General features: G+C 36.5%; 1 protein-coding gene across 4 annotated transcripts; it reads left to right on the top strand.

The window, feature by feature from the left end:
- Window positions 34,860–118,509, top strand: HBS1L (HBS1 like translational GTPase). 4 transcript variants are annotated; one of them, XM_021087600.1, is made up of 18 exons: window positions 34,860–35,083; window positions 38,399–38,464; window positions 44,750–44,878; window positions 48,442–48,636; window positions 84,433–84,541; window positions 89,608–89,870; window positions 90,345–90,510; window positions 93,930–94,047; window positions 99,655–99,801; window positions 100,872–100,946; window positions 101,464–101,581; window positions 101,983–102,051; window positions 104,755–104,859; window positions 108,099–108,189; window positions 108,618–108,726; window positions 112,725–112,825; window positions 114,790–114,933; window positions 117,835–118,507. In XM_021087600.1, the coding sequence occupies exons 1-17, from the start codon at window positions 35,041–35,043 to the stop codon at window positions 114,911–114,913; spliced, it is 2,028 nt and encodes a 675-aa protein (XP_020943259.1). In that variant the 5' UTR covers window positions 34,860–35,040; the 3' UTR covers window positions 114,914–114,933; window positions 117,835–118,507. The 4 variants fall into 4 exon arrangements, with proteins under 4 accessions (XP_020943259.1, XP_013843513.1, XP_020943264.1 ...); XM_021087595.1 differs by having other exon boundaries at window positions 34,906–35,083; window positions 44,750–44,890; window positions 117,835–118,509; XM_013988059.2 differs by lacking the exons at window positions 84,433–84,541; window positions 89,608–89,870; window positions 90,345–90,510; ... (9 more) ...; window positions 114,790–114,933; window positions 117,835–118,507 and adding an exon at window positions 50,101–52,236 and having other exon boundaries at window positions 34,869–35,083.

Below are 124,638 nucleotides of genomic sequence, written 5' to 3' on the forward strand. Positions count from 1 at the left end.
CAGTAAGTGTCTTCTGAGGGAACCGCCCTGATAACATTTTGTGGTTTTGATATGGTAACATCTGCTTTCTAGAGTGAATTTAATCCTGATGTAGTGTCAGTAGAGCGCCTTAATCAGAAAGACCAAATTGCTTTGTTCTCCTGCAACATCGCAAAATTATTTTCACAATCAGGCTTAAAAACAGAACTTAAAGATGGTGTGCCCTGAAAGCCCGTTGGTGTTGTTAGAGGAATGTACAAGTTGTTTAATTTGCCCCTAATAAACCACAGAGGAGAAGAATAAAAATGAGTGTATGAGTAGGTTGGATTAGAGATTCGAAGAAAAAGAATTGGCGCAGCAGAAATGAATCCGACTAGGAACCATGAGGTTGCGGGTTCGATCCCTGGCCTCGCTCAGTGGGTTAAGGATCTGGCATTGTCATGAGCTGTGGTGTAGGTGGCAGACGTGACTCGGATTCCGCATTGCTATGGCTGTGGTGCAGGCAGGCAGCTGTAGCTCTGATTAGACCCTTAGCCTGGGAACCTCCATATGCCATGGGTACGGCCCTCAAAAGACAAAAGACCAAAAAAAAAAAAGAAATTCGAAGACTTGGTTCTCATTCCATTTGGTCCATCAGTTAGAAGTGTGCTTTGGAGCTAATGAGACTAATAATAATAATTATAGGCATTATTATTATGAATCTCTTGATTGCAATATATTACTTTCTACAGCATTTTACTATATATTATCTCTAATTCTCACAACTTCTTTCTCAGGATATTAAGTATTCCTGTTTGACTATGAAGAAACTGAGGTTCAGAAAGCTTTCGACTGTTTGCCAACTTCCTAGTCGCAGAAGAAGGTGTGGTAATATTTCCAGTTTTTTTCATTCACTAAAGCCATGATTGCCCCAGTTAACACCTGTGAAATGCAGTCGCTTTGGTTTATTTTGGAGGCAGTGGCCTACAAAGAAAAGCTCACAAAATTGTACTGACCAAAAACCTTTCACTACTGTCCTAATTCTATTCAGCCAACACTTAATAAATGCTCCTAAATACAATGTACTGCATTCATTACAGCAGGAGTATGTGACTGCAGAAAATGATCCTTGTTCTGTAGCAGCTTAAAATCTAGAGAAGGTGGTTTGGATCTCAGATTCTTCACTTACTAGCTGTGTGGACCTTGGGCTTTAACTTCTCTGTGTTGCAGCTTCTGTATTCATAAAATGAGACCAATAAATAATAACTACCTGAAAACTTGTTAGAAAGATTCAAAGAGTTACATGTAAAGTGCTTAGAATAGTGTTTGGTACTTATTAAAGTGCTAACATATATCTAGATGGGCTAATTATGCAGTTTGTTTTTTTCCTTTTTAGGGCTGCACCTGTTGCATATGGAAGTTCCCAGCCTAGGGATTGAATCAGAGCTGCAGCTGCTGGCCCACAGCACAGCCTCAGTGATGCAAGATCCAAGCTGCATCTTCGAGAATTAGAGATAATATATAGTATTATCTTATATTATAATATATATTATAAGATATAATAGTAACGCTGGATCTTTGACCCACTGAGAGAGGCCAGAGATCAATCCTGCGTCTTCACAGATGTGTTCTTAACACACAGAGCCACAGCGGGAATTCCTGATGATGTAATGCTGATAGTGCTCACTGATAGAACTACTGCTCTACCACTTCAAATTTGCCATTCCTTCTGGCCACATCCATATTTCTCTTGAGATACATATCTCTCAAGATATATATATGTAATGTACATACACTGCATATATAGGTATGTAGTATACGCATGTACATATGTATGTGTGTATAATGTATATGTATACACATATATACACATATATGTGTATATATATGTATGTGTTTATATATACACACACACATACATTGAATTAGTTTATTCCTTTTTACTACCTGGTCCTCTGCTTAATTATAGTTTCTGAAAAATAGCATCAGTAATATTATTAAATTCACCAGTTCATTGGCTAAGTCAAATAATACAAGCTATTTGAAGAAAAAATTGTATTCAAAATGTGTATTTATTGTTAGTGTGGATCAGACAGTTTTCTTCTCAGTAGATTTCCCTAAATACAGAGCTTTAAGAGAAGATGCAACTTGACTCAAAGTCATAATTAGGGTCAAATCTAGAATGAACTCTTTCAACATGACAGTTTCTAAGTGTTTAAGATATGACTTCTTTTCCTATTGTGGCTCAAGGAAAAGGAATCTATGTCCTCAGTATCCATGAGGACATAGATTCAAATCTGGCCTTGCTCCATGGGTTAAGTATCCAGTGTTGCGTTGCCGTGAATTGTGATGTAGGTTGCAGATACTGCTTAGATCCCCTGTTGCTGCGGCTGTGGCTTAGGCTGGCAGCTATGGATCTAATTTGACCCCTACCCTGGGAACCTCCACAAGCTGGGGGTGTGGCCCTAAAAATACAAAAAAAAAAAAAAAAAAAAAAAAAAGAAAGAAAAAAGATATGGCTTATTTTAAATATGATCCAGACATAGAAGATGTTTTGAATAGATGTTTTCTTAAAATTCTAAAATTCTGTGCTCAGGAGGTATCAGGTGCAAGTCTTGTTTCAGTACTTTGGCTTGAGCACCGGCCTTTTCATGAGTTTGTGACATCATACAAAGTTCTGAGTATGTATCCTTGCCTAGGTTGGCAGGTACAAAGAATATAATAGTCATACACTGATAAAGCCAGAAAAGATAGACCCATTTCATAAATAATAGGACAATTATTCAAACAAACAAACATGAAGAAACAGGAGAGTAAGTGATTTGGTTAAGCACATGATGTAAATTAGTAACTGTGCTAATTAATTAAATAATGAAATTCTTGGCAAAGAACAGTGTTCTACCCAGTAAGTCAGATGAGATTGTTAAACTACACATGCAGAAATGTACACTGCCTTTCTTAATTTGGTTTATTTTTCTACACCTTGATCGCAATTCAAGGAATAACAGAGAACAAGGACTGACCACTCTCAGGAGAGGATCTTGTCTTTGGAGGATATGCTTTTGCTATTCTTTAGCGTATTTCAGGTTATTTCCTTATTCATGAATTATCAGGCATTAAAAAAATAAACTCAATTACTTAATGGAGAGTTCAGTTGCATCCAATCTACCCACCACTCCTTAACAAGCAAATGGAGTAGCGACAGTATCTGAAGTGGTTAGTATCTCAGAAGATTCTTGGCCTCGGGCCAGGCCATTTTCACTTAAAATACAACCATAATCATGCACATGTTAAAACTCATTTACTATGAAACTGATATCAGTTTTGAAATGGGTTAATACTTGTTTAAGGCGGCGAAATATCTCATAGGCCTTTCTCTACCACCCTCTCTGCCTTCCTCTGCTTATCTTTAAATGCTCAATGTTTGAAATACACTGAAAGAACATTTTATGACATAGCTTTAAAATATACTTTACAGCTAACTTACAATTAGAAAAATCTTTGTATTCTTTCAAAAAAAAAAAAAAAAGATCTAGAGTAGAAACCCCAAATACATCCTGTATTACAAAAGTGTAACCAAGCCTTATGTTAGACTTGAAAGGCTCAGAGAATTTAATCTTATTTACATTAAACAATGGAATAAAAATCCAACAAAGCCTCAAGGGTTTAAAAAATTGTTTTTGGAAATAAGAAAAGCTTAATTTAAGCAGTAAAGATAATTATCACTCTTTAAAAAAATAAGTAGCAGTGAATCACCAAGGACCATTTTACTATGAGTCATAATGATATGTGATCAGAGTCTTTAGTAGGTAGACTTTTTTTTTTAAAGAATACCCTTTGGTGGTTTTCTTCTGCCTCCGGATTTTTCATAATTTGACCTTGCTTTCTGGGGCTGAGACTTTTCATCTCTAGAAGATTCACTACACTATAAATACAGTTCTTGTGGTTCACATTGTACAAGAGAGTTGATCACACAGATGAATCCTCTTCAGTGTCACCTACTCAGCTTCTTTCTCCACCCCATCCTGTCCCATGTACAGAAACATAAAATGTTCAGTTGATAAACAGGATGGTTTAAGGTGAAAGGTGAGAAAAAAAAAAGGATCACATGAAAATTTCTGAGGGTAGATATATCTTTGTATTCCCCCCTTACCCCGTGACTAGCACAGTTACTCTGCTCATAACAGAACATCAGTAAATATTTGTTGACAAAGAGAATGAATGGATAAATGAGGAATCATTGAGAATGGTTGGATGGTTTGTAGCCTCTTTCATTGTATTTGTGAAAGCAATTTGAATTAAACAAAATTGTGAATAAGGACATTGGAATAATAATGTCCGTTAACAGTTCTTTATAAAACTTGTAAAACACTTTCTCATAATTTATCTCATTTGAGCCTCACGAAACTCTTGTAAAGGAGGCAAGTGTTAATACATGTGGAAAATAGAAGGTTCGGGATCCAAAGACGACAGTGTTTTTCTCCAATATCTCATTAACAAAGCACCAACCTCTGGGAGTGTCTATCTTCTGGATAGCATATCATTAGTTGTGGTCATTGCGGTGAGTACAAACCATCCCAAACATTAGAGTTACACCGGTTTAGGGATGAAACAATTAGTCTAATGAGTAGCTTTATGTATGTGTGGACAGTATATTGGGGAATGGAATGGGATAGAAGCTTAAAAACTAATATGCAAACAATAAACATTTAATGAGAACTTACTATGTGCAAGGCACTTTGATAGGTCCTGTCTCATACATTTTTTGCCAGTTTACGAATGAGGAAATTGAGGCTTTAGAGATTGAGTGATTTTCCTAAGGCCACAAGGCAAATATGTGGCAGGGGTGGAATTTTAATATCCAAAAAGTATGATGAAGGTTTCTGTCTTAAAGAGCTTGAAATTTGGTCGGAGGAAAAAATATGAGTTGCATGCATTACCTGGATAAGTAGAGACACAGCACAGAACAAACTCAGTTGTTCAAATAGTACATGTGGCATGAGCTAGGGTGCTGAAGTTCTTAGGAGAGGTGGGAACTTCTGTTGGTCCTTGATAGGTGGGTAGGATTTAGTTACCCATAAGGAAAATTATTTCGGACAAGTGAAATGCATCAGTAAATTGCCAGTACAAGGGTGAACATAAGAGAGTCAAGGGACAATAAAAAGCCTGGGAAGATCGTCATGACCATTAGCAACTGCTATTGTTCCTGATTTAGGGCAAGGTGTTGGATATGTTAGAAAATTCAGAGGCATCAGACATATGATATCAGGTGTCAGAGAGGGCAATTAAGGCCTAGTGTGATTAATAAAGGTTTTATGAATTGTCAGCTCAATTCTAATAAATCCTTAGAACTTAGAGATGCATAGAAGGGGAAACACAGACCAGGAGTCTGTACTCAGTGAAGACATGCTGGGTGTTCCCTCATGGCACAGTAGGTTAAGGATCTGGCATTGTCACTGCTGTGGCTCAGTTACAGCTATGGCTCAGGTTTGATCCCCCACCTGGGATCTTCCATATGCTGAGGGCGAGGCAAAGAAAAAAAAAAAGAGGCCCTGCTGCCTGCTGAGTTTATGGTGTGTTTCGGTGGAAAGCAACATTGCAATGGGCCTTGGAGTCCAAGCTAAAGGGTTAGTGTTTTTCAGTCAAATTTTTCAACTATTGAAAGTCAGGTATTGTATGTCAAGAAATACAGAGGTAAGACTTTGTTTTTGTAAAACTGATTAAATCAGGGAAAGAAACAGCAGCTAGAGTTAGAACCATTAGGAGGCTGTTAAAAGAATGAAGCATTGGCATGTGGAATAGGCAGTGGAAAAGGAAAAGATAGGCGGAAAGATCTGAGGACCTATTGGACGTGGATTGAAGAAAAAGAGGGTGTGAAGGCGTCTAGTCTGGTGACTAGAAGACTGTGGGTGTCATGGTCAACAGCACGACACTAATATCCATAGCTCTCCATATTTATGATGCTATTTCACCCTTCATCTTTATGGTGAACCTATGGAACGGATACCATTTTTTTCCAAAAGAGAAAATTGAGAGGTGAAACCAGGGTCCCCAGGGCCCAGGCAGGTAGTGCCAGTGAGCCTAGGGAGTTGGTGGGGGGTGGGGGATGGGGATGGGAACTGGAGAGCCCCATTCCTATCTTCCATATTTTATAGATTCTATTTATTCACATCTTAACATTTTTTAAAAAGTCAGATACATGTTGCAATCATACTGTCATTGTCAGTGAGGTGGCAGTTGGAATGTAATTGTCCTTGCCTGAGCATGCATGAACTTGTCATTGCTGTTTGTGTTATACTTGATGCAGTTTAATTACATGCATGTTGATGCTACAAGTATTGAATTTAATTATCATGTGTCTTTTAAAAGAGTATGCTCTTATTTGGCTTTGCAAGTAAAGGTAGCTGTGTACAAAAAAGGGCATGGAAACAAAGCAGTGGGGCATACCTTTGATATTTGCTGTATTCTATGGCTTCGGTAACAGATTTACAAAAACGCAGTGATTTGAAACAACATGTGTTTATGACCTTATGGTTCCATCGATCAGAAGTCTGACACAGGAGTTCCCGTCGTGGCTCAGTGGTTAACGAATCCGGCTAGGAACCATGAGGTTGCGGGTTCGGTCCCTGCCCTTGCTCAGTGGGTTAATGATCCGGCGTTGCCGTGAGCTGTGGTGTAGGTTGCAGACGCGGCTCGGATCCCGCGTTGCTGTGGCTCTGGCGTAGGCCGGTGGCTACAGCTCCGATTCAACCCCTAGCCTGGGAACCTCCATATGCCGCGGAGCGGCCCAAGAAATAGCAACAACAACAACAAGACAAAAAACAAAAAAACAAAACAAAAAAAAAGAAGTCTGACACAAGTTTTACTCGGCTAAAACTAGGGATGTTGTTTGGGTTGCATTTTTTTTTTCTGGATGCTCTAGGAAAGAACCTGCTTCCAGCTGCTCACATTCCTTGGCTGCTGGGCCTCTCCTCCGCCTGCAGTGCCCACAACAGCAGGTTGACTATTCAAACCGCATCTCTCTAACCCTTCTATGTTTACATTTCCGTCTGAGCCTGAGTTTAGCTAGGAAATATTCTCTGCTTTTAAAGATTCATCCGATTAGGTTGGATCTACCTAGATAGTCCAGGATAATCTCCCCATCTCAAGGTCCTTGACCTTAATCTTGACATCGACAAAGTCCCCTTTTCTCCCCCTTGCAATCTAACATAGTCACGGCTTCCAGGAACTAGGACTTGGATGTCTATGGAGGTTATTATTCTGCTTGCCATATTAGGTGGAACACAAATTTATCTTTTGAGAAATGACCACAGCTCCATATTTTCCTGCAAAGCAACAACCAATACTTTATGGGACCCCCAAAATGATGATATCACAAACCTGATACAACCATATTTTGTTTTATCATTCAGACACATGCAGAAGATTTTATCTCAAGTCAAGCAGTGCAACCAGGTGAAGGGAGTAGTCCAGTCTGTCAGAATGAATATAAAATGTCAACGCCAAGAGGCTTCCCTGTTAGAGCATTCAGGTATCAGAAGGATAATGATTTTCTGGCCACATAACTTCTCATCATTTTAGTGTCTGACTTCAGCATTTTTTGCTCAGTTAAGTTCCACATGTATTTCAAACTGGCTTTGCTAGAACCATACATTGTTCTCTCTTGGTCCCTTGACCTCTTTCTATATAAGAGAGAAAGAACAAGACGAGCTTTGTAAGTCAGAGTATGTGTTATTCCTGGGTAAGCGTACGTTAGTGACAATTTCCAGTGTGGGTGGATTTGAGCTTCTGAAGGATGAATATTTTCCAGTTTGACTTTGTATCAACATCAAAGACTTTATTGTCACATCTTCCCCCATTTACTGCTTCAGTCATGTGCCTATTGCAAAATATGTTCTTGACCTTAGGATCTTTTACAGAGGTCTAGTTTCACATATTTAAATTTGTAGTTAATTAAATGAAGGATTTTTGAGTACCTGCTTATGCCAAAACTGTGCTAGTGGCTTCAACATGGGTCAGCCTATCACATTTAAACCTCAGAGTGTTTCCAAGAGGCATATATCCCATTCCTGGGAGCTGGGCCTCATTTGTTCCCAATAATGTTCCCCAGGTAACAAACCATTGTAGAGTCTGGACTTGGCCAAATGTGATATTGACAACAGTACTCAATCTTCTTCCAGTGTTAAAGATTTCCTGACGTAGAGGTAATTGAAAACTCCAAAGGCTCTGGTAGAATTTAGAAATATTATAATATATAGGCAAGGCAAGAAGAAAATACAAGTCATTTTGATAACTGGCTTCTGTACTTTTTAAAAATTTTTAAAGTTTTAAATTTTTAAAAGATTTTTTTGGAGTTCCCGTCGTGGTTCGGTGGTTAGGAATCTGACTAGGAACCATGAGGTTGCAGGTTCATCCCTGGCCTTACTCAGTGGGCTAAGGATCTGGCGTTACCATGAGCTGTGGTGTAGGTTGCAGATGCAGCTTGGATCCCACGTTGCTGTGGCTCTGGCATAGGCTGGCGGCTACAGCTCTGATTAGACCCCTAGCCTGGGAACCTCCATATGCCGCTGGATTGGCCCAAGAAATGGCAAAAAGACAAAAAAAAAAAAAAAAGAAAAGAAAAAAAGATTTCTTTAATTATAGTTAATTAACAATGTTCTGTCGATTTCTGGATTCTGGTACTTTTATTTGGTGAAAGTCAATGCTAATTTTCAGTCATGTTTCTATGAGGGTTGTAACCATTAAAACTAAGCTTCTAGGAGTTCTCTGGTGGCTCAGCAATTTAAGGATCCAGCATTGTCACTGCTGTGGTGTGGGTTCAGTCCCTGGACCAGGAACTTCTGCATGCCCAGGTGCAGCAAGAAAACAAAAAAACAACCCCCCCAACCCAAAACTACCATCTTTCCAATCTAAATCCCTAGTTCGTACAAATTTCTCAACACGTGATTGCTCAATAAGTGTTAGTATAAATAGGTGACTGGCGAGTAAAATATTACATACTGCAAAAACCCTAAAGATAAATAGCTGGTTCGATTGTGCATAAATAAATAAATTCTAAGTGTGAACAAGATAATTAGTTTATGCAAGTTTCCAGTAACTCTTTCAGTACTTCTGCTCCCATCTATTGGGGCCCGTCAAGCTTATATCTACTGGTTTGTATTCTCACTAGTAATGAAGGCTTTGGCTGATGAAAAGTGCAAGTGCCAACTCTTCTTGGGGAAAATTCACTTTTATGGTGGCTTTAAAGCCCTAATGTACTTTAAAAAATTAATACCTCTAATGTAGAATTTTAGAAACAGAGATGAGCAAAAAAAAAAAAAAATTGTTTGAAGTATTTAAGTCCTCAATTTGTGGCTACTTATTAAACTGACTTTTTGCTTATCATAGAGGCCCAGACAATAATATACAGGGTAAACTTTATTTTCCTCATATTAGTTTAGTAACATTCTAAAATGAGAATCCATGTTCCCAAGTTACTATTTCCCCAGAATTCAAATATGAATCCCTGTTCCATCACACAAGATCCTAACTATAATTTCAATCCCATGCAGGTTAAAAATTAACATTCCATTCCCAATGGTGTTGACTTTTCCTGGGTGAATCATTTGCATTATATTTGTTTAATTTGTCTGTTTGTTTATAGAGAGCTGGCATACCAGTTCAACACTGGTGTGAGTGATTTCTTGATTTCTTTCTTTCTTCTTTTTCTTTTTAGGGCCACGCTCGTGGCATATGGAAGTTTCCAAGCTAGGGGGTGAATCAGAGCATAGCTGCTGGCCTATGCCACAGCCACAGCAATGCAGGATCCTTAACCCACTGAGCAAGGGCAGGGATCAAACTGGCATCCTCGTGGACACTAGTTGGGTTCGTTACCACTGAGCCACAACAGGAAATCCTGGTGTGAGTGATTTCTGTCTCCCAGTGGAAGAAATACATCCTCAATATTTACTCACTTTTTCCCAGCTGATCTTACTCGAGGTCAGATGAACTATTACCTTAAGAGTGTGTAAGACTGCATGCAGCAAAAAAAATCTGCAACTGTTAACAGATGTACATTAAGTGCCCATTACACACTGTGATAATACATGGAGGTGACCAAAGTCAGGGACAGCCCCTTGCTCTCATGGTGCTTACAATCGGTGGATGAGACTGATGTTAACCCAAGAAGAATATAAATGTGAAATTCAGCTGTAGTAAGAGCTGTGAAGGAGAGAGACAGAGTCTTACCAACATGTATAAAAGGAAGATTTTTTTTTTAAAGTATAGTTGACTTACAATGTTTTGCCAATTTCTGCTGTACAGCAAAGTGACCCAGTCATACAGATATATACATTCCTCTTCTCATACTATCTTCCATCATGTTCTATCCCAAGAGACTGGATATAGTGCCCTGTGCAGTACAGCAGGACCTCATTGCTTATCCATTCTAAATGTAATAGTTTGCATCTACCGACCCCAAACTCCCTGGCCTCTCCCCTCCTCCTTAGCAACCACAAGTCTGTTCTGTATGTCCGTCAGTCTCTTTCTGTTCTGTAGGTAGGTTCATTTGTGCCATTTTAGATTCCACATATAAGTGATATCTTATGGTATTTGTCTTTCCCTTTCTGACCTCCTTCACTTAGTAGGAGAATCTCTAGCTGGATCCATGTTGCTGCAAATACCATTATTTCACCTCTTCAGGGAAGAAAGGAAAGTCCTTTCAAAGTGATGATTCCCTGAGATTGAGAGAAACAGTGGGATTTAAGTAGACAGACATAGAGAGGTGCACAGTACACTCGGTGCTCAATAAAGATAAGTGATGGGTAAATTGCCTGCTTGTTTGCTGGAATCTCTGTTCAACGTTGATAGCAATTTCCTAGGAAACCTGCCTTGCTTTCAATTTCACAAGGCTATCAGTCTGGGACGACAGCTGGATGTGTCTCCCTGACCCTTCCACAGTCTCTTTTAAAAACTGACTTTCAGGGACGGTTGGCACCTGCTCGCTGGAAGCTCTCCAGCCCTGCGTGAGATCATGTGATAGGAGAATAGGAGAGCCATGGCCTTTAGGTACACACCAACCACACAAGTAGCTGTGGTTTGCCTAGTTCAAAAAAAAAAAAAAAAAAATCATTCTGCTTTAGAAGCCCAGAAACTGCCAGCCTCTTGAGTTGTTGTGACGCCGTCTGTCTTCATGTCTGGCTGTTTGTTCCCATGTGCACTGTGACTCATGTTCTGTCTTGTCCTACTGCCATATGGTTTATAGAGGGAAAATTACCTCAAGGAAAAACACACACACACACACACACACACACACACACACTCAACCATATGATCATTACGGAAGTAGTGGAATTTAGGTTTGGAATGCAATTGTATGTGGAATGTCAGAACATTTTACTTGAAGAAATAAAACAAAATCATAATATATGTACTTGGTGGTGGTAAAACAGCAGGAAGGTGTGGAAAGGAGGCAAGACACAAGTTTTATTTGGTGAGAGTCAATGGTAGATATGCCAGTGGGGATCTGTCCTAGTAGATGCTAGCTATCTCATGCATGAAGATGCAGAACTCACATAGTATTTAGGGTTCACGGTTTGGAAGGCGGAGGAGATGGCTGTTTTCAACCATCAGCACTGTGTTGATTCAGCTGTTTCTGTCCTGATGCTTAGCCCTCAGCACTCCCAGCTCTTGTTTTTTTCATTGAGTCTCACAAAAGGATAAGAAATTTCTGTCCTGAAAAATATATATATATTTATATTGTATGTACATAAAATAATTTTTTTAACAGCATGTGGAAGTTCCCAGGCAGGCCAGGGATGAACCCATGCCACAGAAGCCATCTAAGCCTCTGCAGTGACCAAAGCTGGATCTTTAACCCACTGCACCACAAGGAACTTCCAATAAAATAAACTTTAAAAAATGAATGGCTAGGAGTTCCTGTTGTGGCTCAGTGGTTAACGAATCCGACTAGGAACCATGAGGTTGCGGGTTCGATCCCTGGCCTCATTCAGTGGGTTAAGGATCCGGCGTTGCGTTGAGCTGTGGTGTAGGTTGCAGAGCGGCTCGGATCCCAAGTTGCTGTCACCCTTGCATAGGCCGGCGGCTAGAGCTCCCATTAGACCCCTAGCCTGGAACCTCCATATGCCACAGGAGCGGCCCTAAAAAAGGCAAAAAGACAAAAAAAAAAAAAAAAAAAAAAGAAAGAAAAAAGAATGGCTAAAGAAGATGTGGTACATATACAATGGAATGCTACTCAGCCATAAAAGTTGTCCAGGGCTACAGACAGATAAAAGAACTGCCAAGGATTGATTCTAAGAATGGCTTGATCAAGACTGCCTAATTCGGGATGATGTTTTAATGTGTTTTGCATATGCAATCTATAATAAAAAGACAAATTCAGCTGCTTTCACTTTGCTTTAACGACAATAGTGCTCTTCATGCATTTTCTCTTTTTATTATGCAATAATTTCCTCTGGGTTGGCTGTGTTCTAAATTTATTATAATTTTGGTAAACTTTCTGAACTTTGTGTTTCTATATTACCATCTTGTGTCTGTTACTACTGTTGTGGTTCTACACTCTGGACTATAAAGTCTCAAAGATAGTCATGGTAAGTCAAGTCAATATCAGTGTCTCTGGTTGAAATATTCCATCAGCAGGGACTCAACACAGATAACTTTCACTTGAGTATCCCAGCCTGTCAGAAACCCTTAAAGATCTTTATATTTAAAAGATATGTTAAGGAGAAAACAACAACAGCAGCACCTGCTTTTACGTAACTTCAGCAGCATTTGAGAGAAGATAAGGAAATTTATTCTGAACCCCATCACTTGAAATTATGGTTACTTCATTGTTAAAACTAGGAAAATTTTGTCTGAAATTTGGAAAGAGCAACTAAATAATTTATTCCAATTGTGTGTTGTGTGTGTGTCTTTTTTGGCCTTTTTCTAGGGCCGCTCCCATGGCATATGGAGATTTCCAGGCTAGGGGTCCAATCCGAGCTGTAGCTGCTGGTCTACGCCAGAGCCACAGCAACATGGGATCCGAGCCGCGTCTGCGACCTACACCACAGCTCACAGCAACACCAGATCCTTAACCCACTGAGCAAGGGCAGGGACCGAACCCGCAACCTCAATAATTCCTAGTCGGATTCGTTAACCACTGAGCCAAGACCCAAACTCCTATTCCAAATTTTTATCCGTAGTGAATAGAGTATTGGAAAAAAGAAAACCAGAGAAAGCAAAAATATTGTTTTAATATAGTAGAAAGAGTGTAGGCTTTTGAGCCACACATGAATGCAAATCCCTGGGTAAGTGCATTTGGTGAAGGTATTTAATATCATTACACTTCGGTTTCCTTATCTTTAAAATGGGGATGACCCCTCCTCCATGGCATTGCTGTGAGGATTACAGCATGATGGGTGAAATCTAATAACTGGCCTGCAGTGTACACTCAATGCTATTAGTACTAGGAGGGGCTCTTCTGCTTGTGGTATAGACAGTGGTTAAGAGCTGGACTAGGGTATTTATAATGACTACGTGAGAAGACTTTGGGTCTGTGGTCATGTCAATGACATGGGAATTAAGACAGAATTTTTTTTTTTTTTTTTTTGAAATGGCTGCAGTGGCAGCACATGAAAGTTGTGGGGTTGGGGAGAGGGATTGAATCTCAGCTGCTGGGGCAACACTGGATCTTTTAACCCACTGCCCTGGCCGGGGAGCTGGCTGGGAATAGAACCTGCACCTCCACAGTGACCCAAGCCACTGCAGTCAAATTCTTAACCCATTGTGCCACAGCAGGAACTCCCAGAACTTTCTTAAAAAAAAACCTTTGTTTTATTGAAGCGTAGTTGATTTAACTATGTGTTAATTTCTGCTGTACAGCAAAGCAATTCAGCTATATACATATATATATATATATTCTTTTTCATATTCTTTCCCATTACGGTTTATTATAGGATATTGACTATAGTTCCCTATGCCATACAGTAGGGTCTTGTTGTTAATTCTTTCTGTATATAATAGTTTGCATCTGCCAGTCCCAAACTTCCCCTTCATTCCCCTTAACGCCGTCTCCCCCTTGGCAACCACAGTCTGTTCTGTATGTCTGTGAGTCTGTTTCTGTTTTGTAGATAAGTTCATTTGTGTCATATTTGAGATTCCACATGTAAGTGATATCATATGATATTTATCTTCCTCTGTCTGACTTACTTCGCTTAGCATGATAATCTCTAGTTCCATCCATGTTGCTGCAAATGGTATTATTTCATCCTTTTTTTTATGGCAAAAGTTGAATAAATAAAATACTTCTGAGAATTGCATTTAAATGTAGAAATTCAGGATACAATTGCAGAATGAAGACATTTCAGGCCAGGATATATTAAGAAAGAAGTAAAAAGGGATTTCATTATAATTACAGATCTTTAAAACACAGAAAAAGAAATAAATGATCAGCCTGTTTTCCCTAGTCCGTGCTGTGGGACTCTCTCAACGTCCCCATTTGAAACATTTGCTGCTGCTTCTGGCTTCGCTGCTTCATCAGACGTTTCAAATGGTTTTTTCATAAGAGCATAAACCATATTCTCTGCAGTTAATGACTATGCAAAAGCGGCTTATTTTTGAGTTTATATCTTTGTGTTTTATTTTCTCTGCTAGGTTGTTCAGATAGTAGTTGTTCTAAGAATCTGCTATAAATCAGTCCTCTCGTATGTCAAACCTTGGGAAGATAACCACGGCCTACTGTTGATGACCTTGCAGAAGATCTGACCATAATACCTCTTTACCTTACTCTTTACTTTTATTAGGAAACTCTTTATGTATTTCTTCAAAGGGTAATACAATCTATAGAGCAATAATAATAGGCACTTAATGTGACACAGTGATAAAATGAATGATTTTGGATTGCACATGAACACTGAAAGTGTTCATGAAAGAATGTGGTACAAGGAAGTATGTGAAAGTCATGGTCATCTCATCACCTGTCACAATAAAGCTTTCCCTGTTTTCGTTTTCTTTTTAAGTAGTTAAAGATCAAGGAGTGATAGACATCAGAGTTTTTAAAAAGTTAGTAGCAGGGTAAATGAACATATTCCTGTATCTGAGTAAGTTCTATTGAATAAGTTATGTATATTCACTGACAAATGAATAAAAAGTGGCATGTCCGTTATGCAATTTCAAAAGGAATACTTGCAGATACCTCTTCTTCAAGCAAGACACAGCTTTAGAAAGCATGAAAAAGATTTCACTGAACAGTAGATCTTTAAAATAGTTTTCAGTAAGTATATAATGGTATCTGAGAATGAAATATTATTGATGTACTATACAGGTCTTGGCTGAAATAAGCTTTTCACATTAGTCTGAGAAACCCATTTAAGTTAGCTTAAACAAAGGATAGATATACCACCACTTAATATACCTCACCTATTGGTTGCATGCACTTAATTTCCTGTCATTACAAATGAAAGCTGCAATCTGTGTCTTTGTAATATCTATCCTTATACTAGTTATGAAATATCTTTCCAGCAGTGAGATTGCTGAGCTAAAATATATGTATATTTTAATTTAAATTTTAATAGATGCAATTACCTAAAGGTGTTAATAAATTTTCAAATACCATTTTCCTGTATCCCTACTGGTAGTAAGACTACTGTAAAATTTTAGCCTTGTATGTTAGGATAAAATGAATCTACATAAAACTACTAGAACTAATAAGTGAATTTATCAAGGTTGCAGAATATGTCAACATATAAAAATCAATCCTGTCTTTACATTAGCAGTAAACAAGTAGAAAACACACAGATTACAACAGCATAAAAATCATGAAATACTCAGAGTTAACAATAAAATAAATATTGTAAGACTTATGTAATGAAAACTTTTAAAACAGTTTTCCTCAAATTGATCTATAGAACCAATGCAATCCCAAACAAAACAGTTACCTGGTGGTAGTAACTATATTTAAATCATTAAAAGTATATTTTCATAATCAGATTACCAGTATGTTATCACATAGTGGCCAATTTGCCCTAGGAATTAGTAGTCAAATATGAATACCAAACAATGTTTGATATGGTGTGATTAATTATAGTGTAATTAACTGACTGTTCAAAATACCTAAACATTTCTCTAAAAGTAGGAAGTAGGTGATCTTATGCCTTAGTTAACCAGAGAGAGTTCTTATTTATGTCTTTTGTCCTGACATAGTTATTAATAATGTCCTCTGTGACTCTTAAAATTACTATGATTTCAATGATGCATTTTATGGTTATCTTAATAAGTAAGAACTCAGTGGTTTAATTTTACCACATTAAGCCAAAAAGTTGAAGTAAAATTAGTAATCATTATTTGCTTTGTTAAACTAATACAGTCTTGTGTAAAATTTTCATCCTTTGTTTGTGTATAATAAACATAATATACACACACATATTGTGTTTGTTTATTTTTTGAGTAGTTTCCTTGGAATTATTGTTAGCATGTGAATTTTAAAACCATATAATTAGACTAAGAGTGACAGTTTGAATAGTGAGCAAAAATTACACTCCAATATTTCTGTTTCCTCCTTCTCCATTGTCTATTATTATACAAATTACATCTTTATAAATTATAAGCCCATCAATACAGTTATTTGATTGTTGTTTACACAGTTGGGTTTTGTTTTTTGTTTGCTTGTTTTTGGCTGACATTGAGTGGCCTAATGTGGGATCTCAGTTCCCAGAACAGGGATTGAAGCCGGGCTGCAGTAGTGAAAGCACTGAATTGTAACCGCTAGAGCACCAGGGAACTCCTACACAGTTGTCTTTTAAATCAAATAGGAAAACAATTACCCAAGTCATGCTTGTGTACGTACATTTTTTGGCCATGCCTGTGGCATGTAGAAGTTCCTGAGCCAGGGATTGAATCTGAGCCACAGCAGTGACCTGAGCCACAGCAGTGACAACACCAGCTCCTTAGCCACTAGGCAACCAGAGAACTCCTATACATTTTTCATTACTGATGCTTTTACTGCTTCACATGGATTCAAATTATTGTCTAGTGTCCTTTTATTTCAGCTTGAATGCATAGTTGTAATATTTTTTAATTTTTTTTTTTTTTTGTCTTTTGTTGTTGTTGTTGTTGTTGCTATTTCTTGGGCCGCTCCCGTGGCATATGGAGGTTCCCAGGCCAGGGGTTGAATCGGAGCTGTAGCCACAGGCCTACGCCAGAGCCACAGCAACACGGTATCCGAGCCGCGTCTGCAACCTACACCACAGCTCACGGCAACGCCGGATCGTTAACCCACTGAGCAAAGGCAGGGACCGAACCCGCAACCTCATGGTTCCTAGTCGGATTCGTTAACCACTGCACCACGACAGGAACTCCATATTTTTTAATTTTTAAAAAATTTTGTAATGTCAATTTCCTCTTCACTTTTTGAGGATAGTTTCATTGGACATAAAATTCTTGGTTGACAGTCTTTTTCTTTCAGGGTATTGAATGTATTATCACAGTGCCCTCTAGCCTTATTAGGTTCTGATTAAAAGTCAGAATGTTATTGTTACTAAGGATCTTTGTAAACGTTGAGTCATGTTTCTCTTGTTTTTTCAAAATGCTTTTTCTTGTTTTTCTACAGTTCAACAATGATTTGTCTATGTCTTTATCTCTTCGAGTTTATCATATTTGGGTTTTATTGAGCTTTTGAATGTGCAGGTAATTTTTTTTAATCAAATTTGGAAAGTTTTAACAATTATTTTTTCAAATATTCCTCCTGCTCCTTTCTCTGTCTCCTTTCCTTCTGGGATTTCCACTGTATCTTGATATAGTTGATGATGTCACACAGGTTTCTTAGGTTTTGTTTATTCTTCTTCATTCTCTCATCCTGTCTTTTTTTTAGTCTGGATAATCTTAAGCTGTTTATCATCAAGTCCTTTGATTCTTTCTTCTGTCAATTCAAACTTGATACTGAGCCCTTCCGGTGAAATTTTCACTTTAGTTATCTTTTCAACTCCAAAATTTTTATTTGGTTTATTTTTTAATAACTGCTACTTCTTGGAGTTCCCATTGTAGTGCAGTAGAAACAAATCTGACTAGGAACCATGAGGTTGTGGGTTCGATCCCTCATATAGCTCAGTGGATTAAGGATCCTGCATTGCTGTGAGCTGCAGTGTAGGTCACAGACATGGTTTGAATCCTGAGTTGCTGTGGCTGTGGTATAGGCCTGAAGCTGGAGCTCCAATTCCACCCCTAGCCTGGGAATTTACATATGCCTTGGGTACAGTCCTAAAAAGAAAAAAAAATTGCTACTTCTTTATTAATAGTCCTTATTTAATGAAACATAATTCTCACACTTTTCCTTAATTCTTTAGTGTAGGTTCCTTTAGTTCTTTAATCATACAGGTAATAGCTGATTTAAATCTTTGTCTAGGCAATCTCATGTCTGTGTTTCCTTGGGGACAGTTTTTATTTACTACTTTTTCCCTGTGTATGAGCCATACTTTTCTGCTTCATTGTTTGTCTTGTAATTTTTATACTGAAAATCGGACATTTAAAATAATATAAGGAGGCAACTGTGGAAATCTAGAAATCCAAGTGTTTGTTTCTGCAGCTGCTCTTAGTTTATTTAGTGATTTTCCAAACTAATTCTATAAGGTATATTTTGTTGCATAAGGCCACTAAAGTCACAGGTAGCTTAGTAGATCAGTTAGGGATTAGTCAGAAATTTCCTTAAATGCCTTCAACTGGAAAATCTTCTACCCTTTACCGAGGGGTTGTGTGTGTATGCATGTGCATACACATGTGGGTTGAGGTTTATTTTCAACCTCAGGCAGGGAGTTTTTATTATGTTAAAAAGGAATTATTTTTTATACTGTATTCCTTCTGTGTCTTAAGTTAAAAGCATGTAAAAATTCCTAAAATGTTTTTAAACAACAAAACTCAGACCAGCTTCTTTCTAGTCTATTCACTGCCTTTGTTTTCTAATTTAAAAAAGAAAAAAGACTGTCTTACTGTACTCAGTCAACTCAAGGACCATGTGGCAATGCTTACAGACACCTTTTTTCTACAGCAAAATACTCGCTCTTCACAGAAATAAACGTGTCAGGCTTACATTAGACTGAGACTGTAAATAATTGAATAGGCAGAAGTTTTGAACAGATTGTCTGCTTAAATATCATTGTTAGTATAAAATGTGTTACAGTGAAACCACACTCCCAATAATTCCCTGTAATACTGCAATATACCCTCCAGCATATGGAGTGGCAATGTTTCAGAATGTTTTAAAATGTTTTGCTGCATTTGATGTCTATTTATATATACCCAAAAGCCTGGTTAGACATTTAACATTCTTTAAGTTGATAAAAATTCTAAAGACACAATGAAAAGCATCTATAAAAGCTTATAAGCATGATATTAAATTAACCTCAATATTTGTGATTTGTGCTTACCATATTTCACATAACTAGTGATGTCTAGTTTTTAAATTCCTAAATTCTTAACCAGAATAAGTAACAACAGAGAAGGAAGAATAACTCATATTCCTGTCACCTAGGATAATAGTAAAATGGTAAATCAAGTCAAGTAGAGGTGAGAAAAGTCAGGTAAAGAGCAATTAATTATCCATTTACACAGTAAGGATAAAAATCCTAATTTACTATAATTAAAAAAGTTTTTTTGGAGTTTCTGTTGTGGCTCAGCGGGTTAAGAACCAGACTAGTATCTATGAGGATGCAGGTTCAATCCCTGGCCCCACTCAGTGGGTTAAGGATCTGTCATTGCTTCGAGCTACCGTGTAGATCATAGATGTGGTCCAGATCTGGCCTTGTGACTATGGTATAGGCCGGCAGCTAAAGCTCCAATTGAATCCCTTCCCTGGGAACTTCCATATGCCATGGGTATGGCCCTAAAAAGGAAAGAAAAAAAAATTTTTTTAAAGTCCCTGAGAATAGTAGCATACCCTGACTGATACATCAAATAATAATACTCTTATTTGAATCTACTTGGCATGTGTATATCTGATTTCTGAGGTAGGGAGAGGCTGTCTGAAATAACTAGGAAACTGTGGCTTTTCAGGTTGGATTTGGCAAACTTTTAAAAATATTCTTACCTTAGACTTGTTTAATTAAATCTTAGCGGAACAATTTCTCATTTGAAATTGGACATTGTTAAATTAACATGCCCTATTAAAATATTAATGAATATATAGAAAACAACCTTCATTTTCAGTTACAGGTTATTGGACTTGGCCAATGGCTTCTACAGCAAAAATTATCTTACAATATATTCACGAATAGCTAAGGCAAGAAAATAGAGGAAACTGGGAAATGGTGGGGAGAAACAGCACATCTTCTACAAGAGATAGCTCTATCTCCCTACCAGTATGCAGAATTGACTATAATATTTGAAACAAAGAAGAATTATAGTCCCAATTTCAAAATTATTATATGAGAATGAGTCAAGATGACATGTTTAATCTCAATTTTAAAATAAAGTTAATGGCCAAACTAAATAAAATCTTTAAGATTTACTAAATCTTCAGGCAAATTGACAGTTTGTCTCTTTGGACTCATGTAATGAAGTCTTAAAAACCGTATTAGACAGTTTTTTGCCTGGAATATAAAAAAAAAAAAGTTTCTTCCTTTCATTTTGTGGCTAATGCTTTCCTATTATCAAGACTTTGCATGCTTTTAACACCCACCCATCCCCATCACATTATTTTTTTGAGGGGGGTGAGTTCTGAGTGACAAGTACATTGATACAACTGAATCATCCTTCTGCAGGCATGTCTTTGTTATCAGATTGGTTTTCAAGTAGATTTATATATTTTAAAAGTGCATCCGTTGAACAAGATTAGTCTTTGCAAGATATGACATTTATCCTAGCAATGGGTGATAGAATTTTATACTTTAGACATGTGAAGCAAACTAGATAGTAAGCTGACATATTGTTAAGTAGTTTCTTTATTTCTGATTATCAGATTAATCCACCAAAATGAAGCTGAAAGAGTGTTATCATGAAAGTATATTGGATTAGGGCCAAGTTTCCACCCTCCTGTGATGCCTGGATTTTCCAATAACCAAGCCAAGTTAGGTCTTGCCTTAATAAAAAAGAGAATTCAGAAAAGCTGACAACTGAGAGGTGGAGTAAAGAAGCAAGCAGAAGTTGTTTACTTGGATTTCTAGGGTGAGTCTAAAAAGCATTCCAAAGAGAACTACAAGAAAAAGCTCGAAGTTGTTTTCTATCATGTAATTTTAGGAAAGACACCACCTTGCTATATAAAAATAATCATATTAAATTATATTCCTAACCACGATCTTCCATAACATAATAAAGACATATATTACTAAATAAAAATCCAAAGTGTTATTGCTAGGGAATATTAACCCCCTAAATTCAAAGAGTCTTTTTTGAGGGGTACAAAGAATTTGTGAACTTTTAGAAATCTAAAAATCACATTCTACTACATAGTATAATGGTGTGAACAACTCCAGACATGTTTTCTAGCTTTTAAGGAAGTGAAGTATGACTCCCCTCAACTAAGCAGCAGAGAACTTATGTAGAGAATGACATTATTTGACTTGGAATTTGACCAGGGTGTGGAAATATTAGTGCACCTTGTCTTGAAGTAGTGTGTTTTCTTTAATAAATACAAACGTGCAAAGGGCTTAGATTTTACTTATTTTTCAGGAAATAATTCCCTTTTGCTTGATGGAGAAACAAAACCATTATGAGTAAATTCTGCAGCCCTTTGGGAAAGTTCTCTCCCTCACCTTCATGCAACTTCCTTACATCTCCCTTTCCATCCCTTTCTCCAAACTTCTCACCTTCCTCACCGTCACCTCCACGTAGCCCTTTGGTATGCAATATGCAGAAACATATGGCCAAGGACTTAGCCCACATCCTGGTCTTTTTCCACCTAAGTGGCTACATTTTCAAAGTCAGTGGGTGACTGACCTACTGTTAGCATCGGGTTCTCATTCTTCCAAAGCATCACATCAATTTTCTGATTTATTTTTTTCTCCTCTTTTTTTTTTTTTTTCTTTTGGTCTTTTTTGCCATTTCTTGGACCACTCCCGTGGCATATGGAGGTTCCCAGGCTAGGGGTCGGAGCTGTAGCTCCCGGCCTACACCACAGCCACAGCAACACGGGATCCCAGCCTCGTCTGCAAACTACACCAGAGCTCAGGGCAATTCGGGATCCTCAATCCACTGAGCAAGGCTAGGGATCAAATCCGCAACCTCATGGTTCCTAGTGGGATTCGTTAACCACTGAACCAGGACGGGAACTCCTTCTCTCCTCTGGTTAATCTGTCAATTTCTAGTTGTTTTTTTTTTTTTGGCTATGCCTGGGGCATGCGAAAGTTCCCTGGGTCAGGGATGGAACTTGTACTACAGCAGTGACCCAAGCTACAACAGTGGCAATACTGGATTCTTAACCCATTGAGCCACCAGGGAATGCCTCTAGTTGTATATTTGGTTCAAGGTCCCAATCATTATCTTGACGGTCAAAATGTTTTATTATGCCTGGCTAAATTTCTTCGCTGACCTCATCTTTTCCAGTTCCATATTCTTTTCTGCTTAATTCTCAATTTATATCTCTATTACTTTCCCAATGCTTTTCTTCCCATCTCTATTATTTGCTTAAAATGATTTCTTGCCTTAGCTTACTATTTGATTAAAAAATTGAATCATAGACCAGAGATGCATGAGCTTTTGAAAGGGCATCTAGTTCAATCTCTTCCCAAATGAAGAAATATTTTTCAAATTTTCTCAATAGGATGTTTTCCATAGTGGGAAATGCACTGTCCCTTAAGGCACTCCATTCCATGGTTGGAAAACTGTGTTCACATTGTTCTCATATTCAACTGAAACTTTCCTCCTTGTCAAGCTCACCCTTCTAGGGCAACACAAAATAAATTGATTCCATTACAAATAGGGCAGTTCTTAATATATTTCATAATAGCAGTTGGTCTCCTCCTCTCTAGGCTAATTAGTCCCAAGCTATATAATCACAATTTCTAGAGCATGATAATCATTCTCTTACGTTATCTCGGCCCATAACTCTTTCTCTTAGTCTTTGTACCCTCTGGGTAGAATCTCCAGTTCTCATGGTTCCCTTTCATCAACTTCCCAGAAAGCATTTATTTCAATATTAGCACTTATTTGGTTATTTAACATAATTTTTACATTTTGCCTAATGTCCGAATTTGTATATATTACTTTTAAACAGTTTTAGAACAGGTACTATGTTGTTTCTTACAGCTTTCTATACAAGGAAATGAGCATCTAATAATTTAGTTTTTTATTTGCTTTAATCTATAAGGAGTTCCTTATAGAGTGATCAGGTCTTATCAGCATGAAGCATTAAGGCTGGAAACTTGTTTGTATTTTCAGATCTATTGAAGAACATTATATATATACTTTCTTCTTTTACATTCAAAGGTGACAGATGCTGGTATTCCTGTTATTCCAGAATCATGGAAGTGTTAAACTGGAAGGAAATTTAGAGATCATGGAGTAAAATTTGTTTAAAAACAAGCAAGGGTGGAGTTCCCCTCATGACTCAGCAGGTTAAGAACCCGACTAGTATTCATGAGGAGGAGGGTTTGATCCCTGGATTTGCTCAGAGGGTTAAGGATCTGGTGTTGCCGTGAGCTGTGGTGTAGGTTGTTGATGTGGCTCAGATGCTGTGTTGCTGTGACTGTGGTATAGGCCAGAGGCAGCTGCAGCTCTGATTGGATCCCTAACCTGGGAACATCCATATGCCATGGGTGTGGCCCTAAAAAGAAAAAACAAAACAAAACAGCAAAACACCAGTCTATGTTTGGCTCCTCCTTTTGGGCTTGTTGAACAAACTATGATTTTCTTTTTTTTTTTCTTTTTCTTTCTTTATTTCTTTTTTTTTTTTTTTTTTTTTTTTTTCCGCTTTTTTCGGGCCACATCTGTGGCATGTGGAGGTTCCCAGGCTAGGGATCCAATTGGAGCTACAGCCACCAGCCTACGTCTCAGCCACAGCAACTTGTGATCTGAGCTGCATCTGCGACCTATAGCACAGTCCATGGTAACGCTGGATCCTTAACCTACTGAGTGAGGTCTGGGGTTGAACACGAATTCTCAAGGATCCTAATGACTGAGCCACGAAAAGAACTCCCAGATTGTGATTTTTTTAAAAAAACCGTTTTTCCAATAACATTTTCCAAGGAAGCTTTTTATTGTTTTTCTCTTATTTTTCATTGGCTGTCAACAGGTATGACTTACCTATTCTTATCTGTACATTAAAGCAGATGTGTGTACTGATAATGTACTAATATGTACATTATCCCTCAGAACATATATACTAATATGTCCTGATTGGGAGAAAAACATTGTCTCACATTTTGCCTGGTCTAAAAATGCGTGGAAGGAATAATTAATTCTTAAGCATTTTACTGAAGTTTTAAAAACAGTCTTACAGAGAATGTTGTGTGTTTATTGAATGTGATTAAGACCATTTTAGAGACATGGGTAATTGTATCTTGCTTAATTTCTTTTTTTCTTTTTCTCTAAAAAAAATGACTTACAGAACTAAAAGTCCTTGGGATAAGTCTGAACCAATTATCAACACAATTAAAATGTAATAACACTGTAATAATATTTTTTTAAATCATAAATGACCCATATTAATATTACCTGGAAAGGGGACATTTTATCAAAAGTTTCTTTGTTGAGTTGTGGTTTTTTAAAAAAGCATAAACCTTTGAATAAAATAGTTGTTTCTTAAAACTTTTCAGGCAATTAACATGTTGGGTAACATGTTAAAGAGTGGAGATTACAGAATTTCATAACATAAATTTTTCGATTAAAAAATCAAGCCCTTGTTACACTAGCCTTCCTGGGTAATTTTAGTATAAAATATCAATGGAATGGAATAAAAAGGTCTTTTGTGGTTATTCATGGAATACCTAGGGGGCAGTTTTCAGAATAGTGGCAGGTGACCAAAAAACAGAAAGAAAGAAAAGAAAAAGAAAAAAAACAAAACCAAAAAATTCCAAGCAAAACCCACCAAAATCTCACTTAAAACAAACTTTCTAAACTTAGATTCTTTGTCATATAAATAATTATAATCAATAGTGTTGAAAATTAACATTAATACTTTAAATGGAACTTTTTATTAAAACATGGCAGTATTTATTGCTATCCCTCCTTGAAATATTTTTAGACATTGGGGTTGATAATTATTCTGGCTGTTTCTATATATCAAATCACCCCAAAACTTATTGGCTTAAAATGAGACAACATTTGTTTTTGTTCTTAAACCTGCAGTTGAGTAGTATTAATGAGGACAAGTTTTCTTTATTCTACTTATCATCGGCTGAGGCATCTGGAAGTCTGGGGACGGGGATCATCTGAAGCTCAAGGTCATGGATGCTGGCTATCATCTGGGACCTCAGATAAGACTGATGCTGGAACACTGACACATGGCCTTTCCATGTGGCTATTTGTCTTATTTATAATATGTAACCAAGTTCCATGAATGAGCATCCCGAGAGGATTAGCTGGAGGCTGTATTATCTCTTTATCTCTTATGGTAGCAGAGAAGGCACATAATGGTGCTTCCACTATAGTCACAGGTCTACCCGGGTTTTTTCTTTATTTGTTTGTTTTTGGCCATGCCCTGGGCACACAGAATTTCCAGTGACAATATCAGATCCTTAACCGGCTGAGCCATATGAGAACTCCCAGGTCTACTCAGTTTTAAGTAGGGATATATGGCCCTCTACCTCTCAATTAAGGAGTGCCAGCATTACGTGGTAATGAAAGCATGTTGGGTGGAATATACTGGTATAAACATCTTAGGAACGTATAATCTACCACAATGGTGATGGGAAATTATTAGGACTAATTGTTGCTCGATCTCTACTTGGAAAGTATTAATGCCTATTCTTTTATTTATTTTTTATTTATTTATTTATTTATTTATTTTTTGTCTTTTTGCCTTTTCTAGGGCTGCTCCCGGGATATATGGAGGTTCCCAGGCTAGGAGTCTAATTGGAGCTGCAGCCACCGGCCTATACCAGAGCCACAGCAACATGGGATCTGAGCCGCGTCTGTGACCCACACCACAGCTCATGGCAATGCCAGGTCCTTAACCCACTGAGCAACGCCAGGGATTGAACCCACAACCTCATGGTTCCTAGTCGGATTCGTTAACCACTGCGCCACAACGGGAACTCCTATTCTTCTTTTTTAATGGCAGCATCTCTGGCATATGGAAGTTCCTGGGCTAGGAACTGAATCCAAGCCACATTTGTGACAGCTTGTGCAGCACATCTATGCTGCAGCTTGAGGCAATGCTGGATCCTTAACCCGCTGAGTGAGACCAGCAATCAAAGCCACATCCTCACAGACACTGTGTCGGATTCTTAACCCACTGGGCCACAACAGGAACTTCATTAATGCCTATTCTATTTATCTAAATACAAACATGACTATAAATCTTCTAGTCATGTCAATGTGATTATGTACATTTCAACTGGAGTCAAAGTAAAACTTGGTTATTTAAGTCATATCCTAGAATCACAAATAAATATATAAGAAAAATAAAGAGAAAATGACAAATCACATTGAAACCCTGCCCTATTCAAATGATAATTAAGAGCCAAAAGTCTCATAAAATAATCTTTGGTCAAATTACATAGAAAGTTAATCAGGAGTTCCCGTCATGGCGCAGTGGTTAACGAATCTGGCTAGGAACCATGAGGTTGCGGGTTCCATCCCTGCCCTTGCTCAGTGGGTTAAGGATCCAGTGTTGCCGTGAGCTGTGGTGTAGGTCGCAGATGCAGCTGGGATTCCGAGTTGCTGTGGTTCTGGCATAGGCCGGCGGCTACAGCTCTGATACGGCCCCTAGCCTGGGAACCTCCATATGCTGCGGGAGTGGCCCAAGAAATGGCAAAAAGACAAAAAAAAAAAAAAAGAAAGTTAATCAGTATCAAGTGGCCTCATCTCCGCTTGAGTTTTTCAAAACTGTTACCAGATTTTATGGGACAGTCTGCAAAATCCGTGGTTCAGTATTCAGGCAACATCGTTCCAGACTGTCCCATATCCCAAATTTCCAAGATAACCAACATCTCTAGACTTAGACACATAGTGAGATGAGGAAGAAAAAAATGCTTCCCTTCTGCTTTTCTCATTTTCCAACTTGCTCCTCTTCAGAAATTCCAAGAACTATCCCAAGGAGCTTAAATGATTTTGTAAATTATTTCACTCTTGCCTCTCAGAGTTTTTCCAGATTTAGGTTCCTAAACAACACATTGACCCCATACCTCATCTTTGGCCTTTTCAAAGAAAACAGAGCATGCTGAGGCAAGGAAGGGAAATTCCTCAAACAGTTCCCTGTTCTAAATGACTTCTAATGAGAACCTATTTTACCTTTTCAAACCCTATCTTTTATGTTTATGCTTTTGTCTCTTTTAAATTTGATTTGCAAATTTTCTTTGCTTTGAATTTTCCCTCGGAATTTAAAAACGCTTCGCTCTTTGATTTGTTATTAATGCTCTGTTGGTGCCTTGAAGAATTTTGCACCATGGATACGCCTCATTTCCATGGCTGAGGAGCCTATGTGTCCCAGCCTTCAAGATGATACACAGAAATGGACAAGCTGTAGATCCAAGAAGTAACAATGTATATATACCCAGCAAGCCTGAATTCAGAAGGGGATGGACAAATAAGTATTTCATCTTCTCACCGAAGTATTCCCACCCAACTTTCTTTCTTATTCACTTCAAATTTCCAATCAGAACTAATACATTTCCCTTGGTCAAGCTTTTTCAGACAGTGCAATAGTCAAACCACATGATGTTTCTTTTCTTAATTGGTATCTCCCCCAATGCCTCTACATTATTCCTTGTCTAAAAAACTATAGGCTTTTTTTTCTTTTTAGGGCCACACCTGCAGCATAAGGAAGTTCCCAGGTTAGGGGTCAAATCAGAGCGGCAGCTGCTGGCCTATGCCACAGCTACAGCAATGTGGGATCCGAGCCATGTCTGTAACCTACACAACAGCTCACAGCAAATGCAGGATCCTTAACCCACTGAGCAAGGCCAGGGATCGAACCAGCATCCTTATGGCTACTAGTCAGGTTTGCTGAGCCACAATGGGAACTCGGAGAAACTATGGACTTTTATTTTTAAAGTTTTTAAATGTTTTTGCTTTTTAGGGCCATACTTGATACATATGGATGTTCTCAGGCTAAGGGTCAAATTGGAGCTGCAGCTTCAGTCCTATGCCACAGCCACAACAATGCTGGATCCAAGCTGTGTTGTGACATATACCACAGTTTATGGCAACACCAGATCCTTAGCTTGCTGAGCGAGGCTGGGGATCAAACCCGTATTCTCATGGATTCTAGTTGGGTTCGTAACCTGCTAAGCCACAACAGGAACTATTTTTTTTTCTTTTTAGGGCCACACCTGTGGCATATGGAGGTTTCCAGGCTAGAGGTCGAATGTGAACTGCAGCTGTGGGCCTATACCACAGCCACAGCAACACCAGATCCTTAACCCGCTGAGTAAGGCCAGGGATAGAACCCAAGTCTTCATGGATGCTAGTCATGTTTGTTACCGCCGAGCTATGATGGGAACGCTGGAACTCCCTATTTTACATGTTATAAATTCATTCAACAATCCTTCAACAAAATGTATTTCATTTGTTCCAGTCTTTTTTTTCTTTTTTTAATTTTTAAAAAAATTTTTATTACTCAATGAATTTATTGCATTTATAGTTGTACAATGATCATCACAATGCAATTTTATAGGATTTCCATCCCACAACCCCAGCGCATCCCCCCACCCCCCACATTCATTCCAGTTTTTCACTGACCACTATATGTATGCTGTAGATACAAAATAAGCTAAAAGATGTCTTGCTTTTAAGGAAACTGTATGGAGATGGAGAAGGACAAATACAAACACAGACAATTAGAATATTATTAATATGTGTTATAGGAGAGACAAACAGAGGTTACTTTGAGTGTCCAGAGTAAGGGTGGTTATTCTGTCAGAGTTAAGGAAGGCTTCACAGAATGTGTGATGCTACTGGTGTTCTCCCGAGTAATATAAGAGGGCATGAAGATTGAAGGGCATTCTAGGCAGAAGAGAAAGCATGTGCACACATTCTAAGAACATGAACACCTAAGAACTTGGGACTAAGAAGCCCTAAGAACATGAAACCCTAAAAGCAGGAACTGTGGTAAAGGGGGCCTCAGGTAGACTAGTGGAGCTGTGTCAGGTGAGGTGCGAAACCAGGCAGCAGTGAAATCAAAAGGACGCTGTTGTCTTTCTAAGGATTTAACCTCGTTTCATAAGTAATGTGGCTCCATTGAAATATTTTAAATTGGAGGATTAGTTATTTCTAGAACATTTAGAATAAAATGAAACTTGAAAAACTGAGTCTTATAAAGAACTCCTGAACCATATATATTATTCTATTTCATGACACAGTGCATAACAGTCAGATAATCCAGGATTGGTGGTTGAAAATCCTTACCTGTGTAGGAAGAAGATTTTGCCCAGGTTTTACAGTTTTGCGGGTATTCCCCATTGGGTGTAATGCATATCTAAATATAGAACACTTTGACTTCTGGTGTGTTCTTGTAGGGAATCATTCTGCCTTATGAAGTTCATGACCCCACCATTGCCTTTTCAAAGTTTTGGTATGTTCTGCATTAAGCTCTATAATACCCCAAAGAAATTTAAAAATCACCCACTGAATTTCTTTGAAGATCTGTTTCAGCTTCCCTGAATACGGTCTTGTTTGTTTAGTTATGTCGTCAAAGCTTCTGTCAAATACGGAATCCCTGGATGGCCTCGAGCCCTTTGGGGGCAAAGCTTTATCTTGATGAAGAACAAATTCACTGGATCTTGCCAATTTTCACTCAGCAAAAGAAAAAAGAAAGACACGGAAAGAGAGAGAGAAAAGAAAAAGTGCATAACCATAAGGGTAGTCAGGAAGTACCACAGAGGAGGGAAAGAATGTCGTTAGGTCAGGACAGAGGGTTATATAATTAATTTAGAAGGTCAGGAGGAAAATTAAGACACCTGTTATAGATTTTACAGATATTTGGTAATAATAATCAAAATGACTAGAGGTACGTTATTAATGTATAATCATAATCACAGAACTGCAAAGGATCCCGAAAGAATCTTCTGCCTACTTACCTCATTTTATAGTTTGGAGTATTCATTATACTTTCCTAGGTGTTTAAGTCGAAAACTCTAGAACTTTTCTTATGTGCTCTGCTACTGTTACAACAATTCTCCCTCTCTTCCACTCTTCCTTTCTTAATGATTAAGATCAATTCCTTTTTTCTTTTTAAGAATTATGGTGTACAGAAGTCACCATATTGTATTTTCCAAAACTATGAGTATTTAAATAGTTGACAAGGATAGGGTTTTTTTGTTTTTTAAAGCAAGAGTAGCAAATTTTAAACTTAAGTCTAAATTAATCGGTTTAGAAATGAAAACAGAAAACACATTGTAATGTATTCCAGGAAATATTGACATATTGCTGAGTGAATTCTAACCCAGATATAGCAAAGCTTTTAGGTTTTCTAATATCCTTAAAACAGGGCACTTTGAGGATATAAAGGAAACATTTGAAAACTCTTTAATGTATATAGTCCCTTATTCCATATCAAAGATAGTCTTTTCGTTTGTTTTGTTTGTTCTTTGTTTTTAGGGCCACACCCATGGCTTATGGAAGTTCCCGGGCTAGGGGTGAAACTGGAGCTGCCACAGCCACAGCAACAAGAGCTCCGAGCCTCACCCTGCTGCAACCTACACCTTGGCTAGTGGAAACGCCAGATCCTTCAACCCACTGAGAGAGGCCAGGGATTGAACCTGCATCCTCATGGATACTAGTCAGATTCTTAACCAGCTGAGCCACAACAGGAACTCCTCAGAGATGGTCTTGAAAATACCAAGGAAGAACCCTGTTGCCCATTTTTTTTTTTTTTTTTTTGGCCTTTATAGGACCTCCTGGCAGCATTGGAGGTTCCCAGGCTTAGGGTCAAATTGGAGGTACAGCTGCCAGCCTACACCACAACCACAGCAATGTTAGACCTGAGCCACATACACCACAGCTCATGGCAATGCGGGATCCTTAACCCAGTGAGTTATGCTGGGGGATCAAACCTGCATCCTCATGGATGTTAGTCAGACTTGTTTCTGCTCAGCCATGATGGGAACTCCATTCAAACTGCTTCTTTTTTGAGCTTGTCTTGGCTAGTCTAGGATCCTTGCAGCTCCATTTATATTATAGAATCTGTCAATTTCTACCAAAAAAAATTCTAGGAGTTGACTAGGACAACATCAAATACAGAACAACCTGGGTGGAATGGATATTTCTTCCATTTGACATAATAATAGTGACTCTTCCAATCCACAGACATGGGTGTATTTCGCCATTTAATGTGATTTTCTTTATTTCTCTCTGTAATGTTTTCTAGTTTCACTTTAGCCCTTATCTGTCGTTCCTAAATTTTCTCCCTAGGTATTTGATGATATTTTTAATGCTAATATAGCTTATTTGTCTTTATTTTTAAATTTTTCTATTGTTTGTTCCTAGTATATACAAATACATTTTGTGTGTATTGATGGCCCTAATTAACTTATTAATTTTAATAGTTTAATTATATATATTTACCTTGAAATTAAAATATATATTATTTAGAACAGAATAAAAACATATGGAATAGTTGGAGTTAAATCTTCAAAAGCCGTATAAGACCGGTCATTGAAAACTAGACAGCATTGAGAGAAACTAGACACATGATGCGCATGTGTTGAAAGGCTAAATGTTTATAATAAAGTTAACATGTCATTTTTCCCCAAATTGATCTATAGATTCAACATATTGTATACTTTAAATATGTGCAGTTTATTGTTTGCCAGTGATTCTTCAAAGGTGTTAAAAACTTTTGTAATACGGTTATACTACTTTATTTATAATTTTTTTAAAAAGTTGATACAAACATGAATTATTCATATAGTTGATTATGGTATTTTTTATGTATCTCATAGCAGGATATTATATTTATCTTTTAAAATTCATTGGGAGTTTCCTGTGGTCTAGTGGTTGGGATTCAGTGCTTTTACTGCTGCGGCCCAGGCTCAATCCCTGGTCTGGGAACGGAAATCTCACATCCAGTTTCTGCATGCTGCAGAAAAAAAAAAAAAAAAGTAAAATTCATGAATATATTTTGTAAACATTCAAAGTCTAGACATTAGGGTTCTGGAGAAACAAATATAAAGCTTTCCAATTAGTAGGTTAGAGAACTAGCATTTACTGAGTACTAAAGAAGTTCTGAGCATGTCAGCCCCAAATATGCCTTGGCATATTGTTTTGAGTTGAAGTAACTTGAGAAACAGCCAATGCAATAAGGGCTCTCAGCCCTTTTCCTTTCTACCTAAATGCAGCTCACAAAATTTCCATGAGAAAAGTGTCTTTTCTATACCAAGAAGAGAGATAAGATATATCTTTATCAACAGAGACTGGGAATTGATGCTGAAATGGATCTATACAAACTTACTGAAACATCTCCCCTATCTTCCGCTAGTTTTGCAGCCCCTCCCTTGCCCCCAGTATACGTTTCCTAGTCACGTCCCTGAATTTACAATCCATAGCTCAAACCCATTGTCTTGTCTATATAAAACCCTTTCATATAAGGATAAATTATTATTTACAACTCCATGAGTTAGATATTATTACCATCTCCATTTTACAGACAAAGAAACAGGCTACAATGTAAACATTACCTAAAAGTATACAACAGAGAAAACACCTAAGCTATATAAAATTAGCAACTATCTATTCTCATGTAAAATTTTATCTTGGAGTTACATTGAACAGCAATGATACTTAAGAGCATTTGGTAGTAGACAGTCAAACACATGTATAAAGTACCTTTCAAGTCGTTTAGACATATGAACTGAATTTGTATCATTATTCTTTCTTTCCATTGTGAACAATAAGCTGAGTAGACTTTTATTTCTAGAATTCAATGTAAAGTTTTACCACTTCAAAAACATAAACTAAAACTGAAGTTTGTTGAGTATAATAAGGAGGTTGGTTTTTTACATAGCATCATTCACTATGTGATTTGAGAAATGACAGTTAATAATTGGTTATGATAGGGATGGAGTAGACACAGCTATTTTTAGACATCCCAATAAAGGACCACAGATAACGAGGGAAATTTAGGAGACATTGGGAGATCGCTGTAAGTAAATAAACTGCTCAAAAAAGCCATCATAAGGCAGCTTTGCTTCATTAGTGGAGCCTTGAGAATTGCCTCAGGTCATTGGGTGGGGGATGGGATTAGGCCTGCATTCATATTCAGAACAAGGGCTAGAGTTTGAGGACCACTCTTCTGTGGATTTATCTTTACTGGATACTAAGGAGGAGCTACTCCTCCCAGAAGGGAAGAGGCTGGGCTTTCCCCCACTCTCCTTGGATGATAAAACTGTAGCCCACCGGATCCTCAGGGCAGAACTTCCCTGTCTGCCCGCTTGCATCTCTCACTAGTGTCCTATCTTAATAAACCTATTTTTTGCCTATCACCTTGTCTCTCGCTGAATTCCTTCTGTACAGAGACATGAGGACCTGGACCCCAGTGAGTCTAGACATAGGGTGAGTGATTCTAATTTAAAACATTGGGTTTAAATCCCAGTCCAGGTTTAGGCTGGGCTGGAGTCCTGGCACATGGGTTCAAGTCCCAATCTGTGTTCTGGCTAGGTTCAGGCCCTTAGTGCTGTCAGTTTCATTTATAGATTTATTCATTAATGCTCATCACCACTTAAGGCCAGTGCTATGTCAAACAAGATATATTTAATACTCAGCGTGGTACTGTGTTCAATGAATGCTCAACGAAGCCATCTTTATGATGCCATTTACAAGGCTAAGGGCAGACAGTTGTTTATTAGTAGTATTAATACAGGGTGGAGCATAGAATAGGAAACCGTGAATCACACACACAAATGCATGGTTCCTATAATAGCCAGGATCTTAATTAAATCATACATACTTGTTTTAAAAGAGTCTTTTTCCCCCCCTCTAAGCTTAGACTAATCCTTATGAGGCAGAATACTAACTCAGGTAGTCAGTGTAGGAGCAAGGGCTTCAGTGCATTCATTGCTGAGGCTATTGATTAACATTTGTGGCTTAGGGGCTCCAGAGTGTAACATCCCCACAGGCCTTGTTTACTGTAGGGAGTGTACCTATATCCAGATGGACATTAACTGCTAATCCCTTGTGACTCAGTTTACAGGAAGAAAAGGGCAAAGAAACCGTGAGACCTACAGGACATTTCCATCCCTAAAACTCCTACTGGATCAGGACTGATAAAAGGTAATTGAGCAAGGCCAATGGGATTAAAAACCCCAACTTTCCAGACCCCACGTTGGTACCCCCCACCTTTAAGGGATAAAAAACCCCTATAGGACAATAGAGAAAGGGGGCTTTTTAGCCACCCCCCCTCCTGTCCCAGCAGTCCTGGGAGCGATTTGCTTTCCCGTAATAAAAACTTTGCTTGCCTGTGGCCTGTGCATTCTTGAACTGCGTGAACAAGAACGCGGATTCTGATAACATATTTCTGGCATCACTTATACCAAATAAATATATGTTAATGTGCATTAGAGCCTAAGTAGGCTCCAAAGATGGAAGTTGGGTAAGGCAAGGTTCCAGCTCTTACTGAGCAACTTGTTCACTAGATTATCATAAATTAAATTTAGAAAATAACCTGGAAAGCTGGCTTACCTCAAACAACCTCCACCCATACCATTTGCTCTAACCCAACGAATTATAGGTGAGATTCCGCTCTTTCAAGAGCCCCGCCGGCCAACCTATCTGGGGGTGGGGCAGTCTAAACGCGTCACGCCCACCTCCCCGGACAAGCATGAATGCGCATGCGTCCTCAGGGCGGCCATGACCCTGAGAGGTTGCCGTACGCGGATAAGACGTTGCGCGTGCGCAGACGCTCAGCGCTGAGGCCGGCCGGAAGCCAAGATGGCGTATAGGTGTTCTCCAGGCCGCAGTCTGCGCCTTGTCGCTCTCTGAGCGGGTATTTTGTAAGGGGCTGTGGCAAACGCCCTCTCTGCCGTCATGGCCCGGCATCGGAATGTCCGAGGCTATAACTACGATGAAGGTAGGTGTCGAGGTCATGCCGGGATGGCACTTTAACCGTTCCAGCTGGGATCGCAGCGGGTTGGCACCTACTTGGTATGTTTGTTTCTCGTTATTGGAACCAGGCTGGGGTTCAGAGGGGGCTAATTTGTGGACAATAACTGGACGTTTGAGTGTCAGCAGATGGCATAGTTTTATGTCGTGGTTTTTGCCCTTCGGGATTGATTTTTATGTAAGGCGGGGGAGGTGCTGCAGGGCGTCATATGGGAAGGACATTCGATGAGGTTGTGGTGATACTTAAGGCACGTAAGCATGATCACCTCTCCCATTGTTTCCTCCCAGGTCGGCTACACACTTTACTACCTCAGGCTCCTCTTCCCCTCTCTCCTTTCAATAATGCCCGTGAAACATTCTTATTTGTAGAACATGGATTGACTTAATGCTTACATTCAACCGTTCAGCTGTAACTGTTAGATTTACGTGATAAATCTTGTGTGTTTGTTTATAGATATTTAGTGCAAAACCTGGCTTGAGTTAGCAGATTAGCTTATTTTCTATGCTTTTCAAATTAAATTGGAAACTTAGGAGATGGTTGAAAACACATATTAAAAAGGCCCAAAGAGTAAGTTGATCGGATGATGTTGAGGTGTGTACTTAGTTCTTGATTGGTCATGCTCAACATATATTTTTTGGGGAAAAAAAACAGTAAGCAGTACTAAAAGAAAGGGGGCCTCGAAAAGAACTTAATGATTTTAAAGGTGAAACAAAAGAAAAAAAATGTGAAGGTTGTCTAGGAGTTTAAAAAGAGAATTCGTTTGGGACAAGCACAACTTCTCTGCAGTGGATAACTATAAGCATCACCAAGCATCATACAAACTGTAAACATATGGATTGAATACAAAAGAAATACCTATCACTTTGTAAAGTGCAGAGCATAAAATGTGTTTAGTATATACTAATGGTTGTTACTGATACTAGTAGCAGATTATTCTAGAACATCAGAGTGCACTAATCATAGTGAGAGGCAGCTAACACCCTGTGCTACATTTGGATACATTGATCCAGTCAGCCTGGCACATGTTAGTTTCCTGGTGTTCAGTGGATGTTAAGTATTGCGTGTGAACCATTGTTACCTGAGAAAAGATTTTAGCCTGGGAGATATTTTTGCAAGTATGTTGTAAAAGACATGAATTGGCCCCATTATTACTTATTCATTTCTTTAATAGATATTTATCATTTCCTCAGTCAACATTAATTGAGTGCTTAGAGTTCTCTTTGACTTTTGGGGATCAACAGCATCATGTTTGAGGGAGTTTAAGGGAGATACACAAATAACAGATGATTACGAAATGCTGCAAAATGTACTCACAGAGTGTGGTGGGAGCTATTTAAGTGAGAGTGCTGTTCAGATTGAGTTGGCGGAGTTTAAGCAGGATTTCTGTCCTTAAAGGAGAGGTGCTTGGTTTGAAGGAGATCAGGTTGTCACATTTCTCTGGAACAGCTGATGACATCATAATCAAGCTGTTCCTATAGCGTAGTTGGTTTGTCCCCTTTTTCCTGCTTATAAAAGTTCTACTTATTTTGTGTACCATTTATTTCTCCTCTCCCCAGTTAAGCTTTCCCTTCTGTCAGTAATTTTCAAATTCTCGAAAGTAATATAACTTCATTACTGAGATTTTGTTCTCCAAAACCTGTTGGTTCCTCTATTTAACTCTCATTTTGTTCTTTGTAATATGAGTAGTACTTTACATGACTGCTTCACCTCCTAATTAATACAAGTATCAGGAAGGCAGAGCCCATACTTTATATTTACTCCATTAGCTGGCACAATGCTTTATGTGTAGTAAATACTCCAAAATATTGTTGAAGAACCATTTTACAGAAATCCTAGAAAATAATTTCTTAACTTTTGATATTGTGACACTTTTAGGGTCAATTTCAGTATTGAAAAACTGACTCAAGAGAGATTTTTGTTGTCTTTAATATCTAAATATATTTTTTGTGAATGGTTTCTCATTTATTTGCTAATACATTTTTGTTAACTTAGGATTGTGATAATAATTTATTGAATGTTATACCTTTTTATCCAATAGTAGCATTTATCTAATTTTTCTTGGCCATAATTATTTGGTTTCAGCCTTTGAACATGCTGTTCTTGCTACTGCTACATGAATACTGTCAGAAATTAGCCAACTATCTTTTGGAGTTGGTTTAAGTATATTCCTGGGGATCTTTCCCTAGCCACCCCAATCCCAATTCTCTTCTTGTTCATATGTATTTCTCATATGTTAGACACTTGTCATGTGGTTTTGTGATTGCCTGTTTTCTTGTCGGTGTTCCTTGTTAGATTTTAGGTTTGTAGCGATCTGGGAATGTGCCTGTCACCCCCTCACCCCATATGTCTCTAATAGTCCCTGGCACAGTGTTAGTATTATTCAAATAAATATATTTATGTAAATATATTTATGTTCCTTGTGGGTTTTTAGTTATAGATTGTTTGATTCATTAATTTATGATAAAACAAGTGTTAATTCATACCAAACATATGTCGGATAGTTGGAGAGACAGTCTTACCCTGAAGGAGCTTATAGTCTAATGAAGTGAACCAGCTGGCTATGGTGCTTTGAAGACATTCAGTTGGAGGAATATCTAGAGACGGGCTTGTGCAAGGGGGCTTGCTGCTTTACCTGGAGTGATCTGGGAGGACTTCTGCAAATACCTGACGTTTGAGCTGGAACTTTAGCTGGAGACGGAAACAGCCTTAGGAAAATCTAGGCCAATAGCATATTCTAGTCAGTAGGAAAAAAGGCCAGTTGGTTAGAGCAGAGTAAGGGAGTTTAGGATAAGCTGGCTTTTATATTGACATATATTGACATATACGTATATTGTATAGCTCTACATGAAGGAAAACTGCTTTCATGGTCTGATTGTGTACCCTGTGCCAGTCAGTTGTATGGAAAATAAATGCTGTGGTTAGAAAAGGCACTTGGTAAAAAAATGGCTGAATGTCTTATTTCAGATTTTTGTCAATACAGGAAAGACAATTCAAGTACGTGATCTACAGGATTATTCTTCGATCACGTGAAATGAAAACTTGGGAAAACCTCATAAAACTCATTTGGCTTAAAAACCTAAAAACATATGTCTTTATAAATATAGAAAGTAAAGTATCTCCTTTGGGTAAAATTTTTAGTATTTTTTTGAAAAGTAGACAGTCCAGGTTCCTTTAATTTAGATGAACAACTTATTTTGGAGAGAATTGAGATGCTTTCTCATTAATAACTAAGAATATGAAAAAAACTTGTGAGTAAATTTATCTGTTTTATTTTTATTTTAGATTTTGAAGATGATGATCTCTATGGCCAGTCTGTAGAGGATGATTATTGTATTTCGCCATCAACAGGTAAATTTTTAAAAATAATTTGATTTTCACTATTTGGGTATTTAAAAATATTAAGTAAGTGTTATTGTCATTCTAGGACCAGCATGTTGCAGAAGACTATAATATTTTGTACCATTTAGAAAAATAATTGTATTTTAACTTTTAAAGGTATATAATTTCCTTATGAATAGAATTTAAAGTTTTGATTTCATCATTTAGCTTTAAACAATTTAAAGAAAACTCTAAAAACTATGGTTTTCCAATATTCTTTACATGCATGAATTAATCTAACTTGACTAAAATGGTAATTTAGGCAATAATGACAGTCTAAAATTTTGAAGGCAGACAGCAGTTAATTTTATATCCCTGGAGTTCGTGTTGAGGCTAAGTGGAAACGAACCTGACTGGTATCCATGAGGATGCCAGTTTGATTCCTGGCCTTGCTCAGTGGGTTAAGGATCTGGCTTTGCTGCCAGTGGTGGTATATAGGTCGCAGAAATGGGTTGGGTCTGTGGCTGTGGTGTAGGTGGCAGCTATAGCTTGGATTCGACCCCTAGTCTAGGAACTTCCGTGTGCTGCATCTGTGGCACTTAAAAAAAACAAACAAACAAATTAATTGTGTCCCTAAGAATGTATTGAAGTGCTATGCAAAGACTTTCCTTCAAACAGTACTTTAGTTCTTTAGTTTATCTGCTGTTAAACAGTTTGGTAAATAAATAAATCCATGTAGTTCATACTTGTAATGGAACTGTGCAGTGATTTAGAGTTCAGTTCCTCCACATCAGAGCTGTATCTTCTGTTTCATTTGCTGAAAGAGTTCTTCTTTGCCACCATATAGAAAACATTCCTATGTCCTTTATGGCAAAGACAGAGTCTTTGATGCAGACTTTTCTCTAATTTCCCTGACAGTATGTTTACTTCTAAATTTTAGCCTGCTCTATAAACAGTTGGTTAAAATACCCTGAGTTTTATGATGCCACAGAAGCAGGTATAATTAAATACAGTTATGCACAATATAAATAAAATTCACAAAACTCATTTTCCACAAGTTTAAAGGTTTAATATAGTAAATAAAATTTCCATCAAAATCTGCCCTGTCTTTAATACCTTATAGTCTGCTGAGCTGTTCTGTAAACCTGTATCTGCTTTAATCCTACCCTTAGTCTCTGAAGACCAAATATGTCCCTTCTGATTTTTTTTTTTTTATTTTCACTGCCTCGTGGCATGAGGAAGTTCCCAGGTGAGGGATCCAACCTATGCCACAGCAGTGACAGTGCCAGATCCTTAACTGCTAGGCCACTGGGGAACTTCTCCTTCTGACTTTTCAGAATTTCTTTATGAAGGCATAGGTGCTCAAGTAGTTGTCTTAGCACCTCTCTTCTTCCTGTCATCTTTTTTCCAGTTACTTAATTACTCTCAATTCATCTAGTTCTTTATATGTACTTTTCTCATTTACCCTGACTAGTGTTTTTTTCTCTTTCTTTATTATTACACTGTTGTCAGTCAGAGTTTTGTTAAGAGATAGAAATTGCACCAGTTATTTAGCACAGCTGCTGTTCTGACAAGCTTGCTGGGGTATATGCTGATGGTTCTTTTGAGAACTGATTATTTAGGGTAGGGGCTGATAGCACTAGATTTGGAAATAGATTCAAAGAGATAATTACGGGAACTAAGGTCTCCTGGACTTGGAAATTGGTTGATGATGGCTTATACAAGGAAACCTTCATAGGAGAGGGACTGCTGAAAGACATCTTAGTATTGCAGGTTAATGCATTTGTTTATCTAGGCTTATCTAATTAAATCATTCTTAATCTTGAGTAATGAGCTAGCAGTCCATAAGGTCAGGTATTCTGAAGGTGTTTTTCTGAGAATGGCTTTTATGACCTAGCTTTCATGAGGTCATGGTTTATCCTCATAGCTCTTGATATGTGACTTATATGTGGTTAATATTCAGGACAATCTGACTCTTTGAGAGTTACCTTTGTATGTACCAGGATATCAGCTGACTTTGTCAAAGCAGGAGATGGTTAAATGGTTTTGAGTTTCTTCTGTACAAACTGGTATTTTTAATGAAAGCATGTGGTTTTGGATTTTTATATTTTCCAAAACATGCATAATGTAGCCATGATATCAGATCAGAAACTTACTTTTCCACTTTAGTTATATTTCTCCAAGTGATTTTCAATTAAAAAATGAATAGTTTTAGGATATTTTCGGTTCTGAAAGCAGTAGCTAATGTCGTTTAAGAGGTGATCAAAATTACAGTCTAATGAATTGTGACAAGTGAGTGACTTTACCAATTAATAGAAATTTCTCTCTAAAATTCTTCATTTTTTTAATCTTCTAAGCATAATTTTCCTGATGGAATGAAGATTTCTTAATGTTATAGCTTTTTTTTTTCTTCCTTTAGAAATATTGATACTGAATATGGAACATACATTAGAGAGCTAGGGATAGCAAAAAGAGTCTATGTATAAAACTATTTAAGGAGTTCCCGTCGTGGCGCAGTGGTTAACGAATCTGACTAGGAACCATGAGGTTGCGGGTTCGGTCCCTGCCCTTGCTCAGTGGGTTAACGATCCGGCGTTGCCGTGAGCTGTGGTGTAGGTTGCAGACGCAGCTTGGATCCCGCGTTGCTGTGGCTCTGGCGTTGCTGTGGCTCTGGCGTAGGCCGGTGGCTACAGCTCCGATTCAACCCCTAGCCTGGGAACCTCCATATGCCGCGGGAGCGGCCCAAGAGGTAGCAACAATAACAACAACAACAACCAAAAAGACAAAAGACAAAAAGACAAAAAAAAAAAAAAATAAAAAAAAATAAAATAAAACTATTTAAACGGTTATAAATCTTGTCTCAACTAATACTATTAGAAGTGTTAAAAAAATGAGCTGAGGCATATTAAAACTTTGAAGAGTTTATTTGAGTAAACATCAGTTTGAATCAGGCAGCTCCAAACTGGAAGTGTTGAGGAGCTGGGGCAAGGTTTTTATAGAGAAGACCTGAAGCTAAGCAAAGAAATTATTTGATTGGTAATAGCTTAAGCCGCTAAATTATTTGGGAGAGTTTAGTTGGCTTTTGTGGTTAGTTCTTTTCTGAGGTCTTTACAGGAATTGACTCTGGATTGGTTTTCCCTTTGCAACTGAGGCGTTAGAGCCACTTCAGTCTCATGGCCTCCTTGTAGGATTGATTGCTTTAACAGTAGTTTTCCTTATTTAGTCCATTCCGACTCTGAAGAGCATCAATTAATTAATTAAGAGCATCCTTAATTCATGTAAGGAAAACCCTGGTTGGTTTTTTTTTTTTTTTTAATTCTTTAAAAAAAATGTTTTTTGTTGTCTATTTTTGCCTTTTCTAGGGCTGCTTCCCGCAGCATATGGAGGTTCCCAGGCTAGGGGTCGAATCAGAGCTGTAGCCACCGGCCTACGCCAGAGTCACAGCAACGGAGGATCCAAGGATCCAAGCCGCCTCTTCGACCTACACCACAGCTCATGGCAACGCCGGATCCTTAACCCACTGAGCAAGGCCAGGGATGGAACCAGCAACCTCATAGTTCCTAGTTGGATTCGTTAACCACTGTGCCACAACAGGAACTCCCTAAAAAAATTTTTATTGAAGTATAGTTGATTTACAATGCTGTGCTATTTCTTCTGTATAGCAAAGTGACTCAGTGCACATATCCATTTCCATATTGGTTATCACAGAACAGTGAGTGGCGTTCCCTCTGCTATACAGCAGGTGCCTGTTGACCATCTCTTCCATAAATCATAATGTGCATATGCCATCCCAAGCTCCCAGTCCTTCCCTGCCCTCTATTAATTCTACATCCAGCAAATTTCAACAAAAATTCATATTTGAGGGGAAAACCCTGTTCTAAATGAACTTAACAGATAGCTTGGCATAAGTCAGCTTGTTAAAAGTTTTGTTCAAACAGCAATACAGAAAGTAAAGAAAGAATCCTGCCTGAAGCGGTCTGGAAAGGCTTCTGAAAGGAGGTAGAATTGAGACTGATAAATTTGGGAATAAATGGCATTCTAGAGAGAGGAAACAATTGTGGCTGAGCAGTGGCCTCTAAGTGAGTTGTGTTTAGAAGATTTACAGGATTTATCCAGTTGCATCAGGAAAGAGGGCTAGGAAAGGAACTAGGAGCCAAATTGGAGGAGGCAGTTTTTAGTTTTAGGTGTGTAATGTCAGCCTATTGAAGGTTTTTGCCTAGGAAGGTTTTTGCCTAAGGGGGTCTTATTTTGGGAAGGTAGCTGATGATGGTCTACAAAGTGAGCTATTGCTGGGACAGATGAAAGGGGAGCCTTTCTACTTTCTACTTTTTCTGATGATACCAGTCAGCTGGGAGTCATTGTAAAAATATGGTTTCCCTGCCCTATTCCATTACCATTTAACCAGAATCTGTAGGGGAAAAAGCCTAGAAACCTGTATCTTTAATGAATGCCTCACATGATTTTTATTTTAAGATGTTTAGGAAACACTCTTAGGCAGTTTCAGGAGTCAGGTTTTGATTCCCTGAATTTTTATTTTTGTCAAAATGCTTTAAATTTTTAAAGTCACTGTGGGTATCTAATTTTTCAGAAAGCATTTCTATCAGAGTTTCGTGATTTAAATTTTTAGGAGAGCATTTTATATTTATCCTTTCCTCTCCATTGCTTTTCTCTTACTTTTTTTTTTTTTTTTTTTAAACATCAAGTTTCTTGCCTTTTGGGCTGTCACTTCCAGTTCAAAGATCTGGACTATTTCTTTTTTCCTAGTAGCTTTTTTCTTTCCCTGGGGAATTTTTCCTACCCACCTTCCCTCCCCACTCTGCAGCAAAACCAGATATTATTTACTTCCAAGACAATGGCGACAGTGTAGTGGGAGAGGGTGGGAAGAATCACCAGGAAGAATAGATCCTTGGAGACAGAGAAGCTTGGCCTTTTATAAGCTTTTCCCTATCAGTATTTCCTAGGTGAAAATGGTCAACAAAAGTATCTGATTTCTTGCCTCACTTACTTTTTGATTTATCTTAGGTTTTTCCTCACAGTTCAGAGCTATGAGAAGTTGGGAAAGTGTATTTGTTACCTTTAGGCTAAGTATTAAAGCCAGGAAAGTGATTTGAAAATCTTTAGGCACAAAATAACCTGGTTTTCATTTTTTGGTACTACCACACTTTTATTGTATCTAAAATGCCACGAATTGTAAGACAAATTGTTATTTGATGTAATGCTTTAAAAAAAAATCAGCTGTCTAAGTATTACACAATATTAAGATGCCATTTGATGACACATCCCTCATTCTGATATTTTAATGGGAAAAAAGTGATCAAAATCTGAAAAAAAAAAAAAAAAAAGAAAATCTGTAAAATAGGATGTTTTTCCTGCTGTGGGAATGCTGAGCAATACACGTGCATGTTATGTGCTTTTCCAGAAAGCTAGGTGCTGTAAAATTCCTGATAACACCTTGCCTTTAGAGTACTGTATTACTGTTTTTATCAGTTCTTTAATTTTATTCTTTCACGATTGAGCATGTTCTCCAGGAAATGAGTTCTGTAGGCATCCAGTTGACGTTTGCAAATGTTTTATTCTCTCTTCCTTAATAAAAAAAGCACCAGGATTCCAAAAGCATAAAAAAAATCGTGGTGATTTTCTCCTTTGCACTTTGCTATTTTGTCTTTCTACCTGTTAATGAAATATATAATGCCCAATTATATATTGAGTGATGACACTGCCTAATACTGCAGAGTAGCACAGACTCTAAAGGTCAGTTAGGTATATGACACTAATATACAGTGTCAGTGTATGATTGAAAGTGTAAGTTGTTTTAAAGTTAAGGCCTGTGATTTTGGTCACCCCCTGGGTTCAGACAAAATTAGTAGTTCTTAGAGAGTGAAAATTAGTCTATATTTCAGTTTTTCTTAATTACACAAATGAGCACATTTGATATGAGGTTTAAAATATTTGTATCAAAGAAGAGAAAATTTCAGGAAAGATGGAGTAGTAGTAGGCAAGGATGAGATATTAGGAAAGATAATTTTTGAAAGTTTTGAACAAAGTAAGTTCAGTGGAATGCTTTTGGAGATAGGAAGAAAGAAGGAAGACAATTATAAGAGGTTAGTGAATGGGTTAGTGAGGACATTTGAGCAGAATTTGGGGTATCATATATTTTGTCTTTGCTTTTGTTTTCATCTGTTGTTATAGAATGTGGGCAAATGACTATACAGGTAGGTAGGTCAGAATCTTTAATTTTTATTGTAACTGTTGTAAAAAAAAGAGTTTAAGGGAATTGGCTGTATTACAGCATTCTTCAATCATTTTATATTCTAGCTGCTCAGTTTATTTACTCACGACGTGACAAACCTTCAGTTGTTGAACCTGTAGAAGAATATGATTATGAAGATTTGAAAGAATCCTCCAATTCTCTTTTGGACCATCAGCTAAGTGGAATTGATCAAGGTATAGTAAAAAGTAGTGTATCTGTGTTTCTTATCTGAGAATGATTAATGATCAGTTTATTAGAATTTGTCAATCTTATCAATTTTATTGTTTATAATAATGATTATGTGTAGTAATGCTACAAACTTTAATTATATCATATCTTCAGGGAAAATTTGCATATTTTGTGAGGAGTGTGGTTAACTGTATGGTTGAAAAATTGATTGTATGGCTGTTATTTAGTAACTGGAATTTTTGATTGAAATCTCCTTAGGAGAGAAACTTCACCGATTGTTTTCTTCTAGCAATATATATTGTTTAATAAGCTCTGTGTAGAGATTATGGTTAGATTACAGAAGCTCATTTCTTTGCAAAGCTTCCAAAAGTCTGGTTTTCATAGAATTTTTTAAAAATCCAAAGTAACATTATACAGGCATCCTGAATGGCCATAGATATGTAAATTAAGTTTAAAGATAGAACTCGGAAAATGGTAATAACATTGGTTCTGTTTGCTTGTTTTTAGTTCTCTTAAATGTTTTAACAAAGATATTTTGTATTTTGGCTTTTGTCTTTTATAAATAAATTTCAAATAGGACATAGTTTCAAGCATACTACTCAAGCTATAGATTAATGAATAGTGTAGCAGAACTAAAATCGCCAGGTATAAATAACAGTAATGCCATTTGTTGGTAATGAGCAGACTGAGCTGATTTACCCTTTCTCTGGAGTGTGCATTTATTCTATAAATGTTTTTAAATTGAAAATTTATAACAATTTGTACCCAGAAAGAGGAAGTATCTGAATTTGAGAGCTGATCTTTGAGTAAAATCAGTAATATATATATCAGTTGCTAACCAAATCAAGGGAAATGGAAAGCACAAATATACAAAATTAGAAAGCAGAAAGGGAAACAGTAGATAGAGAATTAAAAAAATTCTTTATTAAGTCTGTAAAGACATTTGACAGTCTGGACAGTTTGTAGAGGAGCTGCGGTATAACCTCAGTAGTCTTTGTATTTTTAAAGGATGTATTATCGTTGTCATTGTGGGGCAAGAGGGTAGGAATAAAGTAGAAGTCTTAGACTTTTTCTGCTGTGCCTTAGAATGATTAAGGAGTATGCAATTCAGAGTTAGGTTTGAGAATGAAATTATCATTCCCACCTGACATATGTAAGTAATTGCATGATAAGATTAATAATGATTATAGCTACCCTCTACGGACTGCTTTTCAGGTATTGTTCTAAGTGTGGTTTAGGTATTAGCATATTTAATCTTCATAACAACCTTATGAGGTAGGCTGGCTCTTGTTCTCATTTTACAGAGGGGAAAATGAGACATACAGAAATAACTTGGCTGAAGTTTTAGCAGCTAGTAAGTGGCATTAGGAGCAAAGACAGTCTGACTCCATATCTCTACTCTTTGTGTATGTGTAGATAACAGTTGCTGTAATTAACTAGAAGAGGTCCTGATGCTAGCTATATACTAAGTATTCTGTTCCAGTTTTAGTTATTCATGTATTTATAAAATAGTTATAATTTTTTAAGTTCATTTTACTAGCTTAAAATTAGTATTGGATTCAGGCAAAGCAGAATTACCCAAATATTTGAGGAATTTATTTTTAATAACTAAAAAGGGGAGCAATATTGCCAGTAGATTCCTTGTTCAGTATATAAGCATGTAAAATGTAATGTAAAGTGCATTCTGTGACCTGCTTTCATGGATTAGGGAATGTGAAAACCTGACTTCTATTTTTTTTTTTTGATTACTGCTAAACTTAGTATTTCCATGATTAGTCATCTTTATGACTTAAAAATTGCCTCATTACAAAATGAGGATTACAAAAGATATTTTATTTATTTTTATTTTTATTTATGTATTTTGTCTTTTCTAGGGCCACACTCGTGACGTTAAGGAAGTTCCCAGGCTAGGGGTCTAATCAGAGCTGCAGCCACCAGCCTACGCCAGGGCCACAGCAACACCAGATCCGAGCCATGTCGGTGACCTGCACCACAGCTTGTGGCAATGCTGGATCCTTATCCCACTGAGCAAGGCCAGGGATTGAACCCACAGCCTCATGGTTCCTGGTCAGATTCGTTAACCACTGTGCCACAGGGAAACTCCTTTTTTTAACTTTTATTTATTTTGTCTTTTCTAAAAATATTTTATATATTATGTATGTCTTATAAGTATTTTGAAAGTGTCAAGTTCTATAGAAATATAAATTAATATATTCATCTATATTTATTCAGTGGCCTCTAGGTACCAGATACTATTTTAGGATCTAGGGATATAAAGCCTTTGCTTTTGTGGCGCTAACATCATTAATGAATATTATCAGTAGTTTTTGTGATAATGCAGTCATCAGGAAATAAAAATCCTTACAGATTTTATACTTCCATATTTAAATTTTTTATGTTTAAAATGACTGTCCATTCTCCTCTTAATCTACTGGACTTCCTTATTTTTATGACATTTTATATCAGGTTATCTTGCCCATTTTTAAAGCATTGTAAAGATGATTTTATTTGGCCTGGGAGAACTGAAGTTAGCCTAAAAGAAAACTTGAGGTAGTAATGCAAGAGGTTTAAGAAATATAGTTAGTGGGAACTGGGTTCCCTGACAAGTTAGAAATATTTTTATAATTAACCCTCCCTTTCTACACATGTAAAAAATCATCAGTGTAGACCTAATAATCATCATTGACTGAAATAGATAATAGAGTATACAATTTACACTTTTTTCCTTTTTTAAATTATAGTTGATTTATAGTGTTGGTCAGTCTCTACTGTACAAAACAGTGTGTATACACACAAACACATGCACACATTCTTTTTTAATATGCTTTTCCTCTATGGTCTATCCCAGGAGATTGTAACTAGCAATCTGTTCTCTATGTCTAAGAGTCTGTTTCTGTTTGTAGATTTATTTGTAGGTTTATTTGTGCTATATTTTAGATTCCATGTGTAGGTGATATCATGTGGCATTTGTCTTTTTTTTTTTCCGACTTCACTCTGTATGATAATCTCTAGTTTGATCCATGTTGCTGGAGATGGCATTATTTCTTCTTTTTTTTACAGCTGAGTTGTATTCCATTGTGTATACGTACCACATCTTTATCCATTCCTCTGTTGATGGACATTTAGGTTGTTTCTATATCTTGGCTATCGTGAATGGCGTTGCTATGAACATCAGTGTACAGTTTTTTCAAGCATTAGTCAGTATTACTTTGGATATATTTTTTTAGTGGTTTGTTTTTTTTGTTTTTTGTTTTGGCTGCAGTGTATAGTAGCTTGATGTGAGATCTCAGTTCCCAGACCAAGGATTGAACCTGGGTCACAGTAGTGGAAGCACTGAATCCTAACCACTAAACCAACAGGGAACTTCCTAGAGTGATATCTTCATTATTGAAATTGTCCCTCTGTTAAGGGATTTGTGGATAAAAATATAATCATTGTAATTTTTGCCAAGGGAAAATGAGAATTGAACATCCTACTATAATTTCAAAATCCTTTTTTCAGTTTAGAGGATTGAAGGTTCTTTCATGACACTGCTTAGTTAGCTTTTAATTATTACTGTCTGTTCTAGCTCGTCTTTATTCATGCCTTGATCACATGAGAGAGGTACTTGGAGATGCTGTGCCAGATGACATATTGATTGAAGCAGTTCTGAAGAACAAATTTGATGTGCAGAAGGCTTTATCAGTGGTTCTGGAGAAAGATAAAATCCAGAATTTGAAAGTCAAGCATGAGGCAGCAATACCTACAGGAAAGATAGCAAAAGGTATGCTTTTACTTGTTCTCTTTCAGTTGTTTTATAGTTACGGTTTTTTTTTTTTTTTTTTTTTTTTCCTTCTCTTCAGGGCTGCACCTGAGGCATATGAAAGTTCCTAGATTGGGGTGAAATCAGATTAGCATCTGCCAGCCTACACCACAGCAACTCGGCATCCAAGCCGTATCTGTGACCGACACCATAGCTCATGGTAACGCCAGATCCTTAACCCACTGAGCGAGGCCAGAGATTGAACTCGCATCACTATGAGGATGAGCCACAACAGGAACTCATTACAGCTAATGCTTTAAAGGAGGCTTGATTTGCTTGCACTGTTAAGCAAGATGGGCAGAAAATTTTGCATTTGTATAATTCTTGATTATTATCAATTAATCTTCTAGTTTGTGAATTTTTAAGCTGAGTAGCTATGTTGCCTGCACTATGTTAAAGCCTGTTTTTTTTTTTTTAAATTATTTCCCTGCTTGTTTTTATAACAGAATATAAGGGAAATAAAATTAGATAAAAGCAAGACAAAATACTTTTTGCTTCTTACTAGTATCTTACAGATCTTTTTAATTATTGGTGTTTTTAAACTCTAATGTGTCAGGAGATAGACTCCCTTTATGCTTATAACATTTTGTGAATATAATTGAGTTTTATTTGAATATAAGTATCATAATTCTATGACTCTTACATTTCATAGCCAGATCTTTAATTTTAAGTTTTTAGAATTTGGGCTTAAATTTAGAACTTAGTCCATATGCGAAGGGAACCAGTTATATTAAGTGTTGTGATATCTGTCAGTAGGAGCAAGATGATTTGTTAACTGGGTTGATAACTTCCTATAACCTACAGAGTAGATTTTTGTCACAATGAAATTGTATGTTGTCTTTTACTGTGAAATAAAGGTTTTATTTAAGTTTTTAAAAATTAAATTTTTATTTTTTTGGGGGGTGGGATGCACTTTTTTTAGCTTACCAATAATATGAGAATGAATCTATAATTTGTCATTTAAGAATTCATCCCAGGTCATGGTAGAAATTATAGGGTATAATTTGTTTGTTTATTTTTATTTAATACATTAAAAATGCAGAAGATGAACCTAATTCTTTCCATTGGTTTTTCAATGTCTTGAATTTGAGACAGTCCTGACTAATTAGGTATCTGAAAACCTCACATTATAAAATTTGTGAAAATTAGAACATTGGCTAACTTGGTAATTACTTTTATGTATATCAGTGAACAAAGTATGAAGGTCACTTAAGATGGTTAAAGGAAGGTAAAATCCTTTACTACTGTTTTTTAGAATGTTCACTTTTTATTAAATAATGATCAAGTATCACTTTATTCATGTCATAATCAAGAGAAACATTTAGTAATTAAATGCCTCATTTCATGTTTCCTTTTGGTTGCTGTGACTGTCTTCTGCATATGTCAACCTATTCATCTGAAAATTAATGGCTCTTGTAAGGTAAGGAGTCTTATTATCTTCCTCTGAAATTCCAGCTGATAATGTTCAAAGCTTTTGTCCTCAACCTGCAAACCATTTGGATTGCAGTAGCAAACCCTATGATTTTTCTGGCCCAGTAGCAAAACATGGATATCAAAATTCCTCGATTGTACCAAATCACTATTTGCTCCATAAAAAAAAGAAACTTGACAGACCTAAAAGTGAAAAGAAACTAGAATCATGTAAGTTAACAAAAGAGCTGTCACTAGCTGACCTAATTGGTGATATGCCAAGAGATTCTTATAATAAAAGTCAGCCATCAGTCAGATTATCATCCACAGATAGATTGGAGAGTCTGCTTTCAAAGAGTCTAGATGCTGATTTGTTAAGACCTCAGGCTTCTGAATGTATTCCCCCAGATGATTCTGCATTCAAAGGAATACCAGATTTAAAGTCCTTAATGATAAAGAATTCAACACCTAATAACTCTTTATTTATTCAAAATAATTCAGTACCTGATTTGCAAAACATTCCAGTACAAAACAGCTTAGGAAGTTTAAATAATCCTTTGCTCTTAACTAGCTCATTGGAAAGTATGGCTCTTGATAATTTAAATGCTAGTAAAATGACTGAAGTTGGAAGTGTTTCTTCAGTTGAACAAAGTGCCAAGAGTTGCATGTTAAAAAATGACAACTTACAGTTTTCCCAGTGTGAAAATCCATACCTAGCTGAACTGTTTCAGGAGCACAAAGAAAAAAGTCCAAGCCAATGCTTTGCTTTATCCGATCTTTGTAACCAGTCATCTGCCAGTTGCACAGATCTAAGTTTGGGATCCTTTCCCTTGTCACAACTAGCAAATCGGTGTCAGTCGTCAACTGGAACATCAGAATTAACAGGATCTCTCTCGTCTTTGGCATTTCGTAAAGCTTCTCCAACAAGAGACCTTGAGAATTTATCCCTTTCTGATTTGATTGCAGAAACGATTGATATAGACAACTCTCAGATTAAGAAAGATTCCTGTATGCTTAGTTTATCTGAAATGAGGTCACCTGGAATACATTCGAATATCGATCTTAGTGTCCTCATAAAAGCCCCGGATTTTGTTCCAAAACCTGTTGTAGACCAATCAGTTGCTCCAATGTCAGGGACTAAAGTTCTAAGTTCAAAGTTAGGGAAAAATTCCAGTTCTGCTAAGGATAATAAGAAAAACTGTAAAGGCTCTCTGACTAGGAAATCACCTTTTTCTCTGTCTTGGACCAAGGCCCTTGCTGCCAGACCTTCAGCTTTTGCTTCAACACTGTGTCTTCGTTATCCATTGAAAAGCTGCAAGCGACGCACTCTTGACCTCTATAAGACTTTTCTTTATAGTAGACAAGTTCAAGATGTAAAGGACAAAGAAATAAGTCCTCTTATAGCAATAACACCGTTTGACTTCAAATCAGCATCTCCTGATGACATTGTAAAAGCTAATCAAAAGAAAGCTTTTACTAGAGAATAGTAACAAAAGGAAAACTCGATAACTGTTGTAGCTTTTTCTTTTAAATTAATTTAGTCTTTATAGGATTACTTTATATTGGGGTTTAAGTTGTGATTTTTATACTAAAATTGTCTTAAGTCAGTTGATAACTTTAGTTGATATGTACTTTTGCACTGAAACTTTTTTTTGACTATATTCTTTTAGTGATAACTGGTTTAGGTTGATAGCCTATAATGGGTATATGTTTACAGAGTGCATATGGCAACTTGATATTGTGAGATCAAACCTCAGCTATTTTTGTTTAAAGCCTTCAACTTTATAAGTTTTTACAGTGAGACATTTTCTTTTATAAATTTTTTTTTTTTTGTGCTTTGTTCTTAAATGAAAATGCCACCAATTGGGATTATTATAGTTTAGCGATGAAGATTTTTCTAATGATATTTGGCATAGCATAGCTAAGACAGTATTATATTTTAAAATATTAGTGAAATCATTCCTAGTGTCATTATTTTTCTGCAGGTGAATATTAAAACTTTTCTATTAGAAAATCTTAAAATTCCTGACTTTTAAGAATACTGTGGAAGTTGTTGAAATACATTTTTGATGATAATAAAATGAAAATCCTTTTAAAGGACCATGTACATATTGAAGATGGATTAATACATAAATTATTTTTTTATATTTTCAAAACTGTTTGTCCTAAATGCACACTTTAAAATAAATATATAGAAAGTCTTTTCAAGTATGGTTGCATATTCTTTGAATGGACATCTTATCACATCTCTTTAATCTTTTTTACTGAAAGTAATGAAGTGTGGAGTTTTACTCTTTGATACTTACAGCTTTATGTGCTATAATGACAAAGTTTTAGCAATGGCAGACCAAATAAGAGCTCTTCCAGTCTGTAGAACAAGTAGGTAATTCATCCCTTAAAGCAGTCATCTTCAACTAGCACTCAGAATCACTGGGGGAATTTTTTCAAAATACAGATACTGTGGTTTTGCTCCAGATAATGGTGGTGAACCAGTCTCTTAGGGATGACACTTGGGAATGTGTATTTTCTTTTCTTTTCTTCTTCTTTTTTTTTTTTTTTTTTTCCTCTTTTAATGCTGCACCGATGGCTTATGGAAGTTCCCAGGCTAGGGGTCACATTGGAGCCCAGCCTATGCCACAGCCATAGTAATGCAGGATCAGAGCTGCATCTGCAACCCATGCCACAGCTCACAGCAATGCCAGATCCCTGACCCACTGAGCAAGGCCAGGGATCAAACCCATATCCTCATGGATACTAGCCAGATTCATTTCTGCTGCACTGCAATGGAAACTCTGTGAATCTGTATGTTCAAAATGGTCCCCAATTGATTCTGATGGATGACTTCTACTTGAGAATGACTGCCTTAAAGAAATTAGTAGAATGAAAGGAATTACTATTGCTAAGAATAACATCTGGCCAATTTGAACTCTTGATAATTTATATTTTCTAGTAAATGGAATACCAAGGATGATTGCTAATTAGGATTTAGGGTCTTTTATATAAGAAGATGCCATTATTATATTATTAGTTATTTCTTACAGGAAAAAAATATAAAATATTATTAATGAGAATAAAATAGCTATATTTTCCCAGTAAAGAAATATTTTTCTCTAATAGCTACTTCACTATGCATTTTATCTTTGTATTTCTTATTTCTGTTTATTTTCAGAATGGCATGTCAATGTTTTTAGCTGTAAATGATGTTTTCACATGCACTGTTTTGGTGGGAAAGCTTAAGCTAGCCTCGTGTCTTCATTATTCTTGACCAGACACTTTCTTGTGATATCTTCAGTTTTGGTTTTTATTGCATTTCAGTGCATATAGTATTGATACTTAGATCACATAAATCGCAAGTTGTGTTTTATGATCAGTTTTAAAGTTTGAATTATCCAATATTGATTTTGTTTATTAGTCTCGCACCTTACTAAAACATTTTAGTAGTTTTGAACTATTAGTCTGAGACTCATCAACTACATTTATATGGTATAGGCAGTCTCTAATTTAGAAGAGAAATGTATTCCAAGTATTTGTTTGGACCTCATGGTAATTGCCAATAGATTAAATGCTGCACAGGTGGTCCCTTTGCACATGAATCCACAAATACATATTTAATCCATATCGAAGTTGAACAATTTTACTGTTATTTTACCTTCTTCTATTAAAAAACTAATTTTTGAGCCACATGGTAGAGTGAACTAGATCTCCCTTTGTTGGCTGATCTACTATTTATGAGATTTTTTTTGGGGGGGGAATATTCTATATTATAGGATGATAGGAAAGGTAACAGTTTTTAAAAAGTCTCCCTGTTTCCATTGTCGTGACTACTGGTCTGTCAGGCATGTACGTGACATGCATTTGCCCCATTAATTAAGGAAGTGTCACAGTCTCTGAGATTCAGAGAGTGGAACCAAGAAGACCCCCTTCTACCCTTGGCCATTGCCTTTGGTAAAGAGACAAGTGCCTGTATTTATGGATACATTCCTAGTGACGACAGTTGCTTGCACTAAGTGCATATTTCTTCCAGCTGCTGTTTATAGACTGACTGCTGTCTTGATAGCTCAGGTATACTAAGTGTTTTTGGTTTATTTTCCAGTTCAGATATCAATTTTGAAGTGCAAAACCATTTTTATTTCTGTTAGATCAAGTGCATTGAGATGTTGTTTTAGGAATTGAAATAATGTAATTATATAATGTGATATAAAATACAAAGATATTTAAAAATGACTTTTTCCTCCTCACTTATTAAATTTTTCAAAGGAGATGGTGTTCATAGACGTTTTTTCTTCTTGCATTCTAAAGTCTTTGGTTAGCTTTTTTGTTATGGTTCTTCTTACCATTAATTGCCAAGAACCAGGATTTCACTTCTGTACAGAACATTTTGCTTAGCTTTTCTTTCTTTTTTTTTTTTTTTTTTTTTTTTTTTTTTTTTTTTTTTTTTTTTTTTTTTTTTTTTTTTTTTTTTTTTTTTTTCTTTCTTAATTGTTTTTTCTTTTTCTTATTTCCTAGTTAACTGAACTGGTATTCTAACCTCCCTTTAGCTTTGAATCTTTCTTTCTTGAACTTTTCTTTCACTCTGTCTTCTCATGTAAATAGTGATAACTATTTCCAGTGTATTGTATTTAATTTTTAGTAGTCAGTGGGAGGTCATGTAACTAACTGTCACACACAGGGGTAAAACTAGTCTAGTACTTTTCTCTTCTCTTTTCTTCTCCTTTCCTTTCCTCTCTTTTTTCTTTCTTTTTTTTTCTTTCCTTTTTTTCTCTTCTTCTTTTTTTTGTTTTGGCTGCACCTAAGGCATGTGGAAGTTCCTGGGTCAGGGATTGAAACTGTGCCATAGCAGTGACCCAAGCTGCTTTAATGACAATGCCATATCCTTAACCCACTGAGCCACAAGGGAACTCTAGTCCAGTGCTTTTCTGCATGTAGACCGTTGCAAATAAGTACACAGTTACATATTAAGAAAGAGCCCTATCAAAGTTTTCTATTTTGTGTTCACACAACTATAAAATCAGTTTTGTGGTAGCCTAGAAATTGTTTTCTGTTACTTATAGAAACAAGGCTAATGCTGACTAGACAGGGAGGGATTGATAACAATTTCTTTGCTAGTTTTCTTTTATAATTATGTCAGGCTCAGTGTATGTAGTTGTATATTATAATTTTAATTTTTAGGGAGTAAAAGACTTGCTACATTTTGAGTGTATATATACATTTTTGTAAAAGTTACATTGAAATAAATTATAATTCTGAGGTTTTTCTAAAATCAGATGTGAAAATATCACAATTTATCGTTAGGATTTTTTTATATAAGCTTGCTATTTCAGAATGGCATTTGAACAGTTTATGCTGAGAGTTTCCGCCGTGGCACAGTGGTTAATGAATCCGATAGGAACCATGAGGTTGTGGGTTCGATCCCTGGCCTTGCTCAGTGGGTTAAGGATCTGGTGTTGCCGTGAGCTGTGGTGTAGGTTGCAGACGTGGCTCGGATCCTGTGTTGCTGTGGCTCTGGTGTAGGCCAGCGGCTATAGCTCTGATTCGACCCCTAGCCTGGGAACCTCCATATGCCATGGGTGCGGCCCTAGAAAAAGACAAAAGACAAAAAAAGAAAAAAATTAGCAGTTTATGCTGGAGGTTTCTATTAACAAGTTGAAAAACTACTTGGCAGTAAAGATTTTCTTCAAAGATAAAGCGCACGTTTTTGATGTTCACATGCCTGGTTTATATTATATGTCTTAAAGGAAAGCATCATTTTACTTATAGGAGGAACAAAGATGATTCTCAGAGGGGAGGGGAGAATGGGTACTTAAACACATGATTATATTTGTCACAGTGTGAATCGCATACATGGCATTCACTCTCTGAAGCTGACGCCTTTGTCTTCCTGATCCAAGCTGCCACCTCCTCCTCTGTTTCCTGTCTTTATTAGCAGTATCACCATCTTTCAGTTGCTTAAGCTGGAAACCTAGCTAGCATCATCCTTGATTTCTCTCCCTCATTTACTTCTTATAATTGATTACCAGTCCTTTTATTTTGTGCTTACAAATAAGTAAATATATGTGTGTATATATAAAGTTGATTGTTGTTATTTGTCATAGTTATGTTTTATAGTCATAAATAAAAATATGAACACTGACTTAGTGAACACTGGACCATTGCTCTTACGGGATATACAGGGTTAGGTCTGCTGATCCTTTGGTCACAACATTTTTGTCAGCCAGTCAGTACATAACTTTGTTTTATGTATCTGTTTAAAGACACTTCATACATTAATTACATAATGATTCTTTGACATTGAACTCACAGCCAGTAGCATTATAACATAATGCCTGAACAAAGCTTATATAACACGGATATTATTTGTAAGGCATATCACAGCTTAGGAACACTGGACAATGCTGAAACTATTCTTTGGGACCATTTTATTTTTATTTTTATTTATTTATTTTTTTTGTCTTTTTGCCTTTTCTAGGGCCGCTCCTGCGGCATATGAGTTCCCAGGCTAGGGGTCAAATCGGAGCTGTAGCCACCAGCCTACGCCAGAGCCACAGCAACGTGGATTCGAGCCGCGTCTGCAACCTACACCACAGCTCATGGCAACGCCGGATCGTTAACCCACTGAGCAAGGGCAGGGACTGAACCCACAACCTCATGGTTCCTAGTCGGATTTGTTAACCACTGCGCCACAACGGGAACTCCGGGACCATTTTATTTAAAAAATTTTTTTTATTTTTTGCTTTTTATGGCTGTACCTGTGGCATATGGAGGTTCCCAGGCTAGGGGTTGAATCGGAGCTGTAGCTGCTGGCCTACACCACAGCCACAGCAACGCGGGATCTGAGCCTATCTGTGACCTACATCACAGCTCATGGTAATGATGGATCCTTAAACCACTGAGGAAGGCCAGAAATCGAACCCTCAAACTCATGATTCCTAGTTGGATTCGTTTCTGCTGCGCCACTATGGAACCCTCTTTGGGACCATTTTAAACAGCAAAATACCAACTAAAATCATAATGTGAAAAATCTGGCAGTGAAGAGATCATGAAAAGGACACTTGTTTACAGTATGAGAACTAAAGCAAGAAGGCAGAGTTTCGTCTTGTTGGATCTCAGCTGAGAATGTGCATGTTGGGCTACTCAGATTTTTTGCTGCTCTGCACTTGTCCACAGAAGACTGGAGAAATGCCAAAAGTAGTGATTGGGGATTACAAGTAAATTTTAGTTAGTAGTTGAATTTGCGAATATGGAATCCTCAATTGAGGATTGATTTACATTTTTCAACCAACTACTGTCTGTTCTTATTGCTACTTTTTTCTTAGGGCCAGAATTACCAAGATACTTAACTGACTTCTTAGTTTATTTTCCTCAGAATACTTGTATAATACTGCTTGAATAATTTTTCCAAAATGTAAGCTCTAATTGTCTCTTCCACTGTATAAACTCTTAATTTTATAAGACCTCTTATCAACTGGTTTCTGTTTGTGTAATCCCATACGCAGTCCACCCAAGAACACCTACCTGAGTTTCCTCTGCTTCAATAGTGCTTTGCCCTTCTCCCTCCTCTTCTGACAGTTAACTCTTGAGGTTGTAGTTTATATATTTCTTTACTCATATCTTGGGATAGGGGAACCCTCACATGTACCCATAGTTGACCATACACCTTTTATTAGCGCCTCATGTAAAATCATAATGTCCCCTGCTGCCATACCTGTGTCCCTTTCCCTTATAACCCTGCATGCCATTATATCATCTGACTTGGTGTGTGTATACCCAGATTTTATTATCTGTCTCCCCTCTGCTCCTCATTCTCCCTCTCCATGCAATTTCTATGAATACAGGATTTTTATATGGTTATTGCTATACCCCCAGCTTAGAATATATCTGGCACATATGTGTAGGAAAGGATTTAAAGTAAAAAGAGGGTCCCACTCTTAAATACAGTCCCACATCTTGTTCCCTAGAGGAAACTGTAAAAAAAAATCTGTTAAAAAAAAAAAAGTTTCTTTTTCATTCTTCTGGAAACTACTTACATGTTACACATATTAAATGTGAGTGTGTGTGTGTATGTATATATCTTTACACAAATGGAAGGATACTATAAAGCTTCAATATCTCTATCACTTAGCAAAGTATATTGTAGATCTTTCCTTACCAGCATGTAGCGATCAATCTCATTTGTTTTAAAAGCTGAATTCCTTCATTTGTTTGTACATTAACTGCCCTCGTTGATAAACATTTTAACTTGCTGTCACTAATGAGCCCAATATGAACATCTTACATTTCCAGAAATTGAATTTCTAAACGAATAGGTATATACTTTAAATTTTTTGATAGATACTGCCTACTTGTCCTTAATAGAGGTTGTGCTGATTTCCTTCCCACAAGTTTATGAGTGTTTCCGTTCAAATTTTTACAAATAGAGTTATTACTTTTTTGGTATTATGCCAACTTGATAATTAGAAAATATTTTTTTTCATTTATTTGTATGTTTTTAATTGAGTAAGGCTGACTGCTTTGTCATACATTTAAATATTTGTATTTCTTTTTCTTGGAACTACCTGTCCCTAGTCTTTGCCCAGTTTTCTGCTAGCTATCTTTCATAATGACTTCTAGGAATACGTGTCTGTGTGTATGTATTTAATATGTTTAATTTTTATATTTAAATTCTAAGAAAATTAATCTTTTTGCTATATGAATGAAAATACTTTCTCTGATTCTCAGATTGTCATTTTTTAGATCAGTTTTTAGAAGACAAATTGTTAATTTCGTTGTATTCAAATTTCTTAATCTTTTATTTTATGGGCTTCTGTTTGAAAGTTCTGCTCTGCTACAAGATAATTTTCAAAAATTATTTATTCCAGTATGTTTGACAGTTTTTTTTTTAACATTTGAGCATTTGTTCATCTTCTATTAGGTAGGAATACGGTTTTTCTACCAACATCTTTTCTTTTTCTGATATATGGGATTGTCACAGTATCTTTTGCACTGTTACACATCCTTTTTCTTTCTTTTTTTTTTTTTTTTTTTTTTTTTTTGTCTTTTTGCTTTTTCTAGGGCCACTCCCATGCCATATGGAGGTTCTCAAACTAGGGGTCTAATCAGAGCTTTTGCTGCCGGCCTACACCAGAGCCACAGTAACACGGGATCCAAGCTGCGTCTGCAACCTACACCGCAGCCTGTGGCAACGCCAGATCCTTAACCCACTAAGCAAGGCCAGGGATCGAACCCGAAACCTCATGGTTCCTAGTCGGATTTGTTAACCACTGTGCCACGATGGAACTCCCATCCTTTTTCTTTTTTAACTTGATTTGAAATGCCATCTTTGACATAGGCTAAATTCTTTTCTCTCCTTATGTCTCGTTTCTTTTGGGACTCTATACTATTCCATTTCTTGTTCTATCCTAGTATCTTTTTTTTTTTTTTTTGGCTTTTTAGGGCCACTCTTGGGCATATGGAAGTTTTTAGGCTAGGAACTGAATCGGATCTACAGCTGCTGGCCTACTCCACAGCCACAGCAACACCAGAACCAAGCTGCATCTGCACCCAAGTACCACAGCTCGCTGCAGTGCCAGATCCTTAACCCACCTAGAGGGGTCAGGGATCGAACCTGCATCTTCATGGAGACTAGTCAGGTTCTTTCCACTGAGCCACAACGGGAACTCCCGGTATCAATTTTTTAATTACTATAAGCTTTTTATTGTAGTTTTTAAATATATATTGTCTTCTTTTTTCTCTTTTTTATAGTTTACTTGAGTTATCTCACCTGGCTCTTTTTCCCACATGAGCTTTAGAAACAGCTTGTCAGATTATGGGAAAAAAATTCAATTCTAATTTTTATTGTGATGTTTAAAGTTATCACAAGATTTTGGAGAAAATGTGAATTGTTTTCATAGTTGCAAAAGGCTTTAACACTATTAGACACTAAACATTACATTATTTAAATAAATTTTCTAGTATTGGTCTAGTCTTAAAATATTGGAACATTCCTAATTGATCATGCTAGGTTATTCATTTAATGAGATGGATTTTGATAATATTTCATTTAAAATTGCTCTCTCTGTTCATAAAATTAATTTATAGTTGTGTGTATTCTTTGTCAGGTTTTGGTTTCTCTTATGATTTTTTGTAGAGAACTTAGAAAATTTTTCTTTATCCTTTAGTAATTTAAAGAACATTGAAATGGTAGGAATTATCTTTCTCAATATTCTACAGTTAGTTTTGAAAGTTTTAATTTTCGAGAAAACTATCCATTTTATCCAGGTTGACAAATGTATTTGTTTATTATTACAGCAAACACTGTCTTATTTCAGATTTATTCTCTCCTATGGTTAAATCTCCATTCTTATTTTAAATATTGTCTTATCTCCTCTATTTTTCCCCTCTGTTAGCTTTTTTACCTTTTGAGTTTTACCTTGTCATTTATTTTTCTTCCCCAGAGGTGGGCTCCTAGATTGATAACTAGTTCTGCTGGTTTTTAGTTCATTACTTTGTGAGTTTATGCCTCATCTCTTTTCCATTTTTAATTTTCTATTTTCCTGGTAGAACATTTGATTTAATTTAAATACATTTAAAATTTTAATCTTAAATATTAATTTATGAAATTTGAAACATAGGGAACAATATAACAAGAGCTCATGAATCCACCATTTAGTTTCAACAGAAGGTGACATTTTGCCACGTACACTTCTGATACCTCTCTCTCTCTTCTGAGAAATAAACTGTTAGGTTGGAATCCAAGCTCCACCCTTTCTTTATTCCTCTACTTGAAGTTGATAGGCATTGTTCCCATTCTCTCTTTTGTCTCTGTAGTTATTGTTTTTTCTATGAATACTATGGATCGCTGTGGCATGTGGGTTCTTTTAGGGTTATTATTTTCTGGGTTCTATTAGAGTTATTGTTATTTTATGGATAATGCATAATTTAATTTTGATTTCCTTTTTAAGCCAAGAATCTAAGTTAAAAAAATAATCCTAGGTTGTCGTGGGATTTTCATTTGCTGTTTTTGTTATGATTGTACTGAATATGGTCTGTACCTTTTACTTTTTGAAGTTTATTGAGTATTTCTTTGTGGTCCAGGGTAGTTTTATAATGATTTCTTAGGTACATGTCAAGAATACTAATTCTGAAGAATACGAAATGTTTCTGTTACTTTTCAAATTTTTATAGAGTTCAGTATTCTTACTTAAATTCTGTTTTCCTTGATTGGCTGTAGGCAGAGAGGTAAGTTAAATTGTATCTTATTTTACCCTGTACGTTTTGATATATAGAGATATCTGATCTCTCTGTGGATTTGAATTTTTCATTAATGTAAAGTTCCTGTTTTGCTTGTTTTATGCCGTTTAGGTTTAGTTTGTTTAATGCTTGCTGCTTTCTCTGAGTTTTATTTGTCCATTCTTTTGGTTTCAGTGTTTTGAATCACTTTGGTTAGTTGTGTTTTCTATATTTGTATATAGTTGGGTTTGTCAGAGACAATGAGTTTTTTTCCCCATTTATGGCATTGATAAGATGTATAGGATAACTGTCACTTAAATATATTGTGGTCTTTTATATTTATGTATGTTAATATATGGTTTGTGTTTGTATTGACTTTGTATATACCCTTTGATAATTTGGAAATGTTGTAGTTGATAATACAATAACATGTTACCATTTTTTAAAAAATTGCCAACTTTAAACAGTATGTATGTGTTGATCTATCATGAAAGATGAAGAAAGTAACAATTATTTTATTTCTCATATTTTTGTTAATATTTTAAGTTCTTTGAGAAAGTATTTATCTTTATACTTTTTATAATGTATTTTGACTCTTATTAACTAAGTTATTAACTTTAAACAGTTTTTTAATGAGTCCTGTCTTTAAAAGTTGAGCTTATCAGAGTTATACTTTTTCATGCTTGACTACTTCTCTCCTTTTATTTCCTGTAAATTTAGTTGTATTATTTATTTATTGCCAAGATTGATAGCATTTTCCTTAGATTCTGTACTCAAAATTTCCTTAGTTTTAAACCAGCCATAGTTATCTTAAAATTGATTGGTTTCTCATGATTAGGCCTCTGTTGATCTTTTGTTTGGCTTTAACATATTTTCCAGCTCTCATCTCCTCCCCCCCCAAATATATATGTGAGGAGTACTTTCCAAATTGTTGAATATATGAAATGATTCTGTGACCTGTATCTGCATTATAAATGGTCCTTGGTTCCTCTTTCTTTCCTGAAGGGCTTCGCAGACATTGCTGTACAGTTTTCTGTTACCGTCTATTGCTAGCTAGCCCCATTCTACTGCTTCTAGGGTGGCTTTTATTTCTGTAAGTAATTGTGTGTGTTTTTTTTCCCCCCAATCTGTATTTCTTGTGCGCTCTCTAGGCTTGCTTTTCTACTTTCTCTCTCTCTCTCTCTCTCTTTTTTTTTTATCATCTTTTATTCTCTGTATGTGTGTGGTGTGGTGGATATGTTTTCTTTGGGAAAAAGTGAGATAGAAACATCTTTGTCTTTTTACCTGGATATATTTTTCCAATAGGTACTTGATTATATTAAATGCTCCTATCGACTGTGAAACTAGTTTGATGTGAGAGGCTTGTGAATAATTTCTTTCTGGTTATGTGATATGGCAGACCTTGTTCCTAAAGTTTAGATGCTTAGGTATAATAATAATAATTATTTTCCATGACAGTTACTTTACCATGATATAACCACTGAACAGGCGAGGAAAATTTTCTTTTTTTGGAGAATTTTTCAATATTTTTATATTTTTAGAATTTCTGAGTGAGAATTTAATGTCTATATGGAAACTTTGTACTAAATTGGACCTCTTTAAATTTTAAAATAATATATTAAATGTTTGTGTGTCTCCTTAACTTAAATAGCATTTTAGTTCATTTTGTTAACGTATTTAATATTGACAGTAACCAATAGCAAATACAGATAACCTTAGAATGAGTTATATAATTTATTAGACAGTCATATGGATGGACTGCTAAAAGAATGTACATCAATAGGGAGCAAAATTGTGGGACAGTCTTTGTTTCCTGATGGTATTTTCCTTGCCACCTTAGACCAACTGAGGGGGAGTATACTACCAAAACTATAAAACTGAGTAACATAGATTTTTGGGTTTTTCTTATAATTAGTCAACCAACGTGGAAGAAAAATAGTTTTTGACAAAATGGACATTACTGTATAAAATGAGACTTAACTCTTTTGATTGCTGTGGAGGCGTTCCTAACATTGAGTTTATTTTGATTTTTTCAAAAAAAAAAACTTGATCATGAAAAAGTGTTAAAGAAAAAAATTGTTGATCCGCAAATACAGAAAAGGAATCATGTGCAATTTAAATTTTAACATTTTACATGGTTCTTAAAATGGATGTTTTCATTGTCTCACAAATAAAGTAGCCAATAAATATTTATGTTAATCATATTTATTAAAATCAGTTGTAAAAATCCTGGAAGCTTTGGAGAAATATAATTTAATATTGGACAATTCAGCTATTATTTTTTTATAAGATTCGTCGTAAGTAGTATTGGTTTACTCATATAGTTACAAACTATAGTTATAATAATACATCATTTACCTTTCCCTTTCAATTTCATTTAGTTTTCCCTTCAGTTGAAATTTTCATTTACAAAATAAAGCCTAATTTTGCCTAGTGAGGATATAGTTATTTGCTAACATTGTTGCTAGTTTTGTAGTGATGGTAGTCCATTAAATAAACTTCATATATTTGTAAACTGCAATTTGAATATCTATTAAAATATCATTTGTAACTATACCCAGATATTCCTGAGTCTTAATGGCAGGATTTCCCCTTGAGAAGGTGGAAGAAATTAAAGCAGAGTGGTAAACACTTGAAATAAGGTCATTTTTTCTACTTAGTTATTGTGCTGTATTTGTCTCTTTCTTCAGCATTACCTGAGTAACTAAATGAAAGTGACAGTGATGTTATATTTTTTAGGAGGAGACGAAACCTTTTTTCTCCTGTCTCAGGTCAAGTCTCAGGTCAGATGTATTATGAGACTTTATCCTCCCTGGAGATAAAGACTGATTAATTTGAAAAGTCTACATTACAAAGAAAAATTATTAATATGAGATGTTATGAACATGTTTAAACCTATATGAACTTATCAGTAATATACTTAAAATATGTATTTTATTTTGCTTTGATCTTTTTTTGTAGGGAGTTTAAAATAGGTATGTTTAACAGTTTTTTGATATCCCTCTTTAAATATATTTTTCTTTAAAATTTTTTTCATTAATTTTTCTGTCATTGAGTAATTTTTTTCAGTTAGAAGAATATTACACTTGCACACAGAAAACTTCAGCATTAATTGGCTTTCTGCTTTAAAATTATGTGGGCTTTTGAAAGGAAGTGGTTTATTTCCGTGAAAGAACTTTAGTAGTTCAGGGTGTTCTCAGTTATGTCTTAAGACTCTTTTTGTATATACACCTACACTGGAAAAACTGAACCACTAATTGCTTAATTTAAAAAATAATTTGGTTTAGACTCTCAAAACAGCTTATCTTCTTCGTGAATAGCCAGTACCATGTAAGAATTGGATGGATTTTAAATGCCGTTTTCTTTTAATCCTAATTACCTTTTTTTTAAACCATAGAAATTATATTCAGATTACATATATTTGTATGTACTTTCTAATGTTTTTTGAGTGCTTGGCATGTGTTAAGAATTGGTAAATATTTTAGCACGGGATTTAGGATTAGAATGGAAGATGGTAAATACAGTTCAGTTTAGCCAGCATTTATTGCATGTTCACTTTTTATCAGGAAAATGGGTAGTCATTGAGGACATAGATATAAGCTCCAGACTTTTCCCTAGATCTTTATAGTTGCCCCTTAGTCTGATTTAATAAAAACACGAAATATAGCCAAAGTGTTTTCCTGCTGAACATGTTGTATGTTCGTCCGTTAGCTATGTGTAAAAGTATTCTGTTCTGGGTGATGCCACCTCCCAATGGAAAATAGGGAAGTGAATTAATACATTGAATGCAGGCTTTATGTCAGGCTTTGTGTGTGTGTGTGTGTGTGTGTGTGTGTGTATTTTTTATTTGGTTATTATGAGGATCTTTGAGATAGGTGGGAGAAACTGAGGCGCGTATAAAATAAATAACTTGCCTTATTTCACACAGCTGTTAAGAGACAAATTGTAAATCAAACTGAGTTCTTTTGAACTTGAACACCCTTTTCATTGTTATATATTACCTGCAACAAGTTTTCATATTTTAATAACTTAATCTTGTTTTGTGTTTGTTGATAAGTGCCTTAAGGATAAAATTCAGTTCCCTTGTTTGGGAAACCAGCTTTATCATTAGTGAGGTATATAAAAATTACTTTCAATTACTATTGTTGTTATTATATTATTCTGCTAGTATTAGCAGAAGAGACTTTGGCATTCCTATAGAGAGAATTGGTGTCAATTTCTAAATCCTTGCAAATTAGTGATCCTAACAAAGGAAGTCCTTTTCTAGTTCATTTAATTTTAAATCACTTATGTTGTCTTTGATTCCTTACTTAAGCAACAATTGTTTGATTTAAAGTCCTGAAGAACTGATTTTTTAATAGGTTGCTAGCTTGGTGCTATCTTTAAGCACATGCTTAAATAATAAATAATAGTGTTAATAAAGCTAGGAAATGCAAAGAAGCCCATGGATACCTAATCGCATTATACAGAATTTAGAACTATTAACATTTGATGCATGTAGCAATAATAGTAGGCAATATTAATGAACACTTACTACACAGCAGATATTGTACTAAACTTTATATGTCTGCTATCTTATTTAATACTCACAATAATCATATGGAGTAGGAATTATTTATACCTTTGTCACCAAGAGGTAGGTACTGAGGTTGAAGAGTGGCTGAGCTCTTTGCCCAAGGCTACAAAACTAGTAAATGGTAGAGCTAACACTTAGAGTAAGATGCTTCTAATAGTGAAGCCTCTCTTTTATAATGTGTGTGTGTGTGTGTGTGTGTGTGTGTGTGTGTGTGCACTTCTACATATAGGGAATATTAGTTCTTTTCTTTTAAAAAAATCAGCGGGGCCACACTCTACTTTTTAACCCATTTAACTTAATCATGGCTACAAATCTTAAAGGTTTTTCTCACTTCATTAAATTTCTTTTTTAATATAGCACAAAATTTACCATGTTAACTATTTTTAAGCATATGGTTCAGTAGTGTTAAGTATATTCACATCATTGTACAACCAATCTCCAGAACTTTTTCGTCTCATAAAACTGAAATTCAGTACTCATTCAACAACCCTCCACTTTCCCTCCCCTAGTCCCTAACAACCACTCATAGACCTTTTTAGGTATGGCAATAAATTTAGGTTTCATAGTATTGTTATTTTATTTAATCAAAGACTTGTTATAGGAACTTAAGTTTTTCAGTGTATTTTTACAAAAATGCTTCAGTAAATATACTTTTTTTGTACATTTTTCCAATTATTTTACAAAGGTTTTTCTAGAGTCATGTTGGTAGATAAAAAGGGACAGGCATTTTTAAGGCCTTTAGTACATCCTATGAAGTAACCTTCAGGAAGATTTACTAATTTACTTCTTGCATTTAATTGTCATTCATAATGGCCGTGATAGCATTATTGTATAAAGGATAATTATATTACATGAAAGAATATTGTATTCATATTGAAGTTTTGAATAGATAAGAGTCAAAGATAGAATGTGCTTTTGGCAGGAAGTGGTTTGTTGTGCTGATAGTCACCTGTGTGTCCCTGGAAATTGTATCCATGGTGCATTGTGTGTGCTGTTATGGGTTGACAGTGTCTAAAATACCATTTATTCATGAGAAAATAGTATCTAACTTAGAAATTTCCATAAGTAAAATAACCCATGTGATGGAGCTGATACAGTGGCACCTAGAGAGAATGCTCAACAAGTGATAGCTGAACTTAGTTCAAAGAAACAAGTTCTTTTACTACCACCTAAGGAACAAGTGCTGCTAAAAAATATTGAAGACTAATACATTGAGGTTTATTATTTCCACTGAATTTTGGGGGCTTTTTTTTTTTTTTTTTGCCATTCATTATTTTTTTTAATGTAAGCCTTTTGGGAAGGATTACTTACCCTTTTTCTCCACACTTAGCCATTTTTAACAGCCTGATATAGATTCTTCCATGTATTTCTTTATTTTCACATAATCATACATAAAAATAGACACATTTACATACAGGGATTTTTAATACTATTTTAAGAAAATAGATGTAATTTACATTTTCCTTATGGTACACTGTCAACTGGAGTATTTCCAACATATTCTTTTTGGTGAGGATACACTCTTCCACAGTATGGCTGTATTACAACTTATTCAAGATTTCCCATATTGAGGGATATTCATTTTATTGCCCAGTTTTTGCTTCTGTGAACTATACTGTTTGTAGAACATCGTGTACATATTCTTAAAAACTAGGGCTTTTGATTTTCTATGTGATAGATCCCTTGTGGTGGGATTGCTGGGTTGAAAGGAATACTCTTTGCTTTAAATAGATAGGGCCTTTGCTTTGTGAGAGGTATTATGGGTCATCCCTCCTCTAGCAGTAAGCATCATTACTTATCTTGATTGTGGACAATCTGACAGTAAAAAATTAATGTCTTATTGCTGCTTTAATTTATATTTCCATGACCATTAGTGAAGTATGTTTTCATATATTCACTTGCCATTTGAACTTGCGAATTGCTAATTATATCCTTTGCTTGGGATATTACCCAGTTGGGTTGTCTTTTTCTTACTGCATTATACATATTAACCTTTTATTAGTATATGCATAGTAAATAATTTTCCCAGTCTTTTTATTTTCCTTACGGTCTTTTTTTGTAGAGAAAATTTAAAAACTTCATGTCACTTTATCACTTTTTTACCAGGCTACAGTCTTGGATTAAAAAAAAACAACAAAAACCTTAACCTCTAGGTTTTATATATGTATATATATATATATATATATATATACAGACACTAAGATTTTGATTTTTCTTTTGAGAGAATCGTATGAATTTTATATATACATATATATGATTTTAGCAATAATAAGACTTTTAATTCCTCTAAAATTTATTCCTTTGTAAAGTATAAAAAATGTTGAACTTTATTTTCTTTCAGATTTTCATTAGAATTTAAAAAATGCATCAATTCATATGCTATGACTGATAGCATGTGGTATCGTAGAAGGGGGTGATAGTGCTCAAATTAGATTAATACTGTTTTGTAAACCAGCTCCTTCATTTGCTATCTGTGTGACTTTGGTAAAGTTATTGGATTTCTCTGAGACTTGGTTTTTTTCTTTGAAATGGCAAAAAATATTACCTATCTTGAAGTGTTATGAAGATTTATCCTTAACTCAGCTTCTATCTTAGGTATTCTCTTAAAACAGTGTGTGTTTTCCTCCCTTCCTTTTAAAGTTCCCTTAAAATGCTTTAAAGTTCACTATATTCATTATTAAGGAATTATTTCTGGATATTGGATAATACGGAATGTCACCAAGTCTTCTTAAGTTACTTACAAATGACTCTTTGCCCCATATATATAATTCAACATGGTGTTGGGAGATGGTATATGACCTATTGTATATGTTTAAAACTTAAATTTGTTTAGGATTATTCAGATACAGTAGCCTCTCCCTATCTTTACAATCATGTTCTTGAAAAATCTCAAAGGTAGAATTTAGGAAGGAAATTGAAGACTAGATTGAAATGAGGATTAAATTGAATTTGTGTGGGCCTGTGTGTGTATATTACAGTCACTAAAATAAAATGGTGTAAATGACACCTAAATAGTGACAGTATTAATGGAATTTCATGTCTTTTTAATTTGATTATTAATGCCAGTTTAATTTTCATTTATCATCTCTTGCTAGTTGGACTCCTTTCTTGAAATTTTCAGCAAGGTTCTTATAATCTTTTTTCCTTATTTCAGTTCATATGCATACTATGAGCCTTTTATTTCCCCTGGGCCTTTTCCTCTATCTGAATGTTTAGTGTTTTTCTAATTATATGACTACAAGATGTCAAGTTTCACTGTTAGTTTCTACAGTAATTTGGAGGAGGTACTTGTGTAGACTAGAATTACATTCTAGTGGAACCACCTATTTATTAGCTGTAACATCCTCTGTCATAGTTCATTTGCAAAATTAGGATAGTAATAGTCTTTATTTTTTGGGGTAGTTCTGATGTTAAATGAAATCTTATATTAAGCCCTTATAGCATTTCTTGGCAGATAGTAGGAGCTCATTAAATTTAGGTATTCCTCAAATTTAGTTTTGCCCATAATAACATCATGCTGAAGCTTAACACGTGAAGGATTAACCTGATTTGTTAGGGAGACACTCAAGAGTAGTTAGTTCCAGAGATGGTGATAATAGATGAGATCTCTCAGGGAGAGTTTAGAATAAATTAAAACAGATGGCCTAGGGAAGAATATTGAGGCACACTGGTACATTTGTCTAGTTTTCAAAAAGTGTTTTGATTTATACAATGTCACCCTGTAAAAAGTCTTTGTTTTATAGGCTGTCCTATTTCTGGTCTAAGAAACTTAAGTTTTTATTACAGCAATAATATGGGAATTCCTGGTGGTGCAGTGGGTTAAGGATCTGACATTGTTGTTGTCACTGCTGTGACGTGGGTTCCATCATTGGCCTGGGAACTTCTGCATGCTGTGAATGTGGCCAAAAAGAAAAAAAAGAGAAATATAAATGGCTTTTTAAAAAAGTAAAATTATTAGTAATAGAGTATTGCCTTTATTCCTTAACTCTTGAAGTGGCAAGCATTCTTATTTGTCATAATACCATACCATAATTTAAATTAATTGCGTATATTAGATTATAAATTTTTGCAGCTATGACTTCAAGGCATATAATCCAGTCTAACATAGGATTGAAATCTGTTCATCAAGAGTGAGTTTTTTAATCTTTAAGAATTGCTGGCTCAACGATATTTATAAAAAATTGAAATCTGATCCCAATTAGGGTAAGACATTTTTTCCTTCTGTGTCATAGGCGATGGATACTTATGATGGGTTTGATGAGGCAGGCTGTGCTCTTTGAAAGACGTTTTAAAGTGAAAAAAAAAAAAAAGTTCCTACTGAGCAAATCATAGTTATTGCAGTTGTAATGTTGAAGGAAGTGGTTTATTCTCTGTAGCCTAATTATACTTTCTGAATGTACATCTCCTAACTAGAATTTAAATGTGTAGTCAGATTCAGTGAAATGATTTCCTATTTAAAGTAGTTTTTCATTGAAAATTTAACACTCATTTCTTTGAAATACTGAAAATCTTTATTTGTGTGTGTGTGTGCCTATATTGAAACATTCATAGGAAGAACAGTTGATGGCAAAAAAATGTATTTACCTGGAAAACGTCAGTTTTAAAAAAAATAACCTTAAATGTTTTTTAGACTCAAGGTGTTTTGATCTGAGTGCCTTTAAATTATAAACTTGCCTTCTATCTTAACCATATAATAAAAAAAATAATTTTCTTCCTTTTGAAGTCTTTCAAATCACCTATTAACTTACTATTTTCCTCAATGTCAAGGTAATACATTCTTAATTCTCTCACTCAAAGGAAAATCTTGTGTTTTTCCACATTTTCTTTCAGTTTTTTCCTATGCATTTTTATTCTTTATGTTATTAATGTTTGTATGTACAATTATTATACATAAAAGATAAGTTTTTGTATCTTGTGTTTTCCCTCTTTTCATCTTCTTTATGTGCATCTTTAAACGTGGAATCAAGTTTTACATCTCAGTTTGACTCAGAGAATACTTTTAAAATGGTGATTAAGAATTTATGAAAGGCATTTTAAACTTAAAACAAAAACTAGTGTTCTGCACTAGCATTTTCACATCTTTATATGTTCTATTCAAATTTGAAATTACTTAATGCCATCAGGTAAACAAATGTTTTTATTTTTAATTTTACTTTTTTGGGTCACACCTGCAGCATGTAGAATCTCCCAGGCCAGGGGATTGAAACTGTGCCACAGCACTGCGCAGCAAGAGAACTCTGTAAAAGCTTATTTAGAAAAAGTATCCCTTGTAATACCTCTCATGCTTAGTCGTGGATTTTATATGCAACAAACCAACCGAGCTTGGTTGTTTTTAAATGGGTTTAAGAGTGTTATTTCCTAGAGAATAGTTTTCATTAACAGTACCTTACTTGCTGTGGTTGATAGTATTAAAGTTTTCAAACATTTACAGTTGATATCATTTAGAGACTTAATGATATACATGTTAGGGAGAGATTTTCATTGAATAGGCTAACCAGTTATTTTTAAAAATGTGAGTATGAGGAATTCCTGTCATGGCTGAGCAGTAACAAACCTGGCTAGTATCCATGAGGACACAGGTTCAATCCCTGACCTCACTCGGTGTGTTAAAGATCCGGCATTGCCCTGAGCTGTAGTGTAGGTCGCAGGCGTGGCTCAGATCCTGCGTTGCTGTGGCTGTAGTGTAGGGCAGCAGCTGAAGCTCCTATTGATTCCCTAGCCTGGGAACTTCCTTATGCTGCAGGTGTGGCCCGAAAAAAAAAAAAAAAAAAAAAAAGCAAAAATAATAGGACTATGAGGGCAGGAACTTTCAAAGATCATCTGAACTAATTTCCTGTCTTGATACAGATCTTCCAACATCTTTTTAGCTATGAACCTGAAACCAGTCAATAAGAGGTAGGTAGGTATAATTTACCGAGAATGTTAAACTAGGTTAGATGAATTGTTAATGTACATGGACCTCACTTCTCTGTAAAATTAGTTTTATACCAGAGAAGTCATTATCAAACATGGTTTTTCTGTTCCGGGACACCTGAGATCTAACACTTTGGTATCAGCATCAGTATCTGTCAGTGACAATGGTTTTTAAAGGGGAGGGGGGTAAGGATGTGCTTATTTTCTTGATCTATCTACTCCTCCCAAGCTGAGACTCACTGGCTCAGAGAATATATTACTACTTTTTTCCATATATAAAATAATGTAATCTTAGTAAATATTTGAATGCCTAGTATGTACCAGGCACTGGACTGGATGTTGTGGGGAAAAAAAGTACCCTTCTGGAGCTTAGAGGTTATTTGGAGAGGTAAGGCACATACTTTATGTTGTTATTTTATAGTACAGATGAAAATTATAACATATGCTACACGAGGATGTATAATAAAGGTTTTTTAAATTTTAAGTCAGTTGGCGTGAAATTAAGAATTTGGAATTATGTGTGACCTAAAATTGATAACATTATGCTATAATGTATGCTTTAGACCTTAAATATTTTCCTCACCTAAAATGATCATAAGCAAAAGGTTAACAAGATAGATGCTATTAGAGGGAGACTAGCCTACCCTTCTAGTTTCCCACTGGAGATTAAAATGGTACCAAATAGGAACGTTTTCTTTGTTGAGCTGAAAATTATTTCAGTGCTAGGCTCTGACTATATTCTTAGGAGATTTTGAAATGCAAACATTAAATGAGTCAGAATAATTGATTTTAGCATTATTATCAGAAGTGTCTGAGTAGATACTAAAATCACAAAGTTGACTGGACAAAGCGTTAATGTTTTATAGAGGCATCTGATAGAGCAAATTTTGTGTACATTTAACTTCAAAATAAACCTGATTCGGTTCTCTTGCAAAATCCATTTCAGTGAGATCCCGAGGAGAGGCAACCAGAAACAGGGTGGGAAGGAGAGGGTGCCTTGGCAACAGCCTAGAGAAAAGGAGCAAAAATTCCATTAATCAGGCATATGATCTTTAGAAATGTACTTAGATTTTCATCTATAAAATGATGGACTGCACCAAATGACATCTAATAATATAACCTGCACAATTGCATGATTGTATGAATCTTAATTCCATGTAAGGACTACATGGACTCTGAATACTTATTTCCACTTGCCTCTGTTAGTCAGAGTTCCTTCATTGGCTGCCTTCTGACCTTTCACTTTCTATAAGTTTTTTCATCCATTCCCAGGTCTCAAGATTACTTCTTTTCAGTGTTGCTCTCATTTCTTTCTGCTCTGCAGACTTGATTATCCAGGTTTCTGTCCAGTTTCTATTTGACTTGAAAGAATCTCAGGTCCAGTGTGTTCTAATTTTAGAGTCCTAGGAATGTAGATCTGTTTTTTTTAACCTCCCTAACATTTAATTCATCACCGTGTTCTACTGTGTATTGTTGGTCATGCTTATCCCCTTCTGTCATTGCCTATGCTGTGGTACTTGCTCAGCTGTAGTTGTAGCACTTGAGGTCTTCTGCAAAATTCTCTTAATTTCTTTGTATTTTCTTTCAGTCTTGTCTCTTTGCATGCCCATCATAACTAGAATGAAAGCTACCTGAAAACAGCGACTATTACTCATCTTTGTGTCCCCAGTGTCAAGCACATGTTAAAATTTAACTTGAAAAACTCTAAAAATCTGAGATAGTGTCTAAGTGGTGTTTAAAAACAACCATAATATCTGGTGGCAATCTCCATCTGTTTAGGAGGAAGCAGCTCCCCTGTGGACTGCTCCAATTTTAAACTTGATAAAGAGACCAGCCAAGAGAATCAAGATCCTCTTAGTTCTCTTGCATGTATTCTTTAGTAATGACATAGCCATCCACTCTTCCTTGCTGAAAATTTGGGAACTTTTCTTCCTCTCACTTTACTACATACATTGCAGGCATCAACTGTTCCTAATTTTACCTTGTAATATCTTTTAAATACCCCTTTCTCCATCTCCATTGTTCTTCTCATAGGTCAGTTCATAGAATTTCTTACACATACTAGTACAACAGTTTCTAACTGTTCTCCCTATGCTTGCCTCCACAGTTAATTTAAAGGCACATCATGGTATAAGTTTTAAAAGCACAATATGGTATGTCACCCTTATGCTTAAATTCTTTTAGGGGCTCTTATATTTCAGAATCAAGTATCTAAATTCCAGTATCTAAATGTTATACATGGGCCCTAAAAGAGTTGCCAGTTTTTCTATCCTTATGTCCCACCACGTAATCTCTTTCCCTAGATCCCAGCCATGCTACTAGTGTCAGGTGTATACATTATGTTACGTTCCCCCATCCCCTTTTCCTTGTTTTTCCCTCCAGGATTGATTATTAATCTTTTGAAGGAAACCTTGCCTGGTTCTTGGTTGGTTCTTTCTTATACGCTGTCATTATGCCTGCATCATAGCAGTTCACGTTGTAATGGTGGTGTCATATCTCTATTAGACTTAACATTTCTTGAGAATAGGTGTTTTTTTTTTTTTTTTGGTCTTTTTAGGGCTGTACTCATGGCATATGGAGGTTCCTGGGCTAAGGTTGAATTGGAGCTGCGGCTGCCAGCCTATGCCACAGCCATAGCAACTCCAGATCCAAGCCACATCTGCCCTGCAACAGCACAGCTCATGGCAACACCAGATCCTTAACCACTGAACAAGGCCAGGGATCGAACCAGCATCTCATGAATACTAGTTGGGTTCGTTAACTGCTGAGCCATGACAGGAACTCCTTGCCTTATTTTTTGATCTGGTATCTGTTCCAGTACCTAGCATGATGTCACACAACTGGCATTTCCCTCTTCCTTGTCATGAATTATTCTGTGATAGTAATTTGCGTCTGTAAATTCTCTTGGTGTTAAATGAGGGAAAGGAAGTTGATACTTTGATGACATCAGAGACCCACGGATTATGTTGCTTTCTGTGAGTGCTGTGAATCATTGAGTACTTATTATATGCCAGGCATTGTTCTAAATACCTTACCTGTGCCTGCTCATTAAATTCTCCTAGCATTCCTGTTAGGTAGGTTCTAATATTGTTATCATTTTACAGATGAGGAAACTAGGCACAGAAAGAAGTTAAATGATTCACTCGAAGTCACATAACTAAAGTGGTGGGGCCTGGATTCCAATTAAGCCATCTGGCAGCTGAGTAAATAATGTCTTACCTACTTTATCAGCCTTTCAAGTGACAAGTGACTTGGAGGGTTTTAACATGGAGTGGTTATTGGGATTCTCCTGTATGGTGTATAATATGTATTTCATTTTTTTTGCTAATAAATCTTTCTAGCTGTACTCAGCTGGAGGTGATTTAACCCCACAAAGGAAATTTGACTATGTCTGTAGATGTTTTGGGGATGCTTTTAAACATCCTGCAATACATAGGACACCTCTCACCCCTGCCTCCAAGGCCTAACATATCAATAGTCCCAAGATTGAGAAATCCTGCTTTAGAAAATCTGAGGAGTGCAGCATATATTTTACCACGAATTTTTCTCCTCCCCAGGAAGAGATTACATGTTCAAAGACATCACATTTATAATTCCTTTAGTTTCACCTTCATTCCTTTAGGGATTTATTAGAGCATTGAAAGAGCTATCAGGAAATGATTTCGTTTATTTGATTTAGCATTCAGCAAACATGTATAAATGATGTACAGTATATCAGATATTCCAGTTGCAGAAATGGAAAAATCCAAAAGATGCAGTCCTAGCTGTCAAGAAGCCTCAGAGCCTTTCAAGGGGCCACTTAACACAAAAGGCAGAACTGTTTCCGCCTTACTAGAGCATTTTGAAATGAAAAGTCACTTCCTCTCTTTCCTAATATCACTCTTTAGAAGTATTCACTTTTTTTAAAAGGTCACTTAACATTTGTGTAAACTTTTTAATGCCAGTAATAAATGGTATAGCATCTTTACTACAAAATACTGAGATTACTTTTCCCATTTAATGTGTCATGCTTTTTTAATCATGTAAGTTTACTGCTGTTATATCTGAAGCAAACTATTTCATCGTTTGGAGCATCATAATTTGTTTAACCATTCCCTTTTGAGGTACAGCTGTAGTTTTTCGCCATTATACACAGCACCACATAAACGATCTTGTTCATATGTTGTTGCACAGTACTGTTAATATTTCTGTAGAACACTTTCCCAGAAATAGAGTATACGTAGTAAAATTTTTGATTTTATCAAATTTCTCCCTGCCAAAGATTGTACCAGGCTGCAGTCTTGCCCCACAGTATCAGCGCTCTTTTTCCCATTTTCCCTTTGCAAAACCAGATGCTTATTTTTAAAGAGTAGAAATCCCTCTACCTATTCCTCTTACTCTCTTTTCCCCTTTGTTCCTTCTTTTCCCCCATCTCCTCTTTTCAGTCCTTTCCTCCCTCCTCCTGCTTATTCCCCCCACCCCCGTTTCCTCTGCCACGCCTTTGACTTGTATATTTTGAACTGGTTATTTATTGCTTACTTTCGATTTCTGAGTCATTTTCTCTAACTGGTTGTTTGGAGCTCTTGGGTTTTGTATATGTGTGTGTGTGTGTGTGTGTGTGTATTAACCCTTTGTATATATTTCCACATACTTTATGTTTACTTGTGTAATACATATATATCCACAAGCATATTTCCCCCCCCCCCCAATAGTCCCACTGGATTTTGTACTACCAGATCTTTTTTTTTTGGTGGGGGTTATATACTCTTGAAACTTACTTGTCTGGCACTTAAGCAGATTAAAAACAAAACAAAACACTGGGCTAAAATCAAAGTCAGGTATACTTTTTGTGTTATGTTTATCTATGACTAGGTGCATGTTTATCCTAGCACTTTTTGATCCTATAATTGCCTAAAATCACTTAAAAAACAAAAGAGGTTAATGGGTGCAATACCCAGTCGATTAAAGTAAAGATAATTATAGTAAGTGTGCATTGACCACAAATTTCAGCAGTCATTTTTGACTAGGATATTTTATGAACAGTGATAATTCCATAGAATAAAGGTCTAATTTTTTTTTTTTAACTTGCGAGTATTCTTATAGTTTTGAGTGCTTTCACAAGTATATTATAATATCTTTGTCAGGTAGATGGTATAGGTGGTAATATCCTTATTTTACAGATGGGATAAACTCAGTCTTTGAAATATTTTAATGACTGGGCTCAAGATTGTGAATTTTCTGATGGCAAAGCCTTAGATTTCTTGCCATGCTGGACTAAGTAGAATTGACTCTTCAGGGTAGAAGTAAAGCATCCTAGGACTGAAGAGTGGGAGATCCCTCATTAATGGCTAGGGAAAAGTTCAGGAATTATCGACTGATGAGACATGGCAGCATGTTTTTATGGAGAAATCATTATTACATGTAAGTGTCTATGGTTTTTCTCTTATCTATTCTTAATTTAGCCTTTCCCATTCTAAATAGTCTCAGTAATTAACCTCCCTAATTTAGAATTTTTAATATTACTTGTTTTACTTTTTACTTATTGAATGAGAAAACTAGTCCTTGAGGAGTTCCCATTGTGGCTCAGTGGTTAATGAATCCGACTAGGAACCATGAGGTTGCAGGTTCCATCCCTGGCCTTGCTCAGTGGGTTAAGGATCCGGCGTTGCCATGAGCTGTGGTGTAGGTTGCAGACGCGGCTCAGATCCCACCTTGCTGTGTCACTGGCGTAGGCCAGTGGCTACAGCTCCAATTAGCTCCCTAGTCTGGGAACCTCCATATGCCGCGGGAGTGGCCCTAGAAAAGACAAAAAAACAAAAAACAAAAAGCAAAAAAAACCACTAGTCCATGAAAATAAAAAAGAACTTTCTTGTTTTTATTAGAAAGTTTTTTCCTTCAAAGTTTCAATTATATAGTCTTACTTTAAAAGTTCATTGATCACTGCCCAGTCTTTCAGAATTTTTTCCCCCGTTAACCTTTAAATAGGAATTTTCTCATGTTATTTTTCCTCCTCTTTGTTTTCCTTTCTTTCTTTCTTTCTTTCTTTCTTCCTTCCTTCCTTCCTTCCTTCCTTCCTTCCTTTCTTTCTTTCTTTCTTTCTTTCTTTTTTTTTTTTTTTTTTTTTTTTTTTTTTTTGTCTTTTTAGGGCCATAACCATGGCACATGGAGGTTCCCAGGCTAGGGGTTGAATCAGAGCTGTAGCCTCCGGCCTATGCCACAACCACAGCAACACCAGATCGGAGACACATCTGTGACCTGTACCACAGCTAATGACAATGTCGGATCCTTAACCCACTGAGCGAGGCCAGGGATCGAACCCGAAACCTCATGGTTCCTGGTTGGATTTGTTTCCACTGCCCCATGATGGGAACTCCCTGTTTATTTTTCAGTATCAGGTTAAATCTCATCATTTGCTAAGTTGTCCCTAATTAGTCAGATATATACTTAGAATTCTCTTGCTTATTGTTTCTACAGCTTAATCTTTACATTGTTTCCAATTATCTCTCAGAATAGCATATAAGCTCTTTGAGAATAGCCACCATTGAGTCATATCTTTTATTATTTTTTTAAATCTAGCTATTTCACAGGTCAGGGTTGTATAATCTTTGGCAAATCAACTTCTTTGAACTTAAGTTACTCTAAAGTAGGGGTAATTATACCCACTCTGCATGGTTATTGTGAAGGTAATAAAAACCACCTGAGAGGAAAACATAATGAGTGCACATAAAAGTTGCCAGATTGGCTTTCTAGAACCCAGATCTCTAAACATTAGGAGGTGACTAGTATTAAGTGCAAGAAGTAGGTGGAGAGCAGATAGAGGTTATTGCCAGAGAAGAGATCTAAGGTAACTTGCAAAAACAATAGAGATCACCTCATAGTTTCAAAATTTAAACTCTTAGGAATTAATCATTAAACTCTGTTTCTTGAATGCTTGTTGTAATCAGAGTGCTATGTCATGTGCTACGTACTATGTGGACATTTGTATAAGTCAATTCCTACTCTCAGAGAGCCAGTACTTAAATACTGATTGCGCTTTAAAGACCAAAGGAATGAGTCAGAAGAGGATAAATCTTGTGGATATGGAAGCAGAAAGTTTCATTAAATTCAGCAAGTTTATGACAGTGATGTGGTGCTCAGGAAGTTGAGCTTTGAATACTTTAAAAAGGAATATACTTTGAAAAAAAAAGGCTATAGGACAGGAGACCTAGACTATTTTCAGATTCAAAAGAAAACCTAGATTCTGCTATTTAGATCATAGCTCCAGGAGGAAGCAGCCCAGCAAGGGGTAACCACTAGGTACCGAAGAAGAATCAACTTTAGAGACAATTGGAGGCTGAGAAAGGGGAACTAGACTTGTAGGTGAGCTGATTAAGTACAGCCCCTGCCACTAAGGCCAAGTCACTTCTTTGTGTCTTGTTTTTGTTTTTGTCTATAAAACGAGCAGGTTGGACTTAACTGGGGGTAGCTGTTATTTCTATCCAGATGAAAACTCTAAATGATCAGTTCTCCATCCCACAAGAGATTGAACACTAATCACTAATACATGAATCTTCAGGATGCATTTCTTTTTGGTGACCCATGATTTGGTGGGTGGATTTTACATGGCTTGGGGATGACACTGATACTTTTCCTTTGGAATGGCACATTTTACTTTGCCTCCTAGTAGGGTATTTGATCTAAAGGTCATCTTAATGGTTTGGGAGTCTTAGACATGAACATTGATAGAACTAGGAATCATTTAATTTACTTCATTTTGTAGATGAGAAAACTGAAGCTAGTGAGATTTAATGACCTGTTTAAGCTGTAAGGTAGGTTAACAATTCATTGGTTGCAGACCAGGAATCTGAATCCAAGGTCCTTTTTCTCCCTCCAGTACTCCCATTATTTGGGGACTTTCTGAAAATGTAACTGAAACCTCAGTTTCTTGAGGTTGTTGCACAGTAAATGAATTTCTAATTGGTTGGAGAAGATGAGGGAACACAGTAAGCATTTTACACTTTTATGTGATGGGTTTGCATACTTGTATATGTATCTCTTATTGATCCATGACTAGTTATTTTAGTTACTCATTCATTTTTGACCATTCTGAACACGATGCTAGTTATGAGCAGAGCTTTGTAATGTGGTTGGATAAGTGGAAGTACATCACATTGCTGTTAACAGCAGCTTAGTGGAAAATTTATGTTTTCATTGACTATGGATAACATCAAATTGAATGAACATTCTTGCAAAATAGCCTGAGTCAAGGTTATCTCTCAAGGGGAGCGTTCTAGGGTTAGAATATTGACACCCTTGAAATAGAATGCAAATGTATGTGCTGTATTTTTCTGTCAAAAATGTCCCATTATTTTTACTAGCTTTTTCAAAGTGGTATCTGACCTAAATTAAAAAGTTTAAGAACCATTGCTTTAATGGGTGATATTCAAACCCATAGTCCTATGCTTATTTTTCCTCTAAAAAAGAGTTACATTTAAATAACCAAATTTTTGAAATACTGCATCTTGGGTAGAGAAGAATCACCAAAAATGAAAAATGATATATTTACTGTATCCCTAGAAATACTATAAGGCCATATTGTGAAAAGTCAAATTACAGTATTTCAGTGTACTCAATTTATAAGTGAGTCAAGGTTTTTTTTTTTTTTTTTTTTAAACACACAAAATGGTTAGAAAGTATTAAAATCTTAATAGGAAGGAATTAGCCCTGTGGAGCCTGGATTGAGATATTTTTATGCTCTATAATTGTTTTTCCCTATTTTGACAGAGGCCAACATTGGCCATGCCTCCTCTTAATCAGGGGTGTTCTCCCCACCCACACACACCACTCCCGTGCCCTCCTCCTCCCCATCATCACAGTTGTCATTGTCATCGTCATGCCCTCAATTTCCTTCCTTTCCTCCACTCCTCTTACTCTTCTCTACCTTTGCTATATAACTTTGGAGCTACTTTTGTCATGAAAATCAAACCCTTCCATAATTCTCAAATTTGTTTTCTTAGTATGTTTTCCACTTTCTTGCCTTACTTTGTGCATATCCTCTCAAACCCCAGGGTCCAGAAGGTCAACTTGATTCTCTTTGCTGCATTTTCCGACACCATTATTCCTTCATCCCCCAGCCTTCCCCCTCTTCCCTAAATCTTTCCTTTGAAGTTTCTTTTGCCTGAATCAGCCTTGTCTTAGTCTTCACCACTCTCATCTCCTAAACAGCCTCATGGTCACATTTTCTTATTCATTAAAGACTTTGGCACCTGACTTAGCGTTTTCTTCTATACCCTAAGTTCTTCATGATCACAGCTTACTTGACTTGGCAGTTCCTTGACCACCTCATTTCCAGGGACCATCACCTCTCATCAGCACTTCACTGTGTCACTCCACTCTTCCAAAATCATGAAATCACTTGTCCCATCCTGACCACAACCACCTGGTTGTACTTCTTATAGCATGACCTTTTCTTGGCCTTTGGATCCTTTAACTTTCTCCCAGTGCATCTGTATTCTTCCTTTGGCATTTTATTTGTTTAATCCAGCTTAAAGCTCATCATTTAAAATTTCAATAACCCCCCTCATTTTTTTCTTTTTAGGGTGTACCCGTGGCATATGGAGGTTCCCAGGCTAGGGGGTGAATCGGATCTGTAGCTGCCGGCCTACACCACAGCCTCAGCCACGCGGGATCTGAGCCACATCTACGACCTACACCTCAGCTCGGGGCAACATTGGATCCTCAACCCACTGAGCGAGGCCAGGGATTGAATCCGTAACCTCATGGTTCCTAGTCGGATTCCTTTCTGCTGGACCACAATGGAAACTCCAAATTTTTTTTTTTTTTTTTTTTTTTTTTTTTTTTTTTGGCCACACCCTTGGCATGTGAAAGTTCCCCAGGCCAAGGGATCAAACCCCTTTTCCCTCTTTTGTTTCCAGTGTCTTCAACCACCGTGTTTCTCTGCACCCCCCCTCCCCCCGCCTTTTTACCTGTTGAGTGGAATCAACCCTGAATAAAGCAGTCATTGTCTTCTCTGTGCCTGTAACTGAATAGCTGACCATTGCTGGAAAAAGTCATAGAAAGGCAGACTGATTCCACTGCAAATTCATTCTTACAGATCTTAAATGGGTCCTCAATACTATCCAGTGGTTTCCCTATTTTTGTGTATGTGTTCAACAATGCTATTGGAAAACTTTTTTGCTTCACCAGTCTTTTTACTTACCTCATTCCTTCAGTCTCACCAGGTAACTTGCTGCTATGTTATGGAGAAATAGAAGCTAACCATTAAGAGTTTTCATCTTCTAGCTTCTCAGCATACAAATCTGCCTTCTATTATTAAAACTGCCTTTCTCCTGTCTTAATTCAGTTTCTACCTGTGCTTTATGTCCCACCCCTCTCCGCCTTCTCAGAAATTGTAAAATATCTAACATGATATTTTTCCTCCCTGATACTTTGAACCAGTCCCTCTCAGTTTTATCATCTGCCTCAGATGATCCCATATCTCCCTTTTGCTACCGTCCTACCATATTCTTCCCTTTCCAACCAGATTTTTTTAAGAGGGGCATTTGTCCATATCTATAGATCTCTGAGCTAAGGTCCTTGGGACCAGATTTGACTCAGAATTCAGAATTTCTTAGATTTAGAAGAACATTAATGTTGATGGTGTGATATCCCCGGTGGGATGTGGGGAAGCTCCCTATAATCATCGCACTGTTATTTCTGCACTGAAATGTGTGGCTTTTCACTTTCAGTGGATAAATAAGGGCTTTAAACAGCTTCATTTTACTCCAGGTCGGGTTTTGCTTCCAAATGAATTAAAAGGAAAAACCCCTTAATTTTTTAGAGGTTAAATTTTGGAATTATGGGTAAGAGATAGTATGCATGTACTTGCTGTCTCTGTTTGCTCACGTTTTTGAAAACTCATTCTGACTTTTCTTCCTCACCTCTCTCAGATGGCTCTTGCTGACTCTACCAGTGACCTTTATCTAAAGGGATCATGTCACTAGTGAATGTTTTCCGTCGTCTCACTTGACTGAACAGCAGCCTCAGACTTTGGTGATGCCAGCCCATTAAACACTCTTAGTTTTTAGCTTCCTTGTCACCCGCCTCCTCTGACTCTCCTTCTTCACCGTTTGGTAGGCTCACTGTCCTCTTTCTTGCTGTCCTCTGTTTTGTGCTTAAAGGTTGAATTTCTTCCGAGGCTTTGTCTTCAGACCACTTCTTCTCTTACTCAGTATTCTCTCCCATGGTGACCTCACTCACGTCAGTGCCTTCAACAACTAGTTGTGTGCCGATGAATCACAAATATATGCTGCAGCCCAGACTTCTTTTTTGAGCCTGACTATTTTTTTCTCTCCTTTCTTTCCCTTTCCCCTACTTTCTTATATCATTTTGTTGGCTTCCAATTCTATTAGAATGAACATTAGATCTTTGCTGTGGCTTAAAGATCCTGCATTACCTAGCTACTGTCCCCCTCTTCAGCTTTGTTTAACTGGGATCTGTCTCTCTCCCCCTCTGCTTTTATTCCCTCTGAAGTCCATGGCACCTCCCATAGCAGGGCCATTATACATGCTACTCTATATGTTTGGAATCCTCTTCCTTTCTGGTTAGTTAATTCTTACTCATTTTTGGCATCTTTGCTCAAGTCTGATTTTCCACTGGAGGTGCTCTAATTCATGTTCCCTGTCACTAAATCTTATAGTACCATATACAGATTATAACACCAGTAACAGTTCTGAATTTTTTTGTGATCATTTACTATAGTTTCTCCAATAGGCTGTAAGCTCTTTCACTACAAGGATTATGTCTGCTTTTGTTCACCATTATAGTTACAGCATAGTGCTTGGCAGATAGTAGGCAAATAGCAAAAAACATTTTGAATAAATTGTGTACGTTAATTTATCTTTTCTAATTTTTAAAAGTAATTTCAGTATGTATATTTACCAGTGTAGCAGTTTCTGTATATATATTTACCAGTGTAGCAAGTTTCCATAATTTTATGTGGACCCCATCCTGATGGTACTCTTACTGAAAGTTTTAAAGATACAATTCTAAAGAATACCATGAATTACAAATATATTTTTAAAGGATCAAATGCATAAAAGTCTTACTTTGATTAAGCTTATAATTTATCTTCCTTCATGTTCTTAATTCACTTTTCCTCTATTGACTTTTCCCCCACATTCTTTTTAGATATCAGATATATTACTGTTTCGTATTGTGTGCAAGCAAAATATATGCAGTGTCTAGCACAATTCAGCAGACTCTCAACTTGCTCATCAGTTTATAGGTATCACGATTAAAAATAGTTTAGCCATCTGCTAACTGACCAAATAATTTTAGTATCGTGAAAGGGTGTGGTAGGAGAGGGTGATACAGCGTCTAGGTGTAATGTCAGCATGAGGCTCAGTGCAGAAACCACCTTGCAACCTCTTAATACTGAAACTAAAGAGTCAGTTCAAAATTAGGAAGAGATTTGGTAGAGAGTAAGCACAGCAGAGTCCTGACAATAGGGGATTTCCCAGAATAGGGTGACAGAAGAATTTCTTCAAGCATTTTAATATTTCACTGAATTTTTTAGACAAAAAAATATATAAAGATGTCATTCTGTGAAAAATTGTCATGCATTCAATATGTAATAAATGTTTCTAGGAATCAACTTGGATTAATTAGTCTTTTATATTTTACTCTTTAATTAGGAAAATCGATAGATTCCCAGTCACCTCGAAGTGAATCAGATGTTGTGCCAAAAGTTGCTAAAATGACTGTATCTGGAAAGAAGCAAACTATGGGATTCGAAGTGCCTGGGTAAGCTTTTTAACCCTTCCTTTCTTTTTTGAAATTAGTATTGTCTCCTTATTAGACTATGAGAGAATCTATTTCACTTTTGCATAATGTGATCATTGAAGTTATAATAGGTCCTCAGTACTACCTAGTAAAAAAGAAAGGGGATGAAAAATTAGGCTTGATTCTAGACTTACCAATGTATATTAACCTACTTCACTTCAGTTTGCTCATACAGGTTAAATATAGCTACTTTAACATAAAAAAAACCCTATTATTTTGTGAAATCTAGCACTGTGAGGTAGGGAATCCACATGCCACTAGATGGCAGAGGTAAGCAGTATTTGGGAATTAAATGTAGTTGGTGAATCATAGACTTAATAAATTTTTTTACTGTTATCTTTAAACTCTTTTAGATTGTCATTGAGTTAAAGGATCAGTATAACAAAGACATAAAACCTAGAATTGTAAATATCTAGTGAGAAATGATAATTGATACTTGAGAAGCACTCATTTATTCTTTCTATACACAATCTTTAGAATTCTCTCAGGAATTTTTATGAACAAGGGAAGTGGGATGCTTGAGATAGTACAGTACAGTTTAAAGAAAGACATTAACTGCTGTAAAATTTGGTTGTGATGATTGTTGTACACCTATAAATGTGGTAAAATTCATTAAGTATTTAAAAAGAAGACATTAACTTAAACCTCTTTAAATTTGTTTAGGTTTTTCAGTCATTCCCTAAATCTATTTATAAATTATATATATTTTGTCTACCAGTTAGACAAGAAACACTAGTATCAAATATAAACAATAGAATTTTTTTTTTCAATTTCAGAAAGTAAACTCAGCAGCCGTTTTTGCCCCTCTTATAGTATTCTCTTATGTAAATTAATAGAAATATCCTTGAGTCTTGGTTGGTAAGAAAGTTAATGTTTACCTAGTTCATTTTTTTGATTTTATAGAGGCAAGATTTTATTTATTAGAGTTCAAATTTAGTGAGGGAAAGACTTCATATTTAGGCAGAGTAGGCATTTAGTACATGTTAGTTGAATGGTTGGATGAATAAAAATGTTAATTTTAATTTGAATAATTTTAGCTCATTAAAATAATTTTGATCCTGTTTCAGTAACAAAAAGCTCAGTGTATGTCTTTTCTCTCTGAATTGGAGTTGGGTTGTCAGAATCATAAATAACCTTTTTTATACTTGTATTTTGAGTGCTGTTTAATCCTATTATGGGATTATTTTCACTGAGAAAAAAGAAATAGAATACATAATTCCTTGTTCTAAGGATTTTATAATCTTACATAACGGAAGGTTTCAGAGGCTTAGAAAGCAACATGCAGATGAGCATAGCACAAAGAAAGGGGAATGAGAAAATAGGCTTTATTCTAGATTTACCTATGTATAATAATCTATCTCTATATTAGAAGTAAATGTGTATGTGAATATTTATAAAAATAATGGGTAATAAATGATCAAGAAAAAAATAAATAGTAAATACAAGTAAATAGTTCTTGGAAACCTACCTCTGTACTTTACAAGTGTAATGCAATCTTTATACTTTTTCAGAATCTTATAAGACTAATAAATGCTTCATGAGAACACAGACCATTAATCATATTCATTTCATCGAAGAGTTGTTTAAATAATTATCGATTGGGGAAATATATTTTATTTAAAAAATAAACTTGGAGGTAGTATAAAGGTAGAAAGCAGCCTATGAGCTGGTATTTTGATGTGGCGCTGTGGGAGAGGTCATGAGAATGTGAGGGTCTGCAGGTACAATGGAGATACTCAGAAATACGTAGTATTGCTCAAAGGTCAAGCTATCTTTACATCAAATGCTTTTATAGGATTTTTTTTAAGGAAATTTATAGTAGGGGTGATACTTAAGTAGTTGTTCTGAATTGGTCTCTGTGAAGCATCCGAGTCAAGATTTCAGCCTCACAGATTTCTATGTAGTGTACTTCCCAATAGCCGTTTATAGAAAAAAGGATATTGCGTTTCTTAGAAGAAACTGAAACGATAAACTTTTCTTCCCTAATATTAAAGATAGTAATACCTTTCCAGAAAATGCATATAAGTAAAAATGGTTAGAATCTTGCATAGAAAATAAATAACTCTAAGGTTAACCTCTTAAATCTAAATCATTAGCTTTCCAGGATCATAATAGGTAAGGTTATACAATTGTATCAGTAAGCACCTGAAAACATATTTTCAGCCAACTCAATTTTTCTTTCACACCAGTAAGTAATTATCACCTGGAACCCAAAATCATCATTTTTAGACCTCATCTTAGATTTTTTATTAAATACAGACTTACCTAGGATGCTTTTCAAATTACCTTGGCCGTGTTCCTAACACTGTATAATTTAGTGAACTAATTTGCAATTTGCCTAAACTTCACTTGAAGGAAATGTTATCGTGAAGGTGAGAGAAAAGCAAACCTTTCAAGTTAATGAATTGTAAATGAAGTGATCGAGTCAGACCATGTTTTTGTGATGCTCGTCGTGCCCTGAGTAGGGCTCCCTAGATTGGTGAGGTGAGCTTCAGGGCTCCGCCCAGTGTGTCAACTATAGCTGTTCTGCTTTTATCTGTTTTCCATATTCCTTTGAAGAAAAGCTTCTGTCACTAAAACCAGAAAGATTTGAAGCCAGAGATTATGATTTCATCCAGATCTGATCAGAACCAGAGTCTTGGAGTTGCCGTTGTGGCTCAGTGGTTAACGAATCCAACTGGGAACCATGAGGTTTCGAATTCGATCCCTGGCCTTGTCAGTGGGTTAAGGATCCGGCGTTGCCGTGAGCTGTGGTGTAGGTTGCAGAGCGGCTCGGATCCCGTGTTGCTGTGGCTCTGGCGTAGGCCGGTGGCTACAGCTCCAATTCAACCCCTAGCCTGGGAACCTCCATATTGCCGCAGGAGCGGCGCAAGAAATGACAAAAAAAAAAAAAAAAAAAACCAGAGTCTTTTGTCTAGTCATTTTAGTTGAATGCTTTCACTGTAATTTGTAAGTTTTTTTTTTTTTACTCTCCTCTAAATGCAGAGTTGTCATGTTTTTATTTTAGCAGTAGCTATGATCATTCAAATAAATGTTTCCAAATTATGCCTAAATTTGATTTACTTGACTTAGTCTGTGGACTCTTAAAAGAATGGGGACATTTTCCATATACTTAAATTTTTCCCTGTAGTTCAAGATGAAGCTAAATCTGTGTAAGCAGTGCTAAAAAGTGAACACCAAAGTTGGTTAGTGGAAATTTGCAAAAGCAAAATAAAATGAGAATATATATGAGGTTTTTAATGAAGTTGCAAATATAAGTAATGTGTCTCTTTCTGAAGGGAAAGGTCAGTGTTGAGCATATAAAAATATACTGAGAGGGAACAGTGGATCTGTTATTTGTTTTGGTACGCAAGAAGAAAATAGATTTACTATTCATATACATTTCCATTACACTGAAACCCATAAGTGATTTTTATAAACTGCTTTCTGTATATAATTGTTTTCTGCCAGCTCCATGTTGAGTTGGGTATAATTGGTTTCATTCTTTTTTTTTTTTTTTTTTTTTTAATTGTCTTTTTAGGGCCGCCTCTACGACATATGGAAGTTCCCAGGCTAGGGGTTGAATTGGAGTTGAAGCTGCTGGCCTACGCCACAGCCGCAGCAACTCAAGATCCAAGCTACATCCGTAGCCTGTACCACAGCTCATGGCAACGCCAGATTTTTAAACCACTGAGCAAGAACAGAGATTGAACTGTGTCCTCATGGATACTAGTTGGGTTCGTTACCTCTGAGCCACAATGTGAATTCCTAATTGGTTTCATTCCTAAGATACCTTGCAATTTAACTGTTCTTTGTCCTAAATCTTTCTGTGTCATTGAAGGTAAGGTAAGGTAAGGCAGATGGTAGGCTGCTTGATTAGATCACATCTTTTACAGCTGTCCCTGGGATAGCATTGATACAGTTTCTGGGGAGGTGGTCAAAGAGCTAAGGAAGAATTAAGATCTGTGTTTACTTTTGGAGCCATTGTCGTTGTCAAGAAGAAAATAAGCTAGGTGCTATTGTTTCTACTTTACATATCTGAGTCCCTCAATAGATTATGTGCTTTTGGGATCGGTTGATAACTTTTTCATTTCTGTATCTATTTTTCTCCTCAACATCAGGACCAGTTATAAGTTATAGTTTTTAATGAATCAAGTATTTGTTTAATTCATGAATTAAAACTCCTATGCCAAAAAGTAATGATGTTTAGAGATATCTTCCTTAAGGATGGTGCTTGAGTAAAAAAGATCTTAAGTGTCTGTCCTGTTGGAAGAATGGAGTTAGGGATATCAGTCTCAACCTCCTTCCTTTTTTCTTTTTGAGACTGCACCTGTGGCAGGTGAAACTCCCTGGCCCAGGGATTGAACCCAAGTCACAGCAGTGACCCAAGCTGCTGCAGTGACAATGCAGGATCCTTAACCACTATGCCACAAGGGAAATCCTCAGCTTCCCATTTTATCCCTCCTATATGCAATGGATGAGTAACAAAGACCTATGGTATAGCATGGAGATTCAACACTCTGTAGTAACCTCTATGGGAAAAGAATCTGGAAAAGAATGGATATATGTATAACTGATTCACGTTGCTGTACACCTGAAACTAACACAACATTGTAAATCAACTATACTCCAATAAAATTAAAAAAAAACTGATAAAACTATTTTTTTAATACTAATTTAACTCCAGGAACTTATTTGATGCCAATTTTTACAGAATCCCTCCTTTATGCCATCTGTTTTGATAGGGTTGGATTGCTAAGCTCTGGGCTCACACATTGAATTTCAGTTATTTTATAGGATATTTTCTTCTTATCTTAGTTTTTGGTAGTCTGTTTTTCTCCTGGGATCTTTCAAGTCTGTGTTTGTGTGGTTTGAGCCTGGCTACTTATCATTTCCACCTTAACAGACTCTAGCCACTTAGAGGAGATCATTTTTTTTTGGTCTGCAAGTTTAAGAAATATGAAGAGACAACTTCTCCAGCCTTCTGACCTTAGAGGATGTCAGTTGAGTTGCTTTAAACACTTTATTCCTGTCTTTGCTTTCTGTAGAGTAACTGCTGAAGAAAATGGTCATAATTTCCACACACCTCAAAAAGGACATTCTAGTGAAGATAACACTGTCATTTCTTCTGATGTACTTGAGACCGTTTCCAAATCAGCTCTTCCATCCCACACCATTCAAGCATCAGAAGAGCAGAGCTCAACACCAACACCAGTGAAAAAGTCTAGCAAACTGAGGCAGCAAATAGATATCAAAGCGGAACTGGAGAAGCGGCAAGGAGGAAAGCAGCTCCTCAACCTCGTGGTCATTGGTAATGCCCTTGGTTCTTCTGGGTTGTCAGTCAGCTGCCTGAGCCCAGTAACTTTCTTATGGCAGCATGGAAACTCATTTCATTCTGTGTTTCTGCGTGGGTGTAAATATATATGAAGCAAGGAGACATTGCATCATAATGTCAAGTTACCAAGGTCACTCTGGGTAAAGTAATGCCATGTTACCAAGGAGGTCATTAGACTTGGTTGTGGCCTTTTCACGTTGTGAACATTTGAAAATGGCATGTTTCGTTGACAATTTTAATTTCCAGAAGTTGAGGACATTTCCCTCTTCTCGATAGAGACATGCTCTTTTTTTCTCCATTTAGTTAATTTTAACTATTACTTGGTAAAAATAGGTATTTATTACTCTAAACAATGATATGAACTATTGAATTACATATTCATGCAGTGCCTCAATGTGAGCAACATCTGGAAAATGTACCTCGTATTAATCCTGAATCCATTTTCTTTAGGTCATGTTGATGCTGGGAAAAGTACTCTGATGGGCCATTTGCTTTATCTTCTGGGTAATGTAAACAAAAGAACTATGCATAAGTATGAACAAGAGTCTAAGAAGGCTGGCAAAGCTTCATTTGCATATGCATGGGTCTTGGATGAGACTGGAGAAGAAAGGGAAAGGTAGTCACTATATTTCAAAATTTTCATTCTGAAATGGTATATAGCATTTTAAATAAGTATGTAATATGTGTTGAGTATGCATGAAACAAAGCATGAAATATTTTAGAGACTTCTTAGAAAAAAAGCTTTTAATTATCAGGGAAATAATATTATTGTAATTTTCATTGTAATCTATATACATTTTTTAGTCTTCCTGATTCTATGAGAATTGTTTAAAAGAATGTTTATCAAAATTGTTTTTAAAAACAGAGAAAAAGGCAATAAATACTTAGCTATTTTTTCTGTGGGACAAGTTTCAGTTGTCACTTTTCTTACTGTCACATTATCGTGATTTTGAATTAACATTAGAAGCAAGAATTTAAAATGTATATATATTAATATATGCTTACATATATAATTAATAGGTTTTAAAGGAAAGGTAACTTTTTGTAGTAAAGTATCTTCTGTGTGGAAACAAAATGAACATTAAATTCAAATTACCAGACTTAATTCATCTTTATACTTTCTGTACTCTCTCTCTCTCTCTCTCTCTCTATATATATATATATATATATATATTTTTTTTTTTTTTTTTTTTTTTTTTTGTCTTGTCTTTTTAGGGCCGCACCCATGGCATATGGAGGTTCCCAGGCTAGGGGTCAAATTGGAGCTGTAGCTGCTGGCCTGTGCCACAGCCACAGCAATGCCAGATTCAAGCTGCATCTTCGACCTACACCACAGCTCACAGCAACACCAGATCCTTAACCCACTGAGCGAGGCCAGGGATGGAACCTGAAACCTCATGGTTCCTAGTTGGATTTGTTTCTGTTGTGCCACAATGGGAACTCCTGTACTATATTTTTATGAGATGGAGTCAGCAAGTAACTAACACTGTCTCCTACCATATAGATCTAATTTACTCAATTACTCCTGTATGTGTTACTATGTTCAGTGTTAACTTTGAGGAGATTCTGAGAGAACACTGCTACTCATGTATCTCTGGCAAAAGACTTGCTTTGGAGTCTTTTTAGAGTGGTAATATATTTCATGTTAGAACTGTTTAGGGATGGGGGAGCCATTGGCACCTTTGTCAGGAAAGAAAGAGGACACCTTACAATTAGGTGAAATGGCAAGTATACCTACTATGTCAAAATAATAAAGACTCTGAAAGCTAAATCAACAAAGAATTTACTGTGTGTTCTCTGATGTCTTCATTCTGAATATGATTAAAGAATATATTTGGATTTCATATCTTTTAAAAATCTATATGTGTGTTTTCTTGGAGTATTGGATAGTCTACATTATAATGTATAAGATAATTCTCAATAGAGCATGTCACAATATTCCTTAGCTCTTCTGGTAAATAGAGTTTATGTTGTAGTGACTTGGGTTTTGTTTTGTTTTTTTCTTATAGGTGTCTTTTTTACTCTTTATAGTATCACAAGCTTGTTTTACAACCTAGTAAGAAAAAATAGTTGGACAGTTGCAATTTTTTGGAAAACAAATATTGGAAGACAGTAGAATTTTGTATGATAGCAGTATTAGAAGACTGAATAATTCCTGCCTATCAGCTTATCAAGCAGATTATTAAAGTATATGGCTTTTTAGGTTTGTTTTGTTCCATCTATTAAGTGGGTAAAGAGATTGAGGATAGTATAATTTAAGTTAGAAGGGCTTGCATGAATTAGTTTATATGTGAGTAGTTGAATGGGCAAGTGAGCTAATAATCTTATCTCTTTCTTAGAATAATTAATACTTGTAGTGTTTTTAAATAATAAATCTGCTGGTTGGCTGTCATATGTTTGCTGCTGGAAGTTCTCTGTGGTTTAGCATGCTAGAATTTTTTAGAATATTCCTTTGTTCTGTAGATAGAAGCAGCTTCCAGATACATAATGGGCTTTTTAATTCAACACTATATTCCCTCGTAGCATTTCAAAAATACAAGTTGCTTATCCCACCATGTTAAATATTTATAAATCCTCTGTTCTCATGTGCTAGACATATATGAGTAGTATGAGTGACATTTTCATATCCTTTCAGTTACAAAGGTGGAGCAGAGCTGGGTCAAAAAAATGTGTTCAGAGCAGACCAGGGAGAAACTCAGACTCAGCCTTAGTTTATCACTGTTCTCAGGCAGTTATTTGGGGATTATTAAACAGAATTAAGGATGGCTTTTGCAAACTCATATAGCCCATGGTTTTGAATTAAACTAGAATAACTTGACTAAGGAGACCCATGGTTAGCTTACTGCTAGGGTGAACACATAATTTACTGTTATAATTATTGGGACACTTTGGTAGTCAAAGGAAGTGTTCAGTTCTTACTTTGGACTATCCTGGCCAAACCAGGATGAATAAGTACCCAGTTTGTTGCCCACCTGACTTCCCTTTCTAAATTCCTAAAATCTAGAAAGATTTGGTGCTTTTGTAGGCTCTTCTGAACTTCTTCTTTTTTTTTTTTTTTTTTTTTTTTTGTGGTCTTTTTAGGGCCACACCCACGGCGTATGGAGGTTCCCAGCCTAGTGGTCGAATCAAAGCTGTAGCCGCTGGCCATGACCACAGCCACAGCAACAGCAACACTGCCTGGGCTTTTTTATAATCTGAACCTACATTTTTATGGATAAGAAGAGGCACTGTGTTGGACTCAAAGAAGGATGACATGGGATGCAAAACCACTACCATTCCTCTCTCAATTTTTAAAAAATCGTGCATCTCCTTTGATATTTCCTGTTTGCTAAATGTCTAACATACTGACCAACCTGCAAATGAAAGTTTTATAGGTTTATTTCTATAATTAGTAAAGCCTACCTATTGGTAGTCATTCTTCATTTTTATCTTTTTTCATGCGCAGTATTTATTGTTCCCCACTCCAGAGAGGTCTCTATATAGTATTCTTTGTTCACAATCTGCACTACTTCTTACTTCAAAAAAAAAAAGGGAAATGGGAAATATCAGTCATTTTGGTTAAGTGATTATTTTAAAGTCATGCGGGTGTAATTCTGTTACAGTAGAAGTTCTACCGAGCCTAGTTATTCAACATAATAGACAATATAATAGGATTCCCAGGAGTTCCTGTCGTGGCGCAGTGGTTAATGAATCTGACTAGGAACCATGAGGTTGCAGGTTCCATCCCTGGCCTTGCTCAGTGGGTTAAGGATCCGGCGTTGCCATGAGCTGTGGTCGCAGACGCGGCTCGGATCCTGCGTTGCTGTGGCTCTGGCGTAGGCTGGCAGCTACAGCTCCTATTGGACCCCTAGCCTGGGAACCTCCATATGCCGCGGGAGCGGCCCTAGAAAAGACAAAAAAAAAAAAAAAAAAAAAAAAAATTCCCATTATTGCTTAAGACTTTAGACTGTCATTTTGCCTATATTATTAAATAATTTAATCCATAACACTGATGATTTCTATAGTGCATTCTAACCATTTTGTGTTTTCTTTAAGGGGAGTAACAATGGATGTTGGTATGACAAAGTTTGAGACTACAACCAAAGTTATTACATTAATGGATGCTCCAGGCCATAAGGATTTCATTCCAAATATGATTACAGGAGCAGCCCAGGTACCAGATATTTTCGTAACCGATGTATACTAATTGTATATAAAATTTCCTGATGTTGAAGTTTTAATTCCAGGATTATAACTTTTAAAATATTAAAATTTAAAATTTTAACTTATTAAAGAATTTGAAAAAATAGAGAAATATTATATTTTTCATGATCTCTTTATTGGTACTTTATAAAACCTTTTCCTTTTTTTTTTTGGTTTTTCTTTTTTCTTTTTAGGGCCCCACCCATAGCATATGGAAGTTTCCAGGCTAGGGGTCTAATTGGAGCTGCAGCTACCAGCCTACACCACTGCAACACAGAATCTAAGCCACATCTGCAACCTATACCACAGCTTACAGCGATGCCATATCCTTAACCTACTCAGAGAGGCCAGGGACCCAATCTGTACTCTCTTAGATACTGATCTCTTAGATACTCTCTTAGATACTAATCCCATTGTGGCTTACCCACTGAGCCACAATGGGAACTCCTAAAACCTTTTCTGATTTATTACAAAGAAGAAAATGTAGGAGCTTCCTGGTGGCCTACCAGTTAAAGATTCAGCTTTGTCACTTCTGTGGCCTGGGTTCAGTCCCTGGCCTGGGAACTTCCACATGCTGTGAGCACAGCCAAAAAAAAAAAAAGCAAATGTTTAAAAGCTACAAATAGTAAAAATAATTATAAGGTGCTTGATGAGGCATAGCTTTATGTTTCATTTATTAATAAGTTGGAGTGAATATTTCAATATCTACCTCTTTACTATATTTATATTCAAGTCCTATATCTTTTTAAAGAGCTAATTTATGCAGAAATAGTGAGGCTTGGAAGTTTATCCCTATGGTTTATTCACTTTTTTTTTTTGTCCATGCCTGTGGTATGCAAAAATTCCCAGACAAGGGATGAAACCTGCACCACCCCTGTAACCAGGGCCACAGCAGTGACAATGCTGGATCCTTAACCCGCTGATCCATGAGGGAACTCTTATTTACTTTCTTTATAGGATGAAGAAACAATTACAGGGGAGCTTCTTGGTGGCCTAGTGGTTAAGGATCCAGCATTGTCACTGCTGTGGTGCAGGTTGATCCCTGGCTTAGGAACTTCCACATGCCACAGGTGTGGCCAAAACCAATTGCTACTTGTAAACTTACATGATTCTTAATGAGGGTGCTGAAAAAAGGGAAAGGTAATTGCTTTAAATAATTGAAATAATGAAAATAGCACTATGCATATAGGACATTAGTTTCTTCTATAATAGATTATTATTGGAAAATATGGAGAGTTCAAAAGTTTGCTGGTGTCACTTGGCAAAAGTGTTCAGCAATGGCCATTTTCTGAGTTCTTCCACCCACTTAAAGGGAATGTTTATAAACAAATTTTATGAGCATTTGTCACCCTAAAAAAGGTAATATATAAATAAATTCAACATATTTGAAGATAAACTCAAATTTAAGAAAGCTGATTGTATTTAAGAAAGGGAAAGGGGGAGGGAGTGGGATGGACTGGGAGTTTGGGGTTGGTAGATATGAACTATTGCATTTGGAGTGGATTAGCGATGAGATCCTGCTGTATAGCACAGGAGCTGTATCTCGTCACTTGTGATGGAACATAATGGAGGATAATGTGAAAAAAGAATGTGTATATATATATATTTGTGTGTGTATGACTGGGTCACTTTGCTCTACAGCAGAAATTGACAGAACAATGTAAATCAACTATAATAGAAAAAATGAAAACCTGAAAAAAAATGACATTTCGGAATATTATTTTAAGGTCCATGGACTGAATGAGATAATGAAGATTGAAAAGTGATCATTATCACAGTTGATTGAGTACTAAACACAGACTAGACACTGTACTAGGTATTTAGGTTAATCTAATCCTTATAACAACTCTGTAAAATACATATTATCCTCATTTGATGTATTTATCTTATTTTTATTTATTTATTTTTATGGCTGCACCTGCAACATCTGGAAGTTTTTCGACTAGGAATTGAATCTGAGCTGTAGCTGCCACATATGCCACAGCTGTGACAGTTGCTGGATGCTTTAACCCACTGCACTGGACTGGGGATTGAACCTGTGCCTCCACAGTGACCAGACCTGCTGCAGTTGGATTCTTAACTCCGACTTTTATTTTTTCATTTTATTTTATTTTATGATCTGGCCTGTGGCCTGTGGAAATTCCTAGACCAGGGATCAAACCTGCACCACAGCAGCAACCCGAGCTGCTGCAGTGACAATGCCATATTCTTGACCCACTGCATCACAAAGGAACTCCCATATTATCTCCATTTTAAATTGATGTACTTCTCATTGCATTTACCAAAGGATGCAATATACTCTTCTCTTTATTTCCTTGTGCATACGTGTATGTGTGTGTGTGTATGTTTTCATTCAGTGAATTGAATGTCTACTCTGTGCCAAGCATAATGGTAGGCAACATGGGGATATGATGGACTATACAGCATATTTTGATAGTTTAATGGGAGAGGCAAACACCAGTATAAGCAATTATAGTAAAATGTTCTTTTAATCCTAACATCTTAGAGTCTAGAGAAATCATAAACATTTATTTCAAATTCCTGATGGTATTAAGCTAGGGAAGGACTTCAGAGATTACATAATTGAATTCCATTATATGACAAATGAAGAAATAGGCTCAAAGATATTAAGTTACTTACCCAGGGTACAAAATACTGCTGAAGGCTTTCTGGATACAAAGATGCATATAGGACATGCTGCCTTTCCTCAAGGAAATCACAGGGTAGGAGGATAGGACGGTAAGACCTGAGGATGAAATGCTAACACGGATGTTCTGTAAGAGGAATATACACAGTACACATGATGGATGAGGAGAGGTTGCTTTTTCCACTCAAAAGCCTTGAAGCTATCCTGGGGGGTATTCTTCTGAATCCTTGAAAATGTGTAGGTATCTGAGCTCCCAAAGACAAGCTATTCCTTTGAAAGATAGAGGAATTGCCTAGTAATTTTTTTGAGATGGTAATTGGAAAGAGGATTAGGAAGGATACTTTTTGACTTAATACCAATTCAATGAATTTCAAATTTTAGCACAAGAAAGTAAATATAATTTGACAGTTATTTGTAAAACTTGATGAGAAGGAGATTTACAGCCATTGAACCTAGGATTTGGAAAGCAGGTCTGGGTTCTTTATATAAACTGCACTTACCCCTCAGTGTTTCTGTGATGTGAGACAGCTGTCTATTTGCCTGAGGTGTAAGACCTGGTAGTGACATACATGAGTGAAAGAGCTAGTTTTCAAATCAGTCGCTTTAGTTTGTGCTCTTAACTAAGAATCCTTGATCAAAAGCGCTAGATCTCATTGAAGAAATGAGTTTAACATAAGTTGTGGAGGTTTGGCTATGAATGCTGCATTTAAGAGTAGATGTAAAGCAGAAGTATTTGGGTAAGAATAAAGGGAAAAAAGAATAGAAATAATAGTGTAAATTGCCCCTACCAAAGTATGTACATGATATATAGATAGATAGATAGATAGATAGATAGATATAGATATATATATATAGTCTTTTTTGCCTTTTCTAGGGCTGCTCCCGCGGCATATGGAGGTTCCCAGGCTAGGGGTCAATTGGAGCTGTAGCCACCGGCCTATGCCGCAGCCACAGCAACATGGGATCCGAACCCTGCAACCTACAACACAGCTCAAGGCAATTCCGGATCCTTAACCCACTGAGCAAGGGCAGGGATCGAACCCGCAACCTCATGGTTCCTAGTCGGATTCGTTAACCACTGAGCCACAACGGGAACTCTCTGTACATGATATTTCTGATTTAAATTATAAAGTTGTGTTCAAAGGCAAGTATCTGATAGATTCTTTACTTATGACCATTTCATGACCATTTCATTTTCTGTCATGGTGAGGATTATATGATGATGTATGTGAAAAATCTTTAAAAACTAATAGGAGAAACATGAATTATCATTGAGGAAACAACAAAGATAAATGCTGTTGTGGACTCTCTTCTGATAGAAAGGCCAGAGCGCTTGATGTGAATGGAGTATGAGAACCCTTGTGAAAAAAATGATTATCACTCTGAGATAGCTGAAGAGGGGAGTGCCAAATTTAGACATTATATCCTGGATTACAGAAAAGCAGATTTCTATAAGAACAGGTATGCATGTGAGGCAAAAACTGTAAAAGGGATAAATGAAAGATAAGAGTGTTCATTTAAGAAATGTCCTGACGGTGCACTGACAGAAATCATTGCTGAGAATGGAGGAACACCTGTGGTTGCACAAATGGTTGTCAAAGACTGCGTCCATATGATGTAAGTGGAGTCACACACAGAAAGAAGCATCAACACAAAAGAATAGTGGGAACCTGTAAAACTAATATCAATAAGGCCAAAGAAGAAAAAGAGCTAAGCTAAGTTTAGAGAATCCCTTTTTTGTGTGTAAATGGAATATAAGAGGAGAAGTGTCTTTCATCTGATTTTCAAATTGGTCCACAAAGTTTAGGGAACTTTGTTATTCAAGTTCTTTTTCCATGGCTCTAGAAGGTGAATATTTTGTTTTTATTTTTATTTTTTTGCCTTTTTTTTAGGGCCTCACCCGTGACATATGGACGTTTCCAGGCTAGGGGTCCGATCAGAGCTGCAGCTGCTGGCCTTTGCCACAGCCACAGCAACGCTGGATCTGAACTGCATCTGTGACCTACACCACATCTCACAGCAACACTGGATCCTTAACCCACTGAGCGAAACCAGGGATCAGACCTGCATCCTCATGGATCCTAGTTGGGTTCATTAACCGCTGAGCCACGAAGGGAACTCTGAATATGCTATTTTTTGAAAATTCATTTATTCACAACTTTTCATCATTATAAACAATACTCCTACAAATATCTTTGTAGATCCATAATTATTTCTCTAGGATAAATTCCTAAACATAGAGTTGGTAGGAAGCAAAATAGATATAATTTTAAGGCTCTTGGTACTCATTGTGACAATGCCCTCCAAAAAGGTGGTGGCCTTACAGTCCCACAGGTGGTGTGTGTTAATGCCAATCACCCTGCGCTCTTGCCTATGTAATTAATTTCGTCTTTTACTAATGTGATTCATGAAAGTGGTATAAGGGAGGAATGTGCTGATGTGTTTTTAATGTCCTTTTTGTTGGTTTGTAATAAATTTGAATTTTTCAATGTTTATTGGCCATTTATATTTCTTCTTTAGCAAGTTGTTTGCTTGTATCCTTTAACTAGTTTTCTGTGAAGCTATGACTTTTTTCTTTTTTTGGTAAAGGCTCGAGTTTAAGATTGTAACTTTTACCTTAGAAGTTACATGTTTCAAATATTTGTGGCTGTTGACTTATGTTTTAATTTTTTTCCTCCGTTGCCCAGTTATTGTAATTGTTATGTAATCAAATATGGAAATTTTTTATTCTCTATGTCATTTATTTTTTGGCCATATGCTAGAATTTTTTCCTATTTAAAATTTTAATCCATTGGTATAATTCCTTTGATTTGGTGTCAAGTTATAATTTGCCTTTAAAATCTGACCCAGCATCGTTGATTTAATAGTCTGTCCTTTGAATTAAAATGATGTGACATTATTTCTAGGGTTTTTTTTTTTTCTCTTTTTTAGGCAGATGTAGCTGTTTTAGTTGTAGATGCCAGCAGGGGAGAGTTTGAAGCCGGATTTGAGACTGGGGGACAGACACGAGAACATGGCCTCTTGGTTCGTTCTCTTGGAGTAACCCAGCTTGCTGTTGCAGTCAATAAAATGGATCAGGTATTTAAAACCTTTGTGAGAATTAATTTTAGCTGCTAATTAAGATGATGTTAGGGAACTGTATCCGATCACTTGTAATGGAACATTATAGAAGATAATATGAGGAAAAGAATGTATGTATATGTATGACTGGGTCATTTTGATGTACTGCAGAAATTGAAGGAACATTGTAAATTAACTATGATGATTAAAAAAAAAACAAACCAAAAAAGGATCCTGTCCTATCATATTGATGACCTTAGATGTGACTAGTATACACATTTTATTCGTACAATTGTCATATTTTAAAAAATAAATTCATTTTTTATTTTATTGAAGCATAGTTGATTTAAAATGTATTAATTTCAAATGTACAGCAAAGTGATTCAGTTATATAAATATATAAGCCATTCTTTTTTAGGTTTTTTTACATAGTTCTTTTATAGTATCATTGCTACATATATGCTTTTTATTTTCCCAGTATTTTAATCTGAAAATTTTCAAACATAAAGATGAAAGGATTTTATAGTAAACACCCATATTATATCTGCTAATTAGTATTCTACCACTTGGCTTGATCACTTTTTTGTCTATCTACCCCTGTATCCATTCTTTAATCCATCTTATTTTGACATGAATTTCCATGTAAGTTACAGACATTGTTATATTTACCCCTAAATACTATTTCATGAGACTGGTTAACTAGAGTTCCTATTACATGTACATATACTAAGAAGTCTATTTGACTGGAGGTTGGGGTGTGTCAGTAATTTTTTTTTTGGTATTTGGTCCAAGCACAACTTAATAAGTTACTCACTTTTTCTCCTCACATTTGAAGTCACTTTTAGAATATACAAAAAGTTTTACATATATTGGAGTTTGTTTCCAGGTTTTCTGATGCAGGAAAAGTTACTTATAGATCATACTGATAGTAAGATCTGACATTCTGAGCTAATTAAATTTTAATAGATTTTATATTTAATAAATTTTATAATTATATTTTATCATCTTATATTTTATTTCAGAAATTTAAATTTTATATATAGTATGGTCTAAAGTATAGTTTTAAAAATAAATTGGATCTTTATTAGGTTAATTGGCAACAAGAAAGATTTCAAGAGATTACTGGAAAGCTTGGGCACTTTCTTAAGCAAGCAGGTTTTAAGGTAAGATAATTTTATTTGGTTACTTTCCTTAAGTCTTATCTTACTAATAGGAGAAGAAAAACTACTTTAGTATTCTTGTCTTGTTCAGAATGTTTAATTTTTTTTTTTATCTCCCCTGGTATTATGTATATCTTATGTTCTTTGGATTACTTCATCTTAGAAAATTACATATATTTTATACATTGGCTTGGATGTAGTATAAGTAGAAGATATTTTCCACCTATTAAATTAGATGTATAGGTCTCGGTAGGTCACAGAGGAATGTGGAAACTGGTAGAAAGTGTGAAATATGCCTATATTACCAGGTTAAACTGCTTGAGTGTTTTGGAATAAACTTGTAAATTTCCTACAAAATTGAAAGAGTTGAAAACTATTGGATCAGATAACCTCAGGGCAGTTCGAGGATTTCTATTACTTTTTGTAAACTTGGTACAGTTATGATAATAGTGAACCTTTTAACTTTTTAAGAGCAATGCTGTATTAAGTTTCATGTGTTCCATCTTTTTTTTTTTAATAGGAAAGTGATGTAGCTTTTATCCCTACAAGTGGTCTCAGTGGTGAAAATCTAATCACAAGATCTAAATCAAGTGAACTTACAAAATGGTATAAAGGACTATGTTTATTAGAACAAATTGGTAAGAATACTGACATTAATTCTAATGCATTATAAACTTGGTATTAATTATTACTTAGAATTCTTTATGGGGGACAGTCATGTATGTAAAAAGCATGGGATGTGTAGTCAGAGGAGCTGGGTTACCAGTTTTGAAATTACATATAGTATTTAAACTGAAGGCAGATTGTTCTTGTTTAATTAATGAGGCTCATGCCTGCTACCCTGCCTGTCTCATAGACTGTCGTGACAGTAAATGAAAAAACACATGTGGAACATTTTATAAATTACAAGGTATTATATGAATGACAGTCAACTTGCTATTAAATATATTTTCTAGGAGATATGGGACTATAATGAGCACTAGACATGAGTCCAAAATTACTTTTAAATTAAGCCTTGCTATTTTGCCATTTTTTCCAGATTCCTTCAAGCCCCCTCAAAGGTCTGTTGATAAGCCTTTTAGATTATGTGTGTCTGATGTTTTTAAAGGTAAGTGCTACCTCTACTGGCCTTCTTCAGTATGGCCCCTGTCTTTCCATTCTCTCTTGGTCTCTTGTTGGATGAAGTTACTATTTTTGTCGTCAGAATGGTGCACAGTTCCAGTTACTTAACACCCTTGCCCAGAAAAATCTTCAATTTACTTCCTGTTTCCTTATCTCATAATCATCTTCCAAGTATTAAAAAACCTTGATCCTTTATCTTTCTAGGCTCATAGTTTTTTTTTTCTTTTTTCTTTTTTTTTTTTTTTTTTTTTCTGCCATTAGATTTCTTTAGTTTCTGTGTCCTTCAACCAAGGTGGATTGTTCACTATTTTTAATCACATAGGATCTTTTTGCTGCTCTGTCCACCCATGTTGTGTTTGTTTCTCTTTCTTTTCTTGTCCATTTCCTGCCCATACATAGCAGTCTGGTCCAGTCAGAAGATAGATACCACACATCGGTGAAATAGGAAGTTTATTATAAATAATTAATATGATAAAAAAAGGAGAGACTATTAGGCAGTGGAGGAGAACCCAAGGAAGGACAGACTTAGAAGACGGTCAGACTTTGTTGGAGGGAGGTGCTATTTTAAATACCTAAGAATAAATCTAATGTGTACCAGACCCTACACAGGAAAGCATAAAACGGAAATGGGATAAAATGACTTAATAAATAAAAAATATAACATCCTTACATACTGGAAAAATCCATATGGTAAAGATGTCAGCTAATCCCCAGATCTCCATTATCACAGAGCAGGCAGTGAAGAGTGGATTTGGGACGGAGCAGCAGTAAATCCATCACTGGTGAGGTCACTCACACACATACCCTAAGATGTCCCTCTGTGTTCTCTGTCTCCTCTGTCATTGGATTTTTTCATGCAGTGTTGTAATTGTTGCTGTGCTGCTTATTTCACTTAGATTGTGAATTCCTCCAGGACAAGTACTATTACCTCTTATCCATATTTGCAGGACCTAGCTCAGTGCCTGGCACATAACACATTCTTAATAAATATTGTTTAATAAATAAATAAATAAGGTGCTTCACAAAAATCATTCAATGAAATTAAAATTATCATCATATTCCAGCATTCTGGTAGAAGAAGTATGATAATGCTTTTCAAAATGCCTATTTCTTTTTTTTTTTTTTTTGTTAGGAATGTTTGCTAACTCTATGTTTTCAATGCTTTCTAACTATTTTTTTACCTCCTATTCTTTCTTCAGGCTACTTCCTGGCTTCTGCCTACACTGCTTCCCTCAGTGTGTTCCCACTGAGATTTTCAAATGACTTCTTGGTTGCCAACGTCAGTACACATTTTTCGGTTCTATCTTACTTCCATCTTACTTGAATCTGGCATTACTTCTGAGGCTGGTAGCCACATACCTTGAAACTTTTCCCCCTTGGTTTCTGTGACCCACTTTCTCCTGCTCTTCTGTTTCTTTCACCTCTCTATATCTTCTCTGTGGGTTCCTCTTTCTTTCTTTCTTAACTCGTGTCCTATGACTTCATTCCTCTTCTCACTCTACCTGAACCTTTTGGACCAGCATCCATGAGTTCATCTATTCCAGCATCTTGTTGCTCCCCAAATTTCGAACCACACCTGTTCTCTCTGTCCGGATACATCTGCTATCTGCTGCTGGGCATGTCCACAGGGGAGTACTCCCAAGCATACCATTCTCATGGAATTGATGTGATTGGTGCTCCCTGGAATTTATCTTTACCCTCTGTGTCTTGCAGATACATCACATTCATCAAGGCTAAAATGGACCTTGTTCCTTAATTTCCTGTCTTGCAGTTAATGCTTCCTTATCTCAGATTTCTCTGTTTTTGCCATTATCCCCCACTTCCCTTAATCACCCTAAAACTGTCATACTTTATTCTCAAATTCTTGAGTTTATTCCCTTTCTACAGTTGATATATTCATGTCAGTCAGCCTCCCCTCCTAACACAGAAATCCCATCATGTCACTTCTCTATTCACAATCTTTACTGGTTTCTCATTATTTAACTGAGGATGAAATTCAAGCCCTAAATGTGATTAATGAGGCCTCTTTAATATTTGTCCCATGCCCACCTCTTTTGCCTCCTGTCCTGCCTTTGGTCCCCTAATCAATTCCATGTAAATGACACATGGGTCTGCACATCCCACATTTGGTTATGACTGTCCTGTTACCTGGTAAACTCTGTTTCTTCTGCTTCTAAGTGCCCAGCTAAAGTGTAGTCATTCCCCCTCCTCATGGATTCTTTGATGCACCTTTTTCTTTTTTCCATTGAATATTATAAATAGCATTTGTCTCAGGACAATGTAATTGTTTTTGTCTTTCTCTTCTCTGAACTCCTTATGGGCTAGGGGCTTATATTTTCGTCTCTTTATTCCCAGAGTTTAGCCCAGTGCCTAGTACTTAGTAAGCATTCAGTAAATGTTGAAGAAATGAATGCATTCCCACTTTTTCTGAAGTAAATATTTTTATTAGTACTTAGCATTCAGTAAATATTGGAGAAATGAATGAATTCCCACTTTTCATGATGTAAATATTTTTGTTTGTGAGAAAAGAGTAGAATGCTGTATTTAGTGGATCTATTTAAAATACTGAAATGTTCATCGAACTACTAGTTTTATATAACTAGTAGAGAACTAGGTATATAGCTAGCAGTATTAAACATCAGACAATATTGTTGTGTGAACCATTGTAAGATTTTGGCATGTTTTGCAGATCAAGGATCTGGATTTTGTGTAACTGGTAAAATTGAAGCTGGTTATGTCCAAACTGGTGACCGACTACTAGCAATGCCTCCTAATGAAACTTGCACTGCTAAAGGTATTCCTCTGCAAGGCTCTTTTGTTAAACAACCCTTAAGTTGAGACAGCAGATTTTTAAAAGTAGTTTAGTTATTAACTCCAGAGTAAATAACCTCTTACTGAAATTGTAACTGACTGTCAAAATGATACTAACTGTTGAAGATAAAAATGTGAAAACATTAAACGATTTTTTTCTGTTGTGACTATGTGTATATAAATGTGCATATAATATTCTAACTGTGGTAGCATTTTTTTTTTTTCGACATTGATTCGAGAAGCCTGGCTAGGATTGAACCAGATGTATAGACACCTGTCGGATACATTTAAAATAGTTTTCAGTAGCAGAAATTATCTGACCCCATCCTGGCGCTAAATAGTCAATGGCAAAGCAGACTGCTACAGTCTGTTGTTGTGAAATGTGTATTTCAGAATTACTATAAATTAACAACCTTGAACGTGCTTATACCAAAAAAAAAAAAAAAAAAAAATTACAGAAAGACCTAAGTAAGAAAATAAGATGCAAATACAGAGAAACCTAATCTTGAAAAGAGAAACTGAGCTAGTTTGAAGTGCCACAATTAGTGCTTTTACATGTAGATTTAATATATGACCTTTCATAATATCTGATAACTGTTTCTTCGAATCATTTGACCTTACATGTATACATGTTTCTTCTTTTCTGAATTCTGCCTAAAAGTTTATAACCTAGCTTCCAAGTCTCTGTCTTAAACATAAAACCAAACATATACTATAAAATAATCCTATTCGTAACAATTTTAAGCTACTGTATAACCTACGGGTAATAGTAAAATTTTTAAAAATTTCAGTCCTTTTCCTTCTGTTGCTCTCATTTATGGTTTATATTCAGAGTTGTACCTAAATAGTTTATGAATTTGAATATATATTTTATTTGAACTAATTTACTTACTTTAAAAGCTGGTTTCTTAAGGATTGTAAGAAATTAATGAATACCTGTTTAGGTAACAGAGTTTAACCTAAATTTGAAGATGAATAAGGAAGTGAAAGCCAAAGTTATTTCCATTTTACCTTTTTCTTTCTTCTTGTTTAGGGAGCAGGAAAATTCTGTGTAGATAAAAATAATATACACTTTTATAAGAAGAACCATTTTCCAAAGACCTATTGTTTTCATGTTTAGATCTCTGCCTTTGTTTCTTAAAGTGATCAAGAGCTACAATTTGAAATAGTAATTTCTTTTTAAGTTAAAGGCCTTTTGATAATAGGAAATTAAAAAATATATATAATCAGTAGACGTAAATTAAAACCACGACCCTAACCATGGTCAGAGACCTTACAGATTGGCTCCTTTGTGACCTCCGAAATTATGACTTGGTTACCTCTGAAAGTTCTGCATTCTTTCCCTCTTTCCTTCCTGTCCCTACCCCATCAGAAAAACTCTAACCACTTATCTTTAATCCAGTGGTTCTTAAGGGAAACCATGTCAGAAGCACCACTTCCCTCCTTGAGAGCCAGCCTCTAACCCGGTGTGGAGATTCTCAGTCCTCAATTTCTCACCTTGTTGCTTTTGCTTGATTTACTTGATTGTTGAATGCACCCTTCTGTCTGAACACTTCAGGTGCTACTGTGGCTCACTAACCAGTAGTGTCCCAAAAAAGAGAACTGACTAAATCTGCTACCAACAAATGGAAATTCTAAATTATATTTCCACTTTATTAACATGTAAGTTCATAGAGTGTTAAAAAAGAATTTCTTTCTTCATTGAAGAAAGTTCTTAAAAGATAAAATCATAAATAGGACAATGTGACATGTTTGGGGGAAGGAAATCAGATTATATATCATCTTGAGGAAATTTTGTATTGTTCATCAAACTTCAAGAAAGTTCTTCAAAGTCCTAAGCTACAGGCAGTTTCTAGTCTATGTAAGTAGCTGGCTCCTGAATTCAGTTCCACCTTTCAAAACACAAGTCAGATATGGTCATTTGAAATTTACATTTAAAAACTAAATTAGATGAGTTGAAAATTTAGCAAACATTTTTAAGTATCATAATTGTCAACACTTCTGTAGTCCAGAACCTCTTTGACACCTTGGTGATAGTTATGGCCCCCTTCTCAGATTAATGCCCATGTGCATCTACATGAAGTTTTGAATAAAACTTCAGGTTGGTTCAGAGCTCTTAAAGTTCTTGAACTCCTCAAAAGTCTTGAAGAAACTCACTTACGAGAATGTTGTATGGGAAGAAGAAGTATTTTCAGAAAGATACGGGTGAATTGTATTTTACTGAAAACATGTCGGTTTTCAGTGGTTGGGCTACCTGCTGTCTTCAGCAGAAGACTCAAATTCCAATGGAAAGGAATTTATGCCACAGAATCAGAAAATATGAGAAACCTTTTAAAAGCCTTTATCCAAATACCTGAGTAGTATTGCCCTTTGCTGTTACACTCCAGGATTATCACTATGTAATAAAAGTATATAGAAACAGCTGTAATATAAGTATATATAGGATCACTTTTAAATTAAGTTTTCTCATGCTATTAATCACCTTTTCATATAACCATTTATCCTTGTGCATCTCTCTCTGGGAAGCAGTTCTTTTGAGCTGGGACTAGTGACAGGCTTGCCGAGAACACCATCCAACTGAGTACTGATTTCCTGTGGGTAACTCGAAGAACACAGGCGATTGTTTAGGTAGTTGTCTGATTAAAGCAAAGCCTAAGAGATTAAAATACTACTGAATACCTTCCCCAATCCCCTCTTTTATGTTATTAAAAATAATTGGGGAATTCTCACTGTGGCACTGTAAGTTAGGATCCAGTGTTGCCCCAGCTGTGGTGTAGGTTGCAGCTGTGGCTCGGATTCGATCCCTGTCCAGGGAACCGCCCTGGCCAGGGAACTTCCCTGTGCCTCGGGTTGGGGGAGGAATTGGAACTCTATGTACTGTTATGCCTGCATCCATTAATGGAAGAGAAGTTTTAGAATGAGGCCTGTTCAATGAATATACCAGTTATGTAAGTGAGTTTAAAAAATCTTGATTAAGTCAAAATCATCCTTTTATGGACAAATGCAAGACACTTTATGTTTAGGGTGGTGGTCCAGAAGAGTCAAGTCTAGAGGAAGTGTGTTTTCCTCAACGCTCACAGCTAACACTTCTCACTCTCTGTCCATTCATATTGAAAATGATGAGTAGTGACTGATGAGGCACAAGTCAGCCAAACTCCCTTGGTTGTTATGGGTTGATATTGAGGTGTTTCACTGTATGCTTTGGTTCTTACTCATTTCCAGGAATCACTCTGCATGATGAACCTGTCGACTGGGCAGCAGCGGGCGATCATGTTAGTCTTACGTTGGTTGGGATGGATATCATCAAAATCAAGTGAGTGAGAAAATGAGTTTAAGCGACCATTGTTTTGGATAGAGAACCTCAAAACACGTAAAATTTGCAATTCACCAGCTCAAATGAAAGAATGAGTATTAATTCTGAATCTCATCTGGCCAAAAATAGGCACTTATGAAAGTATATGAATGATAAACAAAACCTAAAGTTGAAATTAATACACGTCAGTACCTGTACCTGAGACATGTTCTTTGAAGGAAAGCTGTAAGGTATAAAAGTGATATAAGGTTAATAATGGTGTAAAGCCATGCATTAACCCAGAAGGGAATGTTCAGGAAAAGTCCCTAATTTACGTGCTTGCTTTATCTTGTAAATGGCTTTAGAGATATTTCTATTGGATGTGTGTTTCATTCTCTCAAGTGCCTGCTCTCCCTTTTTTGTTTGTTTTTGTTTTGTTGTTGTTACAGTGTTGGCTGCATATTTTGTGGCCCCAAAGAACCCATTAAGGCTTGCACGCGTTTCAGAGCCCGAATCCTCATCTTTAATATTGAAATTCCTATCACTAAAGGATTTCCTGTAAGTTTTAAAACGTTTAATTGTTAACTGTTCTTATAAATTCAGTGTAACTTTATTCCACAATTAGTAACTCACTTTACAAGTGATGATGCTATTGTTACTTTTAACTAATGTTACTCTAATCCAGAAAAACAAGAAATTAGAATTTGAAAATCATTTTATTTTATTTTACTTTATTTTATTTTTTTTGTCTTTGTGCCTTTTCTAGGGCTGCTCCTGCGGCATATAGAGGTTCCCAGGCTAGGGGTCTAATCGGAGCTGCAGCCACCTATGCCAAAGCCACAGCAAGAGGGGATCCAAGCCGCATCTGCGGCCTACACCACAGCTCACGGCAACGCCGGATCCTTAACCCACTGAGCAAGGCCAGGGATCGAACCCACAGCCTCGAACCCACAACCTCATGGTTCCTAGTCAGATTCGTTAACCACTGCACCACGACAGGAACTCCTTATTTTGTTTTTTTATTTTGATGCTTAAGTCTGGGAACTTTTTCAAAGAGACATTGGGAAGAAATTTCATCATCAATAAGATACAAATTGATTATAATAATAAAATTAATTTAGGGAAGGGGTGGATTCTCTTTTGATGTGTTCTAAAGGTTACTTCTTAGATTGGGTCTTTCTGATTTTGTTTTGTTTTAATATGCTTATTTATAGTTTTTCTGATTATAAAAGTAGTGTATTATTATAGAAAATTTTAGAAAACACACAAAAATAAAGATATAATAGGAATGTTCTATAATCATATGACCTATAAATATCCATTCTTTACATTTCAGAGTATTTTTTTGTGTGCATTGTATCCACCTGTTGATATTTATGAGTATGTTCTGGGGATGCTTGACATAAGGTGAACTTCAGTTGTGCTGAAGCAACACATTTAGACCCTGCCTACTGTGAGATTGGTTTGCAGGTTATCATTGACTAACACCACCTGAACATAACACATTTATGGGAAAGGGGGGATTTTATGCTATAATGTTACCTATCCAAAAAGGATACTACTAGTGAATAGCATACGTTCTTTGTTTTATGTGTAATGTTTTTCAGCTCTTTGGGGCCATACTCTGTTTATAGTTTGGTATCTTACTCTTGTCATTTAACAAATGGGCATTTTTTACATTTATACTTACTTTCTTTTCTTGATCAGCTTATATAGTACAGTCTCTTCAGGACAATGAAAAGTATTTCCTGGTGGCATTAAATGGCTTGCCTTTGAAAATATAAACAGATCATTTTCACCATTTGATGCAGCTTTGAAATCAAAGTAAAGCAGTAATAGTAATTGACCTTTAAAGTGTATTTAAATTAGTGATAGTATTTTAAAGGTTGGGAATATATTTATTTAGCTCATTTAAATTTACTTTACGCTTTTGCACCTTTGAGATAACCATGTGCTTTGCTTGTAATCCTTTGTAATTATTTCTATGTAAAATTTGATCCTATAAAATTATACTTGTAAGATATTGTATTTTAGTTTTATAATTATATTCCATTTTTCCCATACGCTAAAGGCTTCTCTCCAAAAAATTGTTATGGTTGAAAATACATTTTTAATATTCAAAAGTCATGTGTCAATAGGCAAGAAATTGCTATGAATGAGTGGCACTCATTCTTAGAAAGCAGTGTGTCCAATGGGGAGAAGCTGGAGAGGTTGATTACTGCGTGTTTTTACTCATGCAGCAATAATTTTTGCCAATGGAGAGGTAGAGAGGTCAGGAGGTTAGTAGTTATTTTGAATAGTAATACTGTCTTCCTGTGTACTGTAGTTTCTTTTATGAATTAAAAGTTTTTTGTGCGCTTTATGAGACTCCACCTGTGTATATTGATTCGTGAATACCAGGGTGAGATTTTTTTTAGAAAAAAAATGGTCACGTTTTGTCATTTAGTCCATTCCCCGTGGGAAGAAACTTTCACAGTTTTTAAATTTAACCAAGAAGAGGCTTTGTAAGCAATTAAAATTTCACTATTTAAGACATAGATATTTTTGTTTCCATTAGTTTATATGGTAAAAACTCTATATATTTAAGAGGAAGAAAATAGAAGAATGGATTAGACTTTAAATTCGTGTTTTGATTTTGATTTTTTATTGTGATAAAATATAACATTTACCATTTTAACCATTTTTAGGTGTACAGTTCTTTAGCATTAAGTACATTCACCTTGTTGTGCAAGTATCCATACCATCTACCTCCAGAACTTTTTCCTTATCCCAAACTCTGTACTCATTAAACAAGAACTCCTCCTAATGACCTTGCCCTCTATCCTCTAGTAAACACAATTCTTCTTTGTTTCTTTATGAATTTGCCTATTCTGCATCCCTCATGTAAGTGGAATCATGCAATGTTTGTCCTTTGTGTCAGACTTGTTTCACTTAGCATGATGTTTTTGAGGTTCATCTATGTTGTAGCATGTGTCAGAATTTCATTTCTTTTTAAGGCCGAATAATATTCCATTGTAAGTATATGTCACATTTTATTCATCCATTCATTTATTTAGCATCTGTTGGATGTTTGGTTTGTTTCCATCTTTTGGCAATTGTGAATGATGCTTCTGTGAACCTTGGTCCACAAATTTCCTTTTGAGCCCCTCCCTTCAATTCTTTTGGGTATATATCTAGAGGTGGAATTGCTTAATCATATGGTAATCTATGTTTAACTTTCGAGGAACCATTAAACTATAATAGCTGTGCCATTTTTAGATTTCCACCAGCAGTACACAAGTGTTCTAATTTCTCCTCTTCCTCATCAACACTTGTTTTCCTTTTGTGTGTGTGGGGGGGGAGTATGATTTTTTTGTTTGTTCATAATAGGCAAATTAATGGGTGTGAAGGAGTCTGTCATCCTGGTTTTGATTTGCATTTCCCTGATAGCTAGTGAGGTTGAGCATCTTTTCATTTCTTTATATATTTGGGGTTTTAATTCCTTATCAGTATATGATTTAGAAATATTTTCTTCCATTCTGTGAGTTGTCTTTTTATTCTTAAGTTTTAATTTTGATGAAGTCCAGTTTATCTACTTTTTTCTTTTGTTGCCTTTACTTTTGGTGTCGTACCCAAGAAGTCACTGTCAGATTCAAATTAACATTTCCTCCTCTCTTTTCTTAAAACTAAGAGTTTCGTACGTTTAGTCCATTTGTTTAAAAGTCTTTGGTCCATTTGGAGTTAATTTTTTTATTTATATGTTGTTAGGTAAGGCCTCATCTTCATTGCTTTGCATTTGGATATCCAGCTTCGCAGCACCGTTTGTTGAAAGGACTGCCTTTTCCTATTGAGTGGTCTGGGCACCCTTGTTGCCACTTAGCCTTTCTGATATTAATTTCCTTACATACAAAACATGAAAAAAAACATGAACAAAAATAGCTAATATATGAAGTAATCATTTAACTTCGTGTTTACCATGAACTAGGCACCACTTTAAAATAATACCTGGTTTTCCTCATTTAGTGACAAGAGACCCGAGGCTGGAGATATTGGGAAGGAATGGGTTGTTGCAGGATTTGCCCCAGATCACACAACTAGAAAGTGTAGAGTCACGATTTGAGCTTAGGTCTGCTCAGGTCAAGACTTTCAAAGCTTGTCCAAACTCCCACATAATATTTTATTGTCATTATCCAGCAATAAATACAAGCAGTTACTGCTGAGTATCACGTGATTCTCTTTCCCTTGTTTTTACAATGATACAATTCACATTTGTTGAACATCTATTGTCACAGGCACTGTCTCTGATCCTATTTAATTTTCATCATAACCGTCTAAGGAAGGGTGTGTAGTTTACTCAAGTTTACACAGTAGGTGGTGGAAGAGAACCTGGAACTGCTTCCCATGACCCTTTTCTGCCAGGAAGTTAAGGGACAACTTGATCAGAGTGGTGGGACATTGAGGAAGCAGCTGGGGAAATTGAGTGGTCCTGAAGCTAATGTGATTCAGCCTGAGTGCCAAGATAGAAGCCAGAGGTGCTGCAGTGAATAGCCTTTCAGTATTACAATTTTTTGTTTTAGGTGCTGTTACACTACCAAACTGTCAGTGAACCCGCCGTTATTAAACGATTGATTAGTGTTTTAAACAAAAGCACCGGTGAAGTGACAAAGAAGAAGCCTAAGTGAGTGTTGTAATACATAAACAATAAACACAATTTAAAGCACATTCCTTACATATTAATTCAGTCATATAATGGTTTTCTTTGTGGTAAATGAAGTCTATTTTTACTTGTTCCAGAAATTGTTTCTTTTAAGGACTAACTAAAACACAAAACCAAATATTTAAGCTCCGGTTTAGGTATGAATGCTAGATATAATTTCTGTTATGTATGATGGTGATGTGTGTGAATTGTAAAAAAGAAAAAAGATCTAAATGTAAGTTTATGTGTAAGTATCAAGCCCTAGACACTGATGATGTAAAAATGAAGGCATTTAAAAAAAAAATCGGTCCTACAGTTTTAAAGGTGAATTTGATTTATGCCTAGCCATTTGTCCCAAATTCGAGTTGATTGTTCTTAACTTTCTTGTTACCCCCTCATGAAAAACACTCTCTATGCTGAGAATACCCCCAAGAAGAAGGTGGACTACCCGGTGTGTTTTCCCACCTGGAAGTATTTTATTTTCTGCTTGAAGTCCACCTGGAGCCCTAGGCCAGGGTGATTACCCTCCTGCCTGTCCCCTCTAGGTCTAGATGCGGACAGTTCTCCTTTGGCTGGGATAGGCTTGGGATTTTTCAGAGGAAGTGCTTCCTGAGAAACTTGAATTTCTTATTCTAATTCAACTAAAGGCTAACCACAGTTTGGCCTGGCTGCTTCAGCTTTGGGGTTTTCCTCACTTCAGCACTATGGGGAATCCCACCCAAAATCCCCTTTTTTGAGTCCTTAGGTGTTCCTTCTCATTTGCACCTGTGCAAGAGGCCAAAGGTGGTGAAAGGGTTAATTTAGGGTTGGTTGCAAGTGGAAGAGAGAATCTTCACATTGCTCTAAACCCTCCTCTGTTTCTTGAGTAGTTAGAAAAGAAAGAGGTTATTTAACCTCTCTTATATTATTTTTTTATTTTTTGCTTTTTAGGGCCACCTCTGTAGCATATGGAGGTTCCCAAGCTAGGGGTTGAATTGGAGCTACAGCTGCTTGCCTTCACCACAGCCACAACCACATCAGATCCGAGCCATGTCTGTAACCTACACCACAACTCGCAGCAGTGCTGGATCCTTAACCCACTGAGTGAGGCCAGGGATCAAACCTGCAACCTCATGGTTCCTAGTCAGATTCATTTCCACTGAGCCACGATGGGAACTCCATAAACTCTCTTTTAAAGATAGTTCTTTTCTTTTAACCTGAGTCTTCAGCTTCTAGCATGAGGTCTGCCAAAATGTACTGAAAAGTGTGATATAACTAATGGCTGACATGTCTTGAGACCATTATTTTCTAGGCTCAGTTATAAGTGCTGTCACGTGCTTTATATTCTCAGCAACCGTATGAAGCAGGTACAATTATTTTCCTCATTTTTCAAATGAGGAAACTGAAGCTGAGGCTTAGAGAGATTGTATAACATGTTCAAGGTCACAAAACTAGCATGTGGCAAGCCTAGGATTCTAATCTAGTCAGTTGGTTCACATAAATTATATTTTTTGGCAGGAGCCAGGCTGTTTGACCTAGACAGGTGATTTGGAAAATTCTCAATCTGAAATGGGCTCATCAGATCCAATCCTGAATGTAACCCTCTCTGTTCCTGCTGAAAAGTCCTTGCTCAGTGATGCTGATTCTAGGTCTCAGTATGTTCTCATATTAATTTTTCCTGGCACTGTATTTGTAGCTTTATCCTTTTCTTTTGTTTTTTTACCAACACCATTTGGCTTTTCCTCTTCCATTTCCGCTGTAGGCACATTGTAGGCTCTATTGCTTTGTATGGGATAAAATCAAACTTTCTAGAACAAAACTTAAATACCAGTTATGGGTATAGTGGATATTCTCTTTCCTAAGGCATGGGATCTTCTTTTTAAGTTTTTGAAAGACTAAGTGGATTTGTAGATTTAATGTGAAATATTTATTTTGCAGGTTTTAATTACATTTATTTTTCTTGATAGATTGTTGACCAAAGGCCAGAATGCATTGGTGGAGCTACAGACACAAAGACCAGTGGCTCTTGAGCTATACAAAGACTTTAAAGAGCTGGGAGGTTCATGCTTCGCTACAGTGGTTCTACCATAGCTGCTGGTGTAGTCACTGAGGTATTTTAAAGTGACTGATTGTGTATCCATAGTTGTTATGTCTTTTTCTACTTTCTAAGAATGATTGCTGAGATTTTATGGCTTAGGGGAGCACCATTATGATATTAAAACATTTTTTTTCCCTTTTTATAGCTGCACCTTTTGCATATGGAAGTTCCCAGGCCAGGGGTGGAATCAGAGCTGCAGCTGCCACCGACAGCCACAGCCATGGCAATATCAGATCTGAGCAGCATCCACAACCTATACCACTGCTTGCAGCAATACTGGATCCTTAACCTACCGAGTGAGGCCAGGGATTGAACTCATATCCTTACAGAGGCAATTTCAAGTTCTTAACCCATTGCGCTACAATGGTAACTCCAGAACTACATTTTAAAATTTACATTAAAAAATTAAAAGAGGGGAGTTCCCGTCGTGGCGCAGTGGTTAACGAATCCGACTAGGAACCATGAGGTCGCGGGTTCGGTCCCTGCCCTTGCTCAGTGGGTTAATGATCCGGCGTTGCCGTGAGCTGTGGTGTAGGTTGCAGACGCGGCTCGGATCCCGCGTTGCTGTGGCTCTGGCATAGGCCAGTGGCTACAGCTCCGATTCAACCCCTAGCTTGGGAACCTCCATATGCCGCTTGAGCGGCCCAAGAAATAGCAACAACAACAACAACAACAACAACAACAAAAGACAAAAAAAAAAAAAAAAAAAATTAAAAGAGAGTTCTCGTTGTGGCATAGAGGAAGTGACTCCGACTAGGAACTATGAGGTTGCAGGTACGATCCCTGGCCTCGCTCAGTGGGTTAAGGGTCCGGCGTTGCTGTCACGGCTCAGATCCCGCATTGCTGTGGCTGTGGCCTAGGCCGGTAGCAACAGCTCTGATTAGACCCCTAGCCTGGGAACCTCCAAATGCCACAAGTGCGGCCCTGAAAGCTCAAAAGACAAAAAAAAAAAAATTAAAAGAATGATAAGAGGAAAATATTTGGTTGTCTTAGATCCTCTTATATTGAGAATTCCAAACTTTCTTCTGCACAAGTAATACTGTCCCAAATTAAAGAAAGTTTGTTGAAAAAATAGATCTGTAAGAATGCCGTTCAAGTATGAGAATATAGACTTTTAAGAGTCAGATGAATTGGGGGTAGTGATTTTGTTTAACAGAAGAACTCTCACTAAAAATTTTTTTTTTTAATAACTGGTTCTCAGTGCGTTTGGAATGATTCATTCAAAAAGTTAACATACAAATAATAGTTCTGAATCATAGCTGTTACATAATGTAAGGTGTAGTTGAGTTTTGGAGAAACTAGCCAAAAACGAACCAGAATTTTAGTACTTTAAATTTTCCTCACCTCCATCATGATTAATATAGATCTTATGAATACAGGCATGCTTCATTTATTGCACTTCACAGAATGCATTTTTTTTACAAAATGAAAGTTTGTGGCAGTCTTGTGTCAAGCAAGTCTATAGGTGCCATTTTTCCAAAAGCATTCGCTCACTTCATGTCTCTGTTTCACATTTTGGTAATTCCTACAATATTTCTCATTTTCCATTATTTTTTTATTTGTTATGGTGACCTGTGATCAGCAATCTTTGATTTTACTATTATAAAAAGATTATGACTCACTGAAGGCTCAGATGATGGTTAGCATTTTTAGCAGTCAGATAGTTTCAAATTAAAGTACATTGTTTAGACATAATGCTATTGCTTTTTTTTTTTTTAAGAGCCACACTTGCAGCATATGAAAGTTCTCAGGGATCAAATCAGAGCTGCAGCTGCCATCCTATGCCACACGGAATGCAAGCTGTATCTGCCACCTACACCACAGCTCACAGCAACGCCAGATCCATAACTCACTGAGTAAGGCCAGGGATCGACTCCGCATCCTCATGGATATTAATTGAGTTCATAACCCACTGAGCCACACAGGAACTCCTGTTGCATTCTTAATAGACTACAGTATAGTATAAACATAACTTTTCTATGCACCGGGAAACCAAAAAATTCCTGTGACTTGCTTTATTGGGACTCTTTCATTGAGGTGGTCCTGGAATCAAACCCACAATATCTCCCAGGTATGCATGCATTATTAGATTTTTAAAAGGGACTTCATTACTTCATGTGATTGTTTTCTGCATAAAAGTTACTCACTTCATTTAACTGGAAGGATTCTTTGAACATAGGGCTTTAGGTTGCATCAAAACTCAGTTATACAAGTATGTAAAAAGCTCTGGAGTTAAACTTAAATCCAAATTTGAGTTACTACTCCATGATCCCTAGTTGCAGAAGTAACAACATGTCTCCTGCAATAGACTAATCTACTGAAGCAGGGTATTAGAATCTACCTCCTGGAGTTGTAAAATGAAATGGTCTGTACCGAGCACTTGGCACAGTAGTTGGCATTTAGAAAGCATTCAGTTAATGTTACCTAATATCGTTGTCATCAGCATCACATTTAATCTGTCAAGGCATTTCCCCTTTATAAAAGAATATTCGAAAAATAAGATGCAGGGAGTTCCCACTGTGGTATGGTGGGTTAGGAACTGACTTCAGTGGCATGGGTTGCTGCTGAGACATGGGTTTCAATCCCTAGCCCAGCACAGTGGGTTAAAGGATCCAGCATTGCTACAGCTGTGGCATAGGTCACAGTTGCAGCTCAGATTCAGTCCCTAGCCTGGGAACGAACATATGCCTTGGGTGTGGCTATTTAAAGAAAAAAAGATGCAGTTTCTTGTGGAAAATACTAGAGAGATTATAGAAAATCTCAAATACATGACTAGGGAAGGAAAAAAGTTGTAGGAGAAAGAAAAAAAGTTTCATCTTGATGTAATGATTATTCCACTGCCATTTTCCTTTTGTTGTTGTTCATATAATGTGATTGGTTAGGTTATAACCAATATGTAAATTTTTTTTTACAGATAAAAGAATGATGGGTCCGAATTTCTATCATGTTTCTAAAATGCAATGAAATAGCCAACCTCCATTTTTAAAGAATCCAGTTATTCAGTTAAAGCAACAATGTGCAACTGATATTTTTTTAAATGAGAGAGAAAATTAAAGTTATAATCCACTGCAAAGAAGTATTATTCATCACTCCTACAAAAATTTCAAGTTGCCAACGGGCAAAAAAAGGCTAATACTGCACTTTCATTTAAAAAACTAGATTTTCCTTTGAAATGTTAATAAATGGATTTACCTTGCTGAGATTTATGGAAACTATCAGAAAAATGTGTTAGAAGACATTGAATTATCATGAAGTGAACTCTACTTCCAGCCAAACTACAGAATGTTTACAGTTTTCTCTTTTGATTTTTAACTCTACGACACATTTTTAAGGAAAAAAAATATTAAAATGGGTTATTAAGGTAGTTAATATTTGACCTGAGCAGGTTTTTTTTTTTGTTTTTTTTGGTCAACTCTAAGATTTGCTGAAGGTTAAAATAAAGGTATTTTGTGTTGAGCATAAGAATGTTCCTTCAACAAGCAACCATTTGAAAGTTTAGTTTGGAATTAGTGGAAATTGTTCTATGGTAACCAAGATATTATTTAAGGTGTAAGGCCAGCTAATAAAATGCCTTAGTTTGAGCATAACAGCAAAGTGTGTTGTGTTTCCTTGATGTTTATGAGATTTTCTACCACTGTCGCTAAGTAGGATTGGGGGGTTTTATGGGGTCTTTTTCACCCTTAAGGGTTTCCCAGATCTTACTGCCATAATCCTGATAGCAGGTTGAATTTAGTCTATTCGTTTCTAGCTGCAATTTTATTTTTTCCATTCTCACTTTTATATTTACATATATGATGACTTTATCTTGTATACCTTATAGACGGCAAGTCTCCTCTGAGTCATGTTTTTCTTTAAAGTTTCAACAAACTCCAAGATATATTTAGTTAACAAGTATTTATTGAGCTCTGTCCTGGGTACAAGATGCTTTAGAGTAGATTTTTGTTTTCACTTGAGCCTGGGACTTCGATCTGATGGATCATATGATACAGTTTTTTTCATTGGGAAATGGTGTGATTTGTATAGTGATGCCTTACCACATTCAGCAGAATTTCTTCTTTTTTTTTGTCTTTTTGTCCTTTTAGGGCCACACCCGGGGCATGTGGAGGTTCCTGGGCTAGGGGTCTAATCGGAGTTGTAGCCGCCAGCCTACACCACAGCCACAGCAACTCGAAATCTGAGCCGCGTTTTTGACCTACACCACAGCTCATGGCAACACCAGATGCTTAACCCACTGAGCAAGGCTAGGGATCGAACCCACAACCTCATGGTTCCTACTTGGATTCGTTTCCACTGTGCCACAACGGGAACTCCAGCAGCATTTCTTCTTAATCAAGGAATGCCATCCATATGGTAGGGTGTATAGAGCATAAGTGTGCTGCCTGCAAATGATCACAAAGTGAACACATTTCTTTACAAGAAGGTACTTGTATAGTTGTCACTGGAGAGTAAGCTTGCTCAGGTAAGAAAGTGTTTTATTTCTATAGTAATCAGAAATTTAAGATACATCTGACAGAAACCTGACTTAAAAGTGACTTAAAAAAAGAAAGCCGAGTGGTAGCCCTGACTTTCAACTAGTCTTGCTTGAGTCACGGGGTCAGCGAGGACTCCTCTGTACTCTGCCTTTTCCAGTGTTAGTTTTGCCCTCAGACTCTGTACAGAACCCTCTGAGATTCCACACTTAGATCCTCAGACCCTCCATCAAGGCAAGGACAGGCTAAGAGAACATGTCTTTTCCAAAAGCCCTAGAAACCTCGCCATCGACTATAATTAAATTTCTTTCCACAGGGCATCCTTTGGATGTGGCGTTATCACCCAAAGCTCATAGCTGAGGATTGTGGAAGGCTTGGAAGGAAATTCAGACTGCTCTGAGGAAGAGGAAATGGGTGGGGGCAGGAAGAGGGGGTGGTGTGCAAAACAAGGAACATCCACTGCATATAGTATATAAGGGCATGACAGAATTAAGAGTTTTGAGTAAGAATTTAGGTAAAGCTAATAATAATGGCAGTAGTAGAACTGAGTTTATTTTGCCTTCTTAAGGTATGATGAAGTGGTCTTTTTATTCACATCATGTCCATAATTGCGTTTTGTTGAAGCGGATGGTGGTATTAAGAGGCCCACGGTGGAGGTCGGGGTTAAGCCAGGCGTCTGGTGAGCATGTCCAAGCTTGGTTTTGACTGAAAGTCCAACCCTTGAAACTTACCCAGACTAAATGGTACATCTGTTTTTGGATCATTTTGCTTCAAGTACTTCTTGACTTTGCTTCTTCCTAGTTATGGTGTCACTGTGGCTTTCGTCTTCTTACCTCGACTCTTCATGAGTCTCCACTGGCTTAATTGCTTCTCTGTAACTTGGCTTAAGAAAAATTCAGATTTTTGATTTGTTCGTGTTCTTTCAAATTTTTTCAAAATTTCAGATTTGATCCGATTTCAGATTTTGACTTGTTAGTGTTTTTCCACTTGTTCATTATTTGTGACAATATTTCAGTTTTTAAACTCAAATATTGTGTGGAAAATAATTTCTAGGAGTCTCCACCATGACGCAGTGGGATAAGAATTCAACCAACTGTTGCAGCTCTGATTGCTGTGGAGGTAGAGGTTCAATCCCTGACATGGTGGCGCAGGGGGTTGAGGGATCTGGCATTGCCACAGCTGCTGTGTAGGTTGCAGCTGTGGCTCAGATTCAGTCCCTGGCCTGGGAACTAAAATAACCTGCAGCTTAAAAAAATAGAAGAAAAAATTTCTAAACATAGTCTCTTTTCATCTATGACTATACAAATCGATAATTTAACCATTGTCAAAATGTAATTGTGCACTCTAGAAAGTTTAGAAAATACAGAAAAGTAGAGGAAAGAATAAAATTCCCCCCAAAGTAATATTGCCTAAATATTATTCCTGCTAACATTTTGATGTATTTCTTTTCTGTCCCTAGTGCATATTTTTTTATGTAGTTGTGATCATTAATCAAGCTCTTTTCATTTTATAATAAATCAAGATTTTACAAAAATACTGGGATATATATATAATAGAAATGTTTTTTAAAAGATGTAAAAATATGAAATTTTCAGACCCCCATGTAAAGGAATTAGTCTAGGTTATACAGCTAATTTTTTTTTTTTTTTTTTTTTGTCTTTTTGCCATTTCTTGGGCCACTCCTGCGGCATATGGAGGTTCCCAGGCTAGGGGTTCAAACGGCGCTGTAGCTGCCAGCCTACACCAGAGCCACAGCAACTCGGGATCCGAGCCGCGTCTGCAACCTACACCACAGCTCATGGCAACACCGGATCCTTAACCCACTGAGCAAGGCCAGGGATCGAACCCGCAACCTCATGGTTCCTAGTCAGATTCGTTAACCACTGCGCCATGACAGGAACTCCTACAGCTCATTTTTTAAAAAGCTTCCAGATAAGAAGGTCTGATAAAAACTACTGGGTCATTATTTTCCAACTTCTTTCTAAAATATCCATAGAGGAATTTCCTGGTGGCCTAGTGGTTAAGGACCTGACATTGTCACTGCTGTGACTCAGGTCACCCCTCTAGAGCAGTTTCAAACCCTGGCCTGGAAACCTGCAAATGCTGCCAGAGCAGTCAAAATATCCATAGAAGAATATCCCATTGTGGCTGAGCGGGTTAACCCCACTGGTATCCATGAGGATACAGGTTCGATCCCTGGCCTTGCTCAGTGGGCTAAGGATCTGGTGTTGCTGTGGCTGTGGTGTAGGCTAGCAGCTGAAGCTCTGATTCGACCCCCTAGCCTGGGAACTTTCATATCCTGCAGGTGCAGCCCTAGAAAGAAAAGAAAAAAATCCATAGAAACATATAAATAGAACACACCCTTTCTTCTCTGATGCCAGCCTCTGATATTCCAGGCACAGGAGAGAGCTCTGGAGCCCAGGTCTTCATGGGGCTGACGGTTCAGCCAGGGGGTTTTCAAACCACAAACTGCCAATGAGAATTATCAGTATGAAAACATTTAGGAGGAATGTGCCCTAAAGACAACGCAGAAGGGACTAAGTGAGAGGGGGCGGCCGTTAATGCTGAAGTAAAATTTTACTTCTATAAAAGATAAAATAATTCAACCTATAACACAATTTCTTCCCAGCTCAGAAATTAGAGGAGGGAGAAGGGGAGGCAGGCTCTGCCCTGGCAGAAGCATCCAGCAGTGCCACTTTGGGATGCTATTAGGAAGCAAGAGTTATAATCCCACCAACCATTCTTTAGAACCCACCCACCTCCAGTAAGAACCACACCAGTGGGGCTAGAGCTGGTATGAGCCGCAGAACCGCCCAGTGACATGAGGGGTGGGTCTAAGCAGCAGGATAAACCCAGCTAACCTGAGGGTCTTTAAAGCCTGGCATTGAGGGCTTGGAATCTTGCCAGCAGAGAAAAGCAGAATGAATGGATCGAGTAATTTACAATCGGGTTCTTTGAAAATGTCGAAGCTATTCAAGATTTTTTAAAGGAAAAAAAATGAACACACTAGGGATGAGATGAAGCATCTAACTACACATGCTGAAGGCGAAGGAGATGCTGCTCAGCTCGCTGCCACTTTCCCAGGGAGCCCCCGGCCTCTGACACTAGAAAATGGGTGACTATCTGCTTCCATGGGCCCTTATCTTTCTCCTTGGAATACTTTCATGGGTGCAATTTTATACTCATTGTGTGACTAATAAATGTTCTCTTCTTCCTCTAAATTTCAAGTCCCAAGGGGAAAGAGATCTTTTCTCTTATGATTCTTTTTCAGGAACTGGCATAGTACATAAGATGGGTAAGTCAATGAAAGAATTAATGCTGGTGGTGGCATTGTGGATGATTTTCATTTCTTTATGTTTCTATTGTCTGAAAATTATACATTTGATTTTTATTATGCTGTGTGAAGGGACTATTTTTAATAGTTGAAGGAAGGAGAAAACTCGTTAGAAGCAAACTTTAATACTGCTTCTGTCTGCTGCCTTATCTGGTGAACCACAGCCTCGACTTGGAGTCTTTCTCGGGAACAGGGGCAACCCTTTTGGCGGGGGAGATTCAAATGTGCTTGCATTTCAGAAAGGAAACCAGCAATCCACTGGCTGCCAGGGATTCTAGCTCTCAGGAGGACTGTGCATGGTGGGGGTAATGGATACATTTGTACTTTCCAGTCCTGGGCTCAGGTATGTTTCTCTTTCTTTAGATATGGTTCAAAAATATGGTGAGAGTTCTGTGGGAAAATCTAGTACCCGAGCACATGCAGGCAAAAATCTTTCTTTCAGATAGATTGCAGGAAACAAAAGTTCTCCTTCCATAACCACTGTGTGGTGCCTATAAGATGTAAGAGGCTGTTGCTGAGTTGAGAAAAGAATCAGGATGGGTTAGAAGAGACTACATGGGAACCTAAATCATAAGAGCGAAATTCAAATGTTCATTGAAGACTGTAAAATAAATAATAATTGCAGAAAAATCAATGAAATAGAAGTCTTTGGAAACCACTCCTTGAAAGCAGTTAGATGAAAATGATGAACAGGAAGCCCCCAAGATTGCATATCTTACTATGAAGAGAGCACAGCATATTTTATGCAAAACATCCCCAAGGAATTACAACCAGATTAGATAAACCTTGGGGACAAAACTCCCAAAAATGTCATCTTCAAAGAAACAAAAGATTAGGCTTCTACAGCATTAAATTCCAAAAGACAAAGGGACATAGTAACTAAATATATAAAACTTAAAGTTGGAGGAATTGTAACCCACAAATTCATTACTCAGATATGACATTGTTTATAGGTGAAGGTAAGAAAGTCTCAAAATATGTTCTTCTGGAGAGTTCTGTTGTGGCTCAGAGGGTTAAGAACCTGACTAGTATCCATGAGGATGCAGGTAAAATCCTTTGCCTTTCTCAGTGGGTTAAGGATCCTGCGTTGATGCAAGGTGGCGTAGGTTGCAGACATGGCTCGGATCAAGGGTTGCTGTGGCTATGGCATAGGCCGGCAGCGGTAGCTCCAATTCGACCCCTAGCCTGGGAATTTCCATATGTCTTGGGCATGGCCCTAAAAAGACAAAAAAAAAAAAAAAAAAAAAAAAAAAGTCCTCCTGTAAGAGGGGTGAAAGGATCAGGGAGGCAATATTTAAAATTCTCAGATCATGAAGAAAGTTCAAAACTTTAAGACTGGGGACATCATGGTAGAAAATTCTGCAGCAAGCATATGTTGATTCCTATCATTTATTGATGTCATCAGTCAAAGACCACCAAGACACAACTGTAGTCTAAATTATTTTTATTGATGCTTTCTGCAGCCAGAGAGATCAGTCACACATTGGAGGAGTCTAGGGGCTTCTCAGAAAGAAGGTGTAAAAAACTGAGCACATGTAGGTAATTACAAGGAGGGCTCAAGTGAAGGTTTCTTCTGGCTTGGGTGCTGTCAGAAGAGTAACTGCAGTTATCAATCAATCTATGAGGGTATCAATCAATCTAGGAGGTAGGAGAAATGGAGTGAGGCAAAGCAGCAGCAGTAATGAATTTTAGACACAAGAGGGCAATGTAGAGTCATTTATGGTTTGCACAGTGCTCTTTGGTCTGTGCTCAGGTGAGACTACAGTGTCTCACTTCATCAGGTCCACAGAATACCCTTGTCTGATGTCAGAGATTTAGGAACTCTCAGTGGTCAACAGGAAAACACCATGGCCAGCTGCGAGGGTCAGGCCAGCTTTTAGCTTTCAGATGATCCCTTTTCTCTCTCACATTAAAA

The sequence above is a fragment of the Sus scrofa genome, chromosome 1, assembly GCF_000003025.6.
Source record: "Sus scrofa isolate TJ Tabasco breed Duroc chromosome 1, Sscrofa11.1, whole genome shotgun sequence".
In the NCBI taxonomy this organism is placed as follows: domain Eukaryota; kingdom Metazoa; phylum Chordata; class Mammalia; order Artiodactyla; family Suidae; genus Sus; species Sus scrofa.

Bases quoted from the DNA above. Each gene is read 5' to 3' on its own strand.
- HBS1L (XM_021087595.1), top strand. From the start codon at position 35,041: ATGGCCCGGCATCGGAATGTCCGAGGCTATAACTACGATGAAG. The intron at 38,465-44,749 runs GTAAATTTTTAA...TTTATATTCTAG, and splicing joins TTGTATTTCGCCATCAACAG to CTGCTCAGTTTATTTACTCA. The intron at 48,637-84,432 runs GTATGCTTTTAC...CTCTTTAATTAG, and splicing joins TACAGGAAAGATAGCAAAAG to GAAAATCGATAGATTCCCAG.